General features: G+C 38.8%; 1 protein-coding gene across 5 annotated transcripts; it reads right to left on the bottom strand.

Annotated features, from left to right (window-relative positions):
• Window positions 1-6,158: 6,158 nt before the first annotated feature.
• STK38L (serine/threonine kinase 38 like) lies at window positions 6,159-112,022 on the bottom strand. 5 transcript variants are annotated; one of them, XM_050746720.1, is made up of 16 exons: window positions 111,928-112,022; window positions 110,757-110,842; window positions 48,408-48,511; window positions 33,214-33,358; window positions 28,880-28,931; window positions 22,972-23,094; window positions 22,351-22,434; window positions 18,943-19,066; window positions 17,290-17,444; window positions 16,823-16,925; window positions 16,584-16,645; window positions 14,485-14,602; window positions 13,923-14,046; window positions 12,528-12,623; window positions 9,876-9,967; window positions 6,159-9,782 (listed from the first exon to the last, which is right to left on the bottom strand). In XM_050746720.1, exons 4-16 carry the CDS (start codon window positions 33,345-33,347, stop codon window positions 9,655-9,657), a joined length of 1,395 nt encoding a protein of 464 aa, XP_050602677.1. In that variant the 5' UTR covers window positions 33,348-33,358; window positions 48,408-48,511; window positions 110,757-110,842; window positions 111,928-112,022; the 3' UTR covers window positions 6,159-9,654. The 5 variants fall into 5 exon arrangements, with proteins under 5 accessions (XP_050602677.1, XP_050602674.1, XP_050602675.1 ...); XM_050746717.1 differs by lacking the exons at window positions 110,757-110,842; window positions 111,928-112,022 and adding an exon at window positions 86,166-86,262; XM_050746718.1 differs by lacking the exons at window positions 48,408-48,511; window positions 110,757-110,842; window positions 111,928-112,022 and adding exons at window positions 84,930-84,989; window positions 86,166-86,257.
• Between the last annotated feature and the right edge of the window lie 4,906 nt (window positions 112,023-116,928).

Here is a 116,928-nt window from a genome sequence, read left to right as displayed (position 1 = left end):
ACACACCAAGACACGTCCCTAATCAAAACCATTCTTGAAACGTCTCATTCCTAGCTTTGACTTGGAACTCCACCCCCAAATTCTACCAACACCAACTTCTCCTGTCAGCTCAGAAACAGTAATTCCATACAGGGCTCCTCGAATGTGATCAAACCTTGGCTTTCCAGACAAGTGTACGCTATTTTGAGGTGGTTTACCAAGGGGTAACAGGTAGAATCAATTAGACCTGGGCTTTAAGATCTTGGTTAAAATGTAAATACTATTCTATACATGGCCTTGCTTACAATGCATCTTACCCCTTATTGGCTCAGTGAGCCTCACAATCTCTTTCTTAATTCCTGTCTTAGTAGGGAAACAGAAGTTCAGAGATGGTGAGTATTTTGGCCAGGATCACTCAGCTAGTAGACAGTAGAAGCAAGACCATGAAAGTTAGGTCTCCTTCTTAGGAGTTCGTATTGTGGTGTCCAGTAAGCTTGCCTGTGAATCATTGCAGTCCCCGTTTCTTAGAAACGATGATTCACTTCCACCAAAGCCTGAAAGCAAGAGAAGGGGAATCCAGAATCTAAAATACAAAAGCAGGAAGGGTAATGCACAAGCAAAGCCGACCCACAGGATTCCATGGGGCATAACCCTTTCATTGTTTAATCGGTATTCCCCTTATTTCTCAGGTGTAAAGCCTGCTGCTCTCTTTTTTTCGTTATGCTCTGGAGCTTTACTAAGACATGATTTTTTGTTTTTTAAAGAGTAGCTATATAACCCATGGGATGAGGCAGAGAGACACACAGTGTCTTGCCAGATGGATAGGAAGATAATCTCTCATTTCCAATGAGTGGTTTTCTCATATTTTCAACCTGGAAAAAAAAAAAAACGTGAGAAAGGTGATTGGATGATTTGTGCAATAGAATGCAAGTGCATTTGTAGAGTAGAATGCACACAGTTCCTTCTGGTCAGCATGGTTCGCCTGCCAAAGCCCTGGGGCTGCCTTGCTCTCCAGGAATCATTGCTTCCCTGTCACTAATTTGTTCATTAATTTTCTTTCACTGCTAAGTACTTAGGCAAGAACAAATATTTTAAAGGTGGAACAAATATTCCTTTGTCCATCTGGAATTAGGAACAACTGCCTCACAAGCTGTAAACTCCTTTTAACCTCCTGCTGGGATTGTAACAATATAACTTAGTCTAGAGAGGGGTCCCTAAAGCCACTTAGATATTTTATTTGGTCCAACCACAACAACAACAACAACAACAACAACAACAAAACCAAAACAAAGCAAAACAGCAACAAAAAACCACACCTGCTTCAGAGTGTAGTTAAATTGAAGATACTATATCCAATGATGCATAACAATAAATAACGCGGAAGCCAGGAAGGGGAGAGAAGAGGGGGTGGAAAACAATAGCGGGGGAAAAAGGCTATATATATATTTATTACCATTGAACTGTACACTTAAAATGGTAAAGATGGTAAATTAAAAAAAAAATTACATAGGCCAGGCATGGTGGCTCACACCTGTAATCCCAGCACTTTGGAAGGCCACGGTGGGTGGATCATGAGGTCAGGTTATAGAGACCATCCTGGCTAACACGGTGAAAACCCGTCTCTACTAAATATGCAAAAAATTAGCCGAGTGTGGTGGCACATGTCGGTAGTCCCAGCTACTTGGGAGGCTGAGGCAGGAGAATCGCTTGAACCCAGGAGGCAGAGGTTGCAGTGAGCCGAGATCACGCCACTGCACTCCAGTCTGGGTGACAGAGCAAGACTCCATCTCAAAAAATAAATAAATGAATAAATAAAATTAAAATTAAATAAATAGCAACTACCCATTATTGATTTCCTAAGTGACTGGGGGAAATAAATTATTAGTGTTTAAAACTACCTTTTCTTCCTACCCTGCCCCCAGCATCATGTGGAGGGTGAATTCAGGGGAAGATGCTTGGATTTGCTGGGCAGATTGATGAGTGCAGTTTGGAGAAACAAGGAGGCCAACACTCTCCCGTATGTTTAGAGAGAGAAGGGGGCCTATGGTGGGCTTCTGGTACAGGCAAGATCAGCTTGAGTGTGGCCTAAAGAAAAGAAGAGAGGTAATTGGAGGACAGTGCACTCCTGAGAGGTGGTAGGGCGGTAAAAGGGATGGTGGCAGCTGCCACGAGGAGAGGAAATTTGCATCTTTTTTTAATTTTTTTTTTTTTTTTTTTTTTTTTTTTTTTACACAGAGTCTCACGCTATCGCTCAGGCTGGAGTGCAGTGGTATGATCTTGGCCCACTGCAACCTCTGCCTTCCTGGGTTCAAGCGATTCTCATGCCTCAAACTCCCGAGCAGCTGGGATTACAGGCATGTGCCACTACACACAGCTAATTTTTTGTATTTTTAGTGGAGACGGGGTTTCACCATGTTGGTCAGGCTGGTCTCGAACTCCTGACCTCATGTGATCCGCCTGTCTTATCCTCCCAAAGTGCTGGGATTACAGGCATCAGTCACTGCATCCGGCCAGGAAATTTGAGATATCTTAAAGGGGTATTTAGGGAACTTCACTGTGTAATGCAAACCCTCTTACATTATTTCCTTAGAAAATAACAACTTCAGCAAAATATGCATTCCTTTTCTCAATGCTTTTGGAGTCGTATTTAGGTTTTTATTAAAAGTGAAAATATTTTGAGATTGGCCTTAGGTGGAAAGCAGGGCCACCCACAAAAAATCATTTAATTCACTTATTCACAAGTATTTATTGAGCGCCTACTGTGTGCCAGGCACTGTTGTAAGTACTGACTTCTGTATTTTACCTACTGTGCATCAGTTACTTTATATATATTTTCTCACAAAAACCAATGAGCAGGTATTAGTTTCTTTTTCTGTTAGCTTAGTGTTTGCCAGAATTCACTGTGCATGAGAATGTGCGCAATTTTAGACCCACCCCCAGAGACTGATTTAGTAGGTTTGGGGTGAATCACACTAAGTCCTTATTTCAAATGTACCCTGTAGCTGATTTTGAAAGTTGCTGTGAGTACTCTAGGAAATACTGCTTTAACTTGTCAAAAGTGAATTTTCTTAAGCCTGGGTTGTTGTAGTATGGTATGTACAGTGGGGAAGTGGCGGGGAGAGAAGCAGTATTTCTTAGAGAACAGGAATAGCAATATACTAAAATTCTGAGCAAACTGCAAGGACGGACAAAACTTAGGACAAGAATGAGGGAATAGTTGTGCACACATCTCTTTTTATGTGGAGTTACTTACACTTCTTTTTCCCTTAGGGATTATGTGTTTGTGTGCGTATATAAGCATCAATGACTCAACTAATGTTTACTTTTATAGGTTTTAAACACTCTTAAAGCAGGTATGGTATCCCAAGTCTTCCTCAGTCCTCTTGGTATTATATAGAATTGTACAATAGGGTTCTCCAAATTCTGTTCCTGATTTTTTTACCCAAGAAGACAAAAAGACTGGGCGCAGTGGCTCACGCCTGTAATCCCAGCACTTTGGGAGGCTGAGCGAGCACATCACTGAGGTCAGGAGTTGGAGACCAGCCTGGCCAACATGGTGGAATCCCGTCTCTACTAAAGATAGAAAAGTTAGCTGGGCACGGTGGCAGGCACCTGTAATCCCAGCTACTTGGGACGCTGAGGCAGGAGAATTGCTTGAACCTGGAAGGTGGAGGTAGCAGTGAGCCGAGACCACGCCACTGTACTCCAGCCTAGGTGACAGAGTGAGACCCCATCTCAAAAAAAAATGTTAGGCTGAGTATTGACAGTTTACCTTTCCTAAAGGTAAGTGTTGACAGTTCCTAAAGGTAAGTATTGACGGTTTCCTAAAGGTAAGTATTGACAGTTCACCTTTCCTACCGTGATTTTCTCCCTTTGGAAGACACTTAAAAGTCTTCCTGTGTTTAGGAGTTTGATCATGAATGTTTTAATGAGGGGTAAAGTAATTCAGGTAACTTGATGGTAGTTAGCAATCTCACCTGAGAAATGTTTAATTTTCATTAGCCAGAGATCATCTTCCCAATTTTGACAAAGCAATTGAGCTAACAGTAATTAGACCACCCCACCCTTGGCTGGATCTTGGGAGAAAATAAGTTGATGAGGGTGCCTATTTCTGATATGAGCTCTAGAGGAGATGGACCAACAGATTATCTACTCTGATGAATAGTATCTGGGAGGAATGGAAAAAGCACGAAAAAGACCAAGGCCTGTTTGTATGATGTCCATCCTGCTGTATGATGTCCAGAGACCCAATCCTGTTCTGTGAAAAATGTTAATGGACCAGCCTTCAGTTCCGATGTAGGCAATAGCAGATCCAACACCACAATCTAGGTGCAGTGGCTTCAGGTACGAATCATTGCAATAAACCTGTGTGGCATCGTCTTGATTACCTTGTAGTTGTCTAAAGCACCATAATTTGGTTCTGGTATCATGTGGCCATGTTCTTTAGGTTAGCCTCATCCTAGTAGAAGGGACATGATGCTTGACTAGTTTTAAATCAATTGCCCATCAGGTACTGGTTTAGGACTATATGGATGGCACAGTCATGGACAATAAAAGGTAAGGGTTACTTTGCTTAGAATGCTTCTGGAAAAGATTTTCCTTGGTCTTAAAAAGTGGAGATGGAAGGCCGGACACGGTGGCTCACACCTATAATCCCAGCACTTTGGGAGGCCGAGGGAGGTGGATCACCTGAAGTCAGGAGTTCGAGACCAGCCTGGCCAACATGGTGAAACCCTGTCTCTATTTAAAATAAATAAATAAATAAATAAAAATAAAAATAAATTTAAAAAAAAAACCACTAAAATTAGCTGGGCGTGATGGTGCACACCTGTAGTCCCAGTTACTTGGGAGGCTGAGGCAGGAGAATCACTTGAACTCAGGAGGCAGAGGTTGCAGTGAGCCAAGATCGCACCACTGCACTCCAGCCTGGGCAACAGAGTGAGACTCTGTTTTAAAAAAAAAAAAAAAGTGGATATGCAGAAGTATTTCTCTTTTTAAGGCCTTACATGTTGTGTAAGGATTTGATGCTTAGAGTCTCTGTAGTCATCTAGCTTCTCTGAGAAAACAAGACCAAGGACAAAGCCAACACCCTTGTCATGACAAAGTAGACAAATGGAAAACAGGGTCTTGCTATGGTTGCCCAGGCTGGCCTCAAGGGATCCTCCTGCCTCAGCCTCCTGAGTAGCTGTGACTACAGGTGCATGCCACTGCTCTTGGATTCCTTGATGTTTCTGAGATGCTAAAATGACTACTCTAGAAGCTATCTTGTGTCTTAGTGTTACATAAGATACTCACTTTCTTTATCATTGAAGCCATTTTTACTTGTGTTTTCTGTCACTTGTGGTCAAAAGTATGCAAAGTAATAACTCTGGCCCTATCATTCCATGTATACTCCTGAGATCCCAGAAGCATATGAGTTAATTTGTCAGTGAAGCTCACTCTATGATTTGGAGGAGTAGGGAACACTGGACTTGGGTTCAAGGGCAATTTATTACTTGTGTTTTATGCAAGTCACAATCACTCAGCCTCATGTTCATCATCTATAAAATGATAGTAATTATGTAATTACAGAGTAGTTGTAAAAAACAAGTGAAGGCATTTTGTGTACAAATATAAGTTCTTTGTATCACTAGATGTTTTTGAAAGATGAATTTAGAGTCTCCAAGTTTACTGTAATGCCCAAATTTTAACATTCGGTGTTTTCACTGTTGTGTCTTACAGTGGCATTATTGAAATGATGTATGTCAGGGAACAGCTGGAGAACAATGAGGCTGAATGGGATTCCCAGTGGCTCCCTCGAGGCTCAGTGGAAAAAGTCATGATGATTGTCAGTGTCTTCCACAGAACAGGAGGTAGTGGAACCTGGGCCACATATTCCTATGCTATTTTGAGGCATTTTCAACTTAGTGCTTGCTAATTGGTTTTGACCAAGTTGGGTAGTTGTATATAAGCTATACATCCAATAAGTACCTAAAAGTATAGCACAGTTTGTGTAGCCTATGTTTTTAGCTACAGATTTGAATGGAGATTTTAAATATAAACTTCAAATATTTTGTTCTTGATGTGATTTTCAAGTGTAAAAGTCAGTAATTTACATTCACTAAATAGTCTTTCTTGAGTTTTGGGTAACACCTATCTCAAAACTAAAAAATAAAACCAAAAAACCTCACCAACAGAAATTTTGTAAACATAGTTTTTATTCTTATCTTACCTTCAATGGAAAAGTCCTCATGCCACCAAAACATTTTTGAAACTCAGTAACTGAACACCAAACTCAGTAGCCTGATGATTACTTTTCTAGACAATTGCTGAATTATATTGCTTTAAAAAAATAGCTAAGATATATTTTTATTACTTTATTCCTTTTTAAAGCAGCAATATCCCCACATTTTTTTCATAAAAATCTAAAATATCTCTAGTAGTCCCAAGTGTCTTATATTTATGTTTGTTCTAAGCATTTGTTTCATTCAGATTTTTCAGAAATAAGTGCACTTCTAAAGAGAAAATAAATTTAAATAAAGACAGCAGGAAAATAATCATGGTTGTAGCAAAACAGTTACTTTGAATGTTCTGAGTTTTAACAATTCAAAGGAGAATGTGTTTGGTAACCAGGGACCTCTACGGACTAAATTCTCAATTCATTTATTTGTAGATCAGCAAAAGACAGATAGCTGCTGCTCCTGTCAGGAAGGACTGACTGATTGATTGTCTAAGGTTGTATACAACAAAACACCAAAAATAAATGTACTTAAAAATATTTTAAATTTAGAGATTTACACAAAAAGATGCAGGTGTTTAAAAAACAGAAAAAGTATAGAAATAAATGCAACCCTATCTTAGGCCTTACCAACCAAAGAACATTTTTAATACTCCACACTTATTTGCCATTCACTAACTAGCTTATTAAATCAGCTATCTACGGTATTCAGAAGTGGCTGGTTTATAAGCAATTCCTTATTTTCAGACAGCACAATGTTCAATACATTTAAAGATTTAAAGCTATGTTAGTAATAAATGCATAAAAGAAAAATAACATAACTTGCTTTAATACAAAGGTTTTTAATAAAAAAGTCAAAGTCTACATTAAATCAGGAAATCGATAAATCTGAATTATACAAGCTTTCTATATACTTAGAAAAACCAAAAACACACAGTTTATAATAAAACTCTTTTAATTCAAAATAGAGTCTAATTTAAAGAAAATGTCATTATGCCCAGTTGATTAGATAGGGTTTTGTCATTTAAATTAAATTATTCACCTGAAGTATGGGAAATGTGTAATAGAGAAAATTCAATCTCAAGGGTACTTTGCAAATTATCTAGTTAATTTGCATCATGAATTCTTAGCTTCCAAAGGGCAGACACAGTCTTTAATTGCTTTTAGATAGGCACTTAAGAAATGCTTTTGATGAGGAGAAAACCCCAAAGATTGTGAATCACTCTATTAACTCCAGGGAAGAATGAGACTCAACAAAGTAGCTTTCCAGAACTACCCTTCCACTGCCAAGAAAGTAAAACTATTTGCAAGCTCTTTCTCGTAATAAGAATGAGGGAACTCAAAACAAAAAATGCTCTATTATGCAATTAAAAAGTAAACTTAGGTAAATCAGTTTCTTTTTATCAATCTCTGTCAATTTGAATTAATGGTATTTTTCAGTACCATTTCAAGAATAGTTACCATACTAGAACTAGACAATGTTGCAATTATTTCATATCTTACCTATTCATTATCACACTAGCAAAACAGTCCTTTTTTTAAAAAGGGGAGTGATGTGGGGTGAGAAAATCTCATAAACCTCAGCAAAAGTTAGTATTATTTAATTAAAGGCAGTTATAATTAGAAAAATTAGAGTTAGTCAAATTGAGAAATCCACAGAGTTTTTAATAGCTCTCTCCCCTAAATACTCAAAAACTCCAGACTAGAAAAAATGGAAGTGAACTGTTAGATAAACACATAAGTACTCAACAAATATTTAAAAAGAAACAAACCAAAAATGGGAGAGTTGGGGGAAGCAGGATGGTCTTTTGAAAACACTGTGGAGCTACCTAGCAGCAACATTTATAAAAGCTTTTGTAGATTTGCATAATGCTCCTATGCAATCCTTCCCCAATAGGAAGACATTCCTACAAATAATTCATCACGTTAGATTTTGATCACAGATCATTTATAATGGGTATCACGGTTGTATCTTTAAAAAATTTCATCCATTAATAGTTAAGACAAACATTAGGCCGTTCTTTGCTAGCATATTATTCCTCAGCTACTACTAATGAAACCAAAACCTCAGAGAGTTGTTTGAATTAGAATTAAAATATTAAGCTAGAAAAGATTATTTAATTCTTAGGGAGATACCCAAAGAATTTGATGCTGATATTCTCTCTCCTCTCATCACAACCCCCTGGCCTGCATTTACTTCCTTAATTCCATCTATATTCACCACAGTGATGTAGCTAAACATGAACAATATTGCCCTTTAATAAGCTGACCTCTATCAAAGATCTGTCAGGTCTGAATACACCACGCCCACAGGAAAGGAAAATTCTACTCAGTTGTGAACATCCATTCTGTTCAAGATCTTTGGTACATTTGGAGCATAAGAAAATAATGGCACAATAATACAAGTACTATCAAAGGAAAAATTTTCATCAAAAGAAATAAAAGTTAACCAGCCATGATATGTAACAACTTTCTAGAAAACCAAAGTAAATAGCTTTTTGTTCTCTGCAAGTCCATTTACATGATAGAAGTTTGACATTTAAAAAAATAGTTTAATAAAAATACACTAATTCTACAAGCAGCCTTCATGGTCATTTCTTAATTTCAACTCACCATAATCAAATTAAAATAATGCCATGTCCTCTTGTTAAAAAAAGAAGTCCTCTTGTCACAAGAAAATCAACTTTACATGTTATATAATACAGTACATCTCCCTATGAGTATACAGACTACATATATAAAGGTCATCAGTATTTCTGAATGCAACGTAAATATATTAGTGGAGTACTTGAGTGAAGGTGTTAAACTTTCTCTTCCTTATTATAAACTTGTCACTCCTTACTGTGGAGTTCGTGTAATAACTTGATGATAAATTCTATTTTTTAAAGAACCAGTGAATTTCTTTTTAAATCTCTTAAAACCATCACAGAAATTGTCTTCATATATATTCTACAGATGTCCAAACCAATAGGGCAATGTTCTAACACCAACTATGGAAGATGGCTTTTACTGATTATCTAGACCCATAAGATTTGCAGTAAAACATCAATACTGCAGTGTTACCTACAGGTTAGCCTATGTTGCTTTAAATGATATGTGTTTCTCCTGAATTAATTAGAGGTGTTACAGTTCAAAGCCACAGCACACACAGGCAGAATGGACCTTAAGACGCATGTAGGCAGTGCAGTTAGAAAGGGATGTCCGTTCCTTTTATTCCAGTACCTTCGTATAATAAAGTTAACAAAAATAATAAAATATTAAAAAAAAAAAAGAGCCAGCTGGCACTGCCAACCAATTCCTATAGTAGTCTCAGAAATCCTAATCCTGTAGAATTTCCTCTTGTAGTCAATAAGCACCACCGTCTTCAGGAGTATTTCAGTGTATTGTTATCTACGCCAAGCAAGCCTGGTGATGCAGCTACCTGAGTTCTCTTGGTTATGGGTGAATGTTATCTTCATTCATAATTTCCCAGCTTTCATGTAGGTAGGAATAGAGCCACGTTGAGTCAACCCTTCAAACCTTTTATAGGTATAATTGAGAAAAACCCAGTCTTTGGATTTGTAGTCCGGTTCTGTGGTATTTGGCACTAGAAAGAGAAAAATTAAAGGAATTTCATTAGTGAAATGCCATCATCTTCACAGACTTTTAATAGTGGTAGTTACATTATAGATTGTCTTACCTGGTTGTAAAATATCAGACTCAGGGAAGTCATCAAAATTTGAAGTATCATCAATGCTTTTGATTTCTATAGGGATTGCTGCTGGCCTTTCCCTATAAAAAGGTATGGAGTAGGCATGAATTCTCAATTTCCAACAAATAATTCTACTTGTAAATTCTGCATACCATTTTATAGATATTAGAAAAGCCAAGGAAGTTTATTGTGGATTTGAGAATAAAGGGAGTTCAAAATAGTTGAGTATAATTTTTTATTAAAATGTTTTCATTTACTTAGAATTTAAATTTTTTTTTTAATTTTTGTGGTTATGTTGTAGGTATATATATTTATAGGGTCCATGAGATGTTTTAATACTGGCATGAAATGGGTAATAAGCACATCATGCAGAATGGGGGGTCCATCCCCTCAAGCATTTATCTTTTGAGTCACAAACAATCCAATTACATTCTAAGTTATTTTTAAATGTACAATTAAGTTATTATTGACTATAGTCACTCTCTTGTCTATTAAGTAGTAGGTCTTATTCATTCTGTTTTCTTTTTGTACCCATTAAGCATCCCCACCTACTTGTCATTTTTATATCTCTGTACCAAGCCTTTCTCATACTATTTTTTTTAAGAGGAAAAATGAGCTAATGAAAAGTAAGAGGTTTTATTTAAAAGATTGTATAATTGTATAAAGTATGTGAGATATTATGAGGACGGGATCCTTCTTAATTGATTTAGGAATAGAATTCTACTAGTAGACAATCCATAAAATGTCATTTGGGAAAATAAGGGGCACATAGGTGAAGGAACTATATATTTGTGATGAAATCTGCATGTAAAAATTTCTGTCATATAAATTTTAAGAGAATCAAAGATACTCAGTTAAAAAGAAATCAGTCAAGAAAATGCCTTCTTATCATGCTAAAAAGTTTAACTACAGAAATGGTCAAAAGAAGCTATCAGTTTTTATTGCTTCTGTTTTTTCAACAAATATTTATTGGATTTATTAGGTGCTAAGTTTACCAAATTATGTAAAACCATATATATTTTTTACCTGAATTATTCCAAGTTTATACTTAGTATACTACTTTAATAAACCTAGTTTAGAGGAAAGAACCCTGGAGGCCTGAGAGCTGACCTTCTTTGTTATTAACTAGCAGTATGACCTTAGGCAGCCAAGTCCCTGCTCCATGACTGTTCCCTCCTTATAAAACCAAAAGAACTGACAGTCTCTAAGCATCCTTCCCACTGTAAAATGGGGGGTATCATAGTTCTATTGAATTAAGTTGTGTGTGTATAGTATTATACAGCATAGTGGTTTAAGAGGCCTCCACACTGCGGCACTATAACTTCTCTGTGCCTTAGTTTCCTCACTTGTAAAACAGGGATAATAACAGTTCCTATTTTATAGAGCTTATATGAAGATAAGATGAGAAATGCAAGTAAAGTACTTAAAACAGTGCTGGACACAGTAAATGATTTTTAAACATTAGCTATTATTACAATAGGCAGAGTGGGCTGGGCGCCTGTAATCCCAGCACTTTGGGAGGCCAAGGCAGGTGGATTGCTTGAGCTCAGGAGTTCAAGACAAGCCTGAGCAATTGGGCAACATAGTGAAACCCCATCTCTACAAAAAAAAAAAAAAAAAAAAAAAAAAGCAACAAAATTAGCTGGGTGTGGTGGCACGCGCCTATAGTTCCAGCTACTTGGGGGGCTGAGGTGGGGGGATCATTTGAGGCTGGGAGGTCAAGGCTGCGGTAAGCCATGATCATGTCACAGCACTCCAGCCTGGGCGACAGAGTGAGAGACCCTGTCTCAAAAAAATAAGTTAATAGTAATAGGCAGAATGCCTAGCACACAGCAGGTTCTCCAGTGAAGAGCTGTACCAAGGAAATGACACATAAGCTATCTTGGAAGATGCAAAGGAGCCAGCTAGGCAGGGTAGGGGTAGAGGCAGCGGGGAAAGGGCATTTCAGTCAGGATGAATAGCAAATGGCAAAACTTAGAGGTGGGAAGAGGAGTAGGAAAGGCCATCCAAGATGCAACTTCTGCAGATGAGGCAAGCGCTATATCCTGCAGTCCTAAGAAAGCAGTGAAGGCTTCTTAACTGTCTTCCAAGTGCAAAAGGATGCAGCAAAGTGGCATGGCCAGATTTATGCTTCTAAACTGTTGCTGTGTGGAGAACAGATCAAACCTACTGACGGTAGTTTGGCCATAAACTGAAAAAAAGCCAATGCTCACAATTAACAACTGTAAGCAAATTCTTAAAAGTTACTTGTATAATGCCCAACCAATGTTTAAAGAAGGTACCTTATTATAAATTAATTAAGGAGACACTGTGCTATATTACAGCAAGGACAAAAATGAGGGGTCACTGTGTGAAATGTAAATACATCTTTCACGTGCTAACAGCCTTCACTGTGAGTATGAACGTGAGAATTTAAAAAGGTGCCCAATGTTCTTCCCTGAAAGTGGATGTTAGCCTAAAATGAGTCATTTGGCTGTAGCCACAATAGTCCCATTCACTTACATAATCCAGAAAACACTGCACCAATGACATTCTATGTTACTGTTGTATTTAATCTAGCAGAATCAGAGGTAAATTACTTGTCAACTCTAGAAATTTGTTTTTACTCAGACCTTTCCCATTCAAAGCCTAGGAACATACCTTATGTGCTCCCAGTCGACACCTTCAAAAAAGGGATGACCTTTTATTTCTTCTACTCCACTATTTCCAATTCTGTTTTCAGAATCAATACAAAATCTACAACATGGAAGCAGAGAAATTATCATACAAAAGTTACATCTAAAGTATTCTAGCTGCATTACTTCAAATATTTCTTTTTTAAAGCAATATGTTTTTCTTTTATTGATGTTAACTATGTTTATTGTAGGAAATGTGGAAGAAAATAAAAATCATCTGTAAGCGCATTATTTAGCGATAACTACTGTAAATATTCTAATCTAATCTTTTACAATATTTAAATACTGTGTTGCTACCATGGTTACTATGTTAGGTCTACTTTTTTTCACTTGATATACTGAGAAAATTTGCCAAAGTCATTAAATATTTTTCAAGAATTTTTTTTTTTTTTTTGTGAGACAGAGTCTCACTCTGCCGCCCAGGCTCCAATGCAGTGGCGCGATCTTGGCTCACTGCAAGTCCCACCTCCCAGGTTCACACCATTCTCCTGCCTCAGCCTCCCGAGTAGCTGGGACTACAGGTGCCCGCCACCACGCCCGGCTAATTTTTTGTATTTTTAGTAGACGGGATTTCACTGTGTTAGCCAGGACGGTCTCAATCTCCTGACCTCATGATCTGCCCACCTCCGCCTCCCAAAGTGCTGGGATTACAGGTGTGAGCCCCTGTGCCCGGCCAATAAACTTGTTTTCTAAAACTTACAAATAGAAATATTATAGCCAGTCTACTATTGAGCCAGTCCACTATTGTTGAACAGTTAAATAGTTTTCGATTTTCACTATTAAATACCATGATAAACATATTGTACTTAAATCTTTATACATATCTGATTATCTGCATAAGCGAAATCCCTCGAACTTCTGGGTCAAAGGTCATATATAGTTTAGGGATTTTAAAAAAATAATATGCTGCCAACTGCTATTCCCACAAGTTGTTCCAATTTATATTCCTTCCAGCCATTCACAGCAGTACCAAACACTTCATATTAGTTGAGGAACACATGGAATTTTTTGCTTAGAAGATTTCACATATATACTTTTCATGACAGGAATCTGCTATTAACATTTTCCCTCTTCTCTTTAATGGAATCAGGTCATTGCATTCTAACAGAAGTGACCTTCTGCTTTTATATATATCAGTAACTGAAGCAATACAAGACCTCCTCCCTCTTTTTAATTCCTAATTTTTTTTCCATATACTTCCTTTTAAGAGTTTACATTTTTAAAAACACCTTTATTGATCTCTTTGACTGTATACATCAGTGTATACATCCCCCCTTCCCCCACAAAAGTGAAATGAGTCTTTTAGGTTGTTAGGAAATTTTAAGACACTATGAACTCCTCTAGGAATTTAACCACTAACCTGAGAATTAAGTCCTTGGCTTTCTCAGATATAGGTACCTCTGGAGGAAATACCAGAGTTTCTTTCCAGTTCATCACTTTTCTGTATGTTTCTTGAGGTGTTTCAGAGCAGAAAGGTGGATATCCTAGGTATCAAATAAATAAAAAACGTTTCATCAGCTTTGTGATCAGTGAAGTTATACCCACCAAACATGTGCTACAAGAAACCAAACAACCCTGAGTGCCTATTTAATAGTCAAAAATGCCACCATTCATCAATTTACAATAACATTGCTAATAAAGTCAATAAAATAAAGGATTTAAAGCACTGCCTCCCCTTTTACCTGAAAAGCTATGAAGATAACCACTTTTATACGTGGGAGTCTGGGTTAAATACCCACCTTCCTGAAACAGGATCCCTGGAGAGCTCACTGGTATTGATCAGTATGTATTTAACATTGGGGGAACATCAGAATTAAGTTTAAAAGACCTCAAATATTTTAGTCAATGATATCTGTAATATATTCAAACAGTGGCACTCAAGGAAATATACGTTTTGTACGTAAATGAATGATAAAACATACCTATTAGCATTTCATACATAATCACTCCCAAAGACCACCAGTCACACAATTTGTTGTAACCAGTCTGCATGAATACTTCTGGAGCAATGTAATCTGGTGTCCCAACTGTGGAATATGCCTACAAAGGAGCAGCTTGTCAAACCAGCATTCTTAACATTTAAAAACTATCTATCTGAGGATGGCTTAGTACTAGAAAAAGCAATATATAGAGGAGTTAAATTTTCACTTATATTTATTTTGCATGTTAATCATGTGCAAGGCTTAGTGGTAGGTAGTGAGTCAGATAATATGTTATAGCCTATTATTTTTCAGTCTGTTGACTTTCCTGAGGGAATGCTGAATTAGTTTTCCTTTCCCCACTTGGTTGAACAAATATTTATAGAGTGTCCATATGTGCCAGGCATTTTAAAAGAATATATTATTTCTGCCCCCACAAGAAGCTCAATGAAGTTTTTTTATATATAGCCTTCAGTCTATTTCAAAAAGAATGAAAAAGTTGAACCTAGAAGACCTGGCTTCCCCACTCACTACTAATGTGTTCTTGGGCAAATTATTTAATTTCTCTGAGGCTCAGCTTCTGCTTACATAAAACTGGAATAATAATACCTGCCTTAATAGAGTTGATATGAAGATGAAATGATAAACGGATGTGTTTTGTACACTACCAACTATAAAAATAAGCATGAGGTATTTTCATTATAAATGTAGTTCCAGGGTACTGCTTATCTATTAGGAAGCTATGCAGTTTTTAATTCTTAATTCATATAAAATCTTACAAAAATGATTTCTACAAGGCAGTAATTGTCAACTAGGGGTAGTACTCTTGGGGCCATGGCAAAATGTATGACTGCAGATTTTGTCATCTCAGTGACATGACTGGCATTTAGAGGGCAGGGGATCCAAGTGCTAAAGAAATTTCCTGCCCCAAACACTGAGTCCTCTCTACTTCTCCCTTGGGAAACACTTGATCTAAGGCTTGGCAACTACTGGCCATGAGAATAATAAAACACATACCTGAGTAATCACCTATGAATATTTTGTAAATGGGGGGGTACAGAATTCCCCCACCATAATTTTAAGCAGTATTCAGTTTTTCCCCTTTAAAAACAGGGAATATTGCAATTATTCTCAATCGCAAAACCTAATCTAAAACTGACACATTTTAAAAGTAAAACAAAGTGTCTCTCCTTAATGTGTAACTGAATACATTTAAAAATACTGAAATGTTTTTACAAGCATAGGAAGTTTGCAGTTACTTAGGTTAATGATATTATAAACTCAATAATGCAAAGGTCATTTTATTTGGTTTTAGAGGGTATTAGCCTGTTATTTTTCAGTCTATTGACTTTCCTAAGGGAATGGTGAGTTTTCCTTTCATCACTTGGTTGAACAAATATTTATAGAGTGTCTGTATGTGCCAGGCATTTTATAAGAAACGAGGAAAACAAAATCCAAAGGCACATTCTTAACCTGTAGACAGTTCATGGACCATGTTAACAGGACAAAGGGAAAGAGGAGGAAGGGGAAGCAATTATTCTATCTGCTCAGTTACAGAGAGGAAATAGTATAGGGTGAAAAATCATGTAATTCTATATTAAAGGGGTAATTAAATTTATCTGTGGCAAAGCCAGCTTTTTCAAATTTTATCTGTTTTATTGTAACACTGTTTACATCCCAAACTTCCTGTTTACTTTGTCTATAAAGAAGTTCTTAGAAACTCACAACCACTTTACTTGCTGATTGATATTTGTTGTATCAGGATTTATAACACAGGTATGAAAAATGGAAATCACAAGGCATTCATTACAATTGCATTCACCTCAGTGAGTTTTATTTAAAGTGCTAATTACTAGTAAACAGCTTACTCATAGGTATGCTCAGTCAAGTACTCTAAAGTTATAAAGTAAAAACCAACACTTTGCTTTACAGGCAAGGAAACTTAACAGAGAAACTAAGAAAACCGTGTGATTCCAAAACAAGCGCTATCATTGTTACGAAGTGAATACTAATTATTATAAAGATACAAATAATCAAGTTAAAACCAGTTAAGATTTTAGAACCAAGGCACAAAATTCTTTCTTAAAAACTGGTTGACTCACCAGTTGTCTCCTGTTCTTCTTCCAAGTTTCTGCTTTCCTCTTTGAGTTCATGTTCTGAAATGCTAATTTCAACAATATGGAATTGTAATCACGAGAGAAAAATGCTCTCCACAAAAACAAAATCACATATACATCTAAAACACAGTGGATTAAGGAGTGGGGAAAGGGAAAGAACCTTCCGTTCTCTACAGTATCTTAACCAGGGAAAAAACAAAACAAACAAACAAAACCAAACTTACAGAAGTCACTTGGTGGGTTGTGTGTGAGATTTCTATAAAATTCAGTCCTGTGAGCTTTCTTTAATCCCGTACACAAACCAAAATCGGATAATTTTACATGACCCTAAAAAAAATCCAGTAAAATTAGATTATATTAACTTTGAAAACAAAAAGCCTTGTTATAAACTCCTCTGTTAAATGCCAATTGTTATAACAATTCTTAGCTTGGGATTTATACAAGTAAAATGTAAAATTATAAGTATCTGATGATGATGATTTTTAAAAGTAGAAAATGGAGGGAGATAAAAAGAGAGCCATATTCCCTGTTGTCATTTCATTCTCAAGTTGTCTCCTAGTACCTTATCATACAAAATAATGTTGTTTAGCAATATTCTAAATTGCAGTTGCTGATATCCACTCACAAAATCAGCTCTACTGCTCTAAAAAAATAATCAACAGCCTAGTAATTCACCAGTTTATTCACATGCCTTGGCATCCAATAAAAGGTTGTCTGGCTTAATATCCCGATGGATGAAACCCAACTGGTGGATCGCATCTATTGCCAGAACAGTCTCTGAAATGTAGAACTGTGTCTCCTCTTCTGTCAAGGTGTCTTTCTTCATTAGCAATGTCATCATGTCACCTAAATAAAGGGAAGTCAAATATATTATTATTGAAAATGTCTCAAAGGTGGAATACCTTGTAAAAGCTTTCCTGAATTTTTTTTTTTTTTTTTGAGACAGTCTCACTCTGTTGCCCAGGTTGGAGTGCAGTGGTGTGATCATGGCTCACTGCAACCTCCACCTCCTGGGTTCAAACAGTTTTCGTGCCTCAGCCACCCAGGTAGCTGGGATTACAGGTGTGTGCCACCACACCCAGCTAATTTTTGTATTTTTAGTACAGACGGGGTTTTGCCATGTTGGCCAGGTTGGTCTCAAACTCCTGGTTTCAAGCTATCTGCCTGCCTCAGCATCCCAAAGTACTGGGATTACAGGCATGAGCCACCATGCCCAGCTAGCTTTCCTGAGTTTGCATTTTATGATCTACCCAGTATATTTCTAACCATACCTTGGGCCAAATAAAAGTGCCATTGCATAAGCAGAAATTTCATGACTTTTAATGGTTTTAAGGCAGACGCCATGTGACATCAAATCACGAAAGAGCTGATAATGAAATAATATATACCACTCAACTAACTGCTGAGGAAAATGTCAAACTGCAAAAAAATCAGAATAGTGCGCCTGGAAACCAAATATATTCTTTTGGAGTTTAGTGGGACATTATCCCACTAAAAAAAGGCACCTGCAGACATTCTTTTATTTTCAAGGAATTTTAAAAGTTTTAACAGTTTTAACTGTTGTAAACACTGGTGCACTTACAACACAGAATTGACAACTGATTACATTTTTTTCATATGTTTTTTGAGGCTTAAAAAAAAATAGGGGGGTGGGGGCAGTGGCTCACACCTGTATTCCCAACACTTTGGAAGGCTGAGGTGGGTGGATCACTTGAGGTCAGGAGTTTGAGACCAGCCTGGCCAATATGGTGAAACCTTGTCTCGACTAAATACAAAAAAATTAGCTGGGCATGGTGGCAGGCGCCTGTAATCCCAGCTACTCAGGAGGCTGAGGCAGGAGAATCGCTTGAACCAGGGAGGCAGAGGTTGCAGTGCGCCAAAATCATACCAATGCACTCCAGCCTAGGCAACAGAGCGAGACTTCATCTCAAAAAATAAAAATTAAAAACAAAACAAAACAAACAAAAAAGCAAGTATTCTTTGCCCTCCATTGCCATTCTTTTCCCCTTGCCCTCTTTGCTGAGCAATGATTAAACCTGTTTTCTTTATAAATTACACAGTCTCAGGTATTTTTTTTGTAACAACACAAAAGAAACTAACATAACTTCACTAACCATCAGTGAACCCAGAACGGTAATATTTAAAATGTGCTAACTTTATCATTCCTTTAAAACAATCTGTTTGTGGTAAAAATGAGCATCAATATGGTAGTAAATATTTCTAAACTATGACACTGTAAAGCCTCAGAGCAAGGAATATAAAAGTAAACCTCACCAATAAAATTATTATTGCATATAAAGATGTGCTTGTATCAGTCTGTCATTGATACAATGTTTCCTTTTACCTCCAGGGAGAAATTCCATGATTAGATAAAGATTCCTCTTATCCTGAAAACTGTAAAACATCTTCACCACCCAGGCACCATCTGCTTCTACCAAAATATCTCTTTCTGCTCGGATATGGGCCACCTAGATGAATATATTTTTGAAAAAAAATAATCGTAAGCACATCACACATTTGTCAAATTCATCTCTTACACTTATCCATCCATAACAGTTAATGAAGAAAAGATGGAATTTCAGAAGATTTGATACATATATGAATGATCATATTCTCATCAAATATGGAGAATCTCAAGAAATAGTTTATTTTAGCTTATATCTTTAGGTCTAAAAAGGTGAGGTCCACAGGTATATTATGTGAGGCTAAGGCCTCTGAGGTAGAGCAAGAATCATTCTAACAACTTTTTAACCAGAATCTCTACCCAGCCTAGGATCCTGGCTTTGTCATATAAAAGTCATAGTGTGACTTTTAAAGTTAAAAGTAGTAAGCCGGGCTGGGCACAGCGGCTCACGCCTGTAATCCCAGCACTTGGGAGGCCAAGGTGGGCGGATCACGAGGTCAAGAGATCGAGACCATCCTGGCTAAAATGATGAAACCCCGTCTCTACTAAAAAATACAAAAAATTAGCCAGGCGTGGTGGCATGCGCCTGTAGTCCCAGCTACTCGGGAGGCTGAGGCAGGAGAATCACTTGAACGTGGTAGGCAGAGGATGCAGTGAGCTGAGATCGCGTCACTGCACTTCAGCCTGGTGATAGAATGAGACTCCATCTCAAAAAAAAAAAAAAAAAAGGAGTAAGCAATGCCCTGTAAATTGGTATAGCAAAGCCAAGGTTGGCAAAAAATAGCACACTATTTTTAATTGTTAAAGGTCCCAGCTTGATCATTATTTGGTGTTTTTTTAAGAAATAGTGACAATTATAGTAACTTTATATTATATTTAGTATTATAACATAAAACCTCTATCGTATCTATAAATGTTAGCTACAGCAAATTCGTGTAACTTTTGGGGATTTTGCCACTGATTTCTCGGACACATAATTACTAGAGATATTATTATGTGAAAATGTTATAGACTGGAAAATTTTATAAACTGGATAATTTATGGGGTTGGTATAACTGGTCAGTTTGCAGAAGCTTTTGCATTAATATATTTACACACTTTTTCCAAAGGTTAATAATAAGATCTGATTTATACTTTTGCTATTTTCACTGTGAAACATTATAAACTCTGGTCCAAAGCACATGAGAACATACATTTGTAAACCGTTTTATGATAATACAATATGATCTGCTTAAAGTGTCATATTTGGAATTACTCCTAGTGCAGTAAATATTCTGAGATCAAAGCATAAGAGTTGAGGAGTAAGAACTTGTTTTCTGGCATGAAAATACTTTATAATTTCTGTGGATCTGTTTCATTAAGTGAAAAGTGGTAGCAAGAGTGCCTCACTATTACCTTTCATGAAGCAATTTAAGGTGGTAAGGGAAAGCCCTAAACTTTGGTGTTGCATCTGGTGTGTAAGGAAAACAGCTACAACATAAATATGACTTGATTATTGTTAAATGGTTTAAAGCCAAATTACAGGATCTCTTTCCAAAACAGGATGCAAAGGTTGGAAAGTATGACCTGTGGTAATCTGGTACAACAATAGTGGGGAGATCAGTTGCTACTTAATTTTGCGGGGGTGGTTTGCATTAAAATAAATGTGATAAAAGTTAAAATACTGCTGTATTAGAACTAAGTAGAAAAAAGCTTTCTAAGACAAAATTCAGTGGTAACAAATGCAAATTAATTTATACAGGGGTAAAAACCCCAAAATGCAAAAGCAACTAAACGTTGGGCTACAGTGAGATTTCCGCCCCCCACCTCCCCACAGGAAAGAGCAGTGGTCCAGAGGCTCCTTAACTTCCCACAAAATATTCTAGACCAAGGGTTGTCCAGTACAGATGTAACGCAAGTCATATATGTAATTTTTTAATTTTCTAGAAGCCACATACAGAGTGAAATTATTTTTAATAATATAGTTTATATAACCTAATATATCCAAATATTATCACTTCAGTATGTAATCAATATAAAATCATTGAAATATTTTATGGGTTTTTTTTTTTTTTTGCACCAAGTCTTATTTGCTAGATATCTCAATTTGTGTCCAGCAGCCACATGTAGCTGGTATCTACACTACAGCTGGAACTAACTGCTTCCTTCTGTCCTTCCTATTATACCCTAGTAGGACTAATCCCATTATGGCTAAGTTAGATTCCTGTTGACCTCCTTGTCTCTGAGCCTATGCCTCTTTACCCACATCCTTATTCCCATCATTATCTACAGTTCTCTAATCCAACTCATATCTCAACCTTCCTTGCCTTCCAAACCTCTTCCCTCTGGAGAATCATAGCCTGTCATCAACAAAATCCCCTATAACCCTGTCTCCAGATAGTTCCTATTACCTTCCTACCCTAACTGAAACTACGGTGAAAAATCACCCAGCTATGCCAATGGGTTTCACTTTAAATTCAGGACTGCAAATCTCAATGAGCCTTCAATTGCATTTCTTTAGCAGGTCTGCTCTCCCACACCTGAAAATGACCATTTCACAATTTCCCTCCTTCAATCTTCAAAAAGCCATCACTCCTTTACTCGAAGACACCCCCTGTAACTGCATTAAGGCACAGGAAACATGGAGAGAGCCCAGAATATTTATAAAGTTACAGATTTTAGAAATATGTAAAATCAGCAAATTTCCAGGAGACTAGTTTTGATTATCTGATATGTGATAGGGATTCTGGGAGCCAAGAACTGTCCTTTATTTTCACTGTAGTCAGAAAAGAAGGTATTTCAGAAGGTACGGACTGAATGTTCATGCATCTACAAAATTCACAGAGTAAAGCTTTAATCTCCATTGAGCCTGTATTTGGAGATGGACCCTTTGGGAATTAATTAAGGTTAAATGAGGTCATAAGGGTGGAATTAGTGTCCTTATAAGAAGAGACACCAGAGAGTTCTCACAGGAGTGTGTGTCCCCGCACACACCAAGGAAAGGCCATGTGAAAACTTAGTGAAAGGTGGCCATCTGCAAGCCAGGAAGAGAGGCCTCACCAGAAACCAAAACCTGCCCGAACTTTCATTTTTGACTTGCAGCCTCCAAAACTGTGAGAAAATAAGTTTCTGTTGTTTAAGCTAATCAGCCTGTTGTGTTCTGTTATGGAAGTCTAAGCAGACTAATACATAGATTTTAAACTTGGAAGAAACCTTAAAAGAATTGAGAAACACTAAAACAGGCTACCAAAAAGTTAATAACTTATGTAGTAAGATGTGTAAATTGCTTCTTAAAAATTCTAATATAAACACTCTTAACACCTCGTCAGTGGATGCTCCTTTATATTACATGTGTTAAAGAACTCATACCTGCTCTTTTTCAAGCATATCAGCCTTTCTCAATATCTTCATTGCATAGATATGGCCTGTATCTTTCTTCTGGACCAACCGCACCTAAAATATAAAAATATATATTATAAATGTTACATAGTCACTACTATATGTTCAGTAATGAAAAGCAGCTTCCCTTAAAGAAAGCAGGAATTTGCCAGTGTTGGCATTTCAAGAAATATATATATATATTTTTTGAGAAGGAGTTTCACTCATGTCGCCCAGGATGGAGTGCAATGGTGGGATCTCAGCTCACTGCAACTTCCGCCTCCTGGGTTCAAGTGATTCTCCTGCCTCAGCCTCCCAAGTAGCTGGGATTACAGGCACCCGCCACCACGCCTAAGTAATTTTTGTATTTTCAGTAGAGACAAGGTTTCACTGGCCAGGCCGGCCTCAAACTCCTGACCTCAGGTGATCCACCCACCTCAGCCTCCCAAAGTGTTGGGATTACACATTAATGTAATGTGTAATGTAACACACTAATGTAATGTGTAATGTAACACACATTACATTAAAATGTGTGTTAATATTTTAACACACATTTTAAATTATCTTAAGATACATATTTGTAGCAGTAATGACTTTTAAAAAGAAGCACACCTCTCCAAAAGCTCCTCTTCCTATAACTTTCAGAGACTCAAAGTCATCCAAGCCAAGTCTGGTCCTTTTGAGCCGTAAGAACTCTGTTTCTTTGCGAGCGTGTTGTGATCGACGTAACTTTTTCTATTTAAAAAAAAGACAATTTAAAAGGATGATTTTATAATCAGGTTTTTTTGAAGGAGCTTCTAGTATTAAAAGATGATGCACATAAAAATAAATGATAGCACTAACATGTAATATACTATTAGGCTAAAACATTTTAAGGAAAATTTTAAAAATTTTTAACAATTGATAAATCTTTACTCTTGAAGTGGACGCCGTTAAATATGTAATCTAGTCCATCATATTTGTCTACATATATGTATAACTTATTCTTTCATCTATATGGTAACTTAATTCCATAAATAAAAATTAAGTGTCAGGAAATTTGAATAGTATTCGGATACTGATTTTTATTGTCAGGAAATCTGCTTTGCTTCAATCCCTTAACTTCCAAAGTTGCTCTTTCACAACTACTGAGACTTGTGACAATAAAGTAACAACATAATCGTAGTGTTTCCAAAGAGATTTACTTGTGATAGAATTTACTCTTGGGCAAATTTTAATAAACTGCTTGAACACTGGCATAAAACTTCCTGAAAATATAAAATTGCAAAAACAATTACAAGAAGAAGTCATTAAAATATCCAAGTCGGTAATTTTATAACTGATTCTACAAAGGCCACAAAAAATAACTTCCATTAATAAGCAACACTGTGAAATACCTGAAGGTTACATTTCGAACAGGCATTTATTTTATTATTCCAAACTTCATTTTTCCCCCCTCACCAATCAAAATTCTGTTTTTTGACACAGTTAGCTCCTCGTAGAGGAAACACTAAGTGGAAAAGAAACAGTATCTGTGAAAAAATTTAACTCCTGTTCATCTTCAACTGAATCCTGTCAAGCTGTTAGTGGTTCAGTTCGGAGGGACAGACAAGTCAAAATGACAGTAACAGCTTAGAAACACTGCTTCTAAATGCAGCTCATGGTATAGCCTCTCCCTGCTCCTGTGTAGATCTGTTTTCAAAAGGGTTAGGTGAACTATTAATTAGAAACATGTATGTAAACATGTATTATCAATGCAATGGAATTCTGATACTTCTAACAAAGTTCATCTAAGAAGATAAAATTAAGAAATGTCTTCAAACAGCTAAATGAAGTTATACACTAAGGCACACCAATGGGTAAATTACGACAGTAATGAAGATAAAAATCAAGCACATAAATTAACAGGCTTTGCCTAATGTCTTTTTCTAATGTCTTTTTCCACATCTGATATTGAGTATAAAATACAATAGTACTACGGAAAAAGTAAGCAAGCAACAATGAAATATAATTTTTTTCATTAAGAAGTGAGGCAATAAGCCCGGCACGGTGGCTCGCGCCTTATTGTAATCCTAGGACTTTGGGAGGCCGAGGTGGGTGGATCACCAGGTCAGGAGATCGAGACCATCCTGGCCAACATGGTGAAACCCCGTCTCTACTAAAAATACAAAAATCAGCTGGGCGTGGTGGCGGGCACCTGTGCTCAGGAGGCTGAGGCACGAGAATCGCTTGAACCCGGGAGGCGGAGGTTGCGGTGAGCCAAGATCCCCCTGTTGCACTCCAGCCTGGGTGACAAGAGCGAAACTCCGTCTCAAAAATATATATGTGTGTGTGTGTGTATGTGTGTATATATATATCCTGAAATAACAACATCTTTAAGGGAAGCTACTTAAATATTTTAACGGAGCTAAAATTACATTGATATAATTAAGAAAACAAATGTGGCCTAAAACAACAGTGAAGACTATTTTTTGCTGCTTTTTACATAAATGCAATAACGAATACCTTTTTTTGCACATACGTATTCAAAAATACCTTTTGAATAATAAATTACTAGTGAAACAAAAGATAGCTCCAAAAAGTATCTGATTTAAAATTTTAAGACTAATTTTTAAAAGGCCACTTGGCGGCGCTATAGTGTCATGTCCTTTAAAGAAGTGCTAAGGAGGGCTTTTTTTATTACATAAATAAGTATAAGAATTTTGAAAGATATTTTGAATCTCTCCCTTTATAGATTATAAAACAGTACAGTTGGATATAGTTGCAGAAATCCTGCCTAATCTGAATGGAAAAGATGACCTCGCTATACACAGTTTCATAAATCGTCTAGTAGTTTGTATAATGCAGCACTCAAACAATTTATGTGGTTTTGGCCACAGCCATTTAATAGCAAAAAGAGAGAGTCACAAGTGTATGGAACACATAATTCTATAAAAATGAGCATCACCTATAACATTGTTACATTATTTTTTAAAAATCGATTCCATGATTTTTGTCTTAGAATCAGTGTTGGGGTCCAGAGGTAGCTGAAGCAAATTCATGTTAAACAAACAAACAAACAAACAAAAAAAAAATTGGTGAAAAAGCCTGTTGATATATTTACTCACAATCTGTATAGATTAAGTAGCCTTGAAAGACAAATAGTATCCTTCTGGTAATCGCATCCTTTCCTCTTCAAAGAAGACAACAAAAATCTGTGGACAGCTTAACATTTCACGACTCTCTTTTATAGCTTGATCTTGCCTATTTAGTTTTTTGTTAAATAACAATCCATGTTGAATGGGATTTTCGTAAGTGAGATGAAACTAGAAAGTAATTTTCTTCCTTTCTCCCTTCTTTTTTATATAGGTGCTCCTCAAACTCGATCTGTAGGGTGGCCAGTATTTGTATAAGACAGACATGCATACAAAGTTTTCAGATGTAAAAGCGTTGAGCTAGCAACTTCATCTATTTTATTTTTATGAAACAATTTTATTTTTTATCAAGCCCACCCCATATAAAGATGCTGTAACATACTTATATTAAGGTTGAGAGAGCTTGTCTATTTTATAGAATTTGATATAATCCAGGCTCTAGCATGGGGCCTAATAATAAGCACTTGTGGAATTAAAAACATTTGTACAGAAAAACATTAGAAGTTTTATAAACTGGAATCATGGGCCACTGACTTTTATGGAAAAATCATCTCCTATTTTCTACAAGTTATCCAAAAAATTAGAGAAAATAGCTGTAACTGTAGTTACTACTTGCTGATGTGGACCAGAAGATGCAAACAGGAAGCGACAAACTATATTCAGCCTACAGATATATTTGATTTGGACTGCAAGTTGGTTTTCAAAAACAGGTGATTGGTTATTCCGCAAAAAAATCCAGATTAACAGCTTCTCTGGAAAAACAGGGCTTTGGCCACAGGGCCCAATGGTAGCAATCCCCTTTAGATGAGCCTTGGTTCCCTCATTTGTCAGTCCCCACCACTGATGCCAGTCCCCAGGAGACATGTCCAAGTGGGCTGGGACTCTTATTACAGCAATGTGAAAAGCGGCATGTCTTTGCCAACAGATAAACTGTGAGGCTCAATATTTAAGAAAATAATATTTTTTAAAGAGGAAAAATATTAATATATTTCTTTGTGGAAGCAAAAAAATCATATAAGTTGAATATGGAAACAAAGTATATCTGGATCAAAAGAATATATAACCCTAGATGCCACTATGAAACTAACCTGGCCAGCTTGTCTCACTTCCGTCACCTGCTTAATATGCTTGGGCATCTGTTTTTGTGGTCTCTTCCCTACACTTCAAATTAAGATCTGATATTTAAGATTTCTGTATCAATATAATGATGTATAATATATAAATGCAATTATATGGTTATTAATTATAAGAAATTTATAATTCTAATTTTAAAATGAGGAAAGATATGCTCAGTCTTATTTTTTCTCTATAGATTGGAATACAGATTTAAGTCACTACCTTTCTCACTAAAATTTAAAGGACATAAATGAGCTTTTAAAATATTAATGTTATGTAAATAATAATAGATAATTTTAAATGTAAAAACATTTGAGTTTTCTAGATTGAGTCAACTGATTAGCAAAGTTACCACCTTTAGTATAAATCATAAAACACTGTATTGGATTTAAACATTGCAACTATAAGGAACAGGTACAGTCCTAGGAAAGGCACAGGGAAGATTAGATACTGATTTGATTTCAATTAATCATTTGATGATGGTCTACTCTTTAAATACAGAAACTCTTTTTTTTTTTTTTTTTTTTTGAGACAGTCTCTCACTCTGTCAACCAGGTTGGAGTGCAATGGCATGATCTCAGCTCACCGCAGCCTCCACCTTCTGAGCTCAAGTGATCCTCCCATCTGAGCCTCCTGAGTAGTTGGGACTACATACATAGGACACGATGCTTAATTTTTAAATTTTTTTGTAGAGAACAGGTCTTACTATATTTCCCAGGCTGATCTTGAACTCCTGGGCTCAAGTGATCCTCCTATCGTGGCCTCCCAAAGTGCTGGGATTACAGGTGTATGCCACTGCACTCAGCATGTTAAACTAATCAATCTAGGTTGTGACTCCCTATTGCCTAGTACTAAAGTATACCTTCTTTAGTAAACTATTCTAAACCTAGCTTTCCATGGTGTGCTATCAACTTACTTCGCTATTTCCTTTTATTGCACCCTTTATAGCTCAAATGTAAACTCATTATTCTGTATACGTATTATTTTGTATACACCTCTTACCTCTAATGTAAATTCTACCCATTCTTTACAATTCAAATCAATTGTTACTTCTTCTATGAAACCTTTTCTGATCCTCTGAATTAGAGGAAAAATCTTCTCTATATTTTCAAAGTTCACCACATTCTATCATGCGTACGTATTTTTACACACACACACTCACTCTCCCTCTCCTAATCTAAAACTCCTTGAGGGCAAAAGTCATTATTCATTTATTCACCAAATATTTGTTTTAGCTCTGCCAGACAGCTGTGGAGATGTAATGCTCAACAAGACGTTACAGTGTCTAGTCTTTGGGAAGACTGTATTTTAAGGCTCCCATGGGGATAGGAACAGTAGAATACAGAAGGCACCTTGAGAGGTTAAGGAAGATTTCCCAGTGGAAGTGATGCCTGAAGTGAGGCCTAAAGCTGCTTCTTTGCCCAGGCTGGAGTGAAATGACGTATCATAGCTCATGGCAACCTCAAACTCCCAGGCTCAGATGATCCTCCCACCTCTACCCTACCAAGTAGCTAGGACTACAGGCATGCCCCACCATGCCCAGCTACGAAAGATTCTTAAGAATAATGGGAGTTGGGTAGGAGTAAGGAAGAGTTCCAAGCAGCAGAAAGAGCATGTGAAAAGGTCCACAGGCAAGACAGGGGACATCAAAGAAATTCATACTTGTCAGCATGAGGGGTGGGTGACAAGAAGTGAGGCTAGAGAGAAGCAGAGGCCGACTAGTGAAGGGTCGTGTACACCAATGTTAAAGAGCTTGCCCATATCCTGAGATAAGGGAGCCAGTGAAGGGTTATTAAGCAAAACAGTGATGTGATCAAATCTATTTTTAGACTGATTACTCTAGCTGCAGTACGCAGAAAAACTAGGGGTGGGAAATGGGGAGACCAGTTGGGGACAGTTATTTTTCAGGTTAAAATATATAGTAGTTTCAACTAGGGTAATAGCACTGAACTAGAGAAATAGATAGCTTTAAAAGAATATTTAGAAAAAATTTTTAGAAGAATTGGCAATTGGTTAATTCCTCCTGTAGCCTGCCTTTCTTGTTCCACACACCTAAAATACAGTAGGCAATGTTCTCTGAATATGTGTTCTTGGAATTAAAAAGAAAAAAAAAAAGAAAACCTGCCTCTTTCTAAAGATATCAATAAAAGAGATCCATGACAGCAACAAAGTAAGAAGCCCATATTCAAATGATAAAATGCACATTATTTAAGTTATAAAATAGCTGATGTCAAATGAATGAAAGGTCACTGGGGGTGCTTTTGTACGGTAACTATAGGTAATAACATTACCTCTTCATCTGCTAATCCTTCTTCTTCCATGGCCACTTCTAGTTTCTTCTGCCTTTTCAAAGGAAAAAAACAATTTAAATTTTAAACACATTCCTAACTATTCCCACTTAAGAAATATACATTTATTTATTCAAGTTAACCACTTCAGCTTGCTAGGCTTAAAAAAAAAAATCTTTCAAGTTGGATCAAGATAATCACTAAGAATAGTTTTCTTTCTCAAAAAACAAACCCAGATTTTGCTTTCTCATATGGCCAAATGAATAATTTACTTCTAAAGCTTACTTCACTCTCCTGCCTAAATGAAATGTTGGCAATGACTGATGTTCTAATATGGAAAACTCTGCTATTTAATGTTCAATCCACGAATATCATTAATATTTCACAATGCTTATATTAGAAATACAAAAAGATGACTATAATGACTAAAAGTATAAAATTTTAAGGTAGATATCCCTGGTTCTAACACTTATTAGCTAAATGAGCTTGGCTAAGTCCCTCACTTAAACTCTAAACTCAGTTTTCCTTAATTTATCAAGGAAAAATGTTCAATGCAATTGCATTTATTTTATTGTATTAAAATTATTTGAAAATTGGGAAGTCATACATGTGTATTTGTAAAAACCCACTAGCGGCCAGGCACGGTGGCTCACACCTGTAATCCCAGCACTTTGGGAGGCCAAGGCGGTGGATCACGAGGTCAGGAGATAGAGACCATCCTGGCTAACACTGTGAAACCCTGTGTCTACTAAAACTACAAAAAAAATTAGCCAGGCATGGTGGTGGGCGCCTGTAGTCCCAGCTACTTGGGAGGCTGAGACAGAAGAATTGCTTGAACCCGGGAGGCAGAGGTTGCAGTGAGCCGAGATTGTGCCACTGCACTCCTGCACACTGCTCTGGGCGACAGAGCGAGACTCTGTCTCTAAATAAATAAATAAATAAATAAATATTTTTTTTAAAAAAACCCACTAGCTACCACAACATTTGCTTTTCTAGGTACAGCCAGGTTCAGTTACTCATTTTTTTTTTAAACAGCACCCTTGAAGTTAGTTAAGCTAAGCATTTGACGTAAGGACAGTATGGATGAAGTAACTAAAACTACAGAGATGGTTGTGGAACACATTTTGCAACTCATTTCCAAGTGAATATTACTATTTTATTTCTATTGTATTGGTTTTCCCTAAATATAAACCTAGTAGAACTCCTCCTAATTAGTTTTGGAGTGTGTCAGAATAACAGTAACTTTTCAGGATTTAACTGAATGGGTATAAGGGTTAAGGACTGAAACCCTCTCACAACTTTTTTGATATTTGTTATTCATGGCTACATGTCCAAAGGTAAGTTTTTTCCTAAACCATCATTAAGATCACTTATTTTTCCTTCTTATAGAAGAGTTGTAACATTTAAAGGCTGTTGATACATCAGCACCCCACTGGAGAGGATGAGGCCTAAGAGCATATCCTCCATCACATGTTTCCTCAGTGCTTGTCACAGGCACCTACCTTGGTGCTTATTACACTGATTTGTATCTTTTGTTTATGCATTATTTCCCCTAGACCCCAACCCTTAGATGAGAATAATCTCCTAACATCAGCGTCTGTGCTGCCATCACCTACCCCCAGGCACTTCAGTGCTGCTTGTTGAATGATTTTCAGTTTTCTCCTCTGCAGAAAGAATCCAGAGAGTAAGAGGACCATTATTCTGGGAGGAGCTATCAACATAGAAGCAACTTTATTCTTCTGTTGAATTTCCACTGTCCCTTCCCTCAGTTATTGCCAAGACTAACACTTCATGAAATCATTCCTCATTCTGGAAGAGATACAGTAACTTTTATCCATTTCTACCATATCTAAACAGGAAGATCCATGATTTCTGTTGTACCTTTTTTAAAAATAGTTTTCCACCTAAAATGCTCTTACGCTTTGCTCTGATTAGAAATTTATTGGGCTTATGCATTTCTCCAATTAGTTAAGCCTTAAAAATACAACACATATTTTCTTAAAGTATAAGCTTTTAGAAAATATGAGCTGATTGTTTGACTTCCACTGGCACCAAGCTGAGACGACTTTTTTTTTTAATAATGCAGATAATTTTATTGTTACTTTCCTTTATTTGGAAATAGAAAGCGAACTGAATTACTTTAACACCGCAGCAAGTAAAGACAATGAACCTTCGAAATTCTGAGGAATTTTTTTAAGTGCCTGCTTTTTCTTCCTTGGTTCTCTTCTACTTTATTCACTCTCCCAGGATGATATGATCACTTCCAGAGACTTTAATTACCTTATCATTCATTTAATTATTGATATATTTATATTTATTTCAAACTTATCTTGCACTTTTTATTTTGGTATTTCATTTTTTCCATTTTTGGTATTTTAGTTTTTCTTTCTCTCTTGCATTCTTTTGAACTGACTTTTTTTTTTTCTCAGTCCAATTTTTTCCTTCTGCTAGTCTGGAAATTACAAACTCTATTTTTATCATTTTATGGTTACTCTAGAAATTACAACATAATTTGTCAAACTCTAAAGCTAATCTCTATGCCCTTTCTACTAACATCATTCTAATTACTTCTTTCCTGAATTATATTTTGCTGTTGGAAAATATTATAATTCTATTTTTAATGTGTAAGATATTATTGCTATTATTTCTGTTGCTTTATAGGATTTTTGTTGAGATTTATCCACCTACTTACCATTTAGATCTTCTACTTGTGATCCCTTTCCTTCTGCCTAAATGGAACCTTTTAGAATTTCTGCTGATGCTCTTTTTTTTTATTTGTTTGCCTCTGCTCCATTCTTGTTCCTCTCCTCCCTTTCAAAACTTTTAGAGATATGTCAGCTTTTCTCATGATTCTCTGTGTTTCTCAACTCTCTTTCGCATATTCCTATTTTAGGAATTATGTTTCCTGAATTATTTTCCACTTCACTAATTCTCACCGTACCTGTATCTAATCTGCAGTTAAATCCGTCCAAAATTAAATTAGACTCTTCCTCTCTATTTCATTTAAACTGTACCACCCTCAGTTTGCCCAGGCATGAAATTTCAGTGGCAACATTGACTTATTTCCCTCATATTGCATATCTGGCTAGTAGCCACATTTTATCAATTTTTCTTGTTAGTTCTCTGTTGTCACGATTCTAATTCAAGCCTTCTTTCCATTTACCTGGACTACATCACTAGCCTTTCCTGTTTCTAATTCCCACCCTGACCCCAAACTATTCTCTGTATCACAACTAAAGTTCCCTTCCAGAGAAACACTTGTTTTCATTTGATTCTTCTGCTCAAAAACATCCAAAGTTCTCCACTACCATGAAAAGAGCTACATTAACAAAGAATCCAAGGCTCCCAGGATGTTGAAATCTAGCACATCCTGTGCTTGAGCCAAATTGGTCACTGCCTGACCTGGTGATTTCTTCTGTCTCTAATATCCTTCCCTCCTGCTCTTTTGCCTCTGTCTCCTTCCTTTTATGCATATATAAATAGTTTTCTTCCTTTAGAGCCCTGTTTAAATGCCACCACTATTTACAAAGCTTTCCCAGTTGCCTAGACAAAAGCACATTCTCCCTTCCTTGTACTTATCTTAATATTCTTCACCCTTTCATGTAATATTTATGTGTGTTATCTCCTTTACTGTAAGTTTTCTAAAGGCAAAATAACATGTCATTCTTTTTTTATTCTTCTATTCCCACCGATATGCACACAACACTGTAAAAGGTTTTGGAGTAAAGTCAGTCATTCATAAAGCATCCTTTTTGAGTCTCACTCTGTTGCCCAGGCTGGAGTGCAGTGGTACGATCTTTGCTCACTGCAGCCTTGGCTCACTGCAACCTTCAAGCAATTCTCCTGCCTCAGCCTCCTGAGTAGCTGGAATTACAGGCACCTGCCACCACACCCGGCTAATTTTTTGTATTTTCAGTAGAGATGGGGGTTTCACCATGTTGGCCAGGCTGGTCTTGAACTCCTAACCTCAGGTGATCTGCCCACCTCGGCCTCCCAAAGTGCTGGGATTATAGGCATGAGCCACACCACACCCAGCCAGGCGCCCCTTCAAAAGAAAATGTAAAAACATATCATAATTTCCTGTTTGGAAAAGGTTTGTTGAAAACATAATTGACATGTGATATGGGTATATAGATACACAAGACTTGGGGCACCTCAGGAAACTACTCTGTGAAAATAAAACACGTGTTATGTGCACTGTCAGTACAGGAAACTTAAAAACAGCATGCAGGGATCCATAATATTCATATTATTCATGGAAAACAAGTTTCTATTCCACTCACAGCACAACAGCTTATTTAACTAAAAAAAAAAGTTTTGATTAGCCCTTACTATACCTGGTTTCTCTCTCTTCATGCTGTAAAATTAGGTTGCTATAAAAATTCTCCAATGTGAGCTTGGCTACAGTCACTCTTTCCCGGGTATGGTTGCTCATAGGAAAGGTTGTTGTAGTCCCTGCCGTCATTGCCATAGTAACAGAAACTGAAACAACATAGAAAAACAAATTATTCAGTGGGGAAAAAAAGCTATCTTTTATAATAAACTCTGGAACTGTTTAATTTCAACTAAGAAAAATTCTACCTTAACAGTTAACACAGCCAAGTATTTCACATGATAAATAATACAAAGCTAGGGAAGAAAGAAAAGCACTATTTCCAAAGCAAGAGAAATTCATTTTGTGGTGGCAAAACCAGGAGTTAATGACAGCAAAGAAGAACTGGCGGCATTCATATATAATATAGACACATTTATATACAAAGGTCACATTCAACAAGCATTCAAAACAAGAAAAGTTCCATTTATTTTGTCATTTCATTACTAAATAAAATCTGTAAGATAGTGCTAATAGTTATGTCCCTGATAAATGTCAGTCTCCTAAGAGTTAATACAGTTTAGTTAAATAGTAAGAAGTAGCTTCTGCCTTATGAATTCTATGAAACATGAAGTGTTGTATCAAATATGCATATAAACACCAGCCTAAAGCAGTTTTTACATATATTGTAGGGGGAAACTACTTTTAGAAACAGGCCCCTTAGGATAGGGCTCATAGCTGCCCCATTTCATTCTGAATTCTGGGTCATTCCAAAAAGTGCTATAACAAGGTATAATATACTTCTCCAGACTGTGCAGCCCATTGCATTTTCAAATGAAACTCAAATGCCTATAGGAACAAAGAAGGAAACAGAAATGTATGAATGAAGCCAGGTAACAATAGGGAAGCTCTGTGGCCTTAACTGGACAATGGATGTCTGCTTAAAGGCATTCCAGTGCCAACGTTTAGAGATCACTGGGCCACACAATTGAAGTACTGGTTCAAAGAAGATAATCTGGACTATTAGATAAGGAGTGTGGCAAAATGGCCACTTGACGGGGGGAAGACTGAACTCTGGTGTCTGCGGCAGGTGAGCACTGACCCTAAGAGACTTGCCTACCGTGGCCACATCTGGATAAAAAGACTAGAACAGTTCATACATTAAAGAGGCTTTGCTTATCTAGATGAAGATCATAACAGATCAGTCCAAAGACACAGCCTGCCAAGAGTGACCATCCAAAGCATTCTTAGTTGAAAAGTATTCCCCAAACCTGCCACCTATGCCCCAACATCCATCTTGCTTTAATTATATGAAGATACAGAGTCCTGGATGTGGACCTGAAGTGGACTAGATTCCAGGGTTGATGGAATGAACCAAAAGATGTCAAGCAAGTCAAGTATAGGTTGAAAGCAAACAAGTATCTACGGCAAACTCCCAGTTCTACTGTTGTCCTGTTAGGCGTTTATACCTCAATGTACTGCTTGAGCCTGAGAATCATTATGTCTAAAACTGCATCGATTATTTTGGCATTATAAATTTGTTCCTCTGCTGACTACTTTAAACGAGAAGCTGATCGTGTCACTTGTTTAGAATCAGTCATGGCTCCTCATTGCCTTACTGCAAGTCAAATTAGCTAAACATGATAAAGAAGAACAACTCACATTCACTGAGTGTGGTTATATTTCAGGAACTTTATGATATTTTCTTCACTGATTTCCCCTTTTTTTTTCTCCTGAGGATTTAAGATAGAGGCACTTGCCATGCATGATTGCATTTCATCCTCGTAACAGCCCTGCAAAGTAGGGAACTGAAGTTTGGAGCAGTCACACAGCTAGTGTGATGTGGAGTCAGGACTCTAACTTGCTATCCTTATCTGTTGCTTTTAATCTTTTCGATCCTTATCTGATGCTCTTCCTCACCACTCATTCTTTTCCCAACATACCCAGCTCCTTCATGCCTCCAAGCTCTTGCATGGCCTATCCCTAAAGCACTTATATCTACCAGTGATATCCACCACTGTCTCTGCAGGAATCTGCTGATCCCTTATGGCCCAGTTGAGCTGAAATCTTACCGTGGTGACTTCTCTAACATGCTCTACCGGAAGAGATATCACATCTCTCATTTTTTGGGTGCATATTCTCTAACATTTGTAGTCAGGTACCGGTGCTTATCACTCCTAAGAAAAATTCAACCCTAACGGTTATTCCACCAAACCAGGAACACCTCCAAGTAAGAACTCTTTCTGATTCATTTCTCAAAACACCACACCACCACTGCATCTGACTCAGAGTAGCCATGAATGAATGAATGAGACAACCTATTGACTGGGGGGAGGGAGGGGGCGCAGTAGGAGTAGTTGAAAGAATTAGCCAATAGTAAAGTACTCTACAAAGACTGGCTAATAAGCAACTGTGGAAAAAGAAATTACAGAAGGTAGAAGTCAGAAATTAAAAGATCTAATCCTAGCCTTGTTGCTAAATGATCATATGGTCTTATTCAAATCACCAGAACACCCTTAACTCAAGTCACTTTTCCCGAAACAGGGTTTAAAATATTTGCTCTGCTTGGTTCACAGGCCTAGTCTATGGCCATCTGAGATAATACACAGGAAAGCCACAATGGCTTATACAAATGTAAGATACTATTCTAGGCACCTAGTTTAATCTTTGTATTGTGCTAAATGCTTTAATAATAATGAGCATTATTTTTAAAACAATAAATAGTGAAAAATAAACTCAAGAATTATCACCGCCAAGTGATTTTTAAGGATTAAGCTGCTCTTACTGGATTGCTAAGACAATGCTGCCAAATCATTTTTGGAAATTTCAGAATCATTGGGTTCATGTTCTATGTTTCAGGATCAGATGCAGAAAGGTCAAAGAATGCCCAGTGGCTCATGCCTCTAATCCCAGCACTTTGTGAGGCCAAAATCACTTGAGGCCAAGACTTTGAGACTAGCCTGGGATCTCCTCCTCTCTACGTTTTTTTTTTTTAAATTAGCTGCGTGTGGTGGTGCACACCTGTAGTCTCAGCTACTCTGGAGGATGAGGCAGGAAGACTGCTTGAACCCTTGTTCAAGGTTACAATGAGCTGTGATTGCACCACTGCACTGCAGCCTGGGTGATGGAGCAAGACCCTGTTTCTAACTGAAAAAAAAAAGAAAAAGAAAGGTCATAGAAGGAAAAGTGAAACAGGGATGGTGCACAGAAAACATCTCTGAAATCAAATCACATTTGTTAATTGGGGCTTGGGGTGGGAGAGGAGAGATGGACTGGAAATTGAAGAATTTAAGTAAATTTAAGAAACCCAGACTACACAAAGTTAAATACGTTTCTTACTATAAGATTTCCCAGCACCTTTTTTTTTTTTTTTTTTTTTTTTTTGACAATTTCACTCTGTCGCCCAGGCTGGAATGCAGTGGTGCGATCTCCGCTCACTGCAACCTCCACCTCCCGGGTTCAAGCGATTCTCCCACCTCAGCCTCCCGAGTAGCTGAGATTACAGGTGCACGCTAACGTTTGTATATTTAGTAGATATGGGGTTTCACCAAGTTGGCCAGGCTGGTCTCAAACTCCTGACCTCAAGTGATCTGCCTGTCTTGGCCTCCCAAAGTGCTGGGATTACAGGCACGAGCCACCTTGCCCAGCCTTCCCAGCTTCTTTAATATGCTAACATGCATCCTGAATCCTCAAAAGGAGGACAGGTATACAATTTGCAGTAGTATTCCAGTGAACCTTCCCTAGGCATATAAAATTGAAGTTCATGGATACTTTTCTTCAACTGCCTGTTACTTTTTCAACAAATATTTGGGGGGGAACCTTAAAAGTTCCATTAAAGAGCAACACCCTACGATTGTAGAATGATTTCTGACTTGCCTTATATTTGTTCTAGCAAGCAGATATTAATGAACAGAGAAAATGTCCAGAAGATCTGTAGCTAATAAAAATTTATAAAGTGGTTTGCCACTTTATAAGTTTGCCTTTACAAAAGGTCAAGACCCAACTCTAGTTGTCCAAGGCCTTATATAGTCCTTTCAAAAAATGAATGGTGAAAAACATAAAAAACCTTTTATAATTCCTCTTGAAAAAAGCAAAGAAATAACACATCACTCACAGAATTATGCTGTTCACAGTTACGCTTGCAGAAGTTGGAGAGAAAGATGTATGTTGAACTTGGGGTGTGGCCTTGGAGGGAGCTGACTGCCAAGGGGCCTTGTCGAGCAGGCTGCCCTGCTCAGTCTGCCAAGTGGCAAGGTCTGGCCCTCAGCTGCCAGTGTCTCAAGGCAATCAAATTCTGGAAGCCACTTTATCCTAACAAAGTTCACAAAAGACAGATATACAAGACAGAATGGCAGTTTATTGATTTACACAGTAAGAAACTGAGTCACAAGAAATTAGGTTCAGAAGATTGCTTGGCGAGCATGGCATCAAAACAAAGAGAACTGTTATTCAATTTAAATGTTTAATAGCATCAGGATAAGGTGGAATCTAAAACACACAAGGCTGATGGCTATCTTGCCTAGGGCGCCTATGCCCACTGGAAAGTGGCTGTAGGAGATGGTCTGCTACCGACCAGGCCTTCCCAGAAGGAAGCCAAATTGGGGGGCCAGAGGTGGACAAAACTTTTGAGGAACATTATTGAGCAAAACTTTTGAGGAAATTTTTGTGAAACATAAAGAAGTGTTAGGGAATTCAAAACAATTCCAAACAACAGAAATTATCTGCATTTAACAGTATAAAAATAGGGCCAGGCATGGTGGCACATGTCTGTAGCCCCAGCTACTTGGGAGGCTGAGACCGGAGGGTCATCTGAGCCCGGGAGTTCAAGGCTGTGGTGCACTATGGTGACGCCTATGCATAGCCACTGGACTCCAGCCTGGGTAACAGAGCGAGACCCAGGCTAAAAAAACAAAACACCCAACAGTATAGAAATACATATGAGGTCATTTTACATAAATATTTATGAACCTGAGGTCTTCAAAAAAGAAGGTAAACAGAAGATGTGGTTTCTTCCATCACAAAAAGGTGTAATGAGTTTTACTCTAAAATCAGAAGTGGATGTCAAGTAATGAAATACTACTTTTAGACACTATATAATTTATCATGATTACGATGTTCTTTCCATTGCAGTTATACATACGTGTATGCCTTGTTTAAAAACCAAATAAGAGCAAAATCTCCATCTATTTATCTTTGTAATGAAAGCATCATAGTACCTGGCAAAGTGCTGAGCACACAGTAGGCAGTCTGTAAGTGATGGTAACTCAACTCTAATGTTATAGATTTTAAATTATATGTGTGTTTCATATATAATAATTTCATTTGGGTTAAGAAATACAGAATCATTTGGTATTCTATTAGTCTTCAGAAATAAATGTTACTTAAGAAATACATTTGCAGAAAAAACAAAAATTCCACCCTTACTCATGATTATACAGTATCTTTGCAAAGATTAGTTTTAAAAACAAGAAAAATTTATTTCCTTCTTACCAGACACAGACTTCTAAAAATTTAAATTATACAAAACTAAGACGTGATCAAATTATTACAAAGAATGGTCTAGATGACTGGCACTTATTGTATTGCAAATGTATTCCTTTAATGGATTTAACACTGTTCTTTTTGTTTTATTAAAGCCCTTGCTTTGGCCAGAAAAAGAACAGGATACAATTTGCAAGTCTAGAATTCCTGGACTGATAAAAACAACACAAGGTGCCCTTGAATTTCCTGTTCACTTGTGTTTTCTCCAGACTGCTCTATTCATTAAGGGAGACACTACCAATAGTTAAGTCCAACATTCTTTAGTTTATCAAGCCTGGGGGAAAGGAGATAACAAATCTGGCACTCAGGCCATTTATAAATAGATGTGGTATCTCCAACCATTTACCATCAAACTTCTAAAGGAAGAAAATAGAACTGCTTTACCTGGCTGTAAAACAAATTATTTAACTGGTGATTTCACCTTAGTTTTCACATAATGCATTTCAGAGGGAGTATCCTTAATGCTACTATAGTGCCCTGTAGTATAAAAATTCTCCTAAATTCACTCGTTGCAATCATAATGCCCTAGGCTACAATTAAGTCCTTAGATTGGACACTGTATAAACTGAGTCCCTAATGAAAGGGCAGCCACAGCTTCTTTCCTCTCTGAGGCACAGTCTAAAAAGCAAGAAATTCATAGTCAGGTGAAGGTTCAAATCCCAGCATTAACTTTTACTAATTGTATTATTTTCAACCAACATTTATTGCAGATATATACTATGACGCCTGTATGAAGTGCTGAGAACAAGAAGACTGATAAAACACAGTTCCAGCCCTTAGGGAGTTCATGATCTTATGGAGACACAAAGTAGGGAGAAATCAGTGCTTCAAGACGAAGGGTAATCAAAGGTTTAATAGAGGAGGTGATGCCTGAACTGAACCTTGGAGGGGAAGGGGCTATAGTAGGAGTTCACCAGTCAGGTGTACTCAGAGGAGGAAGAGCTGTAAGGCATGAAATAGACTGACACACTTAAACATACAGATAGACTGAGTATATTTGGTTGAATGGCAGAAGACGAAGGTAGAAATAAAGACCTTTTCTGTCATGTTAAAAACTTATCCTGAGCATAAATGGGAATCACTCAAGGCTTTTAATTTAGTGAAAACCTTACAGCCATTACAGAACATTTGTTGAGTGTTTACCCAAGTACCAATAATTCTTCTAAGAATATTACATTCTTAGAAGCATTTAATTCTCGCAACCAGCCCTCAAATCCTATCTGATTTGCACTTCGGATAGATTATGCTGGTACAGGGAAGATGGCCAAAAGGCTGGAAGTCCAGATCAGACTAGAGGAAGTAAATCTGCTCAGGAGGCCTTAATAATGAATAGTCAGGGATTACAACCTGGTAGCCTGCAGACTTACTTTGTAAGGCCTGTACTACAATCTAGAAAGTAGAAGGTTAGAAGGTTTCACATGAAAATCCAGGTTTCTGGTTTCTCCTGAAAAGTCTGATCTGTCCACAATGAGCTCTCTTTCCTGCCTGCAAAGAGACAGCTGGAGCAGAGCTGCAGCCGGCCCCTTACAATACAACATCCTACCCGTCCACCAACTCTCCATGCCCGCGTGTCCAGACTCATTCACTTTTTATTACCCACATTTTATTACCCACCTGCTTCCTTTACAGCACATTTGAGATTACCAAATAGTGAGGGCCTAATTAAGATAGTAGCAGAAGTGATGAAGAGAAGCCTCAGTCAGCTGGAAAGACTAAAATCTCTAATTATCTCTAAGTTTCAGATTTGGATGACTGGGTAAATGATGTAAGGACAGAAAGGACATCAGTAAGGACAGAAACTATAAGAAAAGCTAGTTTAAGGCTAGTTTAAGAAAGTTAGTTTGGCAGGGCGCGGTGGCTCAAGCCTGTAATCCTAGCACTTTGGGAGGCCGAGGCAGGTGGATCACGAGGTCAGGAGATCGAGACCATCCTGGCTAACATGGTGAAACCCCATCTCTACTAAAAATACAAAAAACTAGCCGGGCGAGGTGGCGGGCGCCTGTAGTCCCAGCTACTCGGAGGCTGAGGCGGGAGAATGGCGTGAACCCGGGAGGCGGAGCTTGCAGTGAGCCGAGATCGCGCCACTGCACTCCAGCCTGGGCGACAGAGCGAGACTTCGTCTCAAAAAAAAAAAAAAAAGTTAGTTTAAGGCTGATCCTGTCTCAGGATCCACATTTCTAAAGTGGAGATCATAAATGCCAGCCTTATAGGGTTGATATGACACTTTGATGGTGGCAGAGCTCAGGATGAAAGGCCAGATTGCCTGGATCTGAATTTTGGTCCAGCCATTCAGTAGCTCTGTGACTTTAGGCAAATTAAACTTTAAATTTTCTGTGTGTCAGTTTCCTGTTAAATAAATATAATAATAGCCAACTTGTGTGCATGCTTATTACGGTAATATAAGACTTAAAAGAACTCTAAAAGTACTTGTAAAAGGACTGAGATATGTCATGTGTTTGATAAACCAATAAAAAAGAGGAAAATATTTTTAAAGTATCTCCTGGCACATATTAATGCTCAAAAATTATTATTTTCTTCCCTTCCCTGCTCAATCTTCCTGCTCATCCCTCCTGCCTTGGGCTGCTGCCATTGTAAGTTAGTTTGTAAATTTAATCTCTAATAGATATTCCCTCTCTCTTCTGATCTTAGCCTACTTCTTTGACAAATTAGATTGCTTTTAATGGAGAGGGGAGAGAAATGTATCAAAAAGAAATATTTAAAGTAAAAAAAGAACTCTTGTTAGAAGCCTTACTAGAAGTTAGTAGTGACTTAGGGTAGAACTAGAGGTAGAAGTGTTCCAGGGAAGAGCTAACGCTTTCTCTCACAAAAGAGTGATTCTCATGAGGCAACACACACCAATTGATTAATAATCTCTTTACTGTGTCTGCTGTTAATAGCTTTTGTTTTTATTTAACGTGGCCGTTTCCATGTGGCATATGCCCTGATCATTAGACTAGAGGAACGCATTTCATAAACAGACACACTTGTCTTTGCTCCTTCTGTGAATCAGAAGGTTGGTGATGATGGCACAGTGGTGCTGAACTCAACATTAGCATTCTTATTTTCAAAATTGTTTTAGAAATATACAGTTTTCCTATGCACAAAAATATGGTTCAGTGGTTGAGTACCTGAAAGCTTATTTGGCTATAGTAATGTTGTTCATGGCAGAATACCTGAGTTTATTGGTCCAAATAATTACTAAAAATTCCTCTGAACTTTTTTTTTTTTAACTTGCAATGAGAAGGGAAAGTGTTTGTAAACCAAATGTAAACAATTAAACTACAACGTAAATTTACCAAAGCAGCAATTTTATTTAAAATTCTATTTACCGATCTTAATGTTTAACGTATCACCCGGTCTTTCTCAAAAACATTAAGAAGCAGTCTATTCTTGTAATATTTACAAAATGTAATTGTTCTATTGCTATATGCCTATCTAGTAGTGCATTAGATTTTGTCTGCAAGAAAATGTTCAGCTGAATCAAGTCATAGTTAACTTTAAAAAATTACCTCAGCAGAAATGCCATATAACTTCAAATATTTATAATCTAGCACCACAATGGGGAAAAAAAATCAATGCCAACTTTTAGATAGTCGGGGCATCCCTAAAAGAATTTTAAATCAGTTTCTATTACTGGCACACACATGAGCACATACAGAAAAGTACTTACCTTGATTGACATAAAAGAGAGAAAAAAAAGCTACAATTTGCAAGAAGGGGGAGTAAATGGCAGGGGGGAGGGAGATGACGGGTAATGAAGGTGAGGGGGGACCAGAGTGAGTATGTCAACATTATATGTAAAGGAGGAAATATTCAGAGGTAAGACAAAATGAAAACAACTGGGAAAAAACAAAATTATAAATATATATATATAATGATATATATTTATGTTATTCATATTTCATTATAAAAAATGTAGAGGGAGGGCCGGGCGCGGTGGCTCAAGCCTGTAATCCCAGCACTTTGGGAGGCCGAGACGGGCGGATCACAAGGTCAGGAGATCGAGACCATCCTGGCTAACACCGTGAAACCCCGTCTCTACTAAAAAATACAAAAAACTAGCCGGGCGAGGTGGCGGGCGCCTGTAGTCCCAGCTACTCGGGAGGCTGAGGCAGGAGAATGGCGTGAACCCGGGAGGCGGAGCTTGCAGTGAGCTGAGATCCGGCCACAGCACTCCAGCCTGGGCGACAGAGCGAGACTCCGTCTCAAAAAAATAAATAAGTAAATAAAATGTAGAGGGAAATTTATAGAATTTATAAAGATGAGAATTAAGTAGCCTAGGGAAACTTTTGGAGAGCATGAGAGCATGCTGTGGGGACAGACAGATATTACAGTGATCTAGAGAATCTGGGGCCAGCAGGTTTAAACTATGGCTCTAAATTGTGGGTTTGGATGAGTGAGATGATAGCTAGTACACCCAGAAGGATCTATCCTTCCCTTTGCCTTGGCAGCTGAGCCATGCGTCCATCTATCAATACATCCAGTAACCCAATATCATGAGTTTTCTTCTATATTTTTCACTTTTGTTATAAAGAATATGGGTCAGTAAAAAGTAAGATGAATGATTTTTTTAAATAGGGGAATTTAAAGTTTAAAATAAATGTATGCTTTAAAATGTTAATTTTAAAGACATAAATTTAGAAATGGAAAAATAATCCTGTTCACAAAAGTAGCAAGGAGGAGGAGATGGAGTACAACATTCATAAAATATGTAAGAATAATCTTGGCTGCACGCAGTGGCTCATGTCTGTAAGCCTACCACTTTGGGAGGCTGAGGTAGGTGGTTCACTTGAGGTCAGGAGTTCGAGACCAGCCTGGTCAACATGGCGAAACCTCATCTCTACTAAAAATACAGAAAAATTAGCTGGGCATGGTGGTGCACACCTGTAGTCCCAGCTACTCGGGAGGCTGAGGCACAAGAATCACTTGAACCCAGGAGGCAGAGGTTGCAGTGAGCCAAGATCACGCCACTACGCTCCTGCCTGGGTGACAGAGTGAGACTCTGTCTCAAACAAAACAAAACCAAACTTTGATTTTAAAAAGTCTTGGCTTCTTTTTTTTTTTTTTTTTTTTTTTTTGAGACGGAGTCTCGCTGTGTCTCCCAGGCTGGAGTGCAGTGGCGTGATCTCGGCTCACTGCAAGCTCCGCCTCCCGGGTTCACACCATTCTCCTGCCTCAGCCTCCCAAGTAGCTGAGACTACAGGCGCCCGCCACCATGCCCGGCTAGTTTTTTGTATTTTTTTTAGTAGAGACGGGGTTTCACCATGTTAGCCAGGATAGTCTCGATCTCCGGACCTCGTGATCCACCCGCCTCGGCCTCCCAAAGTGCTGGGATTACAGGCTTGAGCCACCGCGCCCGGCCAAAAAGTCTTGGCTTCTAATGAGGCAACGTAATCATAGATTATGGGAAGAGGAGAAGAGAAGACATTCAATTAATAGTATTGGAACAACTGGGTATCCATTTGGGGAAAAAAATCAAGTCAGGCATTCATTTCATTCCAGAATGCAAAATAAATTGCAAATGGTTCAAAAGGACAAACATAAAAATTAAAGGAAAGAATGAAGGAAGGAGGGGAAAAAATTAAAGTTTAAAAAATTGAACTTCAAAAAAATTAGAGGAAAACATAGATTACTGGACCTTCAGAAGGAATGAGCTTTCTTAAAAGGAAATCATCACAATGAAAACTTGTGCTACATTTCATTCTACAAAAATTTATAATATACATATGTACATACTGCGTATCAAACACGATTTAAAAAATAATTTGGAGAAAAACACTGTAAAATAACAATGTCAGTTATAAGTATATCTAAAAGCGCCCAGATGCAGTGGCTCACGCCTCTAATCCCAGCACTCTGAGAGGCTGAGACAAGTGGATCTCTTGAGGTCAGGAGTTTGAGACCAGCCTGGGCAACATGGCAAAACACTGTCTCTACTAAAAATGCAAAACAAAAATTAGCCAGGTGTGATGGCATGCGTCCGTAGTCCCAGCTACTCGGGAGGCTGAGGCAGGAGAATCGCTTGAGTCTGGGAGGCGGAGGTTGCAATGAGCAAAGATATAGCACGCACTACTGCACTCCAGCCTGGGAGACAGAGTGAGAGTCCATCTCAGAAACAAACAAACAAACAAACAAACAAAAAACAAAGTATATCTAAAAGCATATATTTAAAATACATATATATTTATCAAGTAAGCTCATAGCTTTTTTTGATATTAAAGTTGTAAGGAGACAATAAAGACCCTAATAAATGGATAAATAACACTGTTTGACAATAAATAGGAATAGTTTAAAACACATGAAAAATGTTCAATTTTACCAGTAAAGCGAAGACAAAGAAACTTTAAAATTATGCAATATGTTCCCTATATGAAAGTAGTCACAATACAAGGGGAAAACACCCCCTTAGTGAGGTCTAGTCTGTTAGGAGGTACCTTTCTGTCCACCCTATGCATTTGTGTTAGCTGGCAGAGATGTGACCCTTTCTAACAGGGAATATGGTAATTTATACCAAGAACCACAGAGATATTTTTTATTTTTTGACATAATTCCAACTTTAGGAGTCTATCCTATGGAAATAACCAAAATTCCTGCAATGATTTTTTTTAAAATGAAAGCATTATTTAAAATAGCAAACAACTTAAACCAAATGTTTAAAATTAAATGAAATGATTGATGGAATGATGATAGTATAAAACACCACAGCACTGAAGAAAATTTTCCCTGCAAATTTTAACATGGAAAATAATGTTAAGTAAATAAGCAAGATACAAAGTTGTATTTTCAAGTACAATGTGAACTCAACTATACAAACACAGGAGAGGAAGTTAAATTGTGACAAACAAACAGTGTGAAATTATGGATGATTTAAATTTTGTCTTTTATCACACTTTGAATTTTCCAAATTTTCAATAATAGGAAAACCACCATTTTATAATCAGAGAGAAAACATTTAAGAGTGAACCTGGGAGAGTGCTGGACGTTTAGGGGCGGGGGGAAAGGGGAATCAAGTTGCACTTTTCAGCACTCAGAGGTGGTTTTTCAGGTACCTCAGTACTCAAATTTTGTTTCCTATAAACCAAACTCTTAGTTCCGGTTTAGTGGAGGATTACAAAGAACAGCAAAAAAAAAAAAAAAAAAAAAAAAGCTGGATGTCATGGAACAAAACTCAAGACAAATGAGAAGAATAATAAAGAGAATTTTGAAGAAGTTTTCCAGTCATATCTTACACGTGGACTTTTAGAGCAACCATTTTTTGGTGGCTTATACCTACCTGGGCATATTTACGTAGGCTCAAACTATCACTGTCTTCTCAAATAGCTTTTCCAGTGGTGACTAGAAAGGCCCATATCAAAACCAAAAAGCAGGACTACACAACTCCTAGCTAAATTATCTTCAAGTCTTATTTAAGGTAAAGGAAGTACTCCTTCAAACTCATACAAATGAGAGAGACAAAATGAATGTTCTAGCTTTAAGGAAGATGCCCACTCCCTTTTACTCTTTCCTTGCCTGTTTTAAGGGAGACAACGCCTGATTCAAAACATCAGTATGCCCAAAATGCATATTTGGAGCTAAAAAGTGAAGGTTTGGTGTGACCAGAGAACAACTGATGAATGGATAAGGCAGGAAAAGGATGAGTGGTGAGAGGCGGGGACACCCTGGCAAAGAGAAGGCGAGAAGCAAGCTTGGGAAGCAGCCCGCACACATAAACCTATACAAAGCTTGGGCAGCTCTGAACACTTGCTTTTCATTTTCTTAAAAGTAAACTTTGAATAGGAATGAGAGAGAGAGAGTGAGGCAGACAGACCAACCAGACACTTGCACACACAATAAACTTGAAAAATAGACTGAGTTTAAGTGAGTATGTAAAATATAAATTTCAAATATAAACTCAAATTTTAATGTTCCCATTCATTCAAAACATTCAAAGCTTCTGCATCACTGAACAGCTTCAGGAGAGAGTTGCAAGCATTTCTCAGTTGTACCAATTCCTTTTTTATTTCTTAATTTTAATTTTTAAATTGCTGTGTTATTTTGTTTGCTGTTCCTTTTCAAATGAAAACCACCCCCTGAAAGAAATCAGACCAATGTTTTAACAACGTAAGAGCCAGAAGCAGCAGTCCCTTGGGGGTACAAAAATTAGATAAGACTAAAATTAAAATATGGTATCACGAAGCTTACAATTTTAAGACCTAAGTAGCTATGAGCTATGTTTGGTTATTTTGAGTCATTTAAACTCTCCCAAGAGACTTTTTTGACCATCACAACTGACCAAAAAAAACTGTTCCCAACTAAAAGCAGACATACCATGTGACTCATCAGACTCAGATATTGTGTTAAACACACAGACCATTTGACTTCCGCAACCATGAGAAAACAGAGAAGGCATCCATCTCATTAAGATACCAGAATACAAAAAACTTTGAGGCAGGAAAGAAATTTTTATGTGGTAATGACCTTTATCATTAATACCTGAACGGCTTACTACCTAAGCAATGAACAGGACCACACTATTTTATTGACTTGTGATCTTTAGAATACAATTCTGGATTATTGGGCAAACAAATCTAGGAGAGGGAAAAAATACCTAAAATGGAATAAAAAGTAAAGTGTAGAGTTGGTTGTCATCAAGGATATCCTGTAATTCAAGTCAGCACACTGGCAAACACTCCCATAAATCAGCTTATAAGTTCAATTCTATTTAGCAACTTTCTAGACTTTACTACAGGTCTAAGATTGCAAATTTAGTTCATCAAGAGGCAAGGCTGGTAAAATCACAAAACTTGAATTCAATTTCAATTACAGAAGGTGGTCACCATTAAGTGATGTACAGACCATCTTATCTGTCATTAAGTGAGAGAGACTATATTATCTAGTCCATCTCCCTCATTTTAAAGAAGTGAAGCCCAAAGACATTTAGCTATTTGGTGGAAAAGCTTGGATTAGACCATGTCACTTAACCTTCAGGGAAAGCTCCCATTCTAGCTGAGAGTCCACAGTGCAGTGACCACTCCAGGACACTGTACTGCCCCTGCAGCAAAGTTGGATGTCAGAACATTAATAGCCAGGGCTGAGTCCTGGATTATGTAGCATCTAATAGCCCTAACATTGATGTCCATATCTAACACTAAGTCACTGCTTCCCATCTTACAATTACTGATCTGTGGATCAAACAACTGGCTTCTGCCTGCCTTCTTTGGATGACCAAAGAATGATAATTTTATCCCAAACTTGCTGGAAACCAAAATATTATGACTAAATGTTTCTTGAAAGCTATTAAGATTTCAATTACAGAAGTTGATCATCATTCAGTGATGTAGATTTAGCCTGGGACTGTACCTCTAAATATGTATTTGACTCTACCTCTAAATATATATTTAGCTGTGCGCCCCAAAGTTAGGGTCTCAAAATCTTATACAGTGTATGAGGTCATGGGAACTCCTTGTTCAGGACCCTTAGCATGAGGGCAACCTAAGTGTACATGTATTCAGATCTCTGGAATATGCTATAGGTAGTAAAGAATAGAGGGGAAAAAAAGATTTCTAAAATATAAAAATGCACTATTTTCTTTCCAAACTGGATATCTTCTGCCCCATATATAAAAATAAAATGTTTCATGTAAAAATATCCTTAAGTATACAAATTGCAAAGTGAAAGTGACCTCACAATCCTACCTACCATAATATCCAGTTTTAACTGTTGAGTGATTACAGTCCCTGGATTTAAATTCTGGCTCTGCCACTTACGAACTGTGAGAACTCTCAGGGTGTCAGCGTTCTTATCTACAAAACAGAGATAACGACAGCATATGAAAATTAATAACTAATGTTTATTGAGTGTTTTATAAAGCATAGGCATTGTTCCAAGCACTTAAAATATATTAACTAATTTTAATCAAGTGACTGATATGTGTGAAAGTCCTTAGAATAGTGCCTAAGACTCAGACAACTGTTGCTATGTCCTTCCAAAACTTTAATGCATAAACACACACACACAGTTTTAACATAAATGGGCTATTAATACAAATAAGTTTTAATACAGCTTTAAAACAAATAAGCCATTGTGTAAACTGCTTTTTTGAAAGGTGTCTACGATCTTATAGACACCTTTCAATATTAATACAAATGGATCTACTTCATCCTTTTTAAGGAGCACATGGTAATAATAGTTGCTAACATATAATGAGTTACTTTGTGCTAGACACTGCGCTTTATGTGTATCATTTCACTTAATCCTCATGATATCCTTAAAAAGCATGTGCCACTCTTCTGATTTATAGAAGAGAAAAGTGAGACTTAGCTGGATTAAGTTACTTACCCAAAATCATACAGCTAGACATGGTGAAGCCAGCTTTTGAACCCTGGCTTCTCTTAAACGAAGCAATCAGGCATATTGTACCTTCTGTTAAGCGCCATAGTTTTAAACTAATGCCCATTAACAGATGTTTAAATGGTTTCTATTTTGGGGGGTATTTTTAGTTATGCTGTAATAAACATCAAGGATCACAGACTATGCACTCTTTCTCTTATTTCCTTATTATATACTTCCAGATGTGCAATTGTTGAGTCAAAGAACATTCACATTTCAAATTCTGATATACATGGCCAGCCTGCTTTCCAGACAGACAGTACCATTAATAGTTGATATAAGAGCACCAACACTAGGCAATGTCCATCTTTTTAAACTTTGTCAGTTTGACAGGTTAAAACAAACAAACAAACAAACAAAAACCTTAGTTTTGCTTATACATTCCCTTTGATTACAATTACTTAAGCCTATTTTTATATATTTTAAGTAACTATTTCTTTTGTAACCTGCATGATTTAAGACTGTTGCCCACTTTTCTATTGAAAAATTCATTATTTAAGAGATTGCAATTATAATTGAACAATGTAACTATCACAGGCCATTTTAAATAGCTGACATCATACCATAATGCCAATATTTAAATAATTTCAACTTATACAACAGAAGAAAAAGAGTGTGCTTTAGCTCTTGCAAGAACTGTATTTATTACACGAGAAGTAGATATTTTCCTATAAATCAATAGGATCAAATCAAAACTACCATCACCCGACTCAAAAGTTGAGAATGTAAGTAGAAACAGTTTTCCAAACTAAGATTTTCTGTTATTCAGATGTGACATTAAGACTTCATTGTTTATTTATTTGGACCAGCATATATCATTTCTTTTTAAAAATTAATGTCAGTTTACTCTGGTGTTCTGTTTTTGGTTTTGAGACAGAGTCTCCCTCTGTCACTCAGGCTGGAGTGCAATGGCGTGATCTTGGCTCACTGCAGCCTCTGCCTCCCAGGTTCAAGCAGTTCTCTGGTATCAGCTTCCCAAGTAGCTGGGATTACAGGCACTCATCACCATGCCCGGCTAATTTTTTGTATTTTTAGTGGAGATGGGGTTCCACCATGTTGGCCAGGCTTGTCTCGAACTCCTGACCTGTGATCCACCAGTCTCGGCCTCTCAAAGTGCTGGGATTACTGGCCTGAGACACCGTGCCTCGCCTCAATTTACTTTTTGACAGAAAACTTCCCAGCTTAGATCATGATTATCTGGAAATCAACTAAGCATTATCCTTATCTCCGTCCTTATCACCACTGTCGTCGTCATGGATACCATTTATAAAACATCTTCTCTGTGCCAGGCAGTACTGTGTACATTATCTTACATCATCTTCACAACAACTCTATGAGGCAGGTACTATTTCTCCATTTTAGAAACGGGAAACCGGGGCTCAGACAGGTTATTTACCAGAGGCCTCTCAACTCAAAAACATCAGAGCAGGGATGTGAACCTTGCTCACACTACAGCTGTTGTAATGACCATGCCTACTTTTTACAACCAGAGTCAGTTAAATGAAGCTAAAGCCAAAAATAAGTCTGTAGCTTCCTAAAGGCAACTCAAGAGAATTACTGGTCTTCTCTTACATGATCACCTTATTTATTCTTAGTAAATCTTAAATGGTTTTATAATTCCTTGTTTTAAAGAAACCTAAAAGGATCAACTCGTCTAACCTTCTAACAAAGACAAGGCTGTGTTGCCATGCCAGATTCAAACTGTCCTTCTTGCCCAAACAGCTCTGTACGCTTTTTAAAGAGTTTTATAATCTGTTGGAAATCTATGCAATTATTTCAGACTATTTAAAATATGTGTTGTCTATACTATGCTATCTTCATTTACTTATCTAAATAGGAAAAAAGTATCAGAATGCTTTCTACATGAACAGCAAGACTAACCAACGTTGAGCCAGAATCCTGGCAAAGATGCCATCACAGGAGTCAGGGTTGAAGTCTAGGTTTACGGTGCATCTAGATGGGTTCCCAGGACGCCTGAAGTAGCCTTAGGAGGCCCAAAAGAAAAAGCTCCGCTGGCACAGTCTCCTAATGGTGACAAAGGACTCCCTCTCAGCTGCTTGGCAGCCTTACAATCAGAGCGTTCTTACATCTAACCTAATATTTCCCACTGAAATTCAAACCTAATTCATTTATTTTTTATTCTCTATAAAAATGAAAAACATTACTAGCAAGTAACTTGCTCAACATCTCACAGAAAATAAAGAAAAGGTAGCTGGAATCAGTACTGATTTTGAGTCTCCTTCATCGCATAGTCAAAAGTTATTTTGCTAAGGGAAGAATTGCTTATCTCCCTCAAGAAAACTGTGAAATTGATTTGAAAACAACATTGCCTTTCTGAAATGTTCATGACTACTATATATCTTAGAATTTAGAAACAGAAACCCTTCATAGTACTTTTAAAGGTCTTCTTGTCAAAATAATAACCATGGGTAACTTTTATCAACACTTCCGTGTTAGGTACAGTACTAAAAGTTTAACATGCATGATGTTCTTTGATCTTTACAGTTCTATAAAGTAGGTGCTTGCTTCCCACATTGACAAATAAGGAAGTAGGATTAGTTAGGTCATCATCCCAAAGACCTACAGCCAGTAAATGGAACCTGTCTCCCTAAGCTCAGAACCCTCAGCTATATGGTCTCTCACCAGACTTTTATTTTTCAAATGTGTAAGCTTCCCTTTTTAGGGTATGTTGTTCTAGAAAACATCAAGTTCTTTATAATGACTTGTATTTTTCTCATCCCTTTCATTATAAACCTTGCATAAAAACAACAACCTCAAGGTTTCACAAAGCTAAAGAGAGTCACACTTAAGAATGTAGCAAATTTTTTTTTTTTTTTTGAGACGGGGTCTTGCTCTGTCGCCCAGGCTGGAGTGCAGTGGCGCGTTCTTGGCTCGCTGCAACCTCCGCCTCCCGGGTTCAAGCAATTCTCCCTGCGTCAGCCTCCCAAGCAGCTGGGATTACAGGTGCCTGTCACCATGCCCAGTTAATTTTTGTATTTTTTCATAGAGACAGGGTTTCGCCATGTTGGCCAGAGGCGTCTTGAATGCCTGACCTCAGGTGATCTGCCTGCCTCGGCTTCCCAAAGTGCTGGGATTACAGGCATGAGCCACCGAGACCAGCCAGCAAACATTTTTTTTAAACTAAGGGAAAAAAATATGCGTACTAAGACTTAGAAGCATGAATGTAAGTATAAAGCTTTTGCGCCAGAAACAGTCCATTTTGAGATTCTGTTCCTTTAATCTATTTAGACATTTATTATCACAGCTAAACCAACTATTTTATTTTCACAGCTGTATAATAAAAAGATGCTCCTTGACTTTCAATGGGGCTACATCATTGCTAAGTCAAAAGTGCATTTAATAGCGGCAGCAGAACAGACATTCCCCAACTTACAATTTTTCAACTTTATGATGGTCCAAAAATGGGGCACATTCAGTAGTAATCATAAGGACCTCCTTGATGGGCTTATATCCCAATAAACCCAAACTGAAGTTGAAAAATCCTAAGTCAGGGACTGTCTGTATTTTGACATCTATTTGGGCAGGCCCCTCCTCTTATGGTTTAAACTATCCAGCCTCAGCTGATTTCAGTTTCAGGGCTGACTTTAGCTACTTTGCCAAGGTATTTCTGCCAGCCAGGGGACAAGTATCCAAACTGAGAGTTAAGGTTTTTAAGGTCCTTTTAAAAAACTGCATCCAAACTTACAGTGTCTGTTACTGATTATAGAAAACAAAATGAGATCTTCAACAAACCTAGTAGATCGTGTTTGCAAGACACTTAGGCTTTCAGGGTGACCAAATAAAGACAAACCTTGAAGAAGCCAACTAAGCTAATAGTTTCATCGGCTTTAGGTACTAGCAACTATCAATGTACCACGCAATATGATAGTAGAAAGAGACCCAAATAGTAGGAGACATGATATGAGCATGCTAAGATCCTATAAAATTGTCGAAGAAAAAGTTAAAACTAACTCATATAAACAATTAGCACATAAACAATTAGCCTGGGTGGGCCTTTCTGATATAAGCAGGGCTTTAGAACAGGGGAAGATCAGTGTGGGCTACAGTGTCCAGTAAAAACTAATAGATCAAATAGCTCAGCTCTAGCTTAACTAAATGCCTGGTGGTAATCAAAATTTAGTGACAGCTATTCAGAAGTCCATGTGAAAAGAAACAGTGATTATGTCAAGTTGGTTTATAAATCAAGGCTGGGCTACACTTACAGCCTTCCAATAAAAGGGCAAAGATCCTATAAGAAAGTCTCTCTTAATTGCAGCAACTACTCTAGATCATATGCCTAAACTGTGGCCAGCACTAGATTAACCCAATGGGAAAGCCTCATGCTTTGTGGCTTATAGGTTATTCAAAACCAGAATCTGATCCTACTCTCCTTATACGTGACCTGAAAAGTCCCTCCTCCACTGGACTTGCATCCATAAAAACTCCACCCAGTTTCCTGACATCACGGAAATTTACTAGCCCACTTGGAAGACCTAGTATGTAAGCTCATCTATTTGTGGAAAGAGGCAATTCTTTCCAAAATTACTGAGTCAGAAATTTTTACCAGCTCTAGACTTTTTTTTTAAGGGGGGAAAGTTTTATCTTTTTTTTTAAATTTTACTTGAATAAACAGGATGAGCACTGTATCTCCTTCCAAGGAGCAAAAAATATGGCTCAAATAGCTGGAAAAATTGGTCAGGAGGAACTGGAGTGGAAGCTTGCTTTAAATTTTTTAAGTTATATGCAAACTCCATGGTTATTTAATTTTTAAAGAATTATGAGATAAGACATCTCCATGATTTCTTTACTCATCTGTCATTCGAGAAAACATTACTTAGAGAGGGTAGACAGCTCTTCCTTCCTCAATTATGTCCTTTGAAATGAACAGAAAACTTACCTGTGAGTTGGTTTTAAGGCGGTTTCACTAAAATCAGGGAGTTAAAGACTATTTAACCCTCTGAGGTTCCTTCCAGTCCTCCTACTGCTCTGTGTGTGTGTGTGTGTGTGTGTGTGTGTTGAGATGGAGGTCTTGCTCTATTGCCTAGGTTGGTCTCAAAGACCTGGGCTCAAGAGGTGCTACCACCTCAGCTTCCCAAAGTGCTTTATACTTTTGAAAGGTAATTACTGGTACTTTAAGTTAAACAGAGGAATAAAGCAGGGTGTGAAGTTTTCACACACATGCCTCAGGACTCTATTTCTAATGAGATGATACACTGTAAATCATGAAACACTAATTCACTTCATACCTTATAGCTTTGTGTTAAGTGAAATTGGGATAATTTGGTGGGTTGGTGACGTAAATACTTCAAGAGTTGTGAAGATCAAATGAGAGAGGTAAAATGCTTTATAAAAGGCAAGACGCTATGCAACGTAAGGTTATACATGCTTTAAAACAATAAATCTAAATCCAGGATAACGGTTATTTCTGGGAGAGAGGAAAGGGAAGGATTACCAAGGCATCTTAACTCTACCTGCAATGCACTGTTACTTAAAGAAAATCTGAGGCAACAGGGCAAAATAGAGACTTGGTAAAGAGATGCAGTAGACACATGAATGTTCCTTGTATTTTTCTCCATAACTTTGTGTATGTTTGCAATAATTCAAAATATAAACTTCAGTTACTATACTGTAATTTTTATAAAATAGAAATGACAAAGATTCCAAGGAATTTTAAAGGTTTCTTATGGATGATTTTTAAAAACTATTTAACCTTATACATAAATAGAGTATCTTGCTTTTTACTAACTAGTATCTACTCTCATTCATATAATCACCATTGCTTTTCTTCCTTGCACCTCCACCTGGCACAATTTAAACAACAAAGCACAACTCTCCCCAGGGCATGTGAACAAAAGGAATTTCTAGGAGATGGGCTCTGCGGAAGTCGTGGTCCTGGGAACAGCTTCACAGAGAAGGAGAAAGCACAGGGACAGGCTGCCAGATTTCTGCAGTTGTGTCTTCAATGGGCTTCGTTATTTTGTTTCAATTATCATGACTTCCCAGAATATCAGAGAAACTCATATTTAGAAGTTTAAAAACCTATCCTGTACATACTAAAATATTTCCAGATGAAATCATACAACATCGAGGATTTACTGCAAAATAACGTGAAGAGGAGTAGGCGTGGGAATAGATGAATCAAGACTGGTCATGGTTTGAGAACTGTTTAAGCTGGTGATGTGCACACATGGGGATACAGTTTACTCTTTCATTTACTTTTGTGTATACTTAAATTTTTCCTTAATGAAGTTTAAAAAAAAAAAAAAACCTCAAAGCTAAAATAAATGATTTGAATATCAATCTATTAAGTCTTGCACACATTTCAATTTGTTAGGCCTATCCATGGCAAGGGGATCAGGGAGCTAGGCCAGGTTAGTCCTGAGGCACTGTTAGTCAGCTGTGTGCTCTTGTCTAAGTTACTCAGTCTCTTTGATTTTGAGTTTATGGATAAGATATCTATGTTCCCTTTTAGCCATATCACGATTATCGGATTTATAAAACTGGCTTACAGATATTATATCACATAGTAAGAATTGCAAATGTTATAATGGTACACTGTGACCACATGGGAGTATCTTTCATCCCTCATTTATGTATTTGAGAAACATTTAGGGAATGCATACTATGCACCAGGCAGTGTGACATGTGGGTATAATTCAAAGTTAAGTGGCACAGAATCTCTGCCTTCAAGATGCACTCTAATCAGGCCGGGCGTGGGCTCACGCCTGTAATTCCAACAGTTTGGAAGCCCAAGGTGAGTGGATCACCTGAGGTCAGGGGTTCAAGACCAGCCTGGCCAACATGATGAAACCCCATCTCTATTAAAAATACAAAAAAATTAGCCAGGCGTGGTGGCAGGTGCCTGTAATCCCAGCTACTTGGGAGGCTGAGGCAAGAGAATCACTTGAACCTGGGAAGCAGAGGTTGCAGTGAGCTGAGACCACACCCTGCACTCCAGCCTGGGCAACAAGAATGAAACTCCATCTCAAAAAAAAAAAAAAAAAAATGCAGTCTAATCATGGAAGACAGACACAAACAAATGAACAACAACACAAACTAAGTAGGATGATGGGGGGATGGAGCTGAAAATACCAAAAGGCCTTAGTAGTGTGAGAGAACAAGGAATTTGTAAATAATTTTGTATGAAGGGGTGAGAGAGGAAAGTGGCAGAAGATGAGGGAGGACAGGAAAGTAGGAATCAGATTGAGAAGGACCATGAACGTGATGCCATAGAATTTGGATGGTACCCTGAAAAGTGGTAAGGAAGTCATTTAAAGGATTTTAAGTCTGAGAATGATGTGGTCCAATTTACATTTTAGATTAATTGTTGGGGCAGGAAGGTGGATTTGGTGGTTGCTGGCAATGTTTGAGGAATGAAGGAAGAGGGGAAGAATGGAAGGGAGGTTTACTGTAATTATGAGATAACTAAAATGGCCTACCAGGATATGACTGAACTGGGGCAGGGTTATCAGAGATGACCGAGATACTGTTAGAATGCCTTCTTGGGTTTGGAAGTAGAGAAAAGAAAACATAGTGAGTTATATAAGTAATCATTAATGTACAATAAAGGTTACAAGTTCCTTCCTCAAAGTATAAAAGTGATGAGTTTGGAAATGCAAGTTGTAGGTACTCTACTTTTTCTCCCTCTGTCTTTCAAAATAACATACGAACTGCAGCATTGAACAATAGTATGTATTCATCATGAATGGCTTATGTGCTTCAAGCACAGCATCTATAGGTACTGAATAAATGTGGGTTATATGTGAACGTGATAAATTATTAAACACATGAAATGGACTGGACCTGTTTTCTCTGGTCACGGCCACATAGTACAGATGGTAACTCCCTGCTGGCCAGATTAGTAGTGATTTGATAAAATGCACAAACAAAAAGGATTCTTTTTCAGGTGATTTTTACACCATTCTGTAACCTTTCCCCCCAGATTTGAAAACCGTATCAGCAATGATCCTCACCATCATTTCTTAAAATAATGGAGAGGATAGTTAAGCTCTGGTTACTTAAGATTTAGACACTCCCGACATGTAGACTCCAACAGGACACCTTTTTTTCTTACAAATTACATAGTGTCTTTATCTGAGCTCCAAAAAGGGCCTTTCTTTTTTTTTTTTTCTTTTTGACAGAGTCTTGCTCTGTTGCCAGGCTGGAGTGCAGTGGCGCGCTCTCGGCTCACTGCAATCTCTGCCTCCTAGGTTCAACCGATTCTCCTGCCTCAGCCTCCCGAGTAGCTGGGATTACAGGTGTGCACCACCACGCCCAGCTAATTTTTTTATTTTTAGTAGAGACAGGGTTTCCCCATGTTGGCCAGGATGGTCTCGATCTCTTGACCTCGTGATCCGCCCACCTCAGCCTCCCAAAGTGCTGGGATTACAGGTGTGAGTCACTGCGCCCGGCCCAAAAAGGGCATTTCGAAGAGAAGTATCAGAAGCGATCAGTCAGTCCTCAGTGCCACAAACCATACCTACTTATGTTTCAATTTTTACAAAACAACAGCAATATTGTTTCCTCAAAACACGTTATCTTTATTTGAATAAAGATAAAAAGGCACAGAAAGGTAGATTATCTAGACAGTGTCCTGCTGTTAATGACTATTATTCTGAAATTAGAAAATTCTGCCTATCTTTTAACCATTACCTCCTTATACTTCCCAGATTTTCTCAGCAGTGAGGCTATAGTATCAAACATCAAAACCTAGAAATCTGATCATTCTATTCCATACCCAGAACTTTATTCAATGCTAACACTCTATGTTATTGACAATAATAAAAATAAGTAATTCATAATAATTAACTATACATTAATTATGTGGTAGGTAATATGCTTAATACTTTATATACATTATCTCATTTGGTTCTGATCCTCACAGTAGCCCTAACAAGTGGAACGTAAGGTTACTGCCATTTTGCAATAGAAAAAAATGGGCTCAGACATGTGTACGTTATAAATGTTATAAAACCAAAACAAGCCTGTCACACTCACTAGCCCAGGACTCCTCACACTATGCATACTACTCTCCCAAGCCATGTGTAGGTGGGCAGGTATTAAAGATTAAAAAGCTGAGGCTCAGGAAGTTGGCAAGCCTTGTCTAGGGTCACATATTTAGAAATGGAGCCACCATTTGGCTCCCAGTCCAGGACCCCTCCCACTCTGCCTCCAATACTGGACCTTCTCAATAAAATAAATCATAGCCATTTACAGGGATCAACAAAGTAGAAAAACTCCACCCTTGTTTAAAAGAAAAAAGATAAACATACAAAATAAGGAAGAAAAAATATCAAACACAAACTGGCTTTGTCAACGCAGCATAAAGGTCATTCCATTTTTGTTTTTCCAGTATTTCTTTGTATGTTTCTTTTACAGTCCACATTTAACTGCCAAAGTTTTCAGTACTTATCAGAGACCTGGTAAAAGGTTAAAGAGTATTTTTCTGTTCCCAACCCACATAGAAAACAATGCCCACAGTCAATCATCACGGAATCTATTGCCAAGTAGCAGGCAGGTGCAACTTTTCTCTGCTGTACTGTGTGTTGGGGGAGGAGAGGTTTTGAAAGAAACATTAAAAACAAACCACATTTGCGGGGATAATTTCTTCTAAGTGACTTACAACTTGTAAGACATTTGGCTGTTGACAAGATGATCCCACCCTTGAATACACGGAAGTTGCACCCAGTCTCACAAAGCAGATTCAGTCGCCCCAGGCAGAAGTCTGGACTTCCCTCCAAGACAAATATGGAATTCAATCTGTGTGATGCCTTGAATGCAGCTAATTAATTTGCAATCCTTTATTATGACCATATAAAGGAGGGAAAAGAGCTACTTTCCCAGTCCTTCCTTGTGGGGAAGTCAAAAGGAAAAAAAAGCATAATATTTAAATCCCATGGCAAAGTTCTTAAACTTTTCCACTAATATACACACCCTAGCTAATTCATCAGCGTAATACCCTACAGCGGATCACCTCAGTACTGTCTTTCCTATACATGCTCGTTCCAATGCTATGCTCATTCTACTCAAAACTGAATGGATAAGAAGCTATAATGTCTCATTCTTTTTGCTTAGCCACTTAACCCTATAATTTTTAGAGTACATGAATTGACCTTAATTCATTTTATTATTTATATTTGCTTACAGCTAAGTAAACAAACCACAGCTGAGTGAAAACTCTATCTAAAAATAGCCAAGAGCCGAAGCAGTAACAGCAACCTAATGAAAACTGCTTTATGAACCAATGAGAGCGTTTAACATCCAAAATAAAGGTTCAGAGGAGGAAAATACTCTTAACCTCACACCTGTAATCCCAGCAGTTTGGAAGGCCAAGGCAAGTGGATTACTTGATGTCAGGAGTTCAAGACCAGTCTAGCCAACATGGTGAAACCCCGTCTCTACTAAAAATACAAAAATTAGCCAGGCGTGATGGTGTGCGCCTGTAGTCCCAGCTACTCGGGAGGCTGAGGCAGGAGGATCTCTTGAACTTAGGAGGCAGAGGATGCAGTAAGCCGAGATCATGCCACTGCACTCCAGCCTGGGTGACAGAGCAAGCCTCCATCTCAAAATAAAAAATACAAAAACAAAGCTAATGAGTAGACACATTTCAAATACGGTTAGCTATCTCCCAAATAGCTGTAGTCTTTCAGAATGGCTCTGTCTCAACTGGACAGTAACTATACAAGCTCAAAAACCAATTGGGAGTCCTCTGTGGAATATTTAAAACCATTCTCTATTAACTACCCTCCAAACATTTGCATATGGCATATAGGAAACTGAATTACAAGTTATGAATTTTCTGAAATCTTTCAGAGGCCAGCAACCACTCATGAGGAGCCAAAACTATTCATAATGAAAGCCTGATCCACTACACACTTCCATTAGGCAACTCCAGCTCCAAGTTCTGCTCCTTCCTTAAAAGTACTGGATCCCACCAACTACACTGAAAATGTATTTTCCCATTCTCTCATCATCACATTTAAAAAACAAAGTTTTAGGTGAATTCTTCTTTTAAAAACTAAAAATGAATTAGTGTTTCTTCAGATAGCAAGTTGATAATATCTATGAATCTACTTCTAAAACTCTGCCACTAGACTGACTGACTTTGAATCCCTAATTCCATTCCTGCTGGCTGTGTGATCTTAAACAAGTTACTACATCTGCCTGTGCCTTGGTTTTCTCACAGATCAAAAGGATTGTTGTGAGTTAATACATGTCATGCACTTAGGGCAGTACCTGATTCATGATATAATTTGAAGAAATTATAATTATCATTATCACTGCTATCGTCACTGTTACCTTTACAGTTACACTGTTAACGTGTCCCTTTTGTCATCCTCCAGTATTCGGAAAAATCTACCAAAAGATAATTAGGATCTCTCCACTAAAGGAAGTAATTCATAGACAGTTTGGTCAGCAAGTTACATATCACAAATAACATCGTAAAGATTCAACTAAAATCACAGTTTAAGATTCAAGCCAGGCATGGTGGTTCATACCTGTAATCCCAGCAATTTGGGAGGTGGAGGTGGGAGGATCCCTTGAGCCCAGGAGTTCAAGACCAGCCTGGACAACAAAGCGAGACCTTGTCTCTATAAAAAAAAAATGTAAAAGGGCTGGGTGTGGTGGCTCATGTCTATAATCCCAGCACTTTCGGAGCCCAAGGCAGGTGGATTACTTGAGGTCAGGAGTTCAAGAACAGCTTGACCAACATGGTGAAACCCCATCTCTACTAAAAATACAAAAATTAGCTGGGCATGGTGGCATACTCCTGTAATCCCTGCTACTCGGGAGGCTGAGGCAAGATAATTGCTTAAACCCAGGAGGCAGAGGTTGCAGTGAGCTGAGATCATGCCACTGCACTCCAGCCTGGACGACACAGTGAGACTCAAAATAAGTAAGTAAATAAAAAAGAATCAATCAGGTGGGTGTGGCGACACACTGGTAGACCCAGCTGCTCGGCAGGCTGAGGGGGGAGGATCGCCTGGGCCTGGGAGGTAGAGATTACAGTGAGCCACGATCACACGACTGCCCTCCAGCCTGGGTGATGGAGACGCTGTCTCCAAAATAAAAAATAAAAAAGAGATTCATTTGGATCCCTTATAGGCAATTGTTGCAGACTTCAGGTAGTTCCTAAAGTCTTAAGATTAAACTTTTGAAATCACAATGCCAAAAACGTTTTGACTTCGAAATAATCACTGTACATTTGGAGAGATAAATATCTACAACTAGGCGACAACACCGAAAATAAAATTGTAGCAGTTTGAACAGGGGATTAAATGGGTTAATTTTTTTCCTGGGGTTCAAAAAAAGAAACAGCAGCAAAAAATGGTACTTAAAAGTTGGCCTGGTGCAGCTGCTCACACCTGTAATCCCAGCAACTTTGGGAGGCCAAGGTGGGTGGATAACCTGAGGTCAGGAGTTCGAGATCAGCCTGGCCAACATGGTGAAACATCGTCTCTACTAAAAATACAAAAACTAGTCAGGCGTGGTGGTGGATGCCTGCAATCCCAGCTACTTGGGAGGCTGAGGCTGGAGAATCGCTTGAACCCGGAAGGCGGAGGTTGCAGTGAGCCAAGATCACGCCATTGCACTGCAGCCTGGGTGACAAATCAAATCTCCATCTCAAAAAAAAAAAAAAAAAAAAAAAAAAAAAGATGGAAAGTTATGGGTTATGACACAGAACATATACAACATGAATATGCCATGGTTATGAACATGTAGACTATTCAAGATGGCGTATTTTTGAAATAATACAATACCACGTTAAAAAATTAGCATCACAGAATGAAAAATAAGCCACAAACTAGCAGAAGATAATTGTAACACATAAAAACAAAGGATTAAATACAATGGTAATACAATGATAGCTATTCTTACAAAGTTGTTTCTATGTTTCAGGTACTATTCTAAACAATATCCACGCATCTTGAATGCATGAAGAATTCCTATATAAGAAAAACACAAACAACAAAATTTAAAATGAACAAAAAACCCAAATAGGAATTTGACAGAAGAGAAAACATAAATGGCTCATAAACACAATAAAAGATGCTCAACTACAATTCTAATCAGGAAATGAACATTAAAACCCCAAAGAAATACCACTTCATACTCCTAGTTTAGCAAAAACCTAAAAGGCTGTGAATATCTAATTTCATTAAGGAAGAACAATGGGAAAACTATTCACTGCTGGTGAGGGTATAGATTGGTATAACTGCTTTGGAGAACAGTTTGATGCCACTCAATAAAGCTGAACACACACGTGCCCAATGACCAAGCAATTCCACTCCAGGTACATACTGTAAAAATAAACCTGCACATGTAGAATAGGAGACACTGCATAACAATGTTCAGTGGAACATGAAGCTGAGTTGGGAAGACAGCTTGAGGCCAGGAGTTTGAAGCTGCACCAGTAGCTGGGACTACAAGCATGTGCCACCGTGCCTGGCTAATTTTTTGTTGTTGTGGTTGTTGTTAGAGATGAGGTCTTCCTTTATTGACCAAGCTGGTTTCCAACTCCTGGCTTCAAGTGATCTTCCCACTTCTGCCTCCCAAAGTGCTGGGATTACAGGCGTGAGCCACCATGCCCAGTCAAGTTCTGCTTCTTAACCTGTCATAGATACTTTGATGTTTCATTTTCCTTTATTGTACAGATATAATTCGTATTCTCATCTGTGACACAAGTCAAACTTTTTTATTTTTTATTTATTTATTTATTTTTGAGACGGAGTCTCGCTCTGTCGCCCAGGCTGGAGTGCAGTGGCCGGATCTCAGCTCACTGCAAGCTCCGCCTCCCGGGTTCACGCCATTCTCCCGCCTCAGTCTCCCGCGTAGCTGGGACTACAGGTGCCCGCCACCTCGCCCAGCTAATTTTTTGTATTTTTTAGTAGAGACGGGGTTTCACTGGGTTAGCCAGGATGGTCTCGATCTCCTGACCTCATGATCCGCCCGTCTCAGCCTCCCAAAGTGCTGGGATTACAGGCTTGAGCCACCACGCCCGGCTAAACTTTTTTAAAAAGTTAACATTTGTTCCCTTTAGATGAAAGATTGGCAAATTTACGTAATGAATTAATTACTGAAACAATGTATAGATTTCAGACTAGGAAAGTAACTATTTATAAAAGAAAAGCTTAAAACCTGCAACAGAAACAAAATCCTGAAACTGTAAAATTCAGTCAAACTAAAATTTAAAAAACAAAGCAATGATATAAAGTATCATTTGTCCAAATGTGGTCTACAAAATGCTTTTTTCTTAAATACGTCTGAGGAAAAACAGGTTCCAGGAGTAAAGTATGTTTGAAAAACACTGGGTTAAACAACTGAACCTATGAAGGAAGGAACAGAACTTCTCAAGCTCTTGACTCTGGAATCATTTTTACATGGCAATTAACACCATGCTTCTTCTTAGATTTGTAGTTCAGATAAACACAATCTGGGAAACATTTTATAACACAGAGGCCACACCAGATTGAATACTGCCCCCAGGAATGAAATGAAAACAGGAATGGATACTCCAGTAAGAGGTACCCAGATATCCTAATCTTCAGCAGCTGACATAAACCCTGGATAACTGGGATCAAACCCCATAACCAAATACAACTTTTTAGGAACTAAGTGGATATTCACTCTGTGTTGTATGAACATGTGGGCAATGTGTTTCCTACACAGCTTTTCCATGATTTCCCTGAGGGGCAAAAAAAAAAAAAAGTACAACAAAAAAAGATCTAGGTGTAATATACAGAATTTCTACCACTGTTAGGGTAATGGTGGACTGACTGGCAGAGGGTCTTAGATGTGACTTAAGTAAGTTCAATAGAAGCTTCCAGCACAGAAATTCATGTTTCAAATTGGATTGCTCAGTCAAAAAGTTTTTGCATTAGACTTCCCCTAATCAAATTAGAAATTATCTAACTTTCCACTACAGTTTTCCCCAGGCACAAGGAATCTGTGAACTGGACCTAAAAAATTCTTCATCATGTGCTTTTATCACCATAGGAAAAGATGCACATTTATTTTAAAAACTTCTCTACACCACTATCATAAACCTTTGCACACACCTATCCCTTTTGGAAGCTAACTTCTGAGTGGCAACAAATATATTCTTAAGAAAAAAGTCTGACACAATGCCTTTACATCTTAAAATATGTCAAAATACTATTTGAAAAGAGTCAAACATCTGTCTTTTCAGGGCATCATAGGTAGTCAAACTGGAAAACGTGGCACTGCCAGGATTTCTACCTGGTGAAGGGTGGCAGACTGTTCTCTTCAGAGGGCTCTCGACAGGGCAGCATTCATTATCTTGCCAATCTACCACAACCGAGGCCTAATCCTCAGTCGTACAGGTTCAGAAATTTATTTTTATCAGCATCAATAGGGTAGCTGCATTGCTTAGAAGCAAACAAAATTAACCATGCTTCAATAGAAATCAGGATATAGATGCATTAATACAGAATGACAAATGATAGAAATAGGATTGCCTGTTTACGGTCATACATGTGATAGAAATAGGAATGCCTGTTTATGGTCATACGTGGCCAATACTTTCATTACAGCCAAACTCATATATGCAGCCAAATAAGAGGCCCCTGGATACACAGGGAATCAGAATTAAAAAAAGAGGATCTGAACATTTAATAGTCTTCTTTCATTCAATCAATAATTTTTTTTTAATTAAGCAACTACTATGTCCAGGTAACCTTCTAGGTTCTGAGGATACAGAGGTCTCTGCTTACAGAAGTCATATCTGAGTAGCAGGCAAGAGTATGTGTTTCACAGAAGTTTATTATAATATATTAATAAGAGTAAAAACTTTTGGGAGCAATCTAAATGTTCAATAATAGAACTCCAATTAAATAATGATAAATCCAAATAACGAAAAATAATGCAGCCCTTTAAGAATAGCACTTGCAAGCCATAATTCATGACATGGGAAAATTATCATGATGGGAAAAAAAGCAAGCTATATATAGTGCATGATCCTATACACACACATACATACACACATATTTCCTATCCCTTTATATGCATAAGAAAACAAGTAGAAGGAAAGTCTATCTTTAGACAAAACTTGTTTACTAAAGTACTATTAATGATTATTTTTTCTTTTTCTTTATACCTTTTTGCATTTTTCAGTTTCCTAAAACAGCCTTACATGCCTTTTATCACCAGGAGAAAAATTACTTCTAAAGTAATTTCAGTCAACATGCATACTAAGAACTCTTCAGATTTATCTATTAGAAGCTGTGCATGAATGCCAGTCTCTGCATCTGTCTTGGAACTCAGAGAGGTCTTTTCCCATGGCTTTAAGCAATACTCAAAAAGACCAGCATACCTGAATTTCCTAGTCCTATGTTTTTTTCATCCAACAGTCAGTCTTATATTTCTACCTGTTTTCTAAACACTTCAACCAAAACATTTTACAGATAACTCATACAGTCATCCTTTGATATGCATGGGGAATTGGTTCCAAGATCCCCCATGTATACCAAAATCCATGGATGCTCAAGTTACTGATATAAAATAGTGCAGTATTTGCATATAACGTACACATATACTCCTATATACTTTAAATCACCTCTAGATTACTTATAATACTTAATATGATATAAATGCTATGTAAATAGTTGGTATACCGTGTTGTTTTATATTTGTGTATCTTTTTTTATTGTTGTATTGTTTTTTCTGACAATTTTGTTCCACAGTTGTTTGAATCAGTGGATGCAGAACCCATGAATATGGAGGGCCAATTGCATTTCATTATGCCCAAAGGCAAATGCATAATTTTTTCCCCACAGCTAATTTTCTAGCAACCCCATGGCTGTCCATGGCATAAACTCTCTTCCAGTCAGAAAGTTTGGGAAGCAGGCTTAATTAATCTCTCCCTTTTCCATTTCAGGTTCATTAAAAAGCTCTTGTCAAAATCTCTTTCATCCCACCTTATTCTTTATTCTCACTTCCATCAGCATATCAGTCCAGGCCCTAGTAACATTAATGTTACTAATGGCACTGTTAGTAACATTACTTACCAGCATTCAAGTGGGTCTTCCTGGTGCCATTCTCTCCCATCCTGAAATCACTGCTCTTTATACAGAACTTGCATGATGTCATTCATTGGCTCAAAAACTTTTAAAGTCTTCCTTTTTCTACCACCCCAATCTAAATTTCTATGCCTGGCTTTTATTAAAACCCATAATTTGACCCCACCCTAGCTATTTAACTTTATTTTCCACTATTTGCCAGTCTCCTCCCTCATCAATGAGAAGACATAACATAATCAACCTCACCACTAACCCTTGGAATATCTAAACTTAAAAATGGTCCTTCCTTTCCCCTTTATTTGTATTTAAAGAACCTGACAAATTATTCCTCCTCTGCTAAACTTTTCACAATTTCTTCAACCTCATTTATGTTTCACGTTTTCAGAACCTGTCTTGCATTTATTAGGAATCTCACAATTAGGCACTCTCATGTAGATAGATTTACAGTCATGTACATTGTCATCTTCTATTAAATTCCATACTCCTTGAAGGCAGGAGCCACGCCTTATTCTGTCCCCCAAAGTACTCAGAACGATGCAGAGCCCACAGAAAGTACTGAAATCTTGTTGACTGATCCAGTGAGAAACGACCAACTTCAGTTTCAGCCTCTCTTTAACATGTACATAGCAATTTGGGCAAGTCAGGCTCCATTCTAAAGGACATAATAGGAGACTCTTTAAGCACATTACTATGAAGGCCATTTAGGGATAACACTGGAGTGATGAGGTGCTCCATACCAGGGATAATGGAGACAGAGTTCTTGGGATTCATCACTGGGGTTCTCAAAGCATCTTCCAAGGGGATAATAAGGAAGGACTCAAACACCCTTGAATCTCCATGAGAACAGGCATGAGGTCTTCTGAAAGAGTTCTTTAACTGGAGTGAATGTCAAAGGGAAGTATAATAAAATAAAAGACCTGAGTAGAGTCCTGCTTGTTCACACAATGACACTACCTAAATCACCAAATCTCACTGAGCCTTGGTTTAACTCAAGAGGTTCCATGCCACTATAGAAGTGGTAACTGCCAACTGATAGGAAATATTTTCATATGCATAGTCGTAGTGCCCCATATTTATGAACTTAAGAGTCTTCAAAAAGCTTTCTATATACATGATCCTTTACTTTCTAACTTTTCTAAATACAAGGTGAGAGAGACACAAAGTGTTCTATCAAAACAGAGTCTTGGCCAGGCACAGTGACTCACGCCTGTAATCCCAGAACTTTGGGAGGCCGAGGTGGGCGGGTCACCTGAGGTCAGGAGCTCGAGACCAGCCTGGCCAATGTGGCAAAACCCCATCTCTACTAAAAATACAAAAATTAGCCAGGTGTGGTGGTGCATGCCTGTAATCCCAGCTACTCGGGAGGCTGAGATGGGAGAATCGCTTGAACCTGGGAGGCAGAGGTTTCAGTGAGCTGGAATCCCACCATTGCGTTCCAGCCTCGGCAACAGAGTAAGACACTATCTCAAAAAAAAAAAAAAAGCCAAAAAAACAAAACAAACAAACAAACAAACAAAAAACACCTCAAAGTCTACATATAACAAATATTTTGTTTTATTCTTAGTGTACTTTAAATACATTTACCCATATTATTCCTTCTTTTATTTATTTATTTTTTAAATTAGAGATAGAGTCCCACTCTATCACCCAGGCTGGAGTGCAGTGGTGCCAACATAGCTCACTGAAGCCTTAAACTCCTGGCCTCGAGTGATCCTGCCACCTCAGCCTCCTGAGTCACTGAGATTATAGGCGTGAGCCACTGCACCTGGCTGTTTACCCATATTATTCTAAAATTAAGAAACATTTCAGAAATCAACTACTCAATGGTTTTATGAGTTTTCTGCCATGGAAAATGTAATGTTTGAGGATTTTTTAACCTTAATACCTAGCAAAATTTCTATAGTGCTTTCTCAAGAGGTATTTTGACTTAAACATTTTGTACTGAATCAGTGAAAATATATGGAATTTACCAAATGTAAATTATAAAAACCAATTTTCAATAAAATTTCTATTTTTAAAAGTTGAAATTTTACTTTAAATTTAAAGACATAATTTGTATTCAGTTTCAGTGTGTAATAGCTGGCTTCTCAATAATAGCATTATTATTGTCTGGGCTCTAATCCTTTAAGAGAAGGGACTACTGTGAGATTCCTGTGGTTTCTTCCAGCAAATGAATAGTGTCAAAAATGGTACAAATGGTACACAAATGTCTGGTTCATACCGTAGTATACAATCATCTGTAACAGACTTTTTGCTGGTGAGGAAGTATACCTTGCAAAAACTAAGAAAAGAGTGTTTACCCAGAGATGTGCTGCTACTGCTGCTGCTAATAAAAACTAACATTTACTGACTGCTTCCACGTGCCATGCATATGCTAATAGGCAGAACTGTATACCATATATACTGTATTAGTTAATAATATGTAAGGCTTGTAAGACAACATCTGACAGATAGTAAACCCTACATAAAAGTTTATCATCATCATCTTCATATCACTTAATTCTGAAAGCAAAGATTAATGACGCAAGAAGCAGGCATTACTGCTCCCCACTCCCCATTTTACAGATATGAAAAGAAATTTAGAGAAGAACTTAAGAAATTTGTTCAGGTCACATAGTTAAAATGGTGGATGGATCTAGAGCTTTTTCTAATCACTATGTAATTTTGATTAACTGATCAAGTAGACCTTAAGCTGATCATGGAAGAAGAGATAGAAAAAGTTCAGATATTACTGTAACAATGAAAGAAGCTGGCTGGGCATGCTCTGAAAAAGAAAACTGAAAATAATGGGAATGCTTGGGTCAATTATTTGTTGCAGAAAAACAAATGGGAGAGGTGTTAGCAACAATGTGGTCTCAGGTCTGTGGAAACCCAAGCCCAGAATATGGGTATTAAATGAAGAAAGAAAACTGACAATTTACAAATAAGTTAATATACTATTAAGCATCACTGAGATTTGATGAAACAGGACTCTGCACTAGAATAGGGCAAAAGCAAGGAAAGTAGAAGCTTAAAGAATTGCTGGTATTCTAGACGCTGAGGCAGACACAAATAGGCTGTGATGGGGACTTCGACTTTTGGGATATCTGCTAGAATTCTCCCACAGCTAAAATCAACATCTCTGATAAATGCCTTGCTAACCCTTCCACCTCTCAAATATGAAAAGAAATATTCTGGACATGAATGTGAAAACTGGGAAGAAATTCGATGATAAATGGAAGTACTGGGAAATGGGAGATCAATTTACCATGGAATTTTCAAGTTTGTTACAATAGCTGGGAATGGAAACATGGGACACAATTAGGCAACAAAAATTACAAAATGTTCAGAGAAAAGAAAAGTAAATCCTGCCTGAGACTCAAAAAAGAAAGATGAGTCATCTGCTTTAGGAAGCTCTCAAGAACAGAAGTCTAGTTAAACTGGCCTTGATTAATTAATTCAACAAATATTTACTGAGCATCCACTAGGTGTCAGATACTGTTCCTGGCACCTTATAAAATACAAGTGACATAAAATACCAGCCCTTACGGATCTTATATTCCAGTGGGGTAAGGGGATGGATAGAAAGTATAGGGGCTGGGAGAGGCATTAAAATTTTAAATGAGGTCATCAGAAGAAGTTTCATTGAGAAGGAGGTTTGAATGAGATGAAAAAGAATGATTTAGAAATCTGGAGGAAGGAGGGTACCGCACAGCGTGTACAGTAAGTGCAAAGGCCCTGAAGCAGAGGTATGGTGTAAGAAATAGCAAGGAGTTCAGTATGGCACAGACAGAGTGAGGGGGAGTGGTAAGCAAGAGTTCAGAGAGGTGACAGGGGCAAGAACATGTAAAACCCTGCAAAGACAGTAAGGACTTTGGATTACTCCTGATGTATGCCCGTAAGAATTTGCACTTATTAGGCTCCCTTTCACTAAATGCTCTTATATAAATTACCTATATTTGACTAGGTGTTATGAGAAAAATACAAAAGAAGGTAAACATGATTATTGCCCTGAAGACAGTGTCATTTTAAGTTCTGTTGGAAGAAAATTATAAATTGAAAATGAATTTAAAAGAATAACAAGGGAAATGTTCTATATCTACACATGATCTGATAAAATACCAGACTGAAACTTGTGAGCTTTAGAATAACTCTTAAAGTTATATCACAAGAAGAATCCAGAAAAGAAAGATGAAAAAAAGAGACAAAGAAAGAGAATGAGTGAGAAAAACATGGTGGTGGTGGTGGGGGGGGACTTGTGTAACCAAACAAGTGATGCAGAGACTGACATAAAACCGGTATTGCTCCTATCCTTTCTTCTAGTCACAACTAAAAGATCAAAAATTGGTATAAGAAACAGAGTTCTGGCTATAAACGGCAAAGGATATTAATGACAGAAAATGGGAAGATTCTGAAAAGACTGGCTGCACAAAGAGCTCTTCAATGAACTCAGATTTTCAAAGACACAGAAAAAGAAAGGAGGGACACGTAACATGGATGCCTGTAAAAGAAACACAGGATGGTATCAGGAAGTAAAATGTCCACAATGAGCTGAACTTAAGAAAATCATTGGCCGGGCGCGGTGGCTCAAGCCTGTAATCCCAGCACTTTGGGAGGCCGAGACGGGCAGATCGCGAAGTCAGGAGATCGAGACCATCCTGGCTAACACGGTGAAACCCCGTCTCTACTAAAAAAATAAATAAAAAAAAAAAAAAACTAGCCAGGCGTGGTGGCGGCGCCTGTAGTCCCAGCTGCTCGGGAAGCTGAGGCAGGAGAATGGCGTGAACCCGGGAGGCGGAGCTTGTAGTGAGCTGAGATCGCACCACTGCACTCCAGCCTGGGCCACAGAGCAAGACTCCGTCTCAAAAAAAAAAAAAAAAAAAAAAAAAAAAAAAAAAAAAAAAAAGAAAATCATTAAGGGCTACAAAAGGGACTTTTGAATTTATATCTGGAAGAGAAAGTTTACAAAAGGCCTGGTATACACAAAAGGCTGAATATGTTGGTTAAAGGAAATGGTGTACTTAATACATGACAGGAAAAAAAAAAGGGAAAGAAACCCTTCTATTTTGCTTTTTAAAAATTCTACACTCGAATACCCCCTCACAGTTTACAAAGACCTTTTACATATTTCCACCTGAAGAGGTAGGTATGACGCCTATTTTCTAAAGAGAACGTCCAGTCCAGTGTCCATCACTCAAGCCCTGCCTCTCTTCTTAGTCTAGGAGAACGACAGCAAAAACTGGCGTGTTGGGATGAAAGAACTGATGCCCGTGACACGTGACGCGGCCATAAAAGACCTGCCCCCGACAACACTGCAAATCTGACTTGACCAGTCGTGTACTGTGAGCCTGCATGAGAATTCTGCTGAATGCTACAATAACTCTTTAACAAGTAAGGAAGACCAAAGAGGTTAAGACGGGAGACAAAGTACTCCATCTTTCAGAGTGAGGACAAAACACAAACACAACAAAAGAATATGAACATGGCAAAAGATTAACTCCGTGTTTATCATTCAGCCCGAAGAAAATCCTAGAACAGATTATAAAAAACAGTTTCTGAATAGACAAAGATGGGCGATCACTGAGAATCAGTGTAGGTTCAGGAAGAACAAGTCTTGCCAAGTAACTTTATTTCTTTTGTTGGCAAAGCTATAAGACAAATCTATGTGATTATCTGAAAGGTATTTAACAAGCTCCACTCTCCAATTCTTTCTGAGACGAAAAGAGAGACGGGCTGAGTAACATGTATACAAAACCAATTAAACAACAAAACTCAGAATGCTCATAAATAAGTTCTGCAGTATTCACTGGGCTTGGGCAATAGTGTTACCAATGATCTGGACAAAACTTTTCCCAACATCCTTATCAAAATGTAGGGATGACTAGAACCTGGAGAGAATAATGAAACAAAAGAGAGCAGAGTCAGATCTAAAACAATTTTAACAGAATATTAACTTTAATAAATAAAATTTAAAAGAGAAAATGTAAAGAATTATATTTGGGTTAAAAAAAATCAAATGCTAAATATAAATTGTGAAAACTGTTGTATACATAAAAAAGCAACTAGGCTGGGCGCGGGGGCTCACGCCTATAATCCCAACACTTTGGGAGGCTGAGGCGGGCAGATAGATCACCTGAGGTCAGGAGTTCGAGACCAGCCCAGCCAACATGGTGAAACCCCATCTCTACTAAAAATACAAAACTTAGCTGGGCATGAAGGCAGGTGCCTGTAATCCCAGCTACTTGGGAGGCTGAGACAGGAGAATCACTTGAACCTGGGAGGAGGAAGTTAGTTGCAGTGAGCCGAGATCATGCCACTGCACTCTAGCCTGGGTGACAAAGTGAGACTCCGTCTCAAAATATACACACAAAAAGGCAACTAGCCCAGCACCTTGGAAGGCAGAGGCAGGAGAACTGCTTAAGCCCAGGAGTTCAAGACCAGCCTGGGCAATATAATGAAATCCCGTCTCTATTAAAATATTTTTTAAATTACATTTAAAAAAAAAAAAAAAACTAAAGAGTTTTGTCAAATAAAAGTTTGACATAGGCTGGGCATGGTGGTTCATGCCTGTAATCCCAACACTTTGGGAGGCAGAGGTGGGTGGATCACTTGAGGTCAGGAGTTCAAGATCAGTCTGGCTAACATGGTGAAACCCCATCTCTACCAAAAATGTAAAAATTAGCTGGGTGTGGTGACGCACACCTGTAATCCCAGCAACTCAGGAGGCTGAGGCAGGAGAACCAGATGAACCCAGGAGGCAGAGGTTGCAGTGAGCTGAAATTGTGCCACTGCACTCCAGCCTGGGCAACAGAGCAAGACTCCACTTCAAAAAAAAAAAAAGCTTGACATAAATTAAAGTGTGAAATGGCTGCCTCTAAAATTTATCCAATCTTAATCTTAGGCTAAGTTGACACACACATGTAAATAAAGTCATGCACAAGGAAGGTGAATGCCATACTCTACACTGTACCAGCTGGCTCGTATCTGAAGTTATTCAATACTTAGTAATGCCCTATAGTCATACGAAGGGCAAAATAAATGTCCTCATAATTTGAAAATTAAGTCATCCTCTGGGAGTAATACCGGCCTGAATCAAATAGAGTGATGGAATTTAGCCATAACCATAAGTAATTCCAAGAAAATATGTGACTGAAAAGGCTGGGGATACCCAAGTCTGGTCAAAAGAGAGTAGGGTGTAGTTTCTGGGAGGCAGGATTGGAAAGTGAATTAAGAAAGCTGAAACCTTGTCAACTATGTTGACAGAAGGGGGTTATATTAATCTGGGGTAGTGGGGAGAGCGGGAGTTTAACAAGGAAGACTTTGCCTATGTGCCCCCAACACTGTCTGAGGTGAAAGCACACTGACCACATCCCCAGAGCGGCGCTGGACAGCTGCATCCTTATAAAGACTCTCCATCGGGTTATCCTGGCTTAGTGACACTCCCCATTAAGATTACCCATTTCATTAGAAGGGCTGGCTTCCCCTGTAGATTCTCCTATAGTGATGAGAGTGTGCTCATCCAACCATAAGCTGCCATTCCATTCACAGTTATACTAATATATTCACTAACTGGCATTCTTGGTTTTATGTCAGTCTCTCCATCACTTGCTAAATATAAGTAAATTCCCATAATTCTGATGACTTCTGGAAAATGTTCAGAAAAATGTTCACAGCTAAGGACCTAAATAAGTGAGGTCTATACCTTAAATATGACAATCCGTATCCAGCTTCTACCCATCCGAGAAGCCCTACATTTCTTTATGACAACTGCATTTGATGTAAAATGGAACCACATATTTTAAGAGAGAAAACTAAATAAAACACACGGATGGCAGTGACCAGGAAGGCAAAAGGTCTGAAATCCACATTTCAACAAATTCAATGAAGATACTTAGCCTGAAAGAGAGAAGATGTAAGACAGCCATCTTCAAACATTACTCTTGCAGTGACATAAAATTATCTCTAGAGGCCGAGCGCGGTGGTGGCTCAAGCCTGTAATCCCAGCAATTTGGGAGGCCGAGGCGGGTGCATCACAAGGTCAGGAGATCGAGACCATCCTGGCTAACACGGTGAAACCCCGTCTCTACTAAAAAAAAAAATACAAAAAACTAGCTGGGCGTGGTGGCAGGTGCCTGTAATCCCAGCTACTCGGGAGGCTGAGGCAGGAGAATGGCGTAAACCCGGGAGGCAGAGCTTGCAGTGAGCTAAGATCTGGCCACTGCACTCCAGCCTGGGCGACAGAGCGAGACTCTGCCTCAAAAAAACAAAACAAAAAAACAAAAAAAAAACAAAAAAAAAACTATCTCTAATTCTGTGATGAGAACCAGTTGAAAATTATATAAGGAAACACTTTCCAGTTAGCACTGTCCTATGCCTGGCACATAGCAAATGCTCAACAAGTTTTGACACATAGTCAATGCCCAACATTATTACCTCTTACTGTAGTATGGATATTTAAAAAACATGAAAGAAATACATACTAGACACTGTCAGAAAACCTAGGAGAGGCACCTAACCCTGCTGAAGGTAAGAGGTCAAGCAAGGTAGGCCTCCCTGAAAGAGATGCCTAAGCAGAATACCAAAGAAAGCACAGGAATTACCCAAAAAGTATAGGAAAGGGCATTCCAGAAAGTAGTGTGTGAGACCAAAGGTACAAGAAAGCTAGTGGTTCAGTGTGGTTTGAGAGATGAATAGGGGAGTGATGGAAGGTAAGGCTGGAAAACTAAAAAGGAATTCATGTGTCACACTAAAGAGCCCGGAAGAGGCCATGGGGAGTCACTATAAATTTTAAGGATGAAAGTTACATAATCAGATTCAAGTTTAGGACAGTCCTTGAGGCAGCCACATGGAAGATGGACCAAAAGAAGGCAAGATTGGAAGCATGGAAAGATGGCTAGTTCAATCATTGGGCACCTGAATGAATATTCTGGCACTGGAGGAAGAGCAAAGGCAGAATTCAAGACGTAGTTAAGGAAGACCTAAAAAGTGACTAGCTGTCAGTCATAAACAACAAGAACGAGTCAAGGGTGATTTCTGGGTTTACAGCTTAAGAACCAAATAGAGAACAACGCCATGCACTGAGAAAGCTAAGGAGCACAGGAATGGTTCTGGGAAGGGAGAAGATAAAGTCAGCTCTGGGAGAGCAGAATCCAAGTTATCCATGGAACATACCAAAGGTGGCGAGTATCTAGAAGACAGATGGACAATGGGGTCTCAAGCTCAGGAGGGGGACCTGAGCAAGATATACCGGTTTGGAAGTCATCATTGCAGAGCAGTTATTGAAGATACCAGAGCAAACGAGATCACCCACACTCACAGTGCAGGGAGTGAGAAGAGGATTGGGACAAAAGAGCACATTAACCATTTAAGGGAATGAAAGTTAGCCATCTTGTGATCTGTTAAGTTCCTTGTCTTTAGGCAAGTTCCTAAATATTTAGGCAAAGACTAAACATCCACTTGTTGGAGATGATGTACAGGGAATTCACAACATAGTTGGGCTAGATGACCTCTAATGCATCTTTCAACTCTGAAAATCAATCAAAAACTTCAATTCAATACAGTATTTCTTACAATCAGAAATAACTTTTCACCACTATTACAGAAAAGCTAAAATCATGAGTATTTTCGTTTTTGGCTTCATCAGTCCAGTATTTTGTGTAAGTTCTAAAAAATACATTTTGTGCTGTTTGATAATGTTTTCTGAAAGGGAGAGAGTACTTGGTGTACTTGAACAGGAAAGCACAGGCTCTAATTTCTTCACCCTATTTTTCCTTCTGTGGGTCCAGTTACACTCCTGGTTAGTATGAAAATGCAGTTTTACTACAGTAAAAATTCAAACACACGTTCTCAGCTATTCAGCCCTTTACTTTCTGCCACCTTGTGCCTGAATTGGGCTATACAATGGGGCTAATCTATGGATTTAGATCTTAAAGCTTTAACTACATTTCAGAAATGTGCCTATAATTTTCATTGATATTTGAAGTATGCTGATTTCTGTCTCCTTTTCTGCTCAATTCTAAAAATAGAGAGACACAGGTCCATACACAATTTTAAAAATTAAATCCAGAAATGTTTGATTAAAACAAACTGCCATTTTTGGCATAAAAATACAACCAGAGTATTTTCAGACAGTACTGCTGGGAGTTCAACTTAATCCTTAAATATGGCACTGGTCCCACTAAGTGGTACCTGGAATAGGTGTGAGAGGTACTTGACCTCTTTTAACCATATGTACTTTTTCTCCTGCCCCCTCTTTATGCCTCTCCCACCACCCCGCAAGCCTGCTTTTTCTCCTCCTGTTCCTTTCACTTTCCTCCTGAGAGTGCCCATAATCTTTTAGTACTACCAGTAATGCCACTAAAGCCAACACAGCTGCCAACCCCTGGCCTAGAAATACAATGGATATAATTTGAATTACAGACTACCATTAACTTTTTGGTTGTCCTTAGAAAACGACTTTATATTCTGTTTCAGTGGCCCAATCCACAGGACAGAAAAAAAAAAAAAAAAAAAAGCCACTGTAGAAAGTAAATCTATGTAAAAAAGAAACCTGTAGTGCTTTTTAGCTCTAGCAAACTAATGTAGATTACATACAAAGTTTATAATTACGATTTGCAGGTACAGGTCTCTGAATGACCAAACAAGGACAGAGGAAGACCAGAGATGATGTTTGACACCATTTGAAGTTTAGGATCATGTTAGTTATTAAACTGTGTTATTTTTTAAAAATAATAAGGCTTAGAGTAGAGAAGAGGAAAAGAATCAAGGCTAGAACTAAAATAAAAGGACTTCAGTATTAGGTATTACAGTCTTGGGAAATTGTTTAAAGTTCCATAAAACCCTACGGGAAAGGTGAATAATCATGTCCCCACCACAATCCCCTCCCTCAAGTCAAGTGCTCTCGAAGCTGTGCTTTGATGCAGCATTCTGTTTATACAACAACCTTGGTGGTTCTAGGCTTCAATAAAGAAAAGGATTTCAGTGGATTTACTTTTCTCTTTATCTCTCTAGCTGATGGTATCTTTACTTTTTCTGTTTAATTTCACAAAATGGAAGCAAGGGACAATTTATCAGCAGCACTGCACTCCAGGTTGGGAGTGGGAAGCACAGAAGAGGTGCTTCCAATAGGCTACCAGAGGCAACAGAAACACTTTCTTACAAAAGCTCAGAGTGCTAATGCTGGATAAATATAAATACACAGCAAATAAAAAGTTCATTGATCCTGTCCAGCATCATGGCAACAATTCCGGTTCCTGTGGCTCCCTAATATGCTTCAGTGTCTTATATCACTATGTGATAATACCTGCCTAAGGCTTCTTGGCCTGAAAAACTCCTCCTCACCCTTCAAGTCTACGCTCAAACACTCACACATCTTTGGAAAGCTTCTCTCACTATCCCAAGCAGGTGCCCCTCTCCCTTAGGTGTGCCTCTTACTGCTCTTTCACGACAGCTGCTATTCCTGACTGCAGCTATTTCTACCCCTGTGAATGTAGCTCTCCAGTCACCTGTCCGGCTTCTGAGGGAGCACTGCGTCTTTCCCTTTCCGCATCTCCTGGCACATGGTGTGTACTTTGTGTACAATTCACAGTGAAAGAACTCCCTAGCTTCTTTCACTAGAAAGGAGAGACACATCCATGCAAGTCTCTCCTTCCCAATCTCACCTAGTTTAGAACTTCATTATTATTACCTAGATTATTTAAATTTGTCTCTTCACTGGTCTTCCCATTTCTGGTCCCTCTTTCCTTGAATTCACTCCATATACATTACTGCCACTTACAACTCTAAGTAAATGTACCAAGTTGAGCAGGTGGTGAAGTAGAGAATGAAAGGCTGGCAAACATCAGTTCTCTAAGTTCAATGGGTTCAAATACAATAGGGCAGAAAGAGAAGTAGATAATTAACAGAATTTACCAGGTGCTGTACAGATACACCCAATTTATGCTAATCCCTCTGCCTGGCATGTCCTTCACTCTGAAAGGGTCAATTCATAATTCACTTCATATAGGAAGCTTTCCTAATCTCTCCAGCCAGAAGCAATCTCCCTTTCCTTTGCTCCCACAGTACCCTGTTCCTCCGTTATCACTTTGTTTGAATTACAGTTATTTGTACCCATACGTTATACGTCTTACTGGATTGAACTTTTCTAAATGGAGGGCCAGACATCTATTTGTCTCTATTTTGCCATGGTACCTAACACAGTGCCCTGCAAATAGCTGATAAATAATGCATTATGACGATTAACCTCACTAAAATATTATGAGTCTGTAATTCCTCTAGGATTTGCCAGTATTAAGAATATCAATGGGTCATATACATGCAATTCAGTCCTAAAATTTTCCACTCTAGCCACAAAAATAGAAAAAGTCTATTCTGTTTGGCCAGATAAGAGTCGACATATGGAGAACATCCTCAACCAGATCCGAAAACGTCCAAATGAAATGGATCGCTGTTGTAAAAAACACAACAAAGGGCAGCTCCCTAGTACTACAATAAACTGAGCAACCAGCCTCAGCTGCCAAATACAGAAAAGCCATAAGGGGCAAATGGTGTGGTGTTTCCACAATGGGAGCAGGTCAGTGGGTAGAGGCCTAACTAAGTAAAAATGAACACTGCTAGTAAAATTTAATGAAACAAAACACTAGTACAAGATAGTATGTCAAAAATGGATCATTAAATAAGCTGTCTGAGCTTTCAAATATTATCACTTTCCAGAAGTGAATAGTACTTGCAGCTTATCCATTCTTTTAAGGATCATATTCAATTTTCTACAAAAGTGCTACTGTAAGATACCTCAGCAAGCCCTTGTTAGGATTCCCAGTTCCTTAATTTCACTGTTTATGTCTGTCCTCCCTTCAACCTATTCTTTTATCATAATTGTTTTTGTTAGAATGTAAGCAGTTGAGTACACAATGAGATAGACAATAACTTAAGAATTAAGGACTTTAACATTTCATGATTTAAAAATCAGAACTATAAAATTCCAGCTTCTCAATTCTTACAAAACAAAACAAAGCTCAAGGCTTAAAACTTTAGAAAATGCCATGCTATAATGATATTTCCCCACTCCTAATTGGTTTAAATGAAGTCAGAACATTTGATTATATCATTTATTTCAGCACCGTAATCGCTGAGGGCAAAAACCTTGCCTCACCAACTAATTTTGTAGAGCCCTTGGTGAACAATTTGCCTGTAGTAGCTTTTACTCTACAAGGAAGACCAGTGTGTTAAATAAAGTGTTTATATTAGAGTTGAAAGACTTAAGTTTAAATTCAGGCTCTGTCTATTATTTTGAGATCTCAGACAAGTCACTTAATCTGAGTTCCTCTCTTTACCTGAAAATAGGTGTAATAGTCATACCCTCACTGCCTATACCACGTGACTGGTATGAGGATTAAGTAAGGAAATGTGTAAAAATGCTTCATAAAACTATAAAGTGTAATATAAATAAAAGGGCTCCTGGTATTATTCTTAAAATAAGTGCTAAGAGCAAATCCCTCTCTATAAGAAATCAGAATATAATTAGTTCTGCATCTTTTCCCAAGAGAATTTATGTCTGACATACAAAACTGCAAATAACTCCTAAAGGGGAAATTATCAAAAAAGGAGGGGAGAAAAGAGAAGAAAGAAAACTTGGAGTGGGACTAGAAGAGGGAGGTAAATTAAAGAGAAAAGGAGAAGTTTTTGTAGTAAAATAATGCAATATAAGAGAAAGCAAACCTGATTTGAAGAATCAACTTCTAACTCTACCACTTATGGTCTACCTGTGTGACCCTGGGCAAGTCACTTCACCTCTCTAAGCTCCAGTGTCCTCATTTGTAGGTAGAGATAATAACTCACAGGATTGCTATAAGGATTAAATGAGATAATATATACAAAGTACTTAGCACTATGTCTGGTGCATTGTAAGTGGTAAGTGGTTACTGGCATTGACAAAATTATTAGACCTGTTCCCCAATGGGTGACTTTCAGAAAGACAAAGGAATCAAGAACACTGAAGAGGGGAAGATGATATTCGGAGAGCTAAATCTATATATTACCACCGGGAGACAAAGTTTAAGAAATATAAATTACACAAAGTTTTCTTCATATTAAATGTACAGATTACTTACTGTGTCTCTAGAATTGGTGAGGAATCAAGAGAAATGTAGTCAAAATCTCCAGATCATAAAAGCAGAACAGCAATAACTGTATTCATAAAAGCAGAATGGTAACGGAAGAACTAGGCCCCTGAAAAGTGCTTATTAACGTGTACAGAGGCTTCTCTGTCCCAAACTCAATTTTTTAAACTTTCATAACAGAACGAAAGCTACACTCTGCAGCAAAGGCACAGCAACCCCAAATGCCAAAAATACACGGTATTAGCTATCATGCTCTCATGTTAGTTTCTGCCATCTTGTTCTTTATTCCGGGTGTCTTGTATTTGTGGTTGATTTGTGATGTTAAACGTTATTAACTCCAACCTATTCAGGAACGGCAAAAGCAGTAAAAGTGTCCCAGGAATCAGGAAAAAGAGGAATAAAATCTCCTGAATCAGCTGTAGAGATAGTAAATAACTCAAAGAGGTAAGAAAACAATGGATGTTATCTGTGCATATGGGATCAGAGACTTATACATTATAACGTACAAATTCTATACCTGTGGAATCAATGAGAATCAGCAAAAGGCAAGGAAAACATGAAGCCTTCTGTATAAATGGCCAGAGAATCAACAATTTGGGCTACCAACTGATTCGGTGTTAATTCAGGGAAAGGCAAGGAGCTGTTAAGAATTTAAAAGGTAAGCATAGGCCAGGCGCAGTGACACACACCTGTAATCCCAGCACTTTGGGAGGCCAAGGAGGGTGGATGATCTGAGGTCCAGAGTTCAAGACCAGCCTGACCAACATGGTGAATCCTTATCTATACTAAAAACACAAAACTTAGCTGGGCATGGTGGCGCATGCCTGTAATCCCAGCTACTTGGGAGGCTGAGGCAGAAGAATCACTTGAACCCAGGAGGTGGAGGCTGTAGTGAGCCGAAATTGTGCACTGCACTCCAGCCTTGGCAATAAGAGTGAAACTCTGTCTCAAAAATAAATTAAATAAATAAATAAATAAATAAATAAAAGCTAAGCATAAGTGTTATCATCACAAACCACAGACAACTGCCAAGGCTCCAGGCCTGTTTGAATTTGTACAATACCACAGTGAATGATCAGGTCACCACATGACCTATAACTGTTAAGGTCTTCCCTAAGACTTGCAGAGCTCATCTAAGGGCAGGCTACCTGCCTCCGTGGATTTTCAGTGCAGACTAACTATTCCTGGTGGGAGAAGATGACCCCAAAATTGTATTAGCAAGGAGGTAACAGTATGACTGGTTTCCTTTTGATAGACCAACTCACACACCTTTTTACTAAGACAATCTTCCAAAACTACCTGTACTTAGAAGAACCTGTAAACTTTTTATAACAAAGCGAAGTCGACATCTAAGTATCTCCATGAAGTGATGGGCTAAAGATCTGCCAATCAGGGCATGGTAAATGGAAAGGATATACCATCACTACTAATTTAAGGCCTGTTTTTTAAAAAAACTTTTACAATTTGTTTTGCCATCTTTGTCTTATTTCAATTATACAAATACACATGCTTTAAATCTTGGCTTTAGTTCTGCTACTTTTCCCATTAGGTTTTAAACTCATCAACCATCAACTGTCCTAGTACAAGTGTCTTCTAGAACCTACCCCATTAAGTCAAGTAGAGGATACTTACATTCGTTCACAGAGACTACGACTCTGGAGCTGTACTTAAACTACGAGTACGGTCAACTGCGGGCACTGACAAAGAAGCTGAAGAGTCTAGATCCTGCTGGACAGTTAGGAAAAGGTAGGCAATACCTCTCCCACTGCTCACCTGCTGCATTCCCTGCCTAGATACACTTTTCTTCTAACCTTTAAATCCAATTGAATTTGTGATTCCAATTCTTAAACAACAAATATGGACTATTCTCGAAACTTCATAAATAAAATCAGGTGGACATTTACACAAGACACTGCTCACTTCTATAGCACCTTTTATTTCACAATCCCAAAGAACTGTCAAAGTTGCCCCAACAGAAAGTATCAGTGATGGAACTTCTATCATTTTATACATGTACAACACTCTATTCACCCTGTTTCTGCCATTATAAGCATAGCTATTCATGCAAATAAACTAAAAAGGGCTGAGACCAACATTCAATCATTAACTAAATTTCAACTTCATAATTCAACCCCAAAACTATTCAGTGCCAAGTGGTTTAAAACATTACAGAACAGGGCTGGGCACATTGGCTCACACCTCTAATCCCAACATTCGGGAGGCCGAGGCAGCAGGATCACTTGAGCCAAGGAGTTTGAGACCAGCCTGGGCAACATAATGAAACCCTGTCTCTACAAATAATTTAAAAATCAGTCGGGCATGCTTGTGCACACCTGTAGTCTGAGCTACTCAGGAGGCTGACGTGGGAGGATCGCTTGAGCCTGGGAGGCAGAGGTTGCAATGAGCCATGATCGCACTACTGCACTCCAGCCTAAAAGACCAAGACTCTGTCTAAAAAAAAAAAAAAAAAAAAAAAAAATACAGAACAAAGCCAAGCACAGTGGCTCAGGCCTATAGTGCCTGTTACTTAGGAGGCAAAAAGATCATTTTAACCCAGAAGTTCAAGTCCAGCCTGGGCAAGATAGTGAGGCTCTGTCTTTAAAAAAATAATAATTACAGGACAAAATATACAATGACTCAAACATTCCATTAAGCAAAAGAGTTAATATGGAATAACTTCTCACTTCTAAGTCCTTATGAGTACTTACAGGTAATAAGTCAAAATTATTAAAAAGTCCCACTCAATAGTTATATTTAATTTGTACCACGAATAACTTCCAAAAATGGATTAAAATAACATGTCAAAAATAACTCATTTACTTGGGTGTTCCTTATTTTGGAACTGTTTCTAGAAAACTGACCCCAAAATTTAGATGTCAGAAGAACGTATTTCCCAAGTCAAGTTTTTGAAACTACAGACCTCAGGAAGACCATCATGAATGGGAGAGAAAATATGGATTGCAGTTAAGCACGCCATAGGGTACAAGACAGAATGCCTGGGTCAGAATCCTGGTCCTACCACTCAGTAGCTATCTAACCTTAGTACCACAGTTACTTCATCTACAAAACGGGAAAAATAAAAATACCTACTCCATACAGTTGTTGTGAAGATTAAAGCCAGGCAAGTAAGTAGTACATGTAAAGGGTTTAGCAGGAAGCAGCATTATATATTTACTTATCATCATTATCATATGACTAGATCACTTAAATCATCCACAGAAACGCCTTTTCCTATTTCAGTCTTCCTTAATTGGCCTAGTAGCATTTAATCCCTCCCTCCTTGGCTTCCTCATAAAACACATTTTCTATGGTATTTATTTGGGTAGGTACATTTCTCTCCCACTGGATCACATCTCCTTGAAGACAGCAACCACAGTTCGTCCGAGAGTACACAGCAGCAAACACTGTTCACTGCTGCCTTTGATTTCTTTCCCTCTAAAGATTCTGAACAATAATACCCTGTCAATTAGCAAACCTTTACCTGGAGACAGAAGGCTTATGCAACCAGTGCACTTAAGTACTGGTCATACCTTGCTAAATACTTTCTTAAGACTTAAACAAAAATTTTGGGGGGAATAAGAGGAGGATATGCTTCATGTTTTTAAACTACTAACCAAAGATATATTTTTAATTTTTAAAAAAAGTTATGTCTCAAAAGCTTGCTTTCATTATTTCATTCAAAAAGACAATGGTGCTTTTAATATAAAAATACAGTAGCATAATTTCTGCATATGTCAAGTCTAACCTAATCATAACTTGCCCATCTGCTGATTTTAATGTAATCCTAAGGATGCTAGATGACAATATGCTTGTTTGATTCACCCTACACTATTTACATAAAATAAAAGCATTTTAACAATACATCGAGATGCAAGTCTTTCTGGCTGTGATTTGTGCCCTCTCTCTTAACAAAAAGTGTCACACACACCAAAAAAAGTCTGCAACTTATCCTGGATCACTGGGGAGGCACTTTCGAAAGGGCATTATCCAATTTCACTAACACAATGATGCTCTCCTTACATTTAAGAGAACAGAACTTTTCTGACAGCAAAGAGCTGAACTGAGTCCATTGCTTTGTTATCATTTTTTAGAAAGTCCAATTTTTCCTTTGTTCTTATAGTGTCCTACCTTTAGAAATCAAGTTTGCAGCATAAAAACTGGCAAGGACATCTATTTGTTGGCACAAATCATCTTAGTCTCTATTCTTTGACTTATTTTAAAACAAACTCAAGAGCAAATGGCTAGAGAAGAACTGCTCCTATTTAATGTGGGTTTTCTAAGTCTAATTTTTTCATTCCCAGTGGCAGGGCCTTTCAAAAGAGTACAAAAACTACACCCAACTTTGCTTCTCATTCTAAACACATCCCAACCAAATGGGAAACATTATCAGCCATCTTAACAAGGAGAAAACAAAGCTAAGTGAGGTCAAACCAAAGCATTTTTTAATTCATTGTACCTCTTTTGAGATCAGGATTTTTCAGATGTAAGTAGTTCGATGAACTTATGCAATAAAATTATGTAATATCATAATTTAACATAGTATTTTAGACTAACTTCTCTCTCCTCAAATAGTCACAAGGGTGGCTAATTCACATACAATACCTCTCAGCCACTGGGGAGAGAGTATAATAAACTTAATTGTTTTACATATCCTGAGGCACAGAGAGAAAGGCCAAATTCAAAGAGGTTTACAGTACCTTATATACACAGATGATTGAGACAAAGAACTTTCAAGAATCTGTACTGAGGAATCTGTACTGAGGAAGCAAAAAGAGGCTTAAGTACAATAGACCCTGCCTTAAAGTAGAGAGACCGGTCAAACGCAAGCCCCAGCGCCAAAAAGGATCTCACTCATCAATCCCCATCTTACAATCAAGAGGTAGAACTTAAATCACTTAAAGCTGTTTTTTCATATTTGAGCGGTAAAATAAGCTAACAGTCAGGCCATTTCCGATTAAGTGGCCTCTCTCAAAACTTACCACAAGTTATGTGAAATAGGCAAGAGCGTTGGTTCTGCATTTTATCAAGTGAGAAACAACAGCATCCTACTTTTGGACAAGCCACTACTTTCAGAGCCACTAGCCCTCCCCCCACCTTCCATTTCTTTTTATATCATTCCTCCAAACTTAGAACCCGAAAAGCTATTCCACAAAACAAAAGCAGCACCAGTAAAAGGAAAGGCCACTGCTTTTGAAAATAAAGTTTGTTCTTTTGCTGTCAACCTGGCAACTTTTTAAAGGTGAAACGTGCCCTACTCAATTGGTTATAATCTTTTCTATTCCCACATCAAATAACCACTCGTTTGACCTCGATACTAAAGGTGAAAAAAGGAGTGGGAGAAAATGATTTTGAAAGGAAGGGGCTACGGGTGCAATGGTAAAGATAGACTCTAAGACTGGTTTTGAGCACTCCGTGGCTTCTGGGAGCTGGGAGGCTTTCCTGAGTCTGTCTTGAGAAATGTTTGGCAATCTGACGCATCAGTTTTTAGGAACGGTACACAAACAGCCCCCACAATTGAAGAGCCATGCCTCGGATCCTGGCTCTGGGTGACATAGGCTGGAGGGCACGGGACGGGAGCGCTGGGGCTACCCGGAGAGGATCCGAGACATTTGTTATTGTTTATGAAGCCCAGGCGGGGACCCGGAGTGGGGTGCTCTGGGGCTGGGGAGTGGAAGGAGAAAGGAGCAGAGAGAAGGACAAAGATTCCTTCCCGGGCGCGAGGCTCCCTCTGCGGACACACGGGGCCAGTATCACCCCGGGGAATAAGAGGGCCAAGGCCGTCGCCGCAGGTTCCCCGGAGACATTTCCAGCCCCGGAATTAGCCCCGCTTTCCCTGGACACTCAAAGACACCTAAGATCTCCTCCTGCTCTCAGAGTTGGGGCTGGCGCGGCGAGCCCGGACCCCCAGCCGAGCGCCGCATCCGCGAACTCACCTGCCTCCGGTCGCGCCCGCGGCCGGCTCAGCCTCCGCACGGACCGCAGCCGGCCGGGCGCCCGTCCGCTCCCTTCTCCCCGCTCCGCCCTCGCCCCGCCCCCGGGAGGTGGGACCCGCGGCCTCGCCGGAATCTCGGGGCGGCCTCCCTGAACTCTCGCGAGCCCTCCCTCCTCGGCTTCTCGGTGGCTGGGTCGGTCCGACTCGCCCTGACGTCATACGCACCACAACCGGAAGTAGTCTTCTGTCGTCAACGCCGCTCTCCCCGGCCCCACCCATCTCTGGCTGGTGAAGTTCAGACTAGTTCTCAGGGAGTTGATTCTCACCGCTTCTCCTCTCACCAGCCTCACCTCACTGCCGTTTTTACTCAAAACCTGTTCAGGGCTCTCTTGAGGGTGGCCTAGTGTGTTGCGACATTAGTCGCATTCTAAATGTCATCCGAATTTTTCAAACAATGTAATGCAAAGAATGTTAGAAATGGAAAGAGAATTCACACATTTTTCAGATGGGGAAACAGTGGTCAACAAAGACGGATCAGCTAAGTTGCTCAGTCGGTAGCTGTGGGGACTCGAAGCCACCCAGGTTCCTTGATGCTTCCATTTCACCATGAGGGGACTCCAGAGACTGGAAAGGAACTAGGATTTGGAAATGCCACAAAAAATACATTAAAAACCTGTTTGGGTTTTCTTGGAAAATCTAAAATAACTGACAGCACTGGCCTGCTTTATCATTAGGATTTGAGAATTGTGCAGAAGAGCACTCCCCTATAGGATGACCCAAAAGGGACAACTTTGGGAAGGTTGATGCAATTTGCGTATGGGGACAAAACTGGCCTTTGGGAAAGCCAAATAAGAGAATGACTACCAATTATTGTTGACAAGTTTATCCTCAATATGAGTATTGGAGGTTTTATAAAATATCCTTAACTTTTAGTTTATTGAGACAATATATGAAGCTGGTACTGTGCTTGCAAAAATTATCACTTAGAAATGCCACCTGTCATCTTTAGGTTTCCCAAGAGCAGGTGACACAAGCAAAACACTTAGGAAAGAAGCATTACATCATTTCTCTTTCTTACACGGTGCTTTTTCATTCTTTGCTCAGTAGTGGGAAAAGCTCTAGTTTGGTAATTAGTGTATTTTGGGGGAGATTAGCTCCACTTATATGGTCATTTTGAAACTCAAATGACATTTGTCATATACAAGCATAGGAGGTTTAATTGTGATCAGACAAGCTTGACAGAGGCCTATACACCCTTCTCCCTGTAGTGCACGCATACACATACCATTCAAATGCTACAGTAGGATTGAGAATAGTGTATGGTTTGTTCCATAGCAAATTTATGTCTTCAAATGCGCCATGCTAGAGTAATATGAACTAGTGTAGAGTAGCAGTCTAGGTTAATATGAGATAGGCTAAGACTTTGACCTTTAGTTCCTAAATTTTCCTAAATTGAGACCATTGTAAACAAATTTCCCTGGGAGGTTGTTGAAAGTACCTCAACGGAAACAAATCAGAGCTATGAACCAGAATTTTGGTGGTCTATGGACCCCTTTTCGAAACAGTATTCTTAAATGCATAAACTACCTAGGGTTACAAAGGAAATTGATAATGTTAACATACAGTTACCAGAAATACTAAAAAGTGAGCTTGTGTTATAATTATGTGGTAAGTGGTAGCATCTAAGATGGCTGTCAATGATCCTGTGCTTCTGGTATTCCTGCCTTCTATAATTCCCTTCTCTAGTAACTTAGTTCTTAAAAAGGAAATACAGCAAAAGCGATTGGGATATCATTTCCATGATTAGGTAACAAAAAGATTCTGGGCTCCATCTTGCTTGTCCTTGCTCTCTCACTTGCTCGCTTTCATGGAAGCCAGCTGCTGTGTTGTGACCTGCCTTACAGAGAGGCCCACGTGGCAAGGAACTGAGAGATACCCAGTCAACAGCTACCAAGGAATTCAGGCCCCCAGTCCAACAACCTGTGATGAACTGAATACTGCCAATAATCACGTGAGTAAGCTTGGAAGTAGATTTTTTCCCAGTTGAGCCTTGAGATGACTGCAGCCTTGTAAAACCAGATACTGAGCCAGCAGGCCCAGTATCTAGCCAAGCCCAGATTTCTGGCCCACAGAAACTGTGAGACAATAAACATTTGTTGTTTTAAGCCACTAACTTTTGGGGTACTATGTTACACTGCCATAGATAACTAAAGTGGTTATATATTTGCCTCTTTATTAATGCATTAAATAATAAGATCAAGACCTACAGTAATTTTGTAGTAATATAAACAATATTTTGAGATATCTACAACAACTTTAATGGGGTAGAAAATATGTGTGATTCCTATTGAGGAAAAGTCACAGGTATTGCTAATATTCCTGTGGTTTGCTGCGTACATTTATGATGGAACAAATGCTAATTTTCAGTTTGAATTTAGTGAAAAAATTATATAACTATATAACTATATAGTTTTATATATATAATATATATATATATTTTTCTTTGAGGTTCACAGACCCAGGTTAAGAACCATTGACCTAAGTAATAGATCATTTGTAGGAACTTCCAAAACTCTTATCACCAACTATCTGATACAGAATCAAAGTTCAGGTAATAAACATACACTATGGCCACTGCTAACGTTATTAGCCTACAGCTGAATATGACTTTGTATCCCCTTCCTCCACTTATTCCCTCTTCTTTGAGTTTATGCTAAATGTAGGCAGACAGGCTAAAATTGTAGGCCAGAAAGGATGAGAAAACTCATGATGAAAACCTTTTTAGCACTCGATTTATCTAATTTTTGTTTTTACCATTTGAAATTGTTAGCTCCTTGATCAGAACTCTTTGGTATTACTTTTACTCTCTTAGGCCTACCACATAGTAAATAAAAATGAATGCCAAATGGCAGTAGTACATAATAATAAAAGGACAGCTATTGAGGCCGGGCGCGGTGGCTCAAGCCTGTAATCCCAGCACTTTGGGAGACCGAGGCGGGTGGATCACGAGGTCAGGAGATCGAGACCATCCTGGCTAACATGGTGAAACCCCGTCTCTACTAAAAATACAAAAAAACTAGCCGGGCGTGGTGGCGGGCGCCTGTAGTCCCAGCTACTCGGAGGCTGAGGCGGGAGAATGGCGTGAACCCGGGAGGTGGAGCTTGCAGTGAGCCGAGATCGCGCCACTGCACTCCAGCCTGGGCGACACAGCAAGACTCCGTCTCAAAAAAAAAAAAAAAAAAAAAAAAAAAAAAAGGACAGCTATTGATAAAACCCTTCCACCAAATGAATAAAGCAACTTTTCCATTTATGCAATTTTGCAACTGTGGGATATACCCAAAGCAGTATTTAGAGGGCTATTGTTTTAAATGCACTTCACAGAAAACACAAAAATGAAAACAAATGAACAAAGCTTTCAACTCAGGAAACCTGAAAGAGAAAACAAAATAAATTCAAAGGAAGAAGGAGGATATAAAACTTAGAGCAGAAGCCCCTCCATTACCCTTATGTCCACCAAGGAATGTAAATCAAATATATAATCATTCCCATATATACCTCTGTTTTTCAAATGTATGTAAATTTTGTTATGATTAATAATTTAAAATATAATTTTAAAGATAAAGGCAGAAATTAACTATTAAAATTGACAATAACCAAAAACTGATTCTTTGGAAAAGTAAAGGAAATAGGAAAAAGCTTGACAAGATTAATCCAGGGAAAACAAAAAGACACAAACAGTAACAATGATAATGGAGATGCGACTACAGATAAGGAGACTTTAAAGAGCATAAAAGTTTATGATATGCAGTGTTATGCCAATAGATTTAGAAAGGAGAGAGAATAGGTGCTTTTTCATTCTCCTGGAAGTCTCTCCTGATGAAAAGCTAGTAAAGTTTTTACCATGGAAAAAAATTGAAAGTTTACAAGATTTTTTAAAAAGCTGAATGGGCCTTTCCAGTTTGAGACTAAAGGTGCTTGACTCCTGGCTCCTCTTCTCATATCCATGACTTTCAAAAGGACTCTAACCAAGACCAGACAACTAAGTGCAGTTGAGTTTGTTTGAAAATGAAGACTCTATTTTACAAGCTGCATGGGACTTTCACTGGGCCATTTAATCATGCACATGACAATCCATTCAGAGCTATCACCAGACTGTCTTCTGCAAATTACTTTATAAACCTGCAAACAGTGATTTCTAATTGATCCCTGATTTCTTTTTTAACTGACTTGACTAGACTGAAAAAAGGCTGAATCACATTAGAGATTTTTTAGCATTAATTTTTCTTGATATTATGGATTGACATCCCTCAGTTCACATTTGACATTACATCACAATCACATAGAGGGTCACTCTTGAAAAAGTATGTTTCTGAAGATTTGATATTTGTGGTTTTTAAAATTCTAAACCATTACTTGCAACAGTTTCCACTGTGTTAAAACAGTTGAACTTCCTTTTCAGTTATCTCCTCCTACTAGAGAATGTGAACTTCAGGGCAAGCTACTAGAAGTGACTCAAAGGCAATGCACACTTTACATTTCTGAGCCTGTTACCAAACTACCATCCAGAGGTTACACCAATTTCCACGCTACCAGCAGGCAGTGCAAGAAAATTCCCATTTCCCCACATGCTTGCTCACATTGGGTTTTGTTTATATTTTTAATCCAGCCAGTGAAAGAAAGACTAAGACCTTGACAGGAAAGCCACTTCACAGGCATGCAATCTATGTTCCTCTTCTTCCTTTCAGCTCTGGCCTTAGGGTTGGGGATAAGGCTATGTAGGGAAGTCAGTTACAAAACCTGTGGCTTGTTTAAATGTAGCGAATCCTAGTAGAGTCTGGGGCAGGCAAGATCATTCTTGGTGTCAGCTGGTGCTGTGTTGATAATTTTGGCTGAATGATTTTATAAAGCTACAGAGAGGAATTGTCGGGGAGAAGTTACTGGGTGTGCTTCTCATTCATTCTGCTATACTCTCCAACCTCCCCAGGAATCAGGTGATTGCTTTCAGCGGGTTAGCTTCGTGCATTTTTATGCTGATTTGATTTCCTGGAGAAAATAACCCAAATAGGGCTTTCAAGGAATTTTTTTTCTCTGATTAGACAACACAGGGCCTTGTGGAGAAGGTTAAGAAATTGTTGTTGTTGTTGTTATTGAGACAAGATCTAACCATGTTACCCAGGCTGGAGTGCTGTGGCTATTCACAGGTGTGATTATGGCATACTGCAGGCTCAAACTCCTGGGCCTAAGTGATCCTCCTGCCTCAGCATCCTGAGTAACCGAGACTCCAGGTGTGTGCTACCATGCCCAGCTAAGATTTATCTTCATATAATAACAATAGGAAGCTGTTGCAGAGCTTTGGGCAGAGGCGTTTTATTTACAAGTATTAAGTTGTATATTGCAAGCTGTCTGGGGCAAGAGTACCTTGGCAAGCAGAAATGAATATCTGGTCTACTCACGGTATGCCCTACCAGGGCTGAATGCTACAAAGGTTATCAGATAAATTGGATAAATTAAAATCAGGTAAATCAATCATTGTATTCGTCAAGTAAATTTCTGATTTGACATCCCATGTAGATTTTCTTATGAGGTGAGAGTATGTCAATTAGCCAATAGAAATTTTTGGTTTGCTTGGCAATTACATTTCTCATTATAAATTCCCACTCTCAAATTGCCACATGTTCTCCTCTCAGTTAGACTACCCTTACTCTGTATTGGTTTCTCTGAGTTTGGTCACGTCTGACAAAGTTAAATTTCTGGACATGAAAAGCTAAGTATCAAGCTCTGACTATCCTAAGCAATCCAGACACAATCTCTTGTTAACATCTTTGTGTTGTTACTCTCAGACTACAACAGTTCCTAGGGTAGAATTATAATGAAGTAAAATTCTTATAACAAGATTAATATGCATACTTCCTGGGAAATTTTAATATATTAAAAATGTTTGTAAATAGACCTGTTTTACAACTTGAAATGCCTATCAAAAGCCCCACTCACATATGTAAAATGGTCATTTACATAAAATGGTTCGCTCTTAGGTCAGCTTTCCTGGGAAATCTGAAATACTCAGATTCATGTGCAGGAGATGTATTGGAAAGTGGTCTCTGGATCAACTCAGGTGAGAGAGAGAAGACAGCAAGATCAGGCAAAGAGAAGTTGAAATATAATGCAGTTGCAACAGAGGCTTCAGCCTCTCCCACAAGGGGCTCTGGAGTAGGGATGGCTCTTCAGAGTTGTCCCTGTTGAGGCACAGGACCAGGTCTTTGTACCCCAACCTCAATCAGTCATTGGATGTGGGAGATAAAGCCCACCTGGCGAGGGCAGTAACTAGAGAAAGACTCGGCTGGGGACTCTGAAAAGCCAGCAGTTCCGGCGGCTGTAGTAATGACAGCTGCAATCCTAGAAGGTGGATTTTGGTGGTGCACCACAGCATCTGCTACCAGCCCACTGAAAGCTGCTTCCTCTATCTTCAGTTTGTTATATTGCAGATGCCAATAAAACAGTCATAAAAGCTGCTCCAGCCTGGGTGTGGTGACTCATGCTTGTAATCTCAACACTTTGAGAGGCTGAAGTGGGAGGATCACCTGAGCCCAGGAGTTCGAGACGAGCCTGGGCAACATACAGAGACCACAGCTCTACAAAAAAAAGTAAAAATTATAGTGGTGCCATGCACCTGTAGTCCCAATTACTTGGGAGGCTGAGGTGGAAGAACTGCTTGAGCCCAGGAGGTCCAGGCTGCAGTGAGCTGCGATGGCACCACTGCACTTCAGCCTAGGTGACAGGGGACCCTGCCTCAAAAAATAAAAAATAAAAATGAAACTACTCCTTAAGAATGTCCCATTCTGCCTCCTGGTGTGCTGTACTAAGGTCACATCACTTCTATATTACCCTGCTTACCCTCAATCTAATCATGAAGAAACAAAGTGGATATTTGACAAATTAATTGACCTGTACTGTTCAAAATGCAAATGTCATGAAAAGCAAAGATCAACCAAAACACTGTTCCCAATTTTAAAAGATTAAAGCCATAGTACAACTAAATGCAATGTGTAATTCCCAATTAGACCCTTGACCAAATTTTTTTTTTTTTTTAACTATTATTTGACAGAAAAGACATTGTTGAGACAACTGGCGAAATATGATTAAGATCTGTAAGTTAGATAATGTTAACATAAATTTTCTGGTTTTGATCATCGTTCTGTGGTATAAGAGAATCTCCTTGCTCTTAAGAAATACAGCAGCATTTAAGTATAAAAAGGTAAGATGTTCTGCTTAAGCAGTATTATTTAATTTTATCTCAAATATTCCCAGTTTTGCCCCATGAAAAAACTTCGGTGTCTGTCAGTGGAGAGGAACATGACATTTTCAGTAACTAGGACTAATTGTGCTGCACAGAAAAAATGTGTTTACCTGGAATGCCTACAAGGAGAATAGATGTTGTTTTCTAAAAGGGCCCTTTCTTATAGCTTTTTACAAGATCCAGGTGGCTTCACTTTTTTTAGACTTGTACAGCTACCTCCTTCCTGCCTATGCATTTTGTTATTTAGGTCCAAAGGCTGGTTTCACTTACATTCTCTCTGATTTTTTTTTAAAAGAACAATTTGTTGCGTACTAGTTCCTTATGATGGAAGTATTGTTAGTGAACTTCCATGGGGATTACAGTATCTAAATAATCTATGTTCAATCAGTAAGAGGCTTTGAATCCTGCTGCATCCTTCAGTGTGAAATAATATTGCTATAAACCTTTACAATCACTTGACGTTTTCATCAAAGGATCCCAAAGCTATTTATAAGCATTAATTTAGCAATTCAACACACCTGTGAGCACATTGAATATTCTCATTTTAAAGATTGATTCAACTAAAGAAAAATTAAAAGGATAGTTGATAGATGTATGCAAATAATGTATATGTCTTATATGGGATATAAAATACATTAGAAAACAATTTGAGCATGAGGATTAGGCCTAAGCCCATTATTTACTTATTTATATATTTCCAGTATACATAGGGTGAACAAATCCTCCCAGTTTGTCTGTGACTTTGTTAGTTTTAGCACAGAAAATCCTGTGTCCTGGAAATTCCCTCAATTCCAGACAAACCAGAATATTTGGTTACCCTAAATATACCTTCTGTTTTTATTTTAAGTTAAATTAATAAATATTAACTATATACTGTAAGAGCCAGGCATGGTGGCTCACATCTGTAATCCCAGCACTTTGGGAGGCTGAGGCAGGAGGATTGTTTGAGGTCAGGAGTTAAGACCAGCCCAGCAACATAGTGAGACCCTGTCTCTCTCTATATAAATTTTCTTAAAAATAGCCGGGCATGGTACTGTGCACCTATAGTCCCAGCTACTCAGGAGGCTGATGTGGAGGATCACTTGAGCCCAGGAATTCAAGGTTATAGAGATCTATGTTCGTGCCACTGTGCTCCAGCCTGGATGACAGAGTGAGACCCTGTCTCTAAAACAACTAAAGTTATAGACTGGTCAGCTCACTTGTAAACTTAAACTCACACTCTCTTAGTGAGACTTATGAAATTTACATGGGCTTTTTCATTTTCCACCTAAATTTTTAATTTTTTTAAAGAAATGAATATGTAAATAGTGATACAAAATAAAATTATGTGTTGTTCTCAACTTCTTGTGAGCCCAGTCTTAAAATTCATAACACTAAGAAATAAGTTATTAAATTTCAGGGCTTGAAACTTCATAATGGAAAGGTTCATTAGGAAAAACATAAAATATCAAAAAACACATCAACAGAATTCTCAGAGATGTTGTGAGGAATAATAAACTCTGGGGACAAATACCATATATATATATAATATCACATATGCAGAGGGATTATGGCCTGAGAGGGAGTAGACCAGATGGCCAAAACTCTTTAGAGTTCTATTTTCATGGGCTAGAAAGTGAAATGAAAATCCATGATTATTTGAAGGTCTGTAAATGGAACTATCACTTTTTTCCTACTCGCCTCTTCCACATGTTTGGTAGAATGTCAGGTAGCCAGGCCCTTATCTGCGATCCATGTCCCCCTCGCGGTGGTAAGGTGGTCAGATGAAATACAAGATGTTCAGTTCCGTTTGAATTTCATATACACAATGAATTGTTTTTTAGTGTTAAGGGTGTCCCTAAGTATTGCATGGAACATACAGTACTATTAATATATAATGGTTTCTTTTTTGTCTGAAATTCAAATTGAACTGGTTGGCCATTTTTCCCCCCCTAAATCTGGCAACCCTACTTCTTGGTCACAAAGTGGAGGATTTTTTTTTTTTTAATAGAAAGAGAACAAGAGCAGCAAGCGTATGTGTTAGACTTCCATAGTGCTTCCCCTTTCATTCAGCAATCTGGGGGCCAACCAGTGTATTGGCTGGATCCAGAAGTCAAGTCTGCCAGTAAAGTCTGGAAATCCCATCCATATTCACAATTAAATTTCCCCTTATCCCATTCTTAAATATGAATAGATAATGGGCCTTTTCATGAAAGTCCATAATATTAAAGAGAGAATTCAAGATAAATAAATAAATAAATAAATAAATAAATAAATAAGGTGATCCTGGAGACAACAACTAATGCATGGAATAGGTTGGAACTTTTTAAAGATATATATATATATATATATATCTTTTATATATATATCTTTATATATGTTTTATATATCTTTATATATAAAGTATATATAGTGTTTTATATAGCTATATATATAAAGTATATATAGTGTTTTATATATATATATCTTTATATATATATTTTATATATATATCAATTTCAGAGAAATTGAGATGACACTGTGTTATGGGTGGAATCATGTCCCCCCCAAATTCATAAGCTGAAATTCCAACTCCCAGTACTTAGAATGTGACAGTACTTGGAGGCAGGGTCTTTAAAGAGGTAATTTTAGGTATGTGCCCAAAAGAAATATCGAAGAGATATCTGCACTCCCATGATTGTTGCAGCACTGTTCACAATAGCCAAGATTTGGAGGCAGCCTAAGTGTCCATCAACAGATGAATGGACAAAGAAAATGTGATGCATATACACAATGGAGTACTATTCAGCCATAAAAAAGAATGAGATCCTGTCATTTGCAACAACATGGATAGAACTGGAGATCATTACATTAAGTGAAATAATCCAGGCACAGAAAGACAAACAGCACATATTCTCACCTATTTGGGGAAGCTAAAAAATTAAAACAATTGAACTCATGGAGATAGAGAGTAGAGGGTTACCAGAGGCTAAGAAAGGTAGTTGGGGCAGGGGGATGGTGAGGGGAAAATAGTGATTGTTAATGGGTACAAAAAATAGAATGAATAAGAACTATATTTGATAGCAAAACAGGGTGATTATAGTCAATAATAATTTAACTGTACATTTAAAAATAACAAGAGAATATAATTGAGTTGTTTGAAATACAAAGGATAAATGCTTGAGGTGATGGATATCCATTTATCTGATGTGATGCCTGTATCAAAATATCTCACATAACCCATCAATACATACACCTACTATGTACCCACAATTTGTTTTAATTTGGCAGGGAAAAAAAAAAGAGGTAATTAAGTAAAAATGGGCCCTTATCCAATTTTACTACTGTCTTTATAAGAAGAGATTAGAACATAGCCATGTACAGAGAAAAGATGATGTAAAGACACAGGGAGAAGACGGCTATCTATGAACTAAGGGAGAGGCCTTGGAAGACACCAGCCCTTCTGACACCTTGATCTCAGATTTCTAGCCTCTGGAATTGTGAGAAAATAAGTGTCTGTTGTGCCCACCCAGTCTGTGAAACTTTGTTATGGAAGCCCTAGCAGATCAACATACACTGTATTCCTAAAATAGGAATATATGCTTTGGAAAAGGAAAAATCAGAAAACAAATCTTACTCTTGGAATTTGAAAATACAACTGACAAAAAATATGTAAAATCTTGGAAAGTAATATAAGGAAATCTTGCAAAAGTGAAAAATAGGTGAGAAAGTTAAGAAATAAGGGATCATTCACATTAAGAGGAGAGGAATTTACTCAACTCATAGGTATTTGAGGGTACAAACCCATGGCAGGGCTCAGTTCTAAAACTGTCTTATCTAAGATTCCTTCTATGAAACAGAGTTCCATCAAAGTCAATTTAAAAAGAGCTTATGTGGAAACTAATAATTATTGCTGTACTTTGTACAAATAATAGGCCAAGTATAATAAAGCAAATCAGTCTTACCATGATTTGTCTTTAGTAAAAATGGGAAACTGGAGAGAGAAATACTGTTTCAAGAACTATGGACACTTGTTATTAAATTCTAGTCTCATCAGTTGTTTTTAAGTTTGTCTCTGCAATTTAGGCTAATGCTGCTTATTCCTGTGAACCAACAAGTGATCTCTGACTGCTGCTCGGAAGAAACAAGAAGGATGGGTAATGTAAAAATCTGGATCAGTATTCTAATTCTGGGCACATTGGAATCAGCTAGTGACCCCATATCAGCTTGGTTCCAACAGTTGCCCAGTTCATGGAGAGCCTTCTCACTTAGTTTACTTGGGATAATTTTACTTATTTTGGTTTACTCTTGTGGAATATATTGCTGTTGTACTCTTTGTGTGGAAATGCAGAATAAGCTTACTTAACATTTTCTTACACTGAAATACTTATTAATCTTCCAGATATTACCTTTTGTCAGAACTCAAGAGTCATGAATGACCCTCACCATACTGACGTTTTCTGACCGAGTTCCTCTCTACTTTGAATACGAGAGACCCTAATAGTTACACAGGAATATCATCACATCTATTCAGCCTGAAGAAGTTAGAGAAGATTAATCTTCGTTCCTCTGCAACCCTTAGGATTAAGGGCTCTCTTAGAAAAAGGAGTGGGGAGCTGGGCAGGATGGCTTATGCTGTAATCCCAGCACTTTGGGAGGCCGACGTGGGTGGATCACCTGAGGTCAGGAGTTTGAGACCAGCCTGGCCTACATGGCAAAACCCTATCTCTACTAAAAATACAAAAATTAGCCGGATGTGGTGGCAGGTGCCTGTAATCCCAGTTACTCGGGAGGCTGAGGCGGGAGAATTGCTTGAACCATGGAGCAGAGGTTGCAGTGAGCTGAGGTTGCACCACTGGCCTCCAACCTGGGCCACAGAGTGAGACTCCGTCTCAAAAAAAAAAAAAGAAAGAAAGAAAAGAAAAGAAAAGGGAGAGGGTAAATGTCAGAAGTCTTTAAACCAGAGCAACTCCATCTTGAATAGGGGCTGGGTAAAAGGAGGCTGAGACCTACTGGGCTGCATTCCCAGATGGTTAAGGCATTCTAAGTCACAGGATGAGACAGGAGATAGCACAAGATACAGGTCATAAAGACCTTGCTGATAAAACAAGTTGCAGTAAAGAAACCAGCCAAAACCCACCAAAACCAATATGGCCACCTCTTGTCGTCCTCACTGTTACACTCCCACCAGTGCCATGACAGTTTACAAGTGCCATGGAAACATTAGGAAGTTACCCTATATGGTCTGAAAAGGGGAGGCATGAGTAATCCACCCCTGTTTAGCATATCATCAAGAAATAAACATAAAAATGGGCAACCAGCAGCCCTTGGGGCTACTCTATGGAGTAGCCATTCTTTTATTCCTTTACTTTCCTAATAAATTTGCATGAGAAAAGGAAGGAAGGAAGGAGGGAAGGAAAGAAGGAAGGGAGGGAGGAGGGAGGGAGGGACTTGTCTTCACTTTAAGAGAAAGAAGAAAGAAGAGAGAAAGAGAGAGGGAGGGAGGGAGGGAGAGAGGGGGAGAGGGAGAGGGAAGGAGAGGAGGGGAGAGGAGAGGAGAGGAGAGGGGAGGGGAGGAGAGAGGAGAGGAGAGGAGAGGAGAAGAGGGAAAGAAAATTTCAGAAAGTCCAAAGTGGCTACAGAGCATTTCAGAAAGAAAGAAGAGCAAAATAATAGAAAAGCTAAATGAAAAAACAAACTGTCTTCAAGTTGAAAAAGCCCTTTGATTGCAGAGCAGGATGAGTGAAGGAAGAAAAGGAGAGAGAGAAGGAAAGAAAGGGAGGGAGGAAAGAAAGAAAAATCCTAGGTATATTACTGAGAATGCATAAAGATAAAACCCTAAAAGCTTCTAGAAAGGAAGGTCAAACACACACACACACACACACACACACACACACACCCATCACCATCAAAGGAATGAACGTCAGAGTAGCTGCCAGAATTCAAAGAGAAATGAGTTTCAACCCAGAAGCCTATGGCCAGGCAAACTATCAATTAGGTTGAGGCAGAATACAGATGTTGTCAAATATGTAAGGATTTGGAAATTTTATTCCCAATGCATCCTTCCTTAGAAAGTCATTTGAATATATTCTCTGGCAAAATGGAGAAATGGAAGTCCATGGGTCCTATCGAGGAAAGCAATGAAGGGAAGTGCCAGGATAGCATTCTATTTAGCAAGTTTAAGAGAGAAACTCCTTCATTTATTCAGCAAGTATTTATTGTGCACTTGCTACATGCTAGGCGGTCTTCTGGGTGCTGGAGCTACAACAGCAAGTAAGAGAGAAGAGAGACACCATCATGCTTGCCTTCCAATGAGGGACATAGAAAAAATGTAAACAAATACGTGTGTGAGCAAATCGTAGGTATTGATAAATGCCATGATGGAAAATAAAGCAGGGAAAGAAGCATGCTGGTGCAGGTGGAGTGGACAAGCAAAGTCTCTCTGAGGGATGACACTTGGGCTGAGGCCTGAGTGAAATGAGGAACTAACTGGGCCATAGGAAACTCTGGGAGAAATGTATTCCAGGAAGAGGAAACAGAAAGTGTGAGGCCCAGCTGTAGAAATGAGCTTTGTGTGTTTGAAGAGTGAGAAGAAAGTAACTGCTGCAGGAATGTTGGGAGTGAAATAAGTGTGGTAGGAGATGATCTCTGAGGAATAAGCAGGGCCATTCTCTACTGTGTTGGCTGGGACAAGACGTCATTGGAGAGTTTTGAGCGAGAGCATAAAGTGAGCAGGATAATGGAAGAATATGGGAAAAGGGGGCCTTAATGAGCTAGAAGTATGATTGAAATGATAGAAAGTGTTAAGGATCAGGGCAAACAATAGAAGGAAAAAAATGGAAGACCATTCGAAACTCGAGGGAAAAAGGGTTGTACAAGAAAATCGATATAATCTTAGCACATTACATGGCTCTCCATTGAAAACAATAATATAAGCAGTGTTCACTGACTTTTAACTTTTAGGATCAATCTTTCATAAAAGTAAAATATATTTCATTATGTTTGCATAAAAGTTAAGAAGAAGGATGAGGCATTAACAAAATAGGGAGTTGGGAGATCTTATCCATAAGGTTAATGGACAAGAAATAGAGGTTTAATTATTTAAAATTTCAAAAGTAAGCAACCGAAGAACTAAAAATGTTTAGTTAAATATATTGGCAAGAGAGGAGAAAGGTGAGTATAGTTTTGGAAGGGAACTAAATTCTCCATGATCATAGCAGGAAGTCAGTAGACAATGTCTGAAGTTGATCAGTCAATCAAAAATGTAAGTATAAGCGTATTATTTACAGAAGTGCAGGTAACCATCAGAATTACAAGTTCTGACCTCTGGAGAGAGGTCCAGAGAAGAAAAGTGAGGGGCACAGGATTCTTAATTATTATTATAAGTCCTTGAGTCTTTAATTTTTTTCATAGCACATATATTAGTTTGAATTTAAAAACATTTTAGGCCAGGAACAATGACTCACGCCTGTAATCTCAACACTTAGGGAGGCCAACGTGGGTGGATAACTTGAGGCTGGGAGTTCAAGACCAGCCTGGCCAACATGGTGAAACTCCGCCTCTACTAAAAATACAAAAAAATTAGCCTGGTGTAGTGGCACACACTTGTAATCCCAGCTACTCGGGAGACTGAGGCACCAGAATCACTTGAACCCAGGAGGTGGAGGTTGCAGTGAACTGAGATTGCACCATTGCACTCCGGCCTGGGCAACAGAGCTAGACTCTGTCTCAAAAAAAATAAAATTTTAATTTTATTATATCAGTCAATCAATCAATCTAGACTCACCAAATCTACTATTTGTGTACATGAAGTCAAGATTTTATTTTATGATCCAGCAATAGGTCCAAGTGAAATAAAATGATCTACTTTTTTTTTTTTTTTTTTTTTGAGATGGAGTTTTACTCTTGTTGCCCAGGCTGGAGTGCAGTGGCACGATCTTGGCTCACTGCAACCTCTGCCTCCTGGATTCAAGTGATTCTATTGCCTCAGCCTCCTGAGTAGCTGGGATTACAGGCACCTGCCACCACACTCAGCTAATTTTGTATTTTCAGTAGAGACGGAGTTTCTCCATGTTGGTTAGGCTGGTCTCGAACTCCCGACCTCAGGTGATCCACCCACCTTGGCCTCCCAAAGTGCTGGGATTACAGGCATGAGCCACCATGCTGGCCAAAATGATCTACTTCTAAAAGATCCACCCTGAAGTGTCTATATATGAATGTAGGAGGATGGGAGTGAAGAAGCATGAAACAGAGCTAGCGGAATAGCACAGTAGTTAGGAGCATGGCCTCTGGAAGCAGACTCTGTGAATTTGAATCCCAGCTTTGCCTTTCATTAACTGTGTGACCTTGGGAAAGATACTTAACTTCTCTGTTCTTCCGTTTCCTGTAAAATGGGGTGATAAAAGTACCTACCTCATATGGCTTTAAGGAGTAAATAGGTTAATCTTTGTAATGTATGGTTAAAACAGTGTCAGCAGGGTACAGTGGCTCATAATTGTAATCCCAGCAATTTGGGAAGCCTAGACAGGAGGATTGCTTGAGCCCAGGAGTTCAAGGCCAGCCTGGGCAACATGGTAAAACCCTAACTATATAAAAAATTTAAAAATTAGCTGGGCATGGTAGCACACAGCTATAGTCCCAGATACTCAGGAGGCTGAGGTAAGAGAATAGCTTGGGGCCAGGAGGTGGAAGTTGCAGTCCAGCCTGGGTGACAGAGTGAGACCTTGTCTCAAACAACAAAACAAAAAAACGGTGTCCGCACATGGTTGGCATTAAATTCATATTTCTTTAAATTACAAAGCATGGTATGATTCGAGGGCAATAGAAGAGTGTTCCATCCAAATTTCTCTGTCCTACAGGTATGAAGTTCCATTATTACAGATTTTGTTGAAGGATTTACAATATTTTAGAATTCTCTGTGAATAAAGAGTTCTCTTGAGAGGAATTACATCTTAAATTCTCATTTGCTGCAGACTTGTTTGAATTAATCAAACCCTTTCCAACCTTGATCCTTATCTGAACATAGGGCATCCTTGTTAGGTAGCTGAGATAGGGGAAGGGGCTGGTTTGCCAAAAGAGTAGAAAGCATCAGAAAAGGAGGTGAGAAGCTAGTTCCACAGGGAACTAACTAGGAGGACTCTAGGCAAACAACCTCATGTTTTGGCCAAGGACCAGACTTTAACAAATAGTCTTGGCTCCTGTTTCCCTATGGCCTGTCCTATTCCTGTCTATCTCACACTGACACGTTTGAACCAGGATAGACCAGGGAATACATTCCGGGTTTGGCACAGGTTCAAGTTATTTATTACCAGACTGAAAAGAAAAAAAAAAAAGCCATGTTGTTTCTGGATCTGTCAATGGGTCAAACCCCAAGGACTATGTTTTTCACATTTATTTTTGTTCAAAACTCACTGGCCACTGCAATAGACTAGAATCCCAAAGCGTGGTCCCTGAACCAGTTCAGCCTTGAGGGCTTGGGAGGGGCTGTTTGTTCAGGCAGGAAACAGCTCACAGAAACTCAACCCGCCTTTGGGAGTGGTTGCCTTGGGAGACCTTTCAATCCCCTCGGAATGGGGCCTCTGGCTGGCTGACCTCCTCTACTCTTTCCACAAGAACAGTGTCTGCATTTGAGTGGAAAGAACATGTGTACAAGTGAGGACTTGCCCCACTTCAAGATGAGAATTTCTGAGCCACAGACAGTCTGCTTTACGAGTTGATGAAATCTGAAGTGTGGCCTTTTATAGGAAGCTTTTTCAAGATTTTAGGTTTCACTTTGAGAGAAACATGATATATGAGGAAACTGGGCTGGATCAGTCACCGTCTGTATTTGCATTTAACATATAGAAATCATAAAATTTTAAGGCTGGAGAAGACTTGACCAGATGTTAATCTGGTCCTTCTCCCTTATTCCTATACACGAGGAAGATCTGAAGGAATTAAGTCATGAATAACCTCAGTCACCATCTATTGAGTAACTGAGATTAAACTCAAGTGTACTGACATCCAGGAAGTAATTCAGTTCATCTTACTCCATTTGAAACCTAAAAGGCATTTGGGAGAAACTATATAAGACTTGGAGAAAATATACAGCTCAGGCCTGTAATCCCAGCACTTTGGGAGGTCAAGGTGGGTGGATCACCAGAGGTCAGGAGTTCGAGACCAGCCTGGCCAATATGGTGAAACCCCATCTCTACTAAAAAATACAAAAAATTAGCTGGGAGTAGTGGCAGGCACCTGTAATACTAGCTACTTGGGAGGCTGAAGCAGGAGAATCACTTGAACCTGGGAGGTAGAGGTTGCAGTGAGCCCAGATCATGCCATTGCACTCCAGCCTGGGCAACAAGAGCAAAACTCTGTCTCAAAAAAAAAAAAAAAGAAAAAGAAAATATGATATTTTCTTTGTATGATTATTACCTATAAAAATACAAAAATAATTTCAAATGCTATAATTTTTTTTTAAGTTTCTAAATGGTTTAACATCTGTTAAAGCCATCTTTGTCTCATAAACACCTGTAACCTATGACATGTTCACTGAGAAACCTTCCAGAAGCAACTTGCGCTGGGAGTTGGTCTAGCCCTCTGAAGTGGAGTGTAACTGATAAGGAAAAAAGAAGCTCTAGATGTCTCTCTTGAACCCCCATTCCCACCAAAAAGGCCAGGCTTATATGTCTGGGAGTTGCCAAGGGCAAAAGAAACTTGGAGGCTTAAAACTGGCAATGGCCAGGCCAAGGCAGTCTAGCCCAGCATGTCCATTCTACTGTGGGTCCAAGGCAAGGATTCTAGATCCAGAGTACCTGGGAGCTGGGGACAGAATAAAAGGAGAGGGGACAGGAAAGTTTGGGAGCAAACAGGTAGGAACCAGATACAGAGAACTGTTCTCACCTAGGAGTAAGCCCATCACTCTGGACTATCAGCATGGGTAGTCTATGGTCTAGGGTGTAAAGTGTATCCATCGTAAAATATGCAAATACTAATATAAGATCAGACTTTGACAAAATAAACACATGGGGACTACAAAGTGACTGAATGCTTAAAAGGGTGGAAGTAGGAACAGAGTGGGGAATGGAAGATGCCAGAGAAGAAAGCAAACTCTTCTTAATGGAGCAGTATTGATGAAAATGAGCATTTGCTACTCAATGCTTTTATCTGCCTTTCACTGACTCATCACTTATACCTTTTTTTTTTTTTTTTTTAGCTAATACATTTTTAATAGGCTTCATTTTTTAGAGCAGTTTTAGGTTCACAGCAAAATTGAACGGAAAGTACGGAGAGTTCCCAGATATCCCCTACTTCCCCACACACAGCCTCGCCCACTATCAACATCTAGCACCAGAATGACATCTTTGTTATAATCGATGAGCCTACATTGACACATCATTATCACTAAAAGTCCACAGTTTACACTAAGCTTCACTCTTGGTGCTGTTCACTCAATGGGTTTTGAAAAATGTATGATGACATGTGTCCACTATTATAATATTATACAAAACAGTTTCACTGCCCTGAAAATATTATGTGTTCTACCTAGTCATCCCTACCTCCCTGCTAACCCCTGGCAAACACTGATTGTTTTACTGTTTCCAAAAGTTTTGTATTTTTCCAGAATGTCCTATAGTTGGACCATACAGTATGTAGCCTTTCAAACTGGCTTTTTTTTTCACTCAGTGACATGGATTTAAGGTTCCTCCATGTATTTTAATGCCTTAATAGCTCATTTCTTTTAGCAATGAATAATATTCTATTGTTTGGATGTCCCACAGTTTATGTATCCATTTATGCACTGAAGAACATCGTTGTTGTTTCCAAGTCTTGGCATTTATGAGTAAAGGTGCTGTAAATAGTCATGTACAGGCTTTTGTGTGGACATAACTTTTCAACTTATTTAGGTAAATTCCAAGGAAGGTAACTGCTGGATCATACGGTAAGAGTATGTTTGATTTTGTAAAAAAACTGCCACACTGTCTTGCAAAGTGGTGCAGCCACTTTGCATTTAGTAGTTTGCATTTTTCTAATGGCATATGATATTACATTGAGCATCTTTTCATATACTTATCATCTCTGTATGTTCTTTGGTGAGGTCTCTGTTAAGGTTTTTGCCCATTTTTTAATCAAGTTGTTCATTTTTTAATTGTTGAGTTTTAAGAGTTCTTTGAAGATAACAGTCCTTTATCAGATATGTCATTTGTAAATGTTTTCTTCCATCTGTGGCTTATCTTCTCATTCTCTTGCAGAGCGGAAGTTTTAAATTTTAATGAAGTCCAGCTTACCAACTTCTTATTTCATGGATCATGACTTTAGTATTGTATTTTAAAAGTCATTGCCACACCCAAGGTCATCTAGATTTTTTTCCAGGGTTATTATCTAGGAGACTTTAATAGTTTTACATTTTACGTATAGGTCTATGATCCATTCTGAATTAATTTTTGTGAAAGGTGTAAAGTCTCTGTCTAGATTCAGTTTTTGTTTTCCATTTGGATATTCCATTTTTCCAGCACCATTTGTTGAAAAGTTTATCTTTTTCTCTATTTCATTGCCTTGTTTACTTTGTCAAAGATCAGTTTATTATATTTATGTAAGTTATTTCTGGCTTCTCTATTCTGTTCCATTGATCTATTTGTCTATTTTTTCACCACTATCACACTGTCTTTGTTACGGTATAGTGTTGGTTATCTGATTTTGTTCTTCTTCTTCAATATTGTGTTGGCTATTTTGGGTCTTTTTCCCTTCCTATAAACTTTAAAATCGGTTTGTTCATGTTCACAAAACATATTGCTGGGCTTTTGATTGAGAATGCATTAAATCTATAGATCAAGTTGGGAAGAACTGACATCTTGACCAGGTAAGTCTTCCTGTCCATGAACATGGAATATCTTTCCACTCATTTAGATCTTTTTAAAGTTCTCTTATCAGAGGTTTATACTCTTCATTATATAGAACTTCTGCATGTATTATTAGATTTCTACCAATTTCATTTTGGGGAATGCTGATGTAAATGGTATTCTGGTTTTTATTTCAAATTTCATTTGTTCATTGCTGGTACATAAGAAAGCAATTGACTTTTTTTTTTTTTCTTTTTTTGAGACAGGATCTTAGTCTATCACCCAGGCTGAAGCACAGTGGCGTGGTCATGGCTCACTGCAGCCTTGACCTCCCAGGCTCAAGTGATCCTCCCACCTCAACCTCCCAAGCAGCTGAGACTACAGGCACATGCTACAATGCCTGGCTAATTTTTCTATTTTTTGTAGATACATGGTTTCACCATGTTGCCCAGGCTGGTCTCGAACTCCTGGGCTAAAGCAGTTTACCACCTCAGCCTCCTAAATTGCTAGGATTATAGGCATGAGCCACTGCACTTGGCTGCAATTGACTTTTGGATGTTAACCATATCCTGAACTAGTTCCAGGAATTTTACTTGTTGATTCTTTCAGATTTTCTAAATATACAAATTTTAAAGTTTTGTTACACCAATTTTTTCTTTCAGTTATTGTCACTGAAGCAGCAGAGGTAGGGGAAAGGGGTTTGTGGACAGAGACCATTTTTCCTCTAATTTCCCCAGGATGAACTGAGCAGAGCTGGAATTCAGATCACAAGATACCTGGAAGGGTGGCCAGTGGAAAGGAGAGATAGTGGTGAATAAGATAATTACCCATTTTCCAGATATTTTTGCCTGATTCTCAGCTATTGTTTCCCACCTCCCTCTCCACGATGTTTTCCTTGCCCAGACAACCGTGGATAGTTGGAGATCTTCTCTCATTCTCAGGGCTCTGGACAATGCCTCCAAAATTTCTAACTCTGAACTGTCTGGTCCTCAAGTTTGTTCTTTTTCAATCCTGGCTACCCAACTGGTCTCCAAAGTCTCTTCAGTTAAGCAGTCTGGGGCTGGAGGGTGGGGAGATCTTTGCTGATTTATCCTACCCTTCACTTCCAACCACCCAGCAGGCCTGGGCCAAGTCAAGCAGCCCCTACAAGCAGTATCCTACGAATGTGTATTCAACATTGATTTGGTCAGGATATGGAGAAATGTATTAGTTTTTATCAATAAAAAGTCTAAGTAGAAACATATTTTAAAAATAATCCACTTCTACTAGCTGAAGAACAGGAAATGTGCTAAATAAAAGTTTAATGATCGGTTCCCATTTTTCTGAAGCTCATCTCTCTTCAGTTTTGTTTATTCGTAATTTTAAGAATAAGAAATCATTTTGAGAGGTATATGAAAGGGTGAGTTAAACCACTCATTCTCAGGAAACAGTACTAGGCCAACTACTGTTGACTCAGAAGTTTCAACTGACCAAGAGTGCACAGGTGCATCTCAAAACTATCCATCTTAGATGCACTGCTGCTAATAAAGTGTTGTTTTCATTTCCTTTTGAGAACTGTCAAAAGACAAAATTACAACAAATTTAGTTAGGTGATCTAATTGGCTTTTATTTGTGATGAATGGATCAGGGTACTATCTCCCAGAAAATTTTAGAAAAGGTGGCTGGGCACCATGGCTCATGCCTGTAATCCCAACACTTTGGGAGGCCAAGGCAGGAGGATCATTTGATCCCAGGAGTTTGAGAACAGCCTGGGTAACATAGAGAGACCCTCATCTCTACCCAAAATCAACAAATAAAATAAAAAATTTAGAATAGGTGATCTGATGAGCTAAGCAGAAGAGGTGGGCTTTATAGGCAGAAAAGGGGTTTAAAAAAAAAAAAAGCTGAAATAAGGAACAAAAAGTGAATTGGTTATTTCAAAGTTACTTTCCTTGTCATGTTAAAGCAGGGGGGACTCCTTTATCATGTCAGCTAAAACTGGCCTTGTTAGGGGATTTGGCTACACTGTCTTTCCCTCTTTCTCTCCCACCCCTCCTTAGTTTCTTGGAAGGTAGACGACTTAGTTTCTGTTTGGTGACATGAAACTTTAGCATGAGTGACTCCATTTTGGTTTGATCTGTAGAGGCCCAGTCCAAATGAATAACCTCCCACAAATTTTAGTTAAAAGAATACTGCTCGGCCGGGCGCGGTGGCTCAAGCCTGTAATCCCAGCACTTTGGGAGGCCGAGACGGGTGGATCACAAGGTCAGGAGATCGAGACCATCCTGGCTAACACAGTGAAACCCTGTCTCTACTAAAAAATACAAAAAAACTAGCCGGGCGAGGTGGTGGGCGCCTGTAGTCCCAGCTACTCGGGAGGCTGAGGCAGGAGAATGGCCTGAACCCGGGAGGCGGAGCTTGCAGTGAGCTGAGATCCGGCCACTGCACTCCAGCAAGGGGGACAGAGTGAGACTCCGTCTCAAAAAAAAAAAAAAAAAGAATACTGCTGCCAGGCGTGGTGGCTCACGCCTCTAATGCCAACAATTTAGGAGGCCGAGGCGGATGAATCACTTGAGGTCAGGAGTTTGAGACCAGCCTGGCCAACATGCTGAAACTCCATCTCTACTAAAAATACAAAAATTAGCCAGGCGTGGTGGTGTGTGTCTGTAGTCCCAGCTCCTCAGGAGGCTGAGGCACGAGAATCGCTTCAACCTGGGAGGCAGAGGTTGCAGAGGTTGCAGAGATTTCATCACTGCATTCCAGCCTGGGCAACAGAGCGAGACTCTGTCTCCATTAAAAAAAAAAAAAAAAAGAGAGAGAGAGAAAAAAGAATAGTGTCTACCTCAGTGTTACTGGAACCAATTTTCATCTCCACAACTACACAAGTTGATAGAAAAACTGGAGTAATGAACACTGTTTTCCAATTCATCTCACTGGTGTGTGGAGTTGATTTGGTTTTGCCAGTGTTATTTAGCATCCTTTTAAAATCACCCCTCTCCAACCCATCTCCTCGTACAGCTGCCCACAGGCCTGGCTCAGAAATCTGTCTCAGAAACTGAGTCCCACCTAGTCTAGTCACAGTTTCTTTATGAACTACTCTGCCTTGGCTCACTGACTTGAAGTTGACAACTTACTCTTGAATAATTTAACTCCTTTCTTGGAACTGACTCCTTCGTCAGACTTCTCTTAACTTTCACTTCTGCATGTGGGAAGAAAGTAAAGGTATTAGAGACCCACTATGTAACTTGCTGCAGGGTACATGGACCTATTTCCCCATCCCTGACAGCAAGGGCTCGTACTCAGCCTGATGTCTGGGCATAATATAAACCTAGCTTGATCTCTATTCATCCCAATCTCCACCTTTACTTACTTGAGTGTGATGATTTGTTTAAGATGTTTTGCTTTAGTCAAGAGGGTATGGAAATATGAAAAAAAGAGATAGATTGACTCATACTGTAGTTCTACACTGACACATTGCAGCAATATTAACATTAATTTAAAATTCCACATTCCACAAGTGTATTTGGCAATGTAGTTCTGGGAGGTAATATGGAAATACATATCAAAACCTTAACAATAGTTATATTAATCAAGAGCCTTGATTGCCAAAGACAGAAAGCCAGTTCAGATTAGTTTAAATAAACAGGGGAATTTATTAGGTCAAATAATTGGACAAGTCTAGGGAAGCACCTTGCTTCGGTCATGGCCGAGACCAGGAACTGAAATCATGGCATCAGGCTGGGCGCAGTGGCTGACACCTGTAATCCCAGCACTTTGGAAGCCTAAGGCAGGAGGATCGCTTGAGGCCAGGAGTTCCAGATGAGCTGGGGCCAAATTGTGAAACCCTATCTCTACAAAAATAAAAATAAATTAGCCAGGGTAGTCGTGCACACCTTAGTCACAGCCACTGGGAGGCTGAAGCAGGAGAGTGACTTGAACCCGAGTTTGAGGCTGCAGTGAACCATGAACACGTCACTGCACTCCAGCCTAGGTGACAGAGTGAGACTTTGTCTCCAAAAAAAAAAGTTGTCAGTAGGAATTCCCCTTTATCACTTCATTATTCAGCTCTGCTTTCTTCCATGTTGGCATCAAGAGGGACCTCATCAGTCCCAACCTTAAATGGTTTTTGGTAATTTCAGAAGGAAAGAGATGTTTTCATCCAAGAGTTATTATCAGACCTAGAAAAATTCCCTCTTATTGGCCCTACTCAGATCATATGCGCACTCCTGGACCCGTCACTGTGCCTGGAGTGGTAGGAGACAGGGCACTCTGATCAGTCCCAGCCGTGTGATGAAACATTTCACCAGTTGTGGGAGAGGCAGATACTAAAAGGCAATGAGAGAGTGAGGTAGGAGGTCAGTTCTATCATGTGAAAATGAGAAATTCTGGGCAGGCAGAAACAAGTGATACCAAAATACAATGTTCATCCTCGTCTATGAATATTTACCCTTAAGAAATAATCAGAAATGTTAGAGAGTTATGCAGTTATTCCTCACAGAATTATGTATAATAATAAAAATTGGCTGAACATGGTGGTTCATACCTATAATCCCAGCTTTTAGGAGGCTGAGATGGGTGGATCACTTGGGCCTAGGACTTCAAGGCCAGCCAGGCAACACAGGGAGACCCCTGCAGTGAAAAAAAAAAAAAAATTAAAATTAGTCAAGCTTGGTGGCACATGCCTGTAGTCCCAGCTACTCAGGAGGCTGACGTGGGAGCATCACTTGAGCCAGGGAGGTTGAGGCTGCAGTGAGCCATGATCGCGCCACTGCACTCCAGCCTAGGTGACAGTGAGACTTTGTCTCAATTCTAGAAAGAATTGAAATGTTTAATAATAAGGGATTTCTTGAATAAACTGGTACGTGGATTCAACAGAACATTATGTGGCCTTTGAAAAGTATTACAGAGGAAAACTCAGCGACATGAAAAAATGTTCAAGGTATCTTGTTAGGCATAACAACAGTATGCAGATCATGATCCCAATTGATCTTGGGATTATGTACACACACACACACACACACACACATATCTTTTTATATACATTTTATGCATATTATATACATTTTATCTGTTTAAAACATAATATACATGTTATGAAAGAGTGAAATAATATACTTTACAATGTTGATTACTTCTAGTTGTTGAAATTAGGGATACTTTTCATCATTCTGGTACTTTTCTCTATTTTCTACAGTAAATATGTCTTTTTAAAAATTAAAAACATTATTGAAAAGCCTTTAATTCCTCCCTACCAATTTAAAACTGATCATACTATTCCTGTCTGTAAGAAAAGGAGCTGAAATGGAGGGTCTAATTACTGGTAAATAGCAATCATCGGTTAGACATTAAGCAGAGTATTTAGAATAATAAATTATTCACCAGTATTTTAAGATTAGCTGAAACCCAAATGTATTCTCTATTATGTCTTATTTCCATATTTCAAGGCTTTATTTGTACGCACACCGCTGACTTTTTCAGAATTAATCAACCAGCCAGCTCCATGAAGAAAGTAAAGGCCCAGATATCAGCACAGGGAGCGATTCAGGGTATCTTTTCTAAACTTCATAATTACTCTTGACTGTATCTGTAGAAAGCTGAATGCATTTCCGTGCTGCTAGAGACAGGGAATTTTTCTCAATAGCATCAGTAACATTCAGATTACAGGAAACTACTTCAGCAAAATAGAGAACAATAAACATCCTAAATGACCAAACCTGTAGCTCCTAAATTGCTTGCTCCGCTCATTTCAGTTTTCCTTGGAGAATTCTGATTTTGAATGAGACTTTGCACCATCCAAAGAGCCTCTGCATTATTCACTGTCAGGAGAGAGGATTGAATAACTGGTCTCTCCCCAGTTTACCAACCAAGTATCAATGAGCCAAGTCTTCATACACCCAAAGGGAAAAACCTTAATTATGCCAGTGACTACAGAGATGTACAAAATTTAGGAGGAAGGACAAAGAGCGACACTCTTGTTCACTTATTTCCACCACTGTCCCTCACTGACTTGTGAGCTAGCCCCATTTCTTTTCAGATTACCCAACAAAAGAAACAACTTGATGCCACAGGAAGATGGAAAACCCGGGTGCTGTTCTCTAATGCAGATGACTTCTGTTTCTTGACATCCTTCCACCATGGGGCACAACTACTAATAGAAGCTTGTTCAACAAACAGTCCTCTTTCTCTGGCAAGACTGTTCTTGTCTCCTGAATAGGAAGCTTAACAAAGGGTGTCAGATACAACAGTGGCCCACTTAACACCCTTTCTTCTTCCTTACTAACAACTCCAAGTTTCTGTGGGGCGGCAATGTGCCTAACTTACAAACTCTATTTCCCAGGGTGGCATTTATAGAGATCTCCTTGCTTGGAGAAAGGACTTGGTACCCACTGTGAGGAGCATGGTTAGCTGACGGCCTCCAGTTATTAACTCCTGGCAGCTTTCAAGCTGAGGTCATGCGTTTCTCGGGGCAGCCCCCAGCCAACAACTAAGCAAGATGGTAGTATGAAGGCCTGCCCATTTGTACCCGACATAGGACTCCCCCAGCAGGCAGCCTTTGCTTTGGAGCTGCACGGTGGGCTGATAGAGTCTTTGTCAGGTCTGTATCAGGGAACGATGGCTCCCCTGCCCAATCCTGCTTCCTTCTTTCACAGATGTTACTCCCCATTAAACCTTTTGCACACCCAATTCCATCTCAAGCATCTGCTTCCTGGAAAACACAACTGGTGATACCCAGCTTCTCCGGTGACTTTGGCAGGCAGATGACACCATTCTGGCCAGTGAGATGTAAGTGGAAGTTGTTGGATGGGATGCTAGGAAAGTTCTTTCCTCGAAAGCTTTCTCAGCTGACATATGCTGTTTTGCTCTTTGCGTTTTCCCTTCTTTTTTTTAGCTGGAATACAGATGCGTTTTGAGGGGTAGAGCAGCCATCTTGTGACAATGAGGTAACAAGCACAAGGTCTAAGACCATGTGCTATGATAGCAGAGTAGGAACATGGAGGGAGCCTGAGTCCTGGGAGGCACTGTGAAGGGATCATACCAGCCTTGACTGCTTACCTCTGGATTTCTTATTTGTGCAACACATAACTCCCTTACTTGTTTAAGCTTTGATATGTCAAGTTCACAGGGCATTTTCTTATGTCCTCTTCCGAATTCACAGGACGTAAGAAAATGTTCATGATATGTTGTTAAGCAAATATAGCAGGTTATAGAGCAATGTACAGAGCAGGTTACCAACTATTTATTAACATGTATGTGTGTGTGTGTGTGTGTGTATATATATATAAAAGCACACAATACATACATATGCCTTTTATATATGTATATTTTTAACACATATTATATACATTTTATCTATATAAAGATAAAAGATGTGCTTAAGAAGAAAAGGAGGATGGTAATACCCACCTATGCAGCTGAATGGGATAAATCAACCTCCTGCCACAAAGGGATTGGGAGTGACATCCAGTTTACCTGTTTATTCCTTCTCCCGTAAGGTTTTGACTCATGAGAAATAAAACAATCAGTATGTGAAAAAAAATTCATACAAAACAAAAAGCGTATATTTACGAATTGTATAATACACACTGATTTGTCTAGAAAACTGCAAAGCCCTATACTATGTATAATTCAAGCTAAGAGGTTATTTTTCTATTAGAGTAAGAGAATTCCAAATTTTTACTTTGTTGTCATCTGAGAGTTCCCAGTGAGAAGGTGAGACACTCAACCTTTAAATTACTGAACAAGAGAAGCCAGGCAGCTACCCATGCATGGGGTAGGAGAAAGGGATTTGAACCAGAAATAAGAAAATTTAAATTGTAGACAGTCCACTATTTGTAAATTTTATTCCTAACGAATTAAAAACCAGGCAGCTCCCCATGCATGGGGCAGTAGAAAGGTTTTGAACTAGAAATAAGAAAATTTGAATTGTAGACAGTGTACTGAAAAACTTTATTTGTAAAGAGGGTAATATGACTTGTCTTACTTTCTTCACAGGATGTTGTAAATTCAAATAAGATAGTTACTGCAAAATGCTACACAAATGTAATTTTTTTTTTTTTTTTTTTTGAGATACAGTCTTGCTCTGTTGCCCAGGCTGGAGTGCAGTGGCGCCATCTCGGCTCACTGCAACCTCCACCATCCAGGTTCAAGCCATTCTCCAGCCTCAGCCTCCCAAGAAGCTGGGACTACAGGTGCGCACCGCTGAGTCCAGTTAATTTTTGTATTTTTAGTAGATATGGGGTTTCACTGTGTTGGCCAGGCTAGTCTCGAACTCCTGACCTCAGGTGATCTGCCCACCTAGGCCTCCCAAAGTTCTGGGATTACAGGCATGAGCCACCATGCCCGGCCCACAAATGTAAATTAATAGCAACACAAACACCAGGCTTCCGCACGCCAGGCACTGCGCTCCATACTTTATAGATTTCTAACTCATTCAATCCTCTCAAATAGCCAATGAGATGATGCGATGTGATTATGGGGCCCAGAACACTGGGCCCCAAAATACCCTGAGGTCAGTTCTCCCTAATGTATGCATTTTAGAGGTTGTCGTACTTATGTTTAACAAATATGGTTCATTAGTATTTTTGTACATTAATAATAGCAAGTATGTTTAATTATGATCTAGTTAAACACTGAGCCACTTCTATTTCTTGTGATTCTAATTATTATTATTATCATTATTATTATTGAGACAGGGTCTCACTCTGTCACACAAGCTGGCGTGCAGTGGCCTGATCATAGCTCACTGTAACCTCAAACTCCTGGGTTGAAGTGATCCTCCCACCTTGGCCTCCTGAGTAGCTAGGATTACAGGTATGCACCACTACACCTAGCTAATTTTTTATTTTTTGTAACGAGAGATGGTCTCACTATTTTGCTCAGTTGATTTCAAACTCCTAGCATGAGGCAATCCTCCTGCCTCAGCCTCCCAAAACACTGGGATTAGAGGTAGTATAAACCATTGTGTCTGGCCCTGCTTCTAATTATTTTTGAGATAAGAATAAAGAAAGAAAAGAAAAGGAGACTGTTGGTTGAAGAGAGAAGGCCAGACATGGTGGTTCATGCCTGTAATTCCAACACTTTGGGAGGACGAGGTGGAAGGATACTTGAGGCCAGGAGTTCAGCCTGGGCAATGTAGTAAGACCCCCATCTCTACAAAAAAAAAAAAAAAAAAAAAGAGGAACCCTCTTTCACCTTTTCCTCATGTATTTGTTTTAACCCAAAGAAGGGGAAGCCTCTGCTGTACTTCTGCCCTCTCTTAATTTATCCCTTCTTTTTTTCCTTCTCATAGGAGTGACTGAGATGATAGTTGGGGGCATTCATTGCACCAGTTTCACTAGTGGGCTAGACCAATATTGAAGGCTAAAGATCAGTGCTTGTGACTGTTTCGTCCTCTCGTTCACTTCTGAGCCCATGTCCACAGATTCTATTTCACTTCCTGGAAGGGCGGCAAGCACACGTGGATGGGGCTTGAAAACCACATTTTAGAAGGAGGCTTGTGGTCTTTGCCTTTTGTCTGCTGCTTGGGTAAGTAGAACCAGGGTCTACTCTGAAGGTTCTACCTGTGTCTTCATAGAAGCATGCCTGAAGATGCAGGTACCAATATCTTCTCTGCCAGAAGGTTTTCCTGGCCTTTGCAGCTCTCAGCAGACAGGGTATCTCCACTCTGCGGCTAGTCCTCCCGTTCTACCTCCTCTGCCCTGCTCTGGCTGAGCCCAGGGCTTTTATGGACCTCAGAGGTGAGGAAGTGCTTGCCGATTGGTCCATGCGCAGCCAAGGGCAGGCCCAGAAGAGGCACCACAAGTCCCCACTCCCGTCCTTGGGACTGGCAGCTCAGCTCCCAGCCTTCAGGCCTTCCTTGACCTGAAGGAGGGGCCTTACTGGGGACCTGCCCCCTTCCACCCAGGAATCTCTCTGCCTCCTGCTGCCATTCATGGCCCCCAGGCTCACGGGACTTTACTCTGAGATCCAAGCAGGCCATCCACAGCACGGAGAAGCCAGGCAGCAGGGGCAGGCACCTCTGAGCCTGCAAGAGCAAGGGGTCCTTCCCAGCACCCGAGAGTGCAGGGATGCCTGAGTCTGCAGCCTCGGTTTGGGCAGCTGCAGCAGAGGCCTAGGGAGCTCCTGCCCCATCTTGGAAGGGGTGTGGCTCTCTCGGGCTTCATGGACCGTGCAGCCCCAGCGGCGCCTCCCTGCTGCAGCTGGGGTGACGGCAACAGCAAGCTGTATGGAGCAGTGGCTGCCATCAGTGGCACCCTAATCCCCTAACAGAAATCCAAACTGTAATTTGTGAAACTTCATCTCTTCTGCTAGAATGGAACTGCATATTCTTCTCTGTCTCTGGGTATGACATAGGATTTGACCCATAGTAGTAGTGACTTAAAAAATGCTTATTGGATAAATTAATAAAGTATTTTTTAAGTAAAGTTTGAAAGAAAATTTGTAAAGGAGCATAGATTTCCAGAAAGATGAGAAGGTAAACTTAGCTTAGACTGGGCAAGGAGGGCTATAGACTTTCATAAAACCAAGCCAAAGTACTCTGGACTAAAAACAATACTGAACTTTAGAACGAACAGAAGGATACAAACTGAAGGGCCAGAGTCAGAACAGAAGAGCAAAAGTCCTCAGGCAGTAGCAGACATGAAAACTAGCTGTCGGCAGGTGAGCTGCTCTACTATTCACCTCTCTCTATGGGTAGGAATTTGAAATATCCACTA

The sequence above is a fragment of the Macaca thibetana genome, chromosome 11 (genome assembly GCF_024542745.1).
Source record: "Macaca thibetana thibetana isolate TM-01 chromosome 11, ASM2454274v1, whole genome shotgun sequence".
In the NCBI taxonomy this organism is placed as follows: Eukaryota; Metazoa; Chordata; class Mammalia; order Primates; family Cercopithecidae; genus Macaca; species Macaca thibetana.
This window is presented reverse-complemented; position numbering and strand designations above follow the sequence as displayed.

What these genes read in the sequence shown, in the direction of transcription:
- STK38L (XM_050746720.1), bottom strand. Translation starts at nt 33,347, where the DNA reads ATGGCAATGACGGCAGGGACTACAACAACCTTTCCTATGAGCAACCAT. An exon ending in GAAGAGGAGCTTTTGGAGAG is followed by an intron (nt 22,435 to 22,971) that starts GTGTGCTTCTTT and finishes TTTATATTTTAG; the next exon opens with GTGCGGTTGGTCCAGAAGAA. An exon ending in GTCTGATATTTTACAACCAG is followed by an intron (nt 9,783 to 9,875) that starts GTAAGACAATCT and finishes TTCTCTTTCTAG; the next exon opens with TGCCAAATACCACAGAACCG.